The 136752-nt window shown below is 32.1% G+C and overlaps 12 protein-coding genes and 3 long non-coding RNA genes across 21 annotated transcripts; 8 read left to right on the plus strand and 7 right to left on the minus strand.

Moving 5' to 3' along the window:
* Positions 1 to 12417: 12417 nt before the first annotated feature.
* Positions 12418 to 15844, plus strand: LOC137835984 (auxin-induced protein 22C). Its single transcript, XM_068644772.2, has 3 exons — positions 12418 to 13106; positions 13519 to 13612; positions 15514 to 15844. The coding sequence occupies exons 1-3, from the start codon at positions 12764 to 12766 to the stop codon at positions 15626 to 15628; spliced, it is 552 nt and encodes a 183-aa protein (XP_068500873.2). The 5' UTR covers positions 12418 to 12763; the 3' UTR covers positions 15629 to 15844.
* Positions 15845 to 21487: 5643 nt separating this feature from the next.
* LOC137835983 (auxin-responsive protein IAA1) lies at positions 21488 to 23219 on the plus strand. Its single transcript, XM_068644771.2, has 4 exons — positions 21488 to 21845; positions 22350 to 22531; positions 22644 to 22758; positions 22854 to 23219. The coding sequence occupies exons 1-4, from the start codon at positions 21664 to 21666 to the stop codon at positions 22951 to 22953; spliced, it is 579 nt and encodes a 192-aa protein (XP_068500872.2). The 5' UTR covers positions 21488 to 21663; the 3' UTR covers positions 22954 to 23219.
* A 2851-nt stretch (positions 23220 to 26070) lies between these two features.
* LOC137835986 (uncharacterized) lies at positions 26071 to 26884 on the plus strand. Its single transcript, XR_011085176.2, has 2 exons — positions 26071 to 26422; positions 26507 to 26884. It is a non-coding gene; the product is annotated as an uncharacterized LOC137835986 (long non-coding RNA).
* Positions 26885 to 27103: 219 nt separating this feature from the next.
* Positions 27104 to 30881, minus strand: LOC137835985 (P-loop containing nucleoside triphosphate hydrolases superfamily protein). 2 transcript variants are annotated; one of them, XR_016521035.1, is made up of 12 exons: positions 30405 to 30881; positions 29645 to 30018; positions 29279 to 29358; positions 29122 to 29168; positions 28980 to 29021; positions 28743 to 28821; positions 28635 to 28666; positions 28477 to 28545; positions 28010 to 28084; positions 27781 to 27897; positions 27637 to 27687; positions 27104 to 27413 (listed from the first exon to the last, which is right to left on the minus strand). XR_016521035.1 is itself a non-coding variant. In XM_068644773.2 (12 exons), the coding sequence occupies exons 1-12, from the start codon at positions 30601 to 30603 to the stop codon at positions 27270 to 27272; spliced, it is 1314 nt and encodes a 437-aa protein (XP_068500874.1). In that variant the 5' UTR covers positions 30604 to 30789; the 3' UTR covers positions 27104 to 27269. The 2 variants fall into 2 exon arrangements, 1 of the variants encoding a protein (XP_068500874.1); XM_068644773.2 differs by having other exon boundaries at positions 29117 to 29168; positions 30405 to 30789.
* Positions 30882 to 34026: 3145 nt separating this feature from the next.
* On the plus strand, positions 34027 to 39900 carry LOC137835987 (Pyridoxal phosphate (PLP)-dependent transferases superfamily protein). 3 transcript variants are annotated; one of them, XM_068644774.2, is made up of 10 exons: positions 34027 to 34526; positions 34758 to 34882; positions 35045 to 35092; positions 35789 to 35917; positions 36492 to 36551; positions 36983 to 37139; positions 37633 to 37739; positions 37929 to 37987; positions 38320 to 38428; positions 39232 to 39900. In XM_068644774.2, exons 2-10 carry the CDS (start codon positions 34820 to 34822, stop codon positions 39685 to 39687), a joined length of 1188 nt encoding a protein of 395 aa, XP_068500875.1. In that variant the 5' UTR covers positions 34027 to 34526; positions 34758 to 34819; the 3' UTR covers positions 39688 to 39900. The 3 variants fall into 3 exon arrangements, with proteins under 3 accessions (XP_068500875.1, XP_068500877.1, XP_068500876.1); XM_068644776.2 differs by having other exon boundaries at positions 34249 to 34526; positions 34717 to 34882; XM_068644775.2 differs by having other exon boundaries at positions 34480 to 34611.
* A 5568-nt stretch (positions 39901 to 45468) lies between these two features.
* LOC137835988 (katanin p60 ATPase-containing subunit A1) lies at positions 45469 to 48479 on the plus strand. Its single transcript, XM_068644777.2, is given in 7 exon segments — positions 45469 to 46213; positions 46564 to 46755; positions 46855 to 47099; positions 47326 to 47417; positions 47420 to 47483; positions 47591 to 47678; positions 47833 to 48479. Coding segments are annotated over 7 exon segments (1473 nt in total). The 5' UTR covers positions 45469 to 45703; the 3' UTR covers positions 48115 to 48479.
* A 3974-nt stretch (positions 48480 to 52453) lies between these two features.
* On the minus strand, positions 52454 to 54846 carry LOC150027662 (uncharacterized). The gene is made up of 2 exons (XR_016521103.1): positions 54008 to 54846; positions 52454 to 52763 (listed from the first exon to the last, which is right to left on the minus strand). It is a non-coding gene; the product is annotated as an uncharacterized LOC150027662 (long non-coding RNA).
* An 8389-nt stretch (positions 54847 to 63235) lies between these two features.
* On the plus strand, positions 63236 to 65472 carry LOC137835989 (gibberellin 3-beta-dioxygenase 1). Its single transcript, XM_068644778.2, has 2 exons — positions 63236 to 63938; positions 64464 to 65472. Exons 1-2 carry the CDS (start codon positions 63457 to 63459, stop codon positions 65077 to 65079), a joined length of 1098 nt encoding a protein of 365 aa, XP_068500879.1. The 5' UTR covers positions 63236 to 63456; the 3' UTR covers positions 65080 to 65472.
* An 8371-nt stretch (positions 65473 to 73843) lies between these two features.
* Positions 73844 to 81233, minus strand: LOC137835990 (pleiotropic drug resistance protein 1). The gene is made up of 21 exons (XM_068644779.2): positions 80785 to 81233; positions 80394 to 80514; positions 80128 to 80301; positions 79867 to 80026; positions 79692 to 79768; positions 79557 to 79610; positions 78774 to 79448; positions 78306 to 78622; positions 78057 to 78217; positions 77852 to 77955; positions 77540 to 77684; positions 77360 to 77455; positions 77119 to 77243; positions 76671 to 77003; positions 76241 to 76531; positions 76065 to 76148; positions 75846 to 75979; positions 75524 to 75751; positions 75226 to 75397; positions 74874 to 75128; positions 73844 to 74299 (listed from the first exon to the last, which is right to left on the minus strand). The coding sequence occupies exons 1-21, from the start codon at positions 81105 to 81107 to the stop codon at positions 74036 to 74038; spliced, it is 4293 nt and encodes a 1430-aa protein (XP_068500880.2). The 5' UTR covers positions 81108 to 81233; the 3' UTR covers positions 73844 to 74035.
* A 4426-nt stretch (positions 81234 to 85659) lies between these two features.
* LOC137834549 (uncharacterized) lies at positions 85660 to 89034 on the minus strand. Its single transcript, XR_011084918.2, has 5 exons — positions 88972 to 89034; positions 87706 to 87787; positions 86153 to 86270; positions 86008 to 86036; positions 85660 to 85787 (listed from the first exon to the last, which is right to left on the minus strand). It is a non-coding gene; the product is annotated as an uncharacterized LOC137834549 (long non-coding RNA).
* A 5367-nt stretch (positions 89035 to 94401) lies between these two features.
* Positions 94402 to 101130, plus strand: LOC137835992 (pleiotropic drug resistance protein 1). Of its 2 annotated transcripts, XM_068644783.2 has the most exons (21): positions 94402 to 94935; positions 95018 to 95138; positions 95244 to 95417; positions 95509 to 95668; positions 95767 to 95843; positions 95925 to 95978; positions 96091 to 96765; positions 96870 to 97186; positions 97292 to 97452; positions 97554 to 97657; positions 97756 to 97900; positions 97993 to 98073; positions 98185 to 98306; positions 98421 to 98753; positions 98858 to 99148; positions 99244 to 99327; positions 99415 to 99548; positions 99632 to 99859; positions 99963 to 100134; positions 100285 to 100539; positions 100675 to 101130. In XM_068644783.2, exons 1-21 carry the CDS (start codon positions 94610 to 94612, stop codon positions 100936 to 100938), a joined length of 4278 nt encoding a protein of 1425 aa, XP_068500884.2. In that variant the 5' UTR covers positions 94402 to 94609; the 3' UTR covers positions 100939 to 101130. The 2 variants fall into 2 exon arrangements, with proteins under 2 accessions (XP_068500884.2, XP_090158627.1); XM_090302501.1 differs by having other exon boundaries at positions 94449 to 94935; positions 97993 to 98306.
* Positions 101131 to 105905: 4775 nt separating this feature from the next.
* LOC137835991 (pleiotropic drug resistance protein 1) lies at positions 105906 to 112634 on the minus strand. 2 transcript variants are annotated; one of them, XM_068644781.2, is made up of 21 exons: positions 112101 to 112634; positions 111898 to 112018; positions 111619 to 111792; positions 111368 to 111527; positions 111193 to 111269; positions 111058 to 111111; positions 110271 to 110945; positions 109850 to 110166; positions 109584 to 109744; positions 109379 to 109482; positions 109136 to 109280; positions 108963 to 109043; positions 108730 to 108851; positions 108283 to 108615; positions 107888 to 108178; positions 107709 to 107792; positions 107488 to 107621; positions 107177 to 107404; positions 106902 to 107073; positions 106497 to 106751; positions 105906 to 106361 (listed from the first exon to the last, which is right to left on the minus strand). In XM_068644781.2, exons 1-21 carry the CDS (start codon positions 112424 to 112426, stop codon positions 106098 to 106100), a joined length of 4278 nt encoding a protein of 1425 aa, XP_068500882.2. In that variant the 5' UTR covers positions 112427 to 112634; the 3' UTR covers positions 105906 to 106097. The 2 variants fall into 2 exon arrangements, with proteins under 2 accessions (XP_068500882.2, XP_090158628.1); XM_090302502.1 differs by having other exon boundaries at positions 108730 to 109043; positions 112101 to 112587.
* An 8580-nt stretch (positions 112635 to 121214) lies between these two features.
* LOC137835993 (trichohyalin) lies at positions 121215 to 125076 on the plus strand. 2 transcript variants are annotated; one of them, XM_068644784.2, is made up of 7 exons: positions 121215 to 121618; positions 121713 to 121828; positions 121920 to 122038; positions 122340 to 122502; positions 122603 to 122826; positions 122933 to 123257; positions 123720 to 125076. In XM_068644784.2, exons 1-7 carry the CDS (start codon positions 121454 to 121456, stop codon positions 124837 to 124839), a joined length of 2232 nt encoding a protein of 743 aa, XP_068500885.2. In that variant the 5' UTR covers positions 121215 to 121453; the 3' UTR covers positions 124840 to 125076. The 2 variants fall into 2 exon arrangements, with proteins under 2 accessions (XP_068500885.2, XP_090158813.1); XM_090302687.1 differs by lacking the exons at positions 121215 to 121618; positions 121713 to 121828; positions 121920 to 122038 and adding an exon at positions 122094 to 122245.
* A 290-nt stretch (positions 125077 to 125366) lies between these two features.
* LOC137835994 (coleoptile phototropism protein 1) lies at positions 125367 to 128409 on the minus strand. Its single transcript, XM_068644785.2, is given in 3 exon segments — positions 125367 to 125909; positions 127638 to 128067; positions 128069 to 128409. Coding segments are annotated over 3 exon segments (1035 nt in total). The 5' UTR covers positions 128311 to 128409; the 3' UTR covers positions 125367 to 125546.
* A 3040-nt stretch (positions 128410 to 131449) lies between these two features.
* Positions 131450 to 135390, minus strand: LOC137835995 (ADP,ATP carrier protein 1, chloroplastic). The gene is made up of 5 exons (XM_068644786.2): positions 134472 to 135390; positions 133681 to 133935; positions 132904 to 133047; positions 132476 to 132823; positions 131450 to 132062 (listed from the first exon to the last, which is right to left on the minus strand). Exons 1-5 carry the CDS (start codon positions 135228 to 135230, stop codon positions 131715 to 131717), a joined length of 1854 nt encoding a protein of 617 aa, XP_068500887.1. The 5' UTR covers positions 135231 to 135390; the 3' UTR covers positions 131450 to 131714.
* Between the last annotated feature and the right edge of the window lie 1362 nt (positions 135391 to 136752).

The following is a 136752-nucleotide window of genomic DNA, read 5'->3' on the forward strand; positions in this document are numbered from 1 at the left end:
TATTTTATATTTTTTTGTGCACAATAACTAATAAATTAAATATGTTTTCATCTACATTTAAATTAATTAGAGAGGCTTTAAAAAAAATTGTTGTGTAGTATTTTAAATTTTCTTATTAATGTCTTCATGTTTGTTTCTCGTGTTGATATGTTCATTTTGGTATGATATAACTACTCTACAATAGAATATGCTTTAACACTTTAAGAAAATAAAGGACTATAAATTGTGCTATATCTTTAATAAAAAAAAAAATACTTCTCATTAGGAAAATTATGTAGAGAAATAATCATTTGTGATACTTAATTACTTTTTTTATTTTTAGAAATAGAGCAAATCAATTTTATAATTGGAGATAAGAAGAAACTGTTATACATTATAAAATTTTACACCGCAAAAGTCATCATAAATTGTTATAATATTTTTGGTAAATCACGATACTTCTGAAACGCCATAGTTGATATGATATGATGTTTAGGGATATCTTTAGTTAAATTTATTAATTTTCATATAATTTTTTTATAAAGGATAAATTTGTACTTTAAGTGAATAAGACAACATCAATATATATTTTTTAGATAATTATCAATATAACCTCTAAAAGAACGACAAACATTTGTTTTGATGTGAAATAGGTAAAGAATCTAAAACTAAGTTCTTCTCATAAAATGGATGAAATTATTTGTCATTAAAAATACAAATTTATGGATCAATTTCATACTAAATTAATAATCATTTTATCATTAAGCTATATTATAATATTAAAGAGTTATTTTTTTACATATTTCAGAATTAAATTGATTTTCTATCACATCTATCAAACTGAAGAGAAACTTGTTCCACGATAAACTATATTTTAGTATTAAGACAATCTTAATTATTAAGTGTAATTGAAATCTAGTTACCGTATCAAATTAATAAGCTTTAAAAGATGTTTTTAACTTTTTTCAATTTTAAAAATAGTAACTCTTGTGTAAAAAATAGTATATATCTGAATTTATTGTTGTCAAATGTGATTGACTATGAGGTTGGGACACATATATTAAATGGTGTATCCGTATCAAACACACGTATCGGATACTGACACTTTTAGGATACATATTAGTAAAATATCGAATTCAAAAAATATTTATTGAATTTCTGATAATTTTAGCACGATTCGAACACAATTTTAAAAATGAGAAGTACATTAATTTTTTTAAAACTCAATTTTATAGTATGTATTTTTTTTATGATTATAAAAATAAGAAACAAATCTTTTTGAACCAATCATAAAAAACATTTTTCTGCTAGAAAGACTAAAACATATTTATACACATAAATTTTTATTATCAATTTATATAATTTTAATAATATAATATATAGGTTCCTATTATAATGTCGTATATATACTATATAGGTTATTGATATTAATGAAAAAGAGGTTTCTTTAATTGAACCACATGCTCTCAATTGAAACGAAAGGGCTTAAGTCATTTGAGGCTATAAGATTTTGGGTACATTACGTGGGTATTGATGGGCTGATGGAGAAAAATTTGAGATGGAAATTGCTTCTTGCACCCAATTAATTTTGACTGGCATCCACAAAAATTTTAAAACTCTATTATGCCATTTTCACACATTTTCTTACGGATGCCAATATTTGAAAGTGATTTTTATACATTTCGAATTTTGAAATTCAGAAGGTCATTTTCATATTTTATTTAACCTTCTGGATGGTCATATCCGGAAGTGAGTTATGAGTTTCGGATTTTTATATTTAGAATGATGTGCTGTAAATGGTGTTGAAGATTGAGATCCAGAACTCATTTACAGATCTTGACATTCGAAAAGTCATTTATGCTGTTCAGATAAACTTACAAATGGTGAAATCCAGAAGTGACATATTAGTTCTGGATTTATATATCCAAAACTTTATAATTTGACTTATTAAAAACAAAATGGATATTTTGTGTGTGAGTGTGTTGGGTCAAATCTGATTTGATATGTTTGAATACACATTGCAGAGTATTACCCACAAATAGCTACAGTATGGTGGGCCCCCAATAAATATGGGTCTAGTGCCACCATGCGTGTGACAAGTGGCGGAAGGCCCAAGCCCATGTCTGGGTCCACTTGTGTGTCGATTCCAATCATCGCTTCTCGTAGCAATTAAATGGTCATTGTTTGAAGCAACGTGTAACTCGATTTTTTTCAATTTTAAGGCACTTTCAACCCATTCAGATATTTTCCCACCTTCATTTTGATACTCTCAAAAAAAGCTTGGTGCCCTTCAAATTTTGATGGATGAGATAAAGCTTTCTTCTTAGAATTTCTTTTAACGGGTTGTTCAAATTCATTGTTATGTTTATGAACAACATCAAACAAAAAGTTCTCTAAAGTTCATATACATGACAATATATCCTTTAGTGCTAGTTTTATAATCAAGAAAAATACACTAGATCTAACATAAAGTTTATTTAAGTTGTTATGCATGGTTGCAACAAAACATACAACCACAAACTTTAAAACTTTAAAACTTTAAAACTTTAAGTGTACCTGTGTGGATGTCAGGGTCTGAGTATTGTTGATCCACGTTGATACATAATTTGTTGTCATACTGGTAATATTCTAGTTCTTCAAAGTTCTTCCTCTCGCGCGCGTTCTGTCGGTCGACGGGGTACCTCCGATTGCACTCTGACGCTCAAGTCAGTGCTAGTGATTAGTCTATTCTCTTAGGATATCAAAAACATACATTTTCCCCATTTCAAAAGTTCTTTTTATAGGTTGACTTGGATCTCTCCCTACGTGGACTAGATAGTTGGTTGCCAAGACATGTGTAAGTGGTCTTTAGGTTATGTATAGTGGTTTCCTGATATTATGAGAACGTGTTTCGACGTGCCTTTGACTTATTAAATACTGAGTAGTAACTGCCTTTGTCACATATTTATTATTTGATATTATTTATTCATACATTCGATCGACCGAGTTTCGACCGATACATTAAGAATATGCAAATAAGTTTTGTTTTACAACGTTTAATAAGAACTTTGGTAGTTTATAAAGTAATATATTTATTAGGTACTCTATGGATAACAACAGAATACAAATTCTTTTTAGGAATATTAGATTGAAATATAATGCGTGATATTTAATGTGTTTGATGTTTTATTTCAACCATAGATTTCAAACATACAAATTCATAATCCCATGATTGATAACAAAAACATAAAACAGAAAATAGAGAGAAAGAAGATGATGAACAATAACAAAAACCACTTGTTGTATTATTTCTCATTAAAAAAACAAAAAGCAAAAAATATAGATATATACCTAACATAAACGTTATGTGAAACCGAAAAACAACCCAAAAGCTGTAAAAAGATGTTCCAAACTTTTGGTGCTATTTTTGTTTAAAATCAGAATTTAATGTGAATAGTTAGTGTGGACTTTGAATCTTGACTTTTGTTGTGGGATTTCGGAAATTAAACTTCTCTTTTTATTGAAGAACAACCCCAATTAGGGAATAGTACGTAAGATATTAATAAAAACCCTAGGAAAAATGTAAAAATAAAGCAGGAACACAAAACAAAATGTCTTTAAAGTGTGTTGGTTAAAGCAAAAAACATGTTTATTTGTCGTGAAAATTAGAAGAATATGAATAAAGCAAGAAGAGAAATGGAGAAAAACAACGAAATAAATAATGGTCAACTCTGGTGTGCCATTATACAAGTTACTAATAAGTGCATTAATATTCTCCACATTTCTCATATTTTCTTCACTTTTCCCCTCTCATCTTATTCAACCTCTTGTTACTGCTATGCTTCTAGATATAACACATGTTTCATAATTTTCGACTCACATCACATATACAGATAAATTTTCTTTTCGAATTGTTTGAAAAAAAATTCTGATTCATTTGAATGAGTGTTAAAAAATTATAGCTTCTCATAAAGTGAAGCTTTATGACGATGTAAGTAAGAAATGTCTATGTTATGATTTCAATTTCGAAAAATAATATAGTTAGATCGATCAATCAATGTATTTGAAGTATTTTTTGCTTTGAAGATTAGTGTTTCATCACAGTTTTATCTTTGAAAGGTGTCTCAGTGAGTTGAGAAAGAAGGAAGTATATAAACTATCATTAACCTCGACTTCTGAATCATGTGTGATTATATTAACGATACGAAAACAAAAGAAAGTATAAAAATACAGGTTTAGGATTTAAAAGAAAAAATTATCTAATTTAGAAATGAAAAACAAATGAGAAATAATTTAAAGAGGGTCTTCACTAAAAAAATGGTCAAAAAGAAATTATTTAAATGTTGGTTCATAGAGTTATTGATATAGTTTCAACTTACACGTAACTATATCCAAATTGAAAATATTTAAAATTGTTAACTTAAAAAAAAAAATCATGAACTATTGATATGAATACCCAAATGAAATAGCAATAATAAAATTTGTGAAGTTAAACTAAAAAGTAATTGGAATGGCAACAATAATAATTTCCAAAATGTATGTTTTTTTTTTTAGGTTTGGAAGTTAATAATGCATATGTGTCTCTGCAATAGGAATTTAGAAAAGAAGCCTTAACTGCCAAATCAACCACAGATTTGGTTGCAAAACTGCGATTCCAGATCTTTCACATCGTTTTCTTCTTCCCACCACCTAATTCTGCTTCATCATCACTTATCTTTAACTGCTCATTCTACATTTAAATATAAAAGTTCTTTCTATGTCAAATTAGTAAAAAAAAATTATTAAGAAGTGAATTTTTAGATCTCTAAGCATATTTTTCACGTTAAGAATAATTGTTCATGTGATAACGGCCTAATAGTGAGGGACTGAATCATTGTTAAGATAAATTCGAAATGACTCTCGTACCATATTAAAAAATGAATTTTAAGTCTAATTCAATTATAGTTTATAAGATAAAGTTTCCACTCATTTATATATTATAAAATATCTTAATTTCTATTTGATATAAAATTTTGAACACTCTGTATACTTTGAACAATAACTTTAGAATGAATCAAGTGTGGGTTTGTCCATGCTGTGGGAAACATATGTTCGGTTGTGGACTCACACTTCCTTTACATAAAATAACAATTAACCTTTGAAAATAATATATATATATATATATATATATAAATATTATAGGTTTGTTGATAAAACTTGACTTACCTACCAACCATTGTTGGAGACACACAGCTGTGTGTTCTTTTCCAAAACTGACCCCATTGTAGATTCTTCATCACAGATCTTCATATATGCTCATTATTCATTCTCTATATATTCTTATTTCCATATATATACCTAATAGTTTTTAATATTTTATCAATAAGAAAAGAATAAAATTAAATAGATAATGTACAATTATGCAAGAGAATCAATACAAAGTCATAATCCTATATTACATGTTCAATATTTTTAGATACTATGCTCTTTAAAAAAACATTTTTTTTCAAATACATTAATTGTTTTTTTTATCAGCAATAAAAAAAAAAAAATAGGGATCACTTTAGGGGTGGTCCAACCCTTATACAGAAAAATAAGACATCAAACACCTAAAAACGCGTCTACCAACCTAATACACCGGCACCCAGACCAACTCTAATCAGAATCAATGAAAGAGCTTCATACAAGCTAAAGGATTTAGAACCCAAATAGAATAAGGAAAATAAACAGAATTAGACTTTGCAACAATCCAAGACCACACATTTACTTACATCGAAGCAAACACTTCAGACACATCTTTCACACCTCTATTGAAGATGACCGAGTTTCTATGTTTCTAGATTTCGCTCACTATACCAACCCAAATTGCACTTCAGACATCATTAACTGACTCAGAAGCCTGATTCATCCTGAAGTGTGAAAAGTTTGTCAAAGGGTCCTTGTAAGCTAGCCACATTTTTACTCAATAGTTTTTGAAAATTTCATGTTAATACATTTTTATTTCATCACTATATATAGATAGTGAATGTTTTCCTCCCAATAAACTATATGGATTGTGGTATACTTTATTGATCAACCTTAATATTAATAATATTAACAACATTATTATTACTATTAATAATAATAATGTTATTAGTAATAATAGTATTAATAATACTTTTATTATTTATATTAATTAATAATAATATTATTATTTATATTAATTAATATTACTATTATTATTTATACTATTATTATTATTATGTATCCAATATAATTTTGAGATTCATTATACAATAAAATATTAAAAAATATACGTGAAAAATAATCTTTTATATTAGGATTATTAAGATCTTTTATATTAATATTAATTACTTAACAAAATATATAGAATTAGGAGAATAAAATAATTATTACCTTTTAAAATTATGGTAGGTCTTATATGATAAAACTCCTTTGATTATATCTCTTCATGATCATATATAATTGTATTCAACAATTTATAAGAGAATTTAAAGCCAAAATACATAATTATCAATTAGAGATAACAAGTAATTCAGTTCGATAGGAGAAGTTAATTTTTTTGAACTCATCAATCTGACAGATTATAATTGGAGTGGGACAAACAACTCATCCATTTTTTTTTATTTTTGATACTTTTAAAGAATGATTTCATACTCTTTTTTTTTTTTTTTTTTTTTTTTTCTTTTCAGAAAGTGATATAAATAATTATAAACCAAATAAATAATTATTGATATGATATATTTCAAAAAATTTGTTCTATAGTAACAATTCATTCTAATTGTTAAAACGTATTTGAATCTGTTGTGGTGAATTTAAGGTCGTCCTCAACATGAAATAATGAAAAACAAGTGTATTATAATTTAAAAAATAAGGTTTTTTTAGAATATATTGCTAACAGCAGAGAACCTAAGTTTACTATTTCACTCAGTTCCTTTTTCTGAGAAGACTTTGAAACTTAGAATAAAGTGTGGTCCAGAAATTCCTAAAATGAAAGACATGTATACTCAAAATGCCATCAGAACTTGCCGAAAGTGGAAAATCTATTATCTCCATTACTATTAGATGAGATGTTATAATCAATTGTTCCAAAATCACGCCCTAATTGCATGACCCAGATAAATATTAAACTCATAATAATAGAAATAAACAATGTATTTACTTCATAAAAAAAAAAAAAAAAAATATTTCTCCTCTCAATTATTTCTATCAGTAAAAAATAAAAAGAATAAGTAATTTCTGTGAGGCATTTAAAGAGACTCAAATTCTTATAAAAAATAACAAATTACTAATATAACCTATAACTCACCCTACAAGAAAATCATGAAATAGAAACTAATTTTAGGAGACAAAAAATAATTAGTTGTTATAGTGACTAAATTAGAGACTATTTTAAAAACTAAAAAAAATGTTTTCTAAATTACTTTTTATTATTGTTAAATAGTTTTTAAATTAGTATATAATTAACTACCAATTATTTAGATTCTAAATTTGGTAGCAAAAACCTTAGTTGCTAATTAGATACCAATTTAGAAACCATTTAACAATAATAGAAACTAATTTAGAAACCAATTTTTTTTAATCTCTAGAATGATCTCTAATTTAGTCACTATGGTAACTAATTTTTTTTTTTCTAAAATTGGTTTCTATTTCATGATTTTCTGACAATGTCAATCACCAGTTATAATATTTAATTGAAGTTAGTTAAGATTCATTACCCTACCCTATTATAAACCACATGCTCTTTATCTACTCTTCTGGATCCCTTCAACATCAATTTATATTATAATTAACTCATTTTTTTAAAATAATGTTAATCTATGTGTACTGTCTATTCTCCTCGCAATTTACGATATAACGAAAAAGATAACGAATTTGTCTTCAATATTATTTAAATCATGCATGTTAGTAGGTATTATAAAAAAGTTTTCACCACTTTTTGAATTTTTTTCATGAAACAATTAAAAAGTTTAGTATCGATCTTAACAAAGTTATTTCCTTCTTAGATGTGTGCTTAGAATCCTTAGTATTTATGTTATCGATTAAAAAATTATGATGTTTTTAGGTTGGCCGATGGTTTTTGGTATCTTTGAGGAGTGCTAGCTTTAGAGTGGTAGGATGTTTTAATGGGTGTTGTTAGTGTAAGGAGTTGGAGGTACAAATGTGAGGTTCGTTGTGTTTGAAGAGAGGCGTGTACGTTTCTATATGTTTTGTATAAGGTTGGATCACATCTTAAGTGAATCACATTTATTTGTTTTTTCTTGTTGATAAAAAAAAAAAAGACATTATACAATAATCGATCTGATAACTGATACTATTTCATCTGAAAACATATTATTTTGAATATTCTCTGTACATCATTTAAGATCTTCTCATTAAGTCATTTTCTTATAAAACTTATTATTAAATTAATTTTCTTCACTTAAATCTATATACACAAAATTTACAGTTTATAGAAATAAAAATAGATGTAATTAATATACATTTTTCAGATGTTTCAAAATATAATCATTTAATTATATAATTATTATTGTTATTTAATTTTAACAAAATGTAACAGTAATAATCATAACTATATTATTAACAACATTTTGCATTTTATTGCTACAAGACTTAATTATATCGTGTACGTGACATTCAAATTTGCTAAAAACGTGTACTCTTTTATGTCAATGAATGTATTTATGATCTCTAAACATGACCTACATTTGGTCCAGCAACGATGAGTCTGTTATAGGATCTTCAATCTTTAGTACAAATTAATTAAAGGAGAATGAGCAAGTTCCTGATCTTTATTCAGCTAAAACGTGAAAGAAAGTGAGATGGTGTTTTTCAGTCAAATACTTTATAAATATGTCCTCTTCATTCATATCATCAACATTATCTTAACAATCAAAAAAATATTATTATACTACAATCAAATCACTAATTTAGAGATAAAAAAAATAATTAATCATTATATTGACTAAATTAGATACTATTTTGGACGCTACAAAATTATTGGTATCTAAAGTGGTTTCTATTATTAATAAAAATTCATAAAATGATTTTTAAATTTGTTTTAATTACTAATATTTTAATTTTTAAATTAATCTATAAAAAAAATAACAGACTAATTCTTAATAGTTAGATACCAATTTAAAAATTATTTTTATTAATAATAAAAACTACTTTAGATATCAATATTTTTTAGTTTATAAAATGATATCTATTTTAATTAAATAATAAGTAATTATTTTAATATATAAAATTAATTTTTATTTAGTGATTTTCTTATATTGTTTGTTTAACCTAAAATATTTTTTTATCAACAATAAAAATGAAATAAATGAGAGTCTGTCTATAACAAATATATATATATGCGTACACTACATGTTTTACCTAAACAAATGAGAGCCTATGTCTATGTCTTCATTTGTATCTATGTTAAGCTTAAAATAACTGTCGTTTTTTACCTTGATACACTAGTGTGTTAAAATCGCTTCTGCATCCATCATTGTACCTCTACAAATAACACATGATGTTTAGGTAAGTTTTTTGATAAATAAAAGTGTTGTAGATGTTGTCTCCCAAAGGTGAGAATCTTTAACCTTAAAATAGTTGACATAATTGTGATTTCTACGGGACTTAGGACTTTTTAATAAGTTTTGTGGGTACGTCCCCAAGTGTTCCCTAGAGTTAGGAATAGTTAAGTTTGACTCAGGATTAGCTGTGATCCTTGTGAATCCAGAGAGAATTGGGTAGGGTCCTACAAATATATATATATATACTTGACTCTTTCATTATTATGCTCCCTACATCATCACCATCATGTTTCTCACAAATCACACGCATTACTATGCCTTTGCATTGGTCATCATCATCTGATTTTTCTCCCTATACACACAATAATTAGATGAAACATGTAATTATATATGTTCTCACCCATACACATATATCTCTCATTAATTATATTTCATATCCAATGTAACAAAAATAAACCTCTAGACTAAATTCTCTCTTAATTTTAATAATGTTAAGTAATTTTTTTATCAGCAGAAAATAAATAAAATAAAATGAGACATCTCAGGAGTGTCTCAATCCTTATACAGCAAATGGCCAGGACCAACCTGCTCAACACCTAACCTACAAAAATTCAACCGACTCTACAAACCAACAAACCAATTTTTAAGAAAACATAAAATAGGCTACATCAAAAGAATTCTGCATCCCTCAAATTATCCTATCAGAACCTTTATAATCAATCTTCAGTCAAAAGAGGACAAAACACAATACAAGCAAAACATCCCCTAAAACAACTGAATGATGTTAAGTAATTATTTTTTTGGGTAGGTTTTAGAGTTCTTTATTTGATTTTCTGTTAGCTGACTGTGTTTTTTATAAATTATATAAGGATTAGTTCACTCTTTAAGTGTTCTATATTTATTTATTCATTATTGCTGATAAAAAAATAATTATTTATACTTACTTTTCTTGGTTTTTGAAAAAACTCAATTATCAAAAAAAATATTCATTTGAATAACATATACACTCTTATAAAAGTATTTTATTTCAGTTAAGTATAATGAGAAATTTTCAACTCTTTATAAAGTAAAATAAAAATAAAAATAAATGATTATTTTCTTTTTATTGTCAAAATATATAAAATATTTTTTTTGTGAAAAAAAGTTATATGATGATTTTGTAAGAATTGTAATTTAAATTAATAATAAAATTATACTACAAGATTTTCATTTAATTTTAATCATTATTCATGCTTTTCTTTATCAGAAAAAAGTATACATGCTTTATTATTTTATCCTTTTTAATTTGATAAATGAACACGTACACGAAAATATTACAGAGTATTACGTTTGTGCCTTTATATATAAAACCTTTTCACAGATTTACTTATGATACATCATATCAGTTGTCTCTTATTTCAATATTCTTTATAATAAAGTATCCTTAATTATTTTAAATTTTTCATACCTTTAATTCCAATAATTTCAATAAATTTTAGTTTTAGTTTTTCCTTCTTAATATATTCGGGTTGCTTTTCATATAAATATAAGGGTGTATAAAAGAATAATTTTATATCAACTGAAAATTTTATTATTATGAAAAAAATATCTAGATGAAAAGTTTACTTAAAAAATGGTGCGCGCTTTTTATTTTTAATTTTGACTATTCTAACATTTTTATTTTTAGATATTTACGATTTTTATTTTTTTAATAAGATTTATTATTATTTGATACGTTATTTAAATTGAATTTTATTAGTATACTACTCAAAACTACTCGTCATTTGATTAAAACATTTTTTTATGTAGATTATATATATAAAACTCATATTACTTTAAAATTAATTACGTTAAGTCTTGTTAATGTAAATTATAATTTTAAAATATATGAATCATTATTCTATTATTATGAGAGAGTGAGATGAATGAACCTTGTCCATTACATAAAATCATGAAAAATTGTGATTTAAAGATAAAGTCATGTAAATATTTTTGTGGCCATTCAATTATTAAATCAATTTTCATGTATTCAAATGTGTGGTTTCTTTTATGTTTTTAATCCAAAATTAATACGATACTTTTGAAAGTATATGGAAAGGTAATCATTTGACACCAATTTTTTTACTTTAACGTTAAAAAATTATTATTTTATTAAAATAATATTTTATACTAAAACAATTGTTTGAATGATTGTTTTTTTTACTTTTAAAGTGTAAAAGAAATCTTATTGGTAAAAGATAATTATGATGTATATATATGTACAAAAATATTACTTTATAACTCTCACAAAAAAATACTTCCACCTAACTATAATATTATATATTATGATTTTATATAAAAAAAAGAAATGAATGGTTTTGTGTTTAATGATGTTAAATAAATATACTTTTTTTTGTGATGGTAAAATATTATATATATATATATATAAAATAAACATAATTTTTTCATATCAACAAAAAAAAATGAAATATTTTAAGAGTGTTTCAACCTTTATACATCTTGAAAACCTAGCACTCAACTCAACAAAACTAAAACTATATCCTCATAAACAGCAAAACACATAACACATATTTAACCAACCTAAAACAAATAATTTGTTTTTAATCGAAAACATGTAAATTATGAGATTAAGACAACAAAAACAAGTTGAAGAAACTATGAAGATTACCCAAGACTATATCTTCAATTCAGTGATGAAAAAGATTTTGAAATGATCAATCATTTCTTATTTAAAAATGTGTTTATTTGCGCAAAATCTAACTTAACACAACAATGACATTTTCTAAAACTAAAATTAAGATTTGTAGGAGATGACAATGCTACACTCAATCCATAGTATTCATAGTATTCATAGAGTACTCATCACCATCTCACACTCTCATTATAATTAAAAAATTGTAATGTGATAGGTTTGAATGTGCATGGTGAAAGTAAAATTTTGATAGATGATAAAACATGAGACATAAATGATTTGAAAGAGGATAGAAGAGTGAAGGAAATGGTCACATGGGTTGTTCCGAGTGAGGAGATGAGACGAGGAGGATGAAATGAGAAGGATATATGTCCCCATGCCTTCTTCTCCAACTTATGGTGCTGCCCTGTAATGGTTTTTGCAGGGAGACACTTCGTCCCCACACTTGTTTCTCATGTGACCGACCACCTCCTACTTCACCCTGTCATTGCTCCCACATTCCATTCACCTTTTTATATATATACACACTCTTAACAACCTCTTTTCTTCATTCTCTCTCAATAACCCACTCCACCCCTTTTCTTTAATTTCTCCCACCAACACTTCATCACTTTGCCTTTTCATCATAAAAATGGAGAAAGAAGATCTTGGTCTTGAGATCACTGAGCTCAGGCTGGGGCTTCCCGGCGGGGAAAAGACGGAGAAGGAGACGAAGAAGAAGAGGGTCTTCTCCGACATTGAAGGGGAGAACAGCTCCTCTGAAGAAGATCGTAAAAAGGAAACCAAGAATCAAGTTGTGGGGTGGCCTCCGGTGTGCTCCTACCGGAAGAAGAACAGCGTCAATGAAGCTAAAATGTACGTGAAAGTCAGCATGGACGGTGCTCCTTTCTTGCGTAAAATCGATCTAGCTATGCACAAGGGATACTCCGACTTCGCCTTTGCCTTGGACAACTTCTTCGGTTGCTATGGAATCGGTAAGTTATACCTAACTCAATCTCATAAAATCAGTTTATAAGATGCAATTTACATTCACTTATACCCAATAAAATAACTTTTCTTCGAGAGAATGACAACTCCAATGGGATAATATTGCAATCTGATAAGTTTATACAAGTTAAGATTATGTTATGTGGGTATGTATCCGTACGAAATAAGCGTTAATTAAGTGGAAAATATGTAGTTTATGGCTAGCTACGAGGCAAGATAGGGTTATGAACAGAAACTCAGAAGAAGGATTTGGAACTCAATAATAGAACGCCTTGAAAAGCATGTAAAATTAAGTATATGTGAAGTGCATAAAAAGGTACTCTGAAGAGAATTAAAGAAGTTGAGCTAAATGAAGAATGTTATTAACGATGAGATTGTGATTAAAAAATTTGTTGACAGGCGAAGCGTTGAAGGATGCGGAGAATGCTGAACACGTTCCCATATACGAGGACAAAGATGGTGACTGGATGCTGGTTGGAGATGTTCCCTGGGAGTAAGTCCTTTTCACTTCACCTTTTCTATAATTTATTATCTCTTCAATTTGCATACTCTTTTCCCGGTATAAAGAATCTCATAAAATCAATTTATAAGATAAAATCTGCATACAATTATATACTATGAAAACATATTATTTATATCGAGAGTGAAAACTCGTACGTAAAATAATATATTTATGGACAATTCGATAATGGATGACACGATAAACTTAACAAACTCTTGTTAGATAGAGTCAAAATGGTTTTGAGTGAGAGCATGAATTCATGTTTGAAGAGAGAAAAGTGATAAGAAATATATAGGAGTGAAGAAATTGGGTGTGTCTTCCACTAAGTTTTCTTCAATGCCGGTGTTTGCTTAGCAAAGCCACACCAAACACTTAATGGTGCAATGCATTGCGAATACCACCAACTTTGATTCCGTGTCTGAAAACTGGGTGCTCCCTAATTTCTTTTTCTCGGTATTTTTTACAATAATCACTGATCATTGTTACGTGCTAATTACAATTTTGTGTCAAGATACATGCATGCATTACTTTCTAATCTAATCATGAGTCAAATAAACAAAGTAGTCCCACAAAACTTAAATTAATGCTACCCAAATTGGTCCCTGATTTGAACGCCAACAAGTTTGGCAGAATCATTTTTGCAGTGCCCCAACACAACACTTGATTAGACATGTGCCCATAAAGTTGTCCATTGACCTAATTAATTAGTTCTTTCTACTTAAATTGTATGCTAAATATGATTATCTCAAACAATTACAGAAAATGATCTTGGATCATATGTTGCCGACATGCGTGAATCCTTCATTATAATGTTGTGCACATCAACACGGGAAGGGTGGGGAATAGATAATAATCAATTGTGGCCTCACCAAAAAAAGGCAAACCTTTAGTGGTGGATACCCCAAAAAAAAGTCCTCATATTTTAATAGTAATATTTATTATTATATTAGATTGTAAAATGGGTATATTTTTAAGAGGGTCAAAGTATTATTTTTTTTATATAAAATGTTCTAAATTTCAATTAGTATAAAAATTATTTCTTTTTTTTAAGTATAAGTAGAATTTTCAACACACCTCTCACATCATACTTGTAAACTCATGCGTGTGACTGTATATTTATGAATAACATTAATTAAGATAAATCTGAAATGTCTCTGATACTATATTAAAAAAAATATTTTAAATCTAACTTAACTTTATAAAATCGATTTATAAGATAAGATTTGCACCCACTTATAATGTATCGGTTGGTTGAAATTTTTTTAAAAGGTTTGTCTCTTGTATACGGGTTGTAACACTACAAGAAAATTATGAAATAGAAACCAATTTGTAGAAACCAAAATAATTAGTTGCAATAGTAACTAAATTAGAGACCATTTTATAAACTAAAAAAAAATTGGTTTCTAAATTAGTTTCTATTATTTTCTATTATTGTTAAATAGTTTCTAAATTGGTATCTAATTAGCAACCAAGGTTTTTGCTACCAAATTTAGAAACCAAATAATTGGTAGTTAAAACCTTAATTGCTAATTACCAATTTAGAAACTATTTAACAATAATAGAAAATAATATAAACTAATTTAGAAACCAATTTTTTGTTTAGTTTCTAAAATGGTCTCTATTTTAGTTTTTATTGTAACTAATTATTTTGGTCTCTAAAAATTGGTTTCTATTTCATGATTTTCTTGTAGTGTAATATATATGAAATTCTCTGCTTTTATTTTATTCATTCTTTATCGATAAAAAATACTATATAATATAAAATATTTTTATTTTTAGTTTGATGTGAAATTTTTATTATAGTTAAAAGGGTTTATACTCTTTTTTTTCTTTTAAAATTTGTAGAATTATATATGCATAGGTGCTGATATAGAAAGTGGGGATTTTTGCAGGATGTTTACTGAGTCATGCAAGAGATTGAGGATTATGAAGAGATCAGATGCAAAGGGGTTCGATCTGCAACCAAAAGGGTCTTTAAAGGGATTCATAGAAGGCGTGGAAAAATGAAAAAGTATAGATAAGAAGCAAAGAAGATAGGGTTCTAATTCATGTCGTACACGTTTTGAAGACAAACCAAGTTTCATGTTGTCGTTTTATTATATTTGAGGAAGCAACATTTTAAAGTATGGTGCATGAACCACACTTGTGTCTATGATAAGACCTAAGAGTGAATGTTATATATATGCAGAAGCCTGTTTAATGAAATAGGGAATTCAAAACTCATCGTTTTAGTGTATGTCTTCTCATATTTGTTAATATGCTGCAAATTACACCAAACTTATTGTCCCTCTTTTTTTGCTTGCAATTTCCTTTTTATTTCCCATCCTTGTCTTTCATGCTTATCTTTTTTAATCATTTCAAAATTTCATATCTATATATTAAAACCATTTAAAGTAACTAGATTTTGAAATACAACTTATTAAGAAAAGTTTTTTTTTTCATTTTTTTAATCAACCAAAAATAATGAATAAATAAGAGATATTTCAAAAATATCTTAATCTTATACAAACTAGTGACTCAAGACACCAATTAAAATAAGACAAAGTTTATCTATCTGATTTTGGTTTTTACCCATGATCAAGCCTTCGACTTTCGATATGGTCTATCCTACCGCTTTTAAAAATCTTACCCGTTATCGCAATTACTTGCAAAGAGGCACTTAATTAAATTTTGGCTAATTAATTTGGTGGAATACTTATAATTAAGTAAGTAATTGTGTGAGCTATTAATGATAATAGGGGTAGTTTGGGAGAAGGGATTAATTCACGTGAACACAACATGACAGAAGCGCAAAAATCGAACACTACCTTAATCCTTGCATAGGTACAGAATCTTACTTGAATCTGAACTTCCAAAATATACAATTCATCTACCAATTCTGTGCCTTTTTTTCACTGCATTACCCACTTTTAATTTAATCAATATTCCTTTATTTATTATTTTATTCTATTTTTCCACACTGTAAAAAAATCGTTTTTTTTCTTATTACTAAATATAAATCAATTTTAATATTTTATTTAATAATACTTCTTTAAAGTCATATTAAAAATAATATTAGAGTTAAATTAATATATTTAATTATTATTTATATATACAGGACATAAATAGTTGTTTAAATGAATGGTTAATTATTATTAGTGAGTTGTGGAGTGGTGCACACAAATTAAGATTCCTTGGCTTTTAGAATACAGTAAAAGACAGTTATAAACTAACTAATCAATTCATATCGGTCTTATCTTTACCTGTTATTTCTTTCTCTCTTTTTTCTTAATTTTTTTTCACAACTTATTATTATTATTATTATTATTACGTATTTTTGTTACGGTGATGAAGCTTTGTGTTAAAGTAATGGGTAACGAGAGATTCATAACCCACATTTTTTATATAATCATCTTATAATCTCAATATTATTATTTTAACATTTTATTATATCATTTAATTATAAATTTTCTTATAATTTCAATATTATTATTTTTATATTATTTAATCACAAATTTATTCTTTTAGATTGTGAAAATATTTCCTCTAAAATAATAATACATTTGGTGCTGGTAGGAGAGAGAGAGAAAAGGACATAGAGACGCATGCATCGCTATCAATGTTCCTTTGGGATCTTAATTGTCTACCTGCAACTAATTGAGTTTACCAATATTATGCAGTTAAAGGAACTGTTTCTTTCTTATTTCTATTCAATTCATTGCATTAACTAAACGCATGCATGTAACAATTCTTGGGACCCCCACTTTCAACCATGCATGCATCACCATTCATTTCATGCATCTTCTTCCTCTCTAACATGCAACTTCACACCTCCTAATGTTCAAAACAAAGGAACATATATATATATAATATTCAAGTCTTAGTAAATTAAGGCAATGAAGGTAACAAATTCTTTTCACCTATTGGTAACAATATATACACATTAACAGTTTAAGAGTAATTCAATTCTTATACAAAATACTAAAACAATCATATTACGCAACACCTTCCTGACATTTACACAACTAACCTTGCCAAAAATCACAACTGCAAACAAACTAAAACAAAATTGTGCGTGATGTTTTTTTCTATCAGCAAATAAATAAATAAATAATACAAGTATTTCAAGAATACCTCAACCTTTATATAAAAAACTCAAACCACTCACAAGTCATAAAGAACATGAACTTAGTTAACCTGAGTTTTGAGTAACGGAACTCATGCAAACTAGTGGTTCGAGATACCAATCAGAATAAGAAAAACGTGTTAGTTTAACTTTTGCAGTTATCCACGACAAAATCTTCGACTGAACCATCGTGATGGTAACAAGCACAATGACATTACGACCAAACTTTTGACTGAACCATCGTGATGGTAACAAGCGCAATGACATTGTAGGAAGAGAAAAGAAAGATTCTAAAGGATGTGTGGGGTATGAGATGAAGTGAGGAAGAAGATAGAAAAGATAGGGCCATAGGTAGCTAGGGTTGAAGAAGGGAAGAAGTAATGGGTGGTGTCTTTTTTAGGTAATTGGAGAGACAAGATTGTGTTGATGTTAGGGTATGGGCATAGTGTGTCTATGGTAAATTAGGGTAACCATAAAGGGTATGCAGCCACCCCATGTGAAGCAGGGAAGCAGAAATAGTAGTAGTGTTACTATTACACTATAAGAAGAAGAAAAGGGTCCACAATGGCATCAATTGGCACCCCTTTTGGAAAGAACACGGGATCAGACTGTGACTTCTGCTTCACCCCGAATCAATATCATCATCATTCATCTCTCTTCTTTTCTCTTTCAATTCATTGCCAAAGGATCAAATTAAACTCTTTCAGATACTTTCTCCAATTCCACACGCCATTAACCAAATTAAAACCTCAATCATTCAATACAGATGCTGTAAACAAACTATTAAGCCTTTACTTTATGCAAAACATTACTCTTCTTGTGTGAGTAGCGAGATCACCGACTCAATCTTTTCCTTCATTCGGTCGTTTTCGTCTTACATTCTTCAATCCTTCGGACTTCGATTTTTTATTCGGAAGATATTTATAAAAAGTTTTCCAATATTTGTGTCTGATAAATATTGTAATATTCTCTGGTTGATGTACGTTCTTCGTAGGATCGGTTTGTTGATGTTAGCAGTTATTTGGTACAATTCAGTCTGCTACAAAGATATGACTTAATTTTTGGATGTTGTGTCTTGTATTGGTTTGTTGAGTTTGACACTTGATTATGGTACTTGAGTCTGATGGCAAAGACCCTTTTTAGTTGTTGGATGTATGTCCTTGATTGAGGGTGTAACCTCTTTGGGGGTTGATGTAACTGTATTTGTTGGGTTTTTATATCTTGTACTGGGTTTTTATCTTGATCTGTAGTGCAATGTTGTTGGATCCTTAGTTGATAGGGTGCTAGAAAACTTGTTTTTTGAGTTTTGTATAAGGATTGGGACACCCCTGAAGTGTCTTATTTTATTTTATTTATTTTTTGTTGATAAAAAATAAATAAATATTGTAATATTAACATAATTTTGTCTTATTGTTGTGTGTATTTATAATATTTGATGGACTTTTTCATTCTTGAACTACTTTTAATAAACGCTTTAATTAATACGTTTAACTTATATCATTCGGTCGATATCAGATACCGACATATTATTGGGATTGTTCAGTCTTAACGGTGTAACATAGTGAAATTTTGAAATTGTTTCATCTTTTCTAATATGTTTGAGATATAAGAGTCTTTAAGTGAATTCCTTCTCTACCACCTCAATGGACATTTCATTTCAAACTTCAATGATTTTTTTGTACAAATTAATTCTTCACTCCGCCTAATTATGCACCTACTTTCTCTTCCTAAATCATTCATTTCTTCGTTTCTTTTTTCTTTTCACATCTAAAGGTGTGATATTTGTTAAAGTATTTTGACCATTGTGAAAAAAAATCTATCTATGTAATAAAGTTTTTTTAATTAACCATGCCAAACAAAACTTCGTTCTCATGGTAACCATATTAACATCAATTAAATTTCTTTGACAGCTTACAAGGTAATTTGGTGTTTAAGATAGGATAAACATAGAGCATATAAAAGTATATTATATTAGTTAAAAGCAAAATATAACAATACAAATATGATGTTAACATCAACTATGACAGTAGGCACAGTAAAAAAATATATGTTACTGAGAGTAAAGTAATGGTATTCATTAACATCAAAATTATTATATTGTAGCAATAATAATATAATACTATATCTAAACAATTTTGGCCCTGTGCAAAGACCAAGGTGTAGAAGGAATATTAGAGAAAAATAACGAGGCATAATTTTTTTGAAAAAATATTGAAGTTCAAGTTTCGTAATAAATATGGACAAATAAATGTTCAGGGAACTTTTAAAAATGGCGAATACAAGTAATAAAGGAAGATGGAGTTGTCCTTAATTTTATGTCCAAATCGCATTTTTTCTCTGTTCTTTTTTTAAGTTTTGTATCTTTGAAATATTTTTTATTTTTTAAAATATTTATTTAAAATGTTAAAAACATTAGTTTCTTTGCCATTTATAAATTTACGCCTCTACCTAATATTTGTATTCATTTACGCCACAATAATTGATGAAATACATGTTTATTGATGCAACAACATGTGTTTCACTTTATTTGTGCGAATATAAGGTTCTAGAAAAGTTAAGTGGAAAAAAATCAGTTTAATTGAAATATAAATATATGCAGAGAATTAAATAATTATTCAATATTATAATATTGAATAATTTAAAGTGAAATGTTGAATAACGAGATGTACCTGTATGGATATTGGGGACTGAGTAATGTTGGTCCACGTCGATACAAGGTGTCTGCTTCAGTCTTAGTTGTCCTGTCCTTCGAGTTTCCTTCTTCCTCGCGTGCCTCGGTCGGCCGGTGGGGGTACCTGCGATTGTGCTCCGACGCTCAAGTCAGTAATCTCTCTCAGTGAGAATCCTTGATAATCTGAAAAACATACCTTTCTCTCTTTCTTTCTCTTCTTTTGTATGTCCCCTTGGGCTTGGACCCGGAGGGTCGTTAGTGGTTCGCGACCTGTTTTGTGGTCCTTGGGTCGTGGATCGTGTTAGATAGTTTCCTGGGATCTAGGGGGTGTTCCCGAAAATCCAGAAAATGCTCACGTGTGTTTGTTGCTCAGTGGGAATTGTAACCGTTTGTCCCATGTGTAACCACGTTCTTTGCTTAATTAAATAATTTACTTCAAACCACGCGGTCGTCCGGTGCCGACCGGTACACGAGAGAAAAAGAATAAAAGGTTAAGGATTATGAATAAAATTTCCTTTTATAAGAAGATTGTTAAACATAGTAAAAAGGCTTATAGAGAGGAATATAGATAGGGTCCCGTGGAGAGAGAAAACCGACAAAGAAACAATGTCACGTGCTTTGGTGGGGGCACCAACCTTAAACTACGACTTGTTTACGTGCACATGGAATTCGCTTAGAGTTGACCGTTTCTTCTAAAACTGAAACATGCGGGTCCCACCTGTTTCCACCCTATTTTCACCTTCCTCTCTATTATAATTACGCAACACCACTACTAAACTTTGACACGTGTCAAATCATAATAATAATATTTTTTTATTATTATGATAATTTAGTAGTATGTTGGATATTTTACGTCATTAATTACGTGGGACGAGAGATGAGGTGGCGGGTAGCGAGGGATGAAAGAAACAAAAAAAGGAAAGCGAGATTTTGAATCAGAATAATCACACGCTTTCCACAAACGCCGTCGTGTTGTCGATACGTGGAAGAATCAGAGCCGGTGTTTCGGCGACACGTGTCGTCCTTTGGATGGTCCAACAACCTGGCTGGTCACACGCACCATAATATAAGGTCGCACGTTGCCGAAGAAACAACAAAGCAGCAGTGCTAAATATCAAGAAGCACTTTCGTGTCTCTCTCTCTCTCTTCCAAATCATAAAGACGAAACCGAAGAGTTAGTCATATCGGGTTACAGGGAAAACCGGAAAAGGTGCAGTGCAGGAGCAAACGTTGAAATTGGTTCTCGCGTGTGAGTGTTTCGGGGCAATGTGGTCGCAGTCACAGAGTAGCATCCACTCATCGGAATCTGACGCCGCTGATTGTAACTTGAAGGAGACGGAGCTCACGCTTGGTCTTCCCGGTACCAAAACCGCCGCCAAACGTTACTTCTCCGACACCGTTGAAGATCTTGCAACCTCTTTAGATAAATCCAAATTTCCGACATACAAGTGAGAACCAAGCTGTCACATTCTACAAAATTCTTTCTTTCTTTATCTTCAAAACACCTCATATAACTAGAAAGTAGAATATAAAATATAAGCGGTTACAAATCTCAATTCTAAATTATATTTATAACATTGATTTACATTTAATATGATTTTAAAGTAATTTAAAACTTATATTAGTCATTTGTGGAATTTATTAGACCATCACTTTCAGGTCGACTCACTTATAAATATATTATCTAACGTAATCATAAACTGATATTATGAAATTGAACCTATTTATAAATATATTATCTAAGTAATCATAAACTGATATTATGAAATTTAACCTATTTATAAACTGATTTTATGAAGTTGAAATAAACTTAAATTTCACTTATTAATAAAATTATTATATGGAAACATCAACTAAGTAATGAAAAAACTCATTCGTTATTATTTTTTTTTTGCGAATAAATTGAATGATTTTTTGATGTGAATTTGTTGGGTGTGGATGGATGGTGGCAGGGAACAGGTGGTGGGGTGGCCGCCGGTGAGGGCGAGCAGGAAGAATGCGCTGAAGAGTTGGAAGTTGGTGAAGGTGGCTGTGGATGGAGCTCCATATCTGAGAAAAGTGGATCTTGAAATGTACGAGAGTTATGAAGATTTGATGAGGGAATTAGAGAGCATGTTTTGTGGTTTAGCCATTCGTACGTATTTATTAATCACATAAAAACAAACATTTGGTGTGTATGGTTTTATTTCTTTTAACTATGTGGCTTGAGGGTAATTGGGTCTTTTTGTGGCCAACCATTGTTGCAGGTAATCATTTGATGAATGAGAGGAAACTCATGGAGTCTGTAAATGGGATTGAATACATGCCCACCTATGAGGACAAAGATGGTGACTGGATGTTGGTCGGGGATGTACCATGGAAGTATGTTCCATTCATCACTTTTCCTGTTCCAAACCTTCATTTTAGGATTCACCACTTACATAGGATTTTGGTTTCTGGTTTTTTTTTTTTTGTAGGATGTTTGTTGAATCATGCAAGAGGATAAGACTTATGATTAGCTCAGAGGCTATTGTTCTAGGTCCGAGATCTAGTTCAAAATGTTCGGGTTCCACCTAGAAGAAGAAGAAGAAACATTAATTAGTGTAATAATGAGAAGCATTTGGAGAAGAGTGATGAAATATGAATCCATGGTGCTTGTACATGTCCCCTTTAGCACCTCTATTAATTAGTTACTTTTGGTTTGACATTAAAAAAGGTAGAACTGATCTCTATATTAGTGAGAAAATAAATAAGAGAGAGGTTGGCATGTAATCACTATTATGATCATGGATCGTTATAAGAGTAAGCATGTGTAATGTAATGTAATGGTTTTTGGCTTTGTATCCCCATTTTGGCAGGTGTTAGATCCATTCAATGATCATATAGTTTCCACTCCATAAATTTACATAATATTTCTGTACTAAATTAAGATCATGATGCACTTAAGCTTTTTTTATATATATTATTGTTTCAGATAAGAATATTGACGATCTCAAACCTAGAAAATTAGTGTAGTCAATAATATGTGAACTCTTAACCAGTGTGCAATCTGTCTTTCTTCCTTGATTCTCTTATATATATTAAAAATTTTCGCCTATTCTCTTTGACTTTGTTATTAACTTAATTCTGTTGTCTCCTATTTAAGACTGATTATCTAGAATTTCTTAATTTGCACTGATACAACATTAATATCTTTAAATATGAATATTACTATACGATCTGCTCATACGCATTATTAGGTTCGGCTCATGACACTACAATTCCTAACCTCAAACGTAAGCCAATGAAAATAAAAGCTAAATTTATTTTAACGATCTCAAATTCACCTATGTATCTCTCAATATTGAACTTTACTCTACGTATAACGCTACAATTATGTTGCACTTTGGTTCTAATTTTGTACAATGGTCATCTTCAATACTACTTTGAAAGCTTAAGATGAAAAATAAAAACTTGCAAGAATTGTTTTAGAAATAAGTTTTTGAACAAATTAAACACACACACGCGTAAACCCCCAATAGGCACGTTAAGATAAATTTTTAATTAAAGAAAAATTAATAATACTTTTTTAAAATTTCTGTTTCCAAATATCAGTCAAATCCAAATGATTTTTAAATTTCTATCTTTTCGTTAAAAGATACAAAGATGACGATTTATCGAGGAAAAATGCTTGACTCGTACAAGAATGGACAAAAGAATAAAAAAGAAAACATCATTTTAAGAAGAAAAAAAATGTCAATCGAACTGTGCAAAGCTGGACATTTGAAAATGATGGGAATTGCAGGTTCAAAAATGGGGTGCAGAAGTAAAAGCCATAATGTAGCCCAAAATTTTATTAGCCCAAAGTAAGATGAGCCAATGCGTGGGCCAGATTTTTTTTTAATTATAATACAATACATGATAAATTAACACTGCACATATTGTTAAAGTCTATTTTGTTTTAGTTTATAGTGATTAAAAATGTACAAGTAAAATATTATACATAAACAATATTTTAATAATTTTTATTTTCCATATTTTAAAATAATTAACTAGGTGCTAATCCATTTGGTTCAGAACCTGCTAAGGGGGTCTCATAAATTTAACTATAGGTCCAGGAATAAAGTATAACTTAATCCAATTTTTTCAAACTCTAAAAGTATAAAAAAAATTAATTAACTTCTATGAAAGTTCTTTTAGTATTTTTTTTTTCTTCAATAAAAAATATTTCAGTCTAAACTTCTTCAAAACTAGTTTTACCCAATTTTTCTAAAAAGTTTTTTTTTTGTTTAAAAAAAAGGTGGAAAATATGCTTGGATGCTTCTTCTAAAAAAATGAAGTACAGTGAAGAAAAATCAAGTTAATTAAGGGTCTATTTAGCTAAACATATAAAAAAAATCACTCCTAAGATCGAAAAATATGAAACGAAAATTAAATGAATTTTTTCATAAGGTAAAATTAATGTATAAATTAATTTATTGATATTCTATCATATTATTCTATGTAAAAAATATTTTTTTAATTCCTTTATAAATTAAATTTTAACTTATAAAAAATGTTCATATTTTCTGCTTATGAAAACTTTTGTCTAAACATATCCAAGAACAATTTTAAGTCCAATGAAAGTGAGAACGAATGCATTTTGGTTTAGGCGTTTTCTCATACACCTCCATATTTTTTTTATTTATTGAAAAATTAATTTATTCTTTTCAAATTATAGAATTTAAAAGGTATTTTTTTTTTAATTCAAAAATATCTTTTAAACTCTATAATTTAGAATACAAAATTGTAAAAGAAAGGTATTTTTAATATAGTCTGAATTGTAGAGTTTGGAAGATATTTTTTAAATTCCAAAAAACCCTTAAAACTATACATGTAAAATTTGGAAAATCTAGGTATTATACACTTCAGAAATGAAAAAAAATAAAAAATTCAGCATTCTTTTTCGAAGGATAGTTTTAGAATTAAAAAAATTATGGAGTTGCAGGAAGAAAACACCTTTGTTTTAATAGCCATAAATTAAACTACTGAAGCTAAAGTTCAATAATTTTGTTACTGTTAAGAGGAATTCAGTTGATGTGCATTCTAACTGTTAAAAGGTGTTGACAGAATGTGCTTAAGCTGGAACTGACTTCACCAGATTTGTTGGTTGCAAGCACTTGCGCAATGAATGGGTTTGAAGAGTGGTTACTGGTTGGGAAGCAGTATTAGGGTTGACAATAAATTGGAGCACGGATAAGGTATGCTTCCACCACTATAATTATGATACTTTCTATTTTTTTTTATTTTTTTTTTTACAAAAAAACATTTATTTGAGCAATTTTAGCATAGACATGTGATCATCTATCATATAATGTTTGACACGAACTTTTACAAATACTTTTGTCTATTAAAACATGTTGGAGATCTCGTATCGACTAGAGAATATTATAAATGTGTACAAAACTCATATTATAAATCAATTGTATGAAGTTGAGTTAGGTTTAAAGTCCACTTAATATGTACTCATGGTTCGGTGTTTCGATATCTAAGTATGTGTATAAAGGATTAAAAGAGCCAATCTCTTGAATAGATCCTGATGGTTGGAGGGATTAGCATGTAACTCTCAGCAAAACAACTATTAAGTATCTTAATTTAGTGATTTAGTGATTATGACATCTTCCTACCATCTAAACAGATTAGTACCTTTATAAGTAGCCTATGATTGATATTTTCAGAGTGTTTGTTGGAATGTGATCTTTCCCACCGTTTTGGGTTGGTTTCATCACTTTCCCAGCTAGTGAAGCTAATCAATTCTTTTCTGCTAACTACCATAATAAATGAGTGGCAAGAAAGGAAAAGGGAGAGACTTTCATTGTATGGCTGGTAGAGAGGCCTTAAGCATGTTCAAGCAACTTTCTGTGCTTGACTGAGCTTATAAATAACTATATGGTCTACCACTGTTGCAAGAAACATCATCAACTCAACTCAACTCCAAAAATATGACACAGTCTGCACCACCACAGCAGAAGATTCACTATGATCACGCTCAGACTGGCCCTGAGGAGAAGGGAAGCCTCTATGCTTGGTGGGTACATTTTAAGGCTTCAATTCTCTTTTCTTCTTCAAAAATCTCTCTTTTTATCCCTGATCAGTTGACTCTGTGATCCAGTTTGTATACACTCTGTTGCTGCTTTTGCTGTTATGAGAGTTGTAGGTGCTGCTCGGAACGCACCTGCTGTTGCTGTCCCTAGATTGCCTAATTTCTAAGAGACTATTGTTAAGTTCATGTTTCATCATTACTTTGTTGTATGAAATGATGATTCAAGAAGCCGATAAGGAATAATCTTCTATAGAATAGTGTACTTCAATTATTTTAGTTTTTCTGATATCATTCTGTTCCAGACAAGAGTATCGACAAACCTCCGACCTAGAACATTCAAGATGGTCAATGATAAGTGTATTCTTTACCGGTATGTATTAGCTGTCTGTCCTTTTTGTAGAGTGTTATCTGGTATATATGGACCAAATTCAACCTCTTCGCCTACCATTATGATTCTGTCTTAATTGAATGATTAAAACTAATTGATTGAAATCCCTTAACCTCTCCGATCCATGAAGTGCCAATCCTCGGACCAGGTCCATGACGTTACACATTCCAAGAATAAAGTGATTCGTTATGACTGTTACATAAATCAAGTGCAACACGGTTTTCTGAACAAAGTGAGTCTTGAAAAATAAATACGGCATGTAACTCTTTGTAATGAAATGACAGCAACCAGAAAGCATTAGCCGTTATTATGTATTAACGAAATATTCTCTATACATTTCAAGGGAAAGAGTGCAGATTTATGACTTAGATACATTAATGATACAATAGCCATCCAAATTCTCAAAGAATTGAAAAAGCAGCAGAACTCTATCACACAGTTAATTTAGGCAGCAAGGATGGGGTTTCTCCCTTCATCTATTTCAATGGTTAGGAGATGTTGAGGATCTGATCCATTTGGTCCCTCTGAGTAAAGTGTAGGAAGGTATGCATAGTATGCTGGCAGGTACCGTGAAACAAAATCTCTCACCTAGGAAGAACATACCATGAAAATTCATAGCTTTAGTCATCAAAAGGTAGATGTTTATCATCATTTATCACAAAGATCACTACTAGAAAATCATTAAATAGAAACTAATTTTATAGACTAAAAATAATTAGTTGCTATATTTTATGTCTCTAAAATTGGTTTCTATTTAATGATTTTCTTGTCGTGGATATATCACTCAAACAGATCAATTCGAGCAACAGACCTCCTCATCTGTCATTCCAGGATTGCCAGCATCTCTCATGGCAATCTCAGCCTGCATATTGAAACAGCTCAATACATGGATGATGCATCCAGATTCTGAACACTAAGTTTGAAATTTTTGTAAGAGAATGTTTGAACAACCTACCTGCAAGCGCCATTGGAAGACACAATTTGGGTCCTTGATCTTGATGATTATCCATGACTTAATGTATTTGTCCCATGCATCATAGTAAGCTGCAAGGTTTTTATTTACAGTTGCTAACTGAAAAATAAGCTCAATTCATTAGCAATGCCTCCCATTAAAAGAAAAAGGTAGAGAATTTGCATAATCATAATCTTAAAAAGAAGAAAAAAGGAACTTCACCAATTCTAACCTGGGGATCAACAGCCTCTACTGCTTCAACTGGACGGGGCTTGAAACCAAGCATCCAACCTTCCAACAACACAACCTAGAACACCCATCCATGTTCACAATACAAGGATCAACACTTTTGAAAGGATAATGACATGAGATGAACATGGCACAAATAATACCACATTTCCACGTACCATATGTGGATTGTCAATGTATCATTACTCTTATAATATAGAGAGTTTTGGCGGCAAATCTAAATTTTTTTCAAAGTTGGATGTTGTACTATATTACCTTCCTCAGAGCTACAGAATCTTAACGTTGAAAAAATCTTCTTTTTAATTGAGAAGGGTAAATGTTGGCAGTAAACTTAACATATTTCAACAAGCTGCTTCATTTTTTTCTATATTTCCTGTGCTGGATCATGTTTTACCAAGAAAAAAATGACCTATCAGAATCAGTTTATGTTACAATTGAATATTTTTTTACCTTCAGGGGCCCTTCAATTTCTGGCCATTTTGAAGGATCAGCACGATCACCTCTCCCACTGAATGCAGACTGCATCAACAGGCAATTCACTTCACCATTACCAGTTGCAAATTGAAAAAAATGTTTAAATAATCTGAATATGCAAGCTACTCCCTTACTTTATCATATCTTGGTAGCTTCATTTTCACACCTGGACACTTCAAAGTAAAAGATATTACACGAAAAATACGAATAAGGAGAAAACAAAATTGAGTGCTGAGAAACACCTTCTCTTGTCATTTTAGTTAAACCTGTCAGAGTTTCAACAGAAAGAGCAAGATCATGGCTTCCTGCATTTCCACGAAACTAGAAGGAAACCAAACAAGCAAAAATATTTAGTTGTCATAAATAATGATGTTCGTATTACATAGTGATGTCTAACATGAAAACTTTTATAAAAAAAATAACAATGATGTTCTTGGATAATTTACTGTTCATTACTTTACTTATCTGCGCATAATTACCTCAAGAAGTGCATTTCCTGGATTAGCTTCTCTTAGTTTATTCTACAGTCCAAATACAATTTATCAGCACAAAAAGAAAAAGAACAAAATGGAATTTACAACTGGAACAGAAAACACAAATAACAGCTTCTATATACCTGACCTTCAGCCGTCAAATAAAAATCATCTATAGATATTGTGGCAGACTTCCTGAAAATTGTAGCATGTATCTACAATTTGTTAATTAATCTCCTTTCCCTATAGTCATCAGAACAAAGGATAAATTCAATATCACAGTTGCTTCAAAGTTCAGAGCCTACCTGCCAATCACTTCAAAAAGATAGTCAAGAGCAAAGACAAGGGTTGTCTTTCCACAGCCTTGAGGGGCACTGAAACCAATCTGTGTCGAACAGAATCAAGAAAATTGTTGTTACAAGGAAGGAATAAGGCAGAAAAACAAAAAAGAAATAAAAGGGCAATCTTCATAACAACAAACTCACAAATTACAAGCAGGTTATTGCTGTTTGTAGAGCTGAAACATAACTAAAAACTAAAGCCAAAAAGTTCACCAAAATTATTAAATTTACACATAAGCCTCCATAATTAGCTGCATAACATAACACCTATACACATAGAAAACAAAATATGAGACACGATGACAGAAGGAAACCATGTATATAGCATACCACTAAAGGAGGTATTTCTTCTCCATCTTTGAATTTGGATTGATGCTCCTCGATCTGTTGTTCACACCAGAGAAAGACTGGTACATAGTAGTGATAAATCCTAGCCTTTTGAGGCTCTGTAAGGTTCAATGCATTAAGCTGAAACAATCTGCATAAGTACCGGCCATACAGTAACCAGTTATCAATGGTCTCAGCCACCTGCTCTGGTGTGAGTCCTATTTTGTCAAGCAGAGGTCCCGAGCAAATAAATTGATAGAGATCTTCCACAGAGGAAACTTGAGCAGGATTTGAGGGAAATAAAGAATATATAGGACGCTTCCTGTACTCAATGCCAGCAGCAAAGGAACTGTTTTGCAACCATGAACTTCCACTGCCTGCAGAAAATGTTACAATTGCAAAATAAAGATTCAAATGGGGTGGCACAAATAGTTTCCAACAGCAGCATCAACAATGCAGCTGCTGAAGATGAAAACAAACACAGCTCTCCTAATTTCCATGCTCCTGTTTTGACTAAAAGATAAAACTGAGATTTTGCTATTTAGTCGGTTGAGGCAATCAGCTGAGATGAATTTGAATTGGATAAATAATTAGTCAAGCTCAAGATTTGTCAACAAAATTTTCAACCCAAATGCTCTTTAGTAAACATAGTATGATGCATGATACCACCCATTCATGTAATTTATCTAAAGATACAATTTTGTTTATCTGGGCTGGAGAAAACAAGTGAGCTATGATAATTCTGCAAAGTGAAGAAAAGTACCTGACTTTGAGGAGTGAGTGGAGAATTGAGAAAGAACAGAGAATTGACGAGAATTGGAAAAGAAATGCAATTTAGAATTGTTGGAAATGGTATTATGATTCTGATAAGCATAGTAAATGTTGTTGTTTGAAATAGAACAACAGAAAGAAGGTGAAATTGTAGGTTGCCATGGCTGAGAGAACAGATTCAAAGTCGCCATTTTTATGTGTTTTTCTCTCTCTTCTTTGCAACAAAGAACACCGACGGGGCTTAGATACCACGCAGTCTTCACCTCTTTGGCCTACAGATTGGAAGAGGGAGGAGCACCATAAAAAATTTCTATGAACAAAAAATCTGCAATTTTATCTATTCAGATTTACAAAGCAAGTCCTCTTTCTTTAAATTTAAATATTTATTTATATCTTTTCTTATATATATATGCAATCAAATGCATCTTTTTCAATATCTTTTGAATATTTAAATTAAACTAAATTAATACTTCTTTAATTAATTATTCAAATATTTGTGTTTTAGTTTTTACTCAAATTTTTTTCTAATGCATGCAAGTCTATACTATTTATACCCAAAAATAAAGAGTTTACCATAATCTCTTAAAAATGCTTTTAGTTTATAAGTCTATATTTAATCAGTATTTATAAATATTTGTATAATGTATGAAATATTTGGTAATTATTAATAATTTTTATTTTAATAGTCAATATAATCTCGCGTCACCTCTCCAACCTATCGTCTTTTAAGGATAAAATTGTGATGGAACACTGATCTTTAAAACAGACAATATCTCAAATGTGATAATTGACCATAACAGAGCTATCTCTCGGACTTAATGTCAGAACAATCTCCAAGACCATTAAGTCTTTACATTCCTACTACTTTAGAAGTTTAGATCATTTAAAAAGTTTAAACCTTATTACCTATATATATTAAAATGGTTTGCATAACCACCACCAAGTGAAAATTATTAAATTTATAAATTTATATTTGCTTTTAACTGTTGTCATCACTATTAAGAGGAAAACTTAAATGTTCTTTATATATGATGAAGATTTAAATGGTTCAAATATAGATTGTAATTTATGTTACTAGTGGTGCCTTAAAAAGGCCACCATGTTACCAATAACAAATTATAGAATGATGTGATTTTACAATTTTTGAAGGAATATGTTATAATTGAAAAATGTTAAAGCTTGCAAATCAAGCCTACTAACTAAACTTCCTTGTTATGCCAAAAGATGCATATTTTGGCATTATTAGAGCCTTTGCGTGTTAGATATATTTTCATATAATCTAATACCTCATAGGTCTCTAAAGCAATGATAATAAGTTACTTGAGTTAAGTTTTAATTAACGAGATTAAAAAATATAATATTTTATTTTAAAAAATTATTTTAGTACAACATTCCATTGCATGAAAAGATTGAAATAACTCAATGTTGAATCTAAAATTTTAAGGTTGAGAAAAGAGTAAAAAAATTTAAGAAGGTACTGCAAAAAATTTTGGATTTATCAACGAAAAATAAAAAATGTCTATTTATCAAAATTGACTAATAATTAAATATGAATCATTATCAGTAATTTAATGTCAATTTGTATCTGTCATAAATATTCGTTGATAATTTGATGACCATCAATATTCATTGATAACTATCATAATAATAATAATAGTGTAATAATAATAATAATTAAGTTAGTAATAATTATAATAATGATAACAAGACTAATAATAATATCTAATAATCATCATAATAATTCTCTTAATTTTATTATAATTTTTTTTTATAAGTATAATACTGATAATTTTATTTTATATGAAAATATTAGTTTAATAATTTCATATAATAATTATGATAATAATAGTATTGTTAAAAATAATTATGACAATAATTATAATTATAATATTAATAATTTTTTTATTACTAATAATAATTTATGATAACAACAAGTTGAATTTTACAAATTCACTTAGTCGATTTAAATTCGTTTGGCGAATTTATTCCCTTGAGCTTATTTTATTAATTTCACTATACATTAAAAAATAAATATTTAAAAAGTGATTTTTTTTATAAAAGCTTTTATGTTATTATATAATTTGACATCTCAGTTAAGCTGACACCTAAAGTGACAACAATCGTCTGTCATCACATGAAAAAAAAGTATTATTAAAAAAATAAAAATAAAGAAAATACAAAAAAAATATGGGAAACTAGACCAAAACCCATATGTTAACAAAAATGATATATATGTAGACTATACATATTCATAAAGAATTATAAAAATAGACCAGATGAAAGTCTATTATACAAATGAAATTATTCTCTGTGAATAAATCTTAAATTAACTAATTTATCAACACACACATTCTTTTCATGAATAAATATGAGTAACTTTAAACCTAATTTTCCTACCGTAATTAAAACAAGTATTCTATAGAGTACAAAACATTTACGGAACATTAATTATAGTAGTAAATGCAGCACAAAAAGGCAAAATGACATTGAAGTCATATATTAGTAAGTCTCATCTTTTGAGTCTTTCAGCAAACCATTATGGTCTGAACTTCAAAAAAATGCAGAGAAAACACTAATAACTCTCCCACTTCCCCCATACTCTCATGGAAAATACATCTACAAGTAGCAAGATCAAGATATTCCCTAACAACCCCATCAATGTAGCCCCATCAATGTTAATTTTAACTCATAACAGGAAGAAGACAATTTAGAAACTCTCATAGGAAGAAGACAATTTAAAAAAGTGAATTTATATACTAGAGTGATGGGTGATTAATGTTGCGAATAAGTATAATTTAAGTCATAAATTTGAAATAATATCTGAATTATGGATTGAAATTGTGTATTAAGTTGTGAAACTTATAGGTACAAATATTTAGACTTTATTAGGTATTTAAATAATGTAGTAAAATAAACGTGTTAGTTTTTTTTATAAAACTCATTAATGTAAATGTCTTATTATTAATGTTCAGATAAAGTTATCACGTGTTATAGTTATATTTTGTTGTTATGTTTGGTATTACTATTTTACTATTAAATGCAATATTTAAGAATTAATTTAATGTTGAATTATATTTTAAATGACGCATGAAATTATAAAATTTAAGAATCAGTTTGTATTTACTTTCAATGCATTAAGGGCTATGAAACTTGGTAATGAGGTGTACAATTCAAAAAGTATTTGTAAGATTTCTGACAATTGTAGTACGATTCTAACACAATTTTAAAAACGAAAAATACATTAATTTTTTAAAAATTCAAAACTTTATTGTATAAATTTTTATTATGATTATAAAAATTAGAAACAAATCCTTGTAAATCAGTTATGAAAAACATTTTCTGCTCCAAAAAATAATCTGAAACATACTTGTGTACATAAATCTTTATTGTCAATTTATATAATTCATAATTATGTAATATATAGATCCGTGTCCCATGTCTTACATGTTAGAGATTTTACATATCTTCGTGTATTCGTATCAGTATGTGTGTCAGTGTAGGTTAAGGGAATTTAACTGGAAAGTAACCATTTGTTTTTTGAAAATTCTGAAATAGGACGACGTCGTTTGGAAGACCCATATCGAGTTATTGTCCGCGTGTGCATTACATGGCCCAGACAGTGGGAAAAAGCACGCAATCCAAAAGCACGTTGTTTTTTGTCGAAAGATTCGTGTCTTTCTTTTCTTCCTTTTTCCCTTCTCACAAACAAACAAACAAACCCTTCTCTTATCTCTCTTTCCCTCAATTTCTGGGAATTACTGTCCCCTCCTGCATTAAACAGTTTCACACCTCAATTCAGAAGCACGTTAAAAATAAAAAAAATCCCTTTTTTGCATAATTCCGCAACATCCACGCTTTTTTTCATACATTTGAAAAATACCCAAAAAACGAAAGAGACAATTTTTGTACAGAGGAAAGGAGAATAATTACTTGTGTGGGTGAAATTGTTTGTTCCATTTTCTCTTTCTATTGTACAAACCGCATCTGATTCTATCTTCAACAACACCAGTAGTTGTAGCAGTAGCAATAGTAGTGGAAACTGACTCACTCTTTTGCTGCTCAAAATATATTCATTCTGACAACCCAAAAGTCAAACAAAGAAAACCACCAAAAGGTAACTGAACTAGATATAGATACATGAAAAAAAGCCTCATGCTTTGTCTCCTTTTACATCAAGTGTGACAAGCTTCATTTTTTCTGTAAATAAAAAAAAGTTCCTCTCTTTCTGTTTTTTTCCTTCTTTTTTGATTAAATTATATATGTGTATATATATGGTGACGTATTCTTGTTTAATAATTCGGAAGGGTATAAGGCTAGCGTTTGAAAGTTGGTGTCTTTTGGTTAGGTGGGTTCACGGGTAGGCTTTTTATTTTTCTGGTGAGGGCAAGATCACAGAATTGGGGAGAGATGAGTTCGCTCTTGAAGCTTTCAAGGAGGGCCTTGGAAACAGAGATGCCCGTTATGGTTCAGGTACTCTCAGTGCTCACTCTCATGCCATTTTTTTCTTCATTGGAATTTGATCCCTTCCAATGGGTGTTTGTTTGTGTTTTGGATTGATGATGTTTGGTTTGGTTTGATTTGAGAATAAAATGTTTTTGATAACCAAGGGTGTTGGTGTCTGTGTGTTTGCAGATGCAGGAAGTGATCCGAGGATCTAAAAATGCCGTGTCTTTGGCCCAGGTCTTTTTTTGTCTCTCCAATGCTTGTTTATAGTAATTAATCCAACCCATTGGTGATTTTTGCGAGGCACTCGGAGAAGGAGATGGGGTTTTCAATGTTTGATTATACGTTAGTTTAACTTGCTTGGGAGTTTGGTGTGCTTTGGAGAGAGATTGAGAAATGAGAACAATTTTATTTTCTACTATTTAAGAATTGGGTCGTGTTTTAGTGCAGTTTAGATGGGTTTGTTCCTTTTAGTAAACTGTAAATGATGATTATGGGCACGGCCTTAAAATGCTTGGGAAGACTGTTTTATAAATCTACTTCCTTCTTGATCTACAAAATGGCTGAGCCACAACATTTTTTATGAGAAACAGGAAATGAGATTAACATAATTATAGTTTTGGTTGTGTTGCTCTATTTGAATGTTAATCATGACCTCAATTTCCAAAGGTTGATTTCAAGTTGAATTTAGGGCATGGTTTATGTGATCTAGCTTACATATAGAACTGAGAGCTAAAGTGAAGGCCATGTGGTTTTGATTATGCATCTGATTTTGGTTCAACGCATTTAATAATCAACTGAAGTTTGTCCATCAGCTTTTAAATTTTATTGCTCTGACTTCTGACAACTGGGATTCTTTTGATTTCAATGTATTACTGTTTGCTTCTTAGCTGCAATTTGTAATGTTTTTTTTTTTAAAATTATCTACTGTAGGGTGTGGTTCATTGGCAACCTCCCGAGCAAGCTTTGAAAAAGGTGAAAGAACTTGTATCTGATCCTATAGTCAGTCGATATGGTAATGATGAAGGTATTCCTGAACTCAGAGAAGCATTAAGAAAAAAGGTAAATGGTATAATTTCGTCCTACAATCTGCATTCTGTACTAGTAGGAATTTGGAAAGTCAAGTTATCTGTTTGAAGTTCTTCGTTTGATCAGAGCTTGAGGTTTGCATCCATGTTGAAATTCTTAGAATGTCTCATTTGTAGCAGTTGAATTGGACAATGCGAAGCATTTTACTCCATAAATTTTGATAGTTGTTTTGTTTCTTTCAAGGATGATTACCTTTGTTATTTATGCAAGGTGATATGCACTACCTTTGTTACTTTATTTAACAACGTTTTCTCATAGAAGTCAGGCATTAGCTGATTTATAATTTGTTAAAGATGTCATATTTTATGCTTTTTTCCCTTCACTGGTCAATTTTTTTGCACATACATTGTTTTTACTTTTCATAAGCACTTGGTTATGTTAAATATAGCTGTAATCCATCATGGTCTCTCCCTCCTTATATGTTGCTTAATTGCTTTCATTGCAAGGTGTTTTGTATCTTACTGCTCTGATAAATTATTTTGCAATATGAAAATTGGATCTCGGTGACCAATGAATTAACTCATGAGCTTTTATCACTTCCATGCAGTTGCGTAATGAAAATAATTTGTGCAAATCTTCAGTAATGGTTACAGCAGGGGCCAATCAGGTGAGGTTATCAATAACATTCGACCTGTAATTTTTGTTTTATGTTCATTCTTTTGTCACATCCTAGAAAAGCTAACACAGTTTCTGAAAAGGTGAAGCATTAGCATTTCAGCTTCCATTTGACTTCTTTATAACCATTTATTAAATTTAGCCTTTCTTGATTTCTTATGTGAAAATTTCATCTATAGCCATAATAGTGTTGTTACTTCTTCCTGAAGCTCAAAAAGCATTTGAAAGGACAAGTATCTGATAGGACTAGCATGGTTTTTGTTACTGTGGAGACAGTAACTCTTAGAGTTGACTGGATTAGCTCAACAGTTTATAGCTTCTATGACTTGTTGTCTGTTAATTTTATGCTACTTTGACATCTCCGAGTTTAATCTTTCCCATCTCAAAAACCTGTGGTAACTCATTCTATTCCAACAAATACAGGCATTTGTAAATCTAGTTCTTACTCTGTGTGATCCGGAGGATTCCGTGGTTCTGTTTGCTCCTTACTACTTCAATGCGTACATGTCCTTCCAGATGACTGGTGTTACCAATATACTAGTTGGTCCTGGTAGCCCAGATACACTTCATCCTGATGCAGGTAAGAAGCTGCATGATCTTTGTTACTGTAATCCATTTTTTACCGGCATGGACTAGGGAGGCAAACTCACTCTTTGGTTTCTAAGAGCATCTACTTTCCTCCAATCCAGAGGGTTCACATATTAGTTAAATATTGCATGGATTTTGTTCTGTATAACTTTCCACTTTTCAGAAGTTATATTGGACTGTTCATAAATTTGTGCATGTCCAGAAGGTTTAGTGTTTTATTATATTGCATTAAGTTGTAAGCTGCATTGTCTAACTTTTGGCTTCTGGTACTTTGTAAATGAATCTGTAATTTCACTTATTGCTATGTCCTTTAAGAGCTCATGCTGATGAATGAACAACTACTCAATGCTATCCCTTATATATACAAAATAAGAATATTAGAAGGCTGATTGATGTCTGTTAGACTTTTATCATCCAACTTTACAGTTTCTTCTGATGTTGATTTCTATGTTTAAGGCTACTATGAGAAATGTCTTGATTTTCAGATTGGTTGGAAAGAATATTGTCAGAAACTAAACCAGCTCCAAAGCTTGTTAGTGTTGTAAATCCAGGCAATCCAAGTGGAACCTACATTCCGGAGCCCCTTTTAAAGGTTTCTCTCCCCCTCTTCTGAATATATCAACAGCTACAATGATTTTATATGTGCTTCATTTTTAATCTTCTTGTATTGCCAATATGCCTGTATTTGACAGCAATATTCCCAAAGAATATGTTGATTGATCATGATGCTATTTTGAAAATGATAAAATTTCTGAGTTGGTATTTTCTCTTATTTGATCAGAGGATTTCAGATCTATGCAAGAAGGCTGGCTCTTGGCTTGTTGTTGATAATACATACGAGTAAGCCTTTTAAACTTGCTGTTCTGATAGAACTTATCACATGATTTTCTTTAATTATGAAAAGAATGAAAAAAAAAAAAAGTTTTTGGTGTTCTGCTAACCTTTTAAGTAATTGGTTATAGCTTGTGATCAAGAAAATTCCTATTTCTTTTATTGACTAGTTTTTCTGTTATTTACCATTTAAAATAAGGTTTTAATCTGTTTCACTTATATTGTAGTCAGCCCCCGGTACACAAAATCCTTATGAGAGATCCTACTTGTAGTCTTCTTCTCTAAGTTACAAGTTCATTTTTCAAAAATAGAGTATATAAACAGATTAATTTTGCATGCAGGTATTTTATGTACGATGGCCTGAAACATTCTTGTGTTGAGGGAAATCATATTGTCAATGTTTTCTCATTCTCAAAAGCATATGGAATGATGGGATGGAGGGTTGGATATGTAAGTGCCATCTGTTGTCTTTATTTAGTCTCATCTGCAGGAGAAAGAAACATCAATTAAGTTTTTGTTAAACATTTTTGTTCTATTGAGTGTCCAAATTTTTTCATTAAGTCTTTGTCGTTTGATTTTGCCATTAGCTTGGTGGCTTCACCCGAGTTGATTGCAAAATCAAATGACAGAAATTCAATTGAAAAATATTGAGATTTTGGACACTCAATAAAATAAAACTTTTAATAAAGACTTAATAAACTTAAACCTTAATTAAGTTGTTTTTTTATTTTCTATGTGGAGACATGCAAGCAATGCAAGATAAGATACATCCCAACTAATTGATGGCAAAATCAAATGATAAGGACTCCATTAAAAATATAAAGATTTTAAACATTCAATAAAACGACAATTTTTAATAGAGACTCAATTAAAAATACTAAAATTTATGAGGTCCTCAACTTAATTAAGCCTATCTAATATAACCTACCATAACATTATTCTAGTGTAGGGAAAAATATAAACAATTCTATTCTTATATCATACAACAAGCAAATCAGGCAAGAATTTGATAAAACCTTTTTCTTTCCAAGTCTCAAGGTCTGTATGTTGTAGTATCGCATCGATTTTTGTCTGCTGCATAGTTTTTTTTTTATCAGCAAGAAAAAAGAAATAAATATGAATCACTTAAGGGTGGTCTAACCCTTATACATCTTGTTTGCCGCATAGTAGTTACACTTTCAGTTGCAAACTTCATAAAAGTAGTGTTAACAGATCAGCACTGCATAGTCTGTGCTAATACCTGATTATTGCAGATAGCATACCCCTCTGAAGTAGAAAACTTTGCTGAGCAACTTCTCAAAGTTCAAGACAACATTCCAATCTGTGCTTCAATATTATCGCAGTATCTTGCTTTGTATTCACTGGAACTGGGGCCTCAGTGGGTTGTAGACAGAGTAAAAAGTCTTGACAAGAACAAAGAAATTGTTTTGGAAGCTCTCTCCCCACTTGGAGAGGGATCTGTGAAAGGAGGAGAGGGTGCCATATACCTGTGGGCAAAGCTCCCACATGAAAATGCCTACGATGATTTTGATGTTGTTCGCTGGCTAGCTAGCAAGCATGGTGTTGCAGTAATCCCAGGAATAGCATGTGGTTGCCCTGGCAATCTTAGAATTTCATTCGGAGGCTTGACAGAGAAGGATTGCAGAGCTGCTGCAGAAAGACTGAAGAAAGGCTTAGAAGAATTGGTTAGAGATGGACTGCGTCAGTGACTGAAATTAATCATAGAACACAAGCAAACCAAGCCTCCATAGTGGAAAAAACAGTAGATATCAATAGAAGGAAATTTCACTTGCCAATGCAGCAAGTTTGCAACTGATGCATTTTTAATAAATGGAGGATTTACTTTCTACCCTGTCAAGTTGTGGGATAGCAAGTTTTAATTTGATAAATTTCAAAACATTCGATAATGGTTTGATCTTGAATCTTTATTTTTTTCCTTTTGTTGTGCACTACCCAGTTTATGAACACATTCATCATAATATTAATCTGACACATATAATCAACATTTGACCTTAGAAACACTTATGTTCTCCTCTGTGTCTGTTGTTTTTTTTACCTTGATTAATTACCTCGTTTTGCTGGTCTCATTCTATTACTTACTGCAACAGCAAACTCTTTGAACCGTTATCATTGGTAGTTGGAACTGGTTGGTTGTTGTAGATTCAGTTTGGGAAGTAAGTGTGAGTGCATACTTCAAGCAACCTCACCATGTTATAAGTATATTCGCATCAAGCATAACAACAGATAGATATAGTACGTTTATATGATCCCGTATCAAACATCACAAATCTTGGGGTGTGAAAACTACCTTCTCACTTTCACCTTCGGTAGAATAGATCTAATAAGAATTGGTATTATTATAAAATAGAACAGAGATGAAAAAAAAAGGAAGGCAAAAGATATGAGAAGAAATATTTATTCTATTTTTTTTTCTATCTCTGATTTATTTTATAATATGATGTCAGATCCTATCTGAACGAGTGTTTGGTGAATTTATCAGGCCACACGTCATTGTGTCTATTGAGTGTTGGCTGAGATTTGAGTCCCAGACTCGTCCTGCAAGATTCACAATAAATTTTTTATTCATCACTGCCTTCTCAGATTGGGTGAAGGAGATGGGGAAGTGTCTTGATGAAGAGCAGCTGCTCCACGAACGAATGGATCGTATCGAATTGGAAAATGGAAAGATTTGTAGAAGTTATACCCTTCGTCGCCACTTTGCGGAAAATCGTGGAGAAAATTGAGTTATTTGGGTCCTGGAGGATTGACGGGGCGAACTGCGAGTTTTCGGATACGAGATATCCGTATTGCGCTGAAAAAATTCACGCAAGTACGTTCGTATGTTGTTTGCACCCAGGTAAGGAGGCACGTCCATAAACAAATCACAGAAAGAAGATACGGGGAAGAAAAGCCAGGACGTTTACTTTTCGGAAAACCGGTTTTGTTCACTCTCGGTCTAGGACTTACTGCGCCTACTCCTTGGGTGTTTTGGTCTGAAATTTTTACTAGACATTTGTCATTGTGTCTATTGAGTTTTGGCTAAGATTTGAGGCCCAGACTCGTCCCACAAGATTCACAATAAATTTTTTATTCATCACTGCCCGGGCTGAAAGGAAGGTTCGTTCGTGTGTGAAACTGTTTGATTTTTTTCCTGGGTGAATACTCATCCGTTTGACCTGGAGATTCTTACGTGGAATTTCATGAAAAAACAATTTCGGGAGAATTTTTCAGAAATTTTGTGCAGATCAAGGCTATCCTCTAACAAAACTTGTGAAATTTCGCCCGACTTTCTGCAATTTTTTTCCGGGTCCGTATTGCGCTAAAAAAATTCACGCAAGTACGTTCGTATGTTGTTTGCACCCAGGTAAGGAGGCACGTCCATAAACAAATCACAGAAAGAAGATACGGGAAAGAAAAGCCAGGACGTTTTCTTTTCGGAAAACCGGTTTTGTTCACTCTCGGTCTGGGACTTACTGCGCCTTACTCCTTAGGTGTTTTGGTCTGAAATTTTTACCAGACATTCGTCATTGTGTTTATTGAGTTTCGGATGAGATTTGAGCCTCAGACTCGTCCCACAAAATTCGCAATAAATTTTTCATTCATCACTGCCCGGGCTGAAAGGAAGGTTCGTTCCTGTGTGAAACTGTTTGATTTTTTTTCCAGGGTGAATACTTATCCGTTTGACCTGAAATCTGTCACGCTTTGTCCCAAATTCAGTGGAGATTCTTACGCATAATTTCAGGAAAAAACCATTTCGGGAGAATTTTTCAGAAATTTTGTGCAGACCAAGGCTATCTCTACCAAAACTTGTCAAATTTCGCCATACTTTCTGCAATTTTTTTCCGGGTCCATATTGCGCTGAAAAAATTCACGCAAGTACGTTCGTATGTTGTTTGCACCCAGGTAAGGAGGCACATCCATAAACAAATCACAGAAAGAAGATACGGGAAAGAAAAGCCAGGACGTTTTGTTTTCGGAAAACCGGTTTTGTTCAATCTCGGTTTGGGACATACTGCGCCTTACTCCTTAGGTGTTTTGGTATGAAATTTTTACCAGACATTCGTCATTATGTCTATTGAGTTTCAGATGAGACTTGAGACCCAGACTCGTCCCACAAGATTCGCAATAAATTTTTTATTCATCACTGCCCGGGCTGAAAGGAAGGTTCGTTCGTGTGTTAAACTGTTTGATTTTTTTCCTGGGTGAATACTCATCCGTTTGACCTGAAATCTGTCGCGTTTTGTCCCAAATTCAGTGGAGATTCTTACGTGGAATTTCAGGAAAAAACCATTTCAGGAGAATTTTTCAGAAATTTTGTGCAGACCAAGGCCATCCTCAAGCAAAACTTATGAAATTTCCACCTACTTTCTGCAATTTTTTTTCGGGTCCATATAGCGCTGAAAAAAATTCACGCAAGTACATTCGTATGTTGTTTGCACCCAGGTAAGGAGGCAAGTCCATAAAAAAATCACAGAAAGAAGATACGGGGAAGAAAAGCCAGGACATTTTGTTTTTGGAAAACCGGTTTTGTTCACTCTTGGTCTGGGACTTACTGCGCCTTACTCCTTGGGTGTTTTGGTCTGAAATTTTTACCAGACATTCGTCATTGTGTCTATTGAGTTTTGGCTAAGATTTGAGGCCCAGACTCGTCCCACAAGACTCGCAATAAATTTTTTATTTATCACTGCACGGGCTGAAAGGAAGGTTCGTTCGTGTGTGAAACTGTTTGATTTTTTTCTGGGTGAATACTCATCCGTTTGACCTGAAATCTGTCGCGTTTTTTCCCAAATTAATGGGAGATACTTACGCGTAATTTCAGGAAAAAACCATTTCGGGAGAATTTTTCAGAAATTTTGTGCAGACCAAGGCTATCTCTACTAAAACTTGTCAAATTTCGCCTAACTTTCTGCAATTTTTATCCGAGTCCGTATTGCGCTGAAAAAATTCACGCAAGTACGTTCCTATGTTGTTTGCACCCAGGTAAGGAGGAACTTCCATAAACAAATCACAGAAAAAAGACACGGGGAAGAAAAGGCAGGACGTTTTGTTTTCGGAAAACCGGTTTTGGTCACTCTCGGTCTGGGTCTTACTGCGCCTTACTCCTTGGGTATTTTGGTCTTAAATTTTTACCACACATTCGTCATTGTGTCTATTGAGTCTTGACTGAGAATTGAGCCCCAGACTCGTCCCACAAGATTCGCAATAAATTTTTTATTCATCACTGCCCGGGCAGAAAGGAAGGTTCGTTCGTGTGTGAAACTGTTTGATTTTTTTCCTGTGTGAATACTTATCTGTTTGACCTGAAACCTGTCGCGTTTTGTCCCCAGGTAAGGAGGCACGTCCATAAACAAATCACAGAAAGAAGATACGGGGAAGAAAAGCCAGGACGTTTTGTTTTCGGAAAACCGATTTTGTTCACTCTCGGTCTTGGACTTACTGCCCCTTACTCCTTGGGTATTTTGGTTTGAAATTTTTACCAGACATTCGTCATTTTGTCTATTGAGTTTTGGCTGATATTTGAGCCCGAGACTCGTCCCAAAAGATTCGCAATAAATTTTTTATTCATCACTGCCCGGGCTAAAAGGAAGGTTCGTTCGTGTGTCAAACTGTTTGATTTTTTTCCTGGGTGAATACTCATCCGTTTGACATGAAATCTTTCGCGTTTTGTCCCAAATTCAGTGGAGATTCTTACGCGGAATTTCAGGAAAAAACCATTTTGGGAGAATTTTTCAAAAATTTTGTGCAGACTAAGGCTATCCTCTAGCAAAACTTGTGAAATTTCGCACTACTTTCTGAAATTTTTTTTTGGGTCCGTATTGCACTGAAAAAATTCACACAAGTACTTTCTTATGTGTTTTTCACCCAGGTAAGGAGGCACGTCCATAAAAAAATCACAGAAAGAAGATACGTGGAAGAAAAGCCGGGACGTTTTGTTTTAGGAAAACCGGTTTTGGTCACTCTCGGTCTGAATCTTACTGCGCGTTACTCCTTGGGTATTTTGGTCTGAAATTTTTACCAGACATTCGCCATTGTCTCTATTGAGTCTTGGCTGAGATTTGAGCCCCAGACTCGCCCCACAAGATTCGCAATAAATTTTTTATTCATCACTGCCCGGGCTGAAAGGAACGTTCGTTCGTGTGTGAAACTGTTTGATTTTTTTCCTGGGTGAATACTTATCCGTTTTACCTGAAATCAGTCGCGTTTTGTGCCAAATTCAGTGGAGATTCTTACGCGAAATTTCGGAAAAAACCATTTTGGGATAATTTTTCAGAAATTTTGTGTAGACCAAGGCTACCCTCTAGCAAAACTTGTGAAATTTCGCCCTACTTTCTGAAATTTTTTTTCGGGTCCGTATTGTGCTGAAAAAATTCACACAAGTACTTTCATATGTTGTTTGCACCCAGGTAAGGAGGCACGTCCATAAACAAATCACTGAAAGAAGATACAGGGAAGAAAAGCCAGGACGTTTTGTTTTCGGAAAATCGATTTTGGTCACTCTCGGTCTGGGACTTACTGCGCATTACTCCTTGGGTATTTTGGTCTGAAATTTTTACCAGACATTCGTCATTGTTTCTATTGTGTTTTGGCTGAGATTTGAGCCCGAGACTCGTCCCACAAGATTAGTAATAAATTTTTTATTCATCACTGCGCAGGCAGAAAGGAAGGGGTTCGTTCGTGTGTGAAACTGTTTGATTTTTTTTCCTGGGTGAATACTTATCCGTTTGACCTTAAAACTGTTGCGTTTTGTCCCAAATTCATGGGAGATTCTTACGCGAAATTTCGGAAAAAACCATTTCGGGAGAATTTTTCAGAAATTTTGTGTAGACTAAGGCTACCCTCTAGCAAAACTTGTGAAATTTCGCCCTACTTTCTGAAATTTTTTTTCGGGTCCGTATTGTGCTGAAAAAATTCACACAAGTACTTTCATATGTTGTTTGCACCCAGGTAAGGAGGCACGTCCATAAACAAATCACTGAAAGAAGATACAAGGAAGAAAAGCCAGGACGTTTTGTTTTCGGAAAATCGATTTTGGTCACTCTCGGTCTGGGACTTACTGCGCATTACTCCTTGGGTATTTTGGTCTGAAATTTTTACCAGACATTCGTCATTGTTTCTATTGTGTTTTGGCTGAGATTTGAGCCCGAGACTCGTCCCACAAGATTAGTAATAAATTTTTTATTCATCACTGCGCAGGTAGAAAGGAAGGGGTTCGTTCGTGTGTGAAACTGTTTGATTTTTTTTCCTGGGTGAATACTTATCCGTTTGACCTGAAATCTATCGCGTTTTGTCTCATGTTCAGTGGAGATTCTTATGCGGAATTTCAGGAAAAAATCATTTACGGAGAATTTTTCCAAAATTTTATGGAGAACAAGACTATAAATTGGATATAGATTAGAGATTTGAGATTACAAATTTGATTTTATGAGGTTGAATCATAGTTAAAATTGACTTCTTAGGTATTATTTATTACCAAAAGTAAAGAAAATAAGACTTGGTGGAAGGTGGCGGCGATGGAACAGTGATAGTGGTTCAAAAATTGAGATGGAAATGGCAAGTTTGTTGGGTGGTGGTGGTGGGTCCATTCTGTTACCAGCACAGCCAACGCCAAGCACTCCAAATCCGATCCTACCGAACAGAGTAGACGCTGACCTCAGAATGAGAGAAGGAACCCAGATGAGATGATGAAGAAGAGAACGCCAGTTGGTGTGAAATGCAAAAGAAAAAATGAGTGGGAAGAGTTGGTTGAGTGGCATGCAAGACCACCTTAAATTGGCTAGAGAATACGCGGCGGAAGGAGTCTACTACACCTCCGTCATCTTCTTCGACGGCGCCGTTGCCCAAATCAGTAACCACCTCAACTCCGTCGACGACCCTTTGGTGAGAGCCAAATGGATGAACGTTAAGAAAGCGGTGTGCGATGAAACCCAAGTGGTGAAACAACTAGACGCGGAGAGAAGGGCGTTTAAGGAAACTCGATCACGATCACCGTCTGAGGAGTATCCCATTCCCAGTACCTCTCCTTGCGACCCCGACGTCTGGAGCCCGCCAAGTGGAGAGCCCAGGCCCACTGCTCGAAAGGACGGGGCTTGGTGTCGAGGCTCTACCAGGCCCGCCACTCGTGCCGTAAAGCCCAGCAGGGTTAGCTCTGGGCCCCGACCACCGACGAATGGAAAAAACGGCGGCGGTGGTGCTTCTGGAAAGGGGACCAGGACAGGTGGTTGTTCACGTTCAGTTGTAAGTAAGTTGTTTGTCTTGTGAATAACAATGATATATTGAGTGAATAATATTTACAACTTCTTTCATATAAGAAAATGATATATTGATAACTTGCATTACTCAATGTATCATTATTGTAAAATAAAGTAATTTTGGAATTACACACTGTGGTATGTGGTGATATATTGAGAATCATTCATAAGATTATAACTAAAAGAAAAACAACTTTTTTATTGGAATAGAACAATTTTAAAATTGCGGATGCATTTTAATTTACAATTTTGAAAGTAACATTTTTCTATATTGTATCACATCATAATTGTAAAGTGGTGCAAAGTAATATTTTTCTTGTTGTTGATGGATAGTAGAATGGAGATGGGAAGAAGTCAAAGAAGTATGAGTATGAAGGTCCTGATCCTGAGATGGCGGAAATGTTGGAAAGGGATGTGTTAGAAAGGTGTCCTGGTGTGAGATGGGATGATGTTGCAGGGCTCACTCAAGCAAAAAGCCTTCTAGAAGAAGCCCTTCTGCTTCCCTTGTGGATGCCTCAATATTTCCAGGTTAGGTAGCAGATACATGAAGGTGATGAAAACTTTTGCTTTAGTGGGTCTAAGCAGAGGATGAGGAGTTCAATTGAACACTGTTTTGTGTTGTTGCAGGGAATAAGGAGACCATGGAAAGGTGTTCTCATGTTTGGGCCTCCAGGAACTGGGAAAACGCTTCTTGCTAAAGCAGTTGCTACTGAATGTGGCACCACTTTCTTCAACGTTTCTTCTGCAACTTTGGCTTCTAAATGGCGTGGAGAGAGCGAGCGCATGGTTCGATGCTTGTTTGATCTTGCAAGAGCACATGCACCCAGTACCATTTTCATTGATGAGATTGATTCTCTATGCAATGCTAGGGGGTAAGTAAGTAAGTCAATACTCTTATTAAGAATGCTAGGGGGTAAGTAAGTAAATAGTCTGAGTGAACTTTAAGTCTAATTCAACCTCATAAAACCGGTTTATAAGTTGAGATTTGCATGAAATGTTCTTATCTCTAGTCGAGATCTCTAACATCTCTTCTTCATGGTCCCTTCACCTCACCCTTTAAAAGGTTGAACTCTGATTGAGTTGAGTTGTTTTAATCAGGGCTTCTGGGGAGCACGAATCATCCAGAAGGGTGAAGTCCGAACTTCTAGTTCAGGTTGATGGTGTGAACAATAGTTCCACAAATGAAGATGGAACCGTAAGATAGTAATGGTTTTGGCAGCTACTAACTTTCCATGGGACATAGATGAGGCCCTGAGGTCTATATTTGCTTTTCTGCATCATTTTCTTTCTTCAAATGATCATCAGTTCTACATACTTTTACTGTGCCACTCAGTTGATACCATTTGGTGCTGATGCAAAGCAGGAGAAGGCTGGAAAAACGTATATACATTCCTCTTCCAAATTTGGAGACTCGTAAAGAGCTGATCCGTATCAATCTGAGGACTGTAGAGGCATATTACATTACTCTCATGCTATGTTGTTTATTATCTTTTCTTGCAAACCCTTTCACTGATTTAGTTATGGAATGAAACATGAATACATGGATTGTGTTATTCTGAGTAGAAGCAGCAAAAACAAAATGAAGTGTTGTGTGGCATCATGCAGGTGTCCCCTGATGTGAACATAGATGAAGTGGCCAAAGGGACAGAAGGGTACAGTGGAGATGACTTGACAAATGTGTGCCGTGATGCTTCTCTGAATGGTATGAGACGCAAAATAGCAGGAAAGACGCGTGATGAGATCAAGAAGATGTCCAAAGATGAGATTTCCAAGGACCCTGTTGCAATGTGTGATTTTAAAGAAGCTTTGAAGAAAGTCCAACCAAGTGTTTCTCAGGCTGACATTGAACGCCATCAAAAGTGGTTTGCTGAATTTGGATCAGCCTAAACACCCTTTCTAGTTACCTTCCTGCATTCTCTTGACAAATCGGTTCCGACCTCAAATCAGTTAAGACAATATTATCAGGTCAATATCTGTATCTGAGGTATTGCATGTTTAGGAACTCGAAATTCTGTTATAATTTTGTCTTTAAAAAGTGCTTCCGAGTTTAAAGGTGAAAAAGTATATATAAACTGTTTTTAATCTCGTCTTTTAAGTGATGTAGGACTATATTGAACGTATTGAAATAACAGTTAAAATTGTGTCATGCACAAATATACTTGAAAGCACCAGGATCAGTCCTTGAAATTGATCTAGATTAGGATTGCAAGCATCAAAGCAATATCTATTCATTGTCTTAACTCCTTTTTCCAACAACAATCACCTGTTAATACCAGAGTTCCTTTCACAATCTCTTCTGAGAGTAGTGGAATATTTACAAATTTCACAGCTTTCATCCACCAGGCTTATCAAACTTGAATTTTCACATTCCAATGCACTAAATAAAGAAAAAAAAACAAGAGCCATGGATCTAGAAACACTTGGGTTATCTTCAGTTGAATGGTAACTTAAACATACTGTTAGTCACTACAGAAATCATGTCCATTGGAATATAGGTACAAACTACCTATATCAGATAAGAATTATGGTTTTAGTTTCACCTCATAGCAGCATAAGCAAACACTTGTTAAAAAGGCACTAATTACTGTGTTTCTACAAACAGTCTAATTAAGTGCTTATCAATAAGTTGCTTTTATAATTGAAAGGAAAATAGGATTAAACTATATTTGTACAAGTTGTTTTCATAAACAATCTAGGATAACTTGTTGAAATAAATTGAAAATATAACTTATGGGCACATTGGTATATTCTTTTCATAGTCTCTCAAATATTTATACAAAGGACCCATTTGAAGTTATGGTTTCATGCTTCAAAAATGTAATTTATAGTTCAAAAATTTATTTCAAGACATGTCTAAAAATATTATCTATAGGAGAGGTAAATAAAGTATAAGAAAGGTTTTGTAAATGCATGAGGATAGAATGATAGATAGAAGAAGTGCAACAATAACACGTCCTTGAAATTTGATTAGTGAGTGAAATTATATCTCTTGTGAATGTTGATCTAACTTTTCATGAAAGTACAGTGAGAAGCATCACAATTGTCTAACGCAGAAACGTATGTAGATGAAGAAGATGTTCATGTCATACCTGTCACGAGGAGACAAATTGTAACCACATTTCATTGATAACATGTGCAACAACACCCTGAGAAGATATCAAAGGTTGTGGAATAGTTTTATATTGGCGCAACACACACTCAAACATGATAAACTGTCTAATAAATAAATAGACTCGAAAGGCCTACTCGAGCAGTGGTCACCATATCCAAGTGATCACATCATGTGTGAGTTCATCCAACAACACTCGCACAACAACAGTAGAGATATGATGTGAAGCGAGGTAACGCGCTGCTTATGGGTGTACTTCATCATAGTTAGGGTTAATATCTTTTTTTCCATAATCAGAAAGTACTCATATATTCATGTATGTGTAATTCGAACAAAACAATTATACATAAATGTTAAAAAAATATATTTAACATTTGTAGAATCTGGAAACATTTTTAGAATTTATAAATAACTTTCAGATTTTATAATCCGGAATGTGTTTATAAAATAAAAAAAATGATAGAGGTTCAAATCAATGAAAAACCAGTCAAATACCAATGAAAAACCAACATTTTCTACCACAAAACCAACCCAAATCTCCAATACATGATAACTAGACCACAAATGACCTCTAAAATGCTACCAAACAATGTAAAGAACCATTGCAAAGCTTGAACAAACTCAAATAGGATTCTTGGGTGTTGTGGGGGTGAAAACTGGAAAGAAAGTGAAGTGTGTAGGAATTATGATTATTTATTTTACTTAAGAAAAAAAATATCTTTTCACATAACATATGAGTGAAAGAAGAAGGTAAAGAGGTGCAGAAAGAAAAAACTACATTAGAGTTGTCCTGGGTTTTCTTTTGTTATTTTTTTTTTGTCATTAATTGTCATGCTCTTTCATATATAAGTGATTCACTTAAGTGCAATAGTGCTAGTGGAACCCTTACTCAAAAAGCTCCAAAAGTTCATGTTTTTTAATACATTTTTTAGACAAAACGTTGCCTAATTAGTCCCCTTTTCTCCTACCAAAAATAGGTATTTTTTCACAAAATTATTTAAATCTATAACTTTTCATAAAATTACAAAAATAGATGAATTGTATTTAAAAAAAAAATTATAATAAAAACCGTATTTACAAACACAGTTTTATTTTTTTTTTTAAATTGAACGAATTCATCATTCAAAACCACAATTTTAATTTTATTTTTTTTATAATATTGAAGTGGCATGCCAAAGTATAACCTCGATTTTATTATTAAAACTAAACATATATTTCTTTGTACATTATAATAACAATAAAATTAATAATGATACTAATACTTATGATAATATTATTTATAGTAAGACTATGATAATAATCTGTACTGTTATTACTGTAATAAGAAAAGTATAAAAGTGTTAATTTTTAACATTATTATAATAATTTTAATATAATATTAATAATAACAGTAATGATAATAATAAATCAGATTTTCCACCACGATTTATCTTTTTATTTATTTAAAAAATATTAAAGTAATTTTAAATAAATTACAACACTTTGATAAGAAAACAAATTAATTTACCTGCACCAGTTTTTAAATGATTACTTAACCTATTTAACCCTAATCCTAACTTTACAAATAGGACAATAGTTGCTGAACTTATAAGAAGACAAAAGTTTGGCCAGCAAATTATTAGTTTAAAAATAAACAAAATTATTAAAATGATATATTAATAGTTTAAAGAATAATAGAATGCAAAGGATTTTTTTAGAAAAAAAAAACTCACCTTTAATTTAACTTAAATACCTAATCATTGATCTGAAATGAAAACTGGACCGAATCAATCATTTGACCGAAAAATGGTTCATGATTTAACTTTTGAACAAAATAAATCATTCATTTGACTTTAAAAAAAAGGTAAAATAACACAAAAATTATTAGTTCATAAGGATCAATAAAACTGTTTGATGTAACCCCATTTATTTATTTTTAAATAATAAAAAATAACATTTTATTTTTTAATTAAAAAATCATTTTTATCATCAGTGGACGTGGGTTGAGACTTAAAGCTGAACACTATAGTATAATTGACTAGACATGTATGGATAATTGAATTTTAATAACGTATTTTTTTATCAGCAAAGATATTTTTTGAAAGAACGTATAAAATAAAAAATTTAATATTTATAGTTATTAGTATTATAGTTTATGAACTTAGAATACTATTTTAAGGAGTATTTATTTATTATTTTATTAATACGAATTCAATTTTGAAACTACTTTTTTAAGGATAAAACTTAGATTAGATACACTATAACTAAACTAGTATTATCTTATCCGCCGAATTTGAATGTTTCAAAGACACAATAGTTTTATAGGAATGAAAAATATGAGTTTGAACGTATTAATGTATGTTAATATTAGTTAAATTGTAAAAAAATTAAGTAATATTAACGTTACACTACTAAAAAAAATTATCAAATAAAAATTAACTTTAAAAATAAAAAATAATTAGTTACTATAGTGATTAAATTAAAGATTATTTTAGAAACTAAAAAAAAATTGGTTTCTAAATTAGTTTATATTATTGTTAAATAGTTTCTAAATTGATATCTAATTAAAGGTTTTGCTATCAAATTTAGAATCTAAATAATTTTTATTTAAAAACTTGGTAGTTAATTAGATATCAATTTAGAAACTATTTAACAATAATAGAAATTAATTGAGAAACCAAAAATCTTTTTAATTTCTAAAATGGTCTCTAATTTAGTTAATATAACAATTAATTATTTTTTATATCTAGAATTTGTTTCTATTTGATGATTTTCTTGTAATGTTAATTGCGATACGTGTTTTAATTAGATCCAACGGTAAAAGGCTTCTTCATATATTATAAATAGATACAACAATCAAGACAAATGTACATCATTATTATAACATTAATTGCACTGAATATCGAATACTTATTTAATTGTTGTCGAATAACCTTTTATAGGTATAGTCCCAATCCAAATACTAAAAAAGAAGAGAAAGGAAGGAGAACACAACTAAAAGAAAAAGATCAATTATTCAACGAGTAGTAATTACTCTGAGAGTGTCTCTTACAAGAACATCTTTCATTATAAATGAATTTTTATTTGGTTAATGAATATTATTTTTGATCATATTGGTAAAGAAGAAGAACAAAAGAGTAGTATTCAATGAGGTTTTTGAATTGGTAAAGTTTGATTTAAAAAAGCAAGAGATGAGAGTAGCCATAGGAGAGGGTCCAGTTTGAAGGAAACACGTGCAATAATTATCGTGAGTCTTGTCTCCACCATAGTTTGTTGTGTTCTTGAGAAGGCTCTAGCATTGCTCTATTGTGTTGTGAATGAGTGAGAAATCAGAATCAAAAGCCTACAATTATGTAACCCTTTGCTTCTCCATTAGTGTACCTTGATGCAAAGTGTTTTCATATGAAAGATGCCTTTCTCTCTCACCTTATCTCTTTCTTCTCTTTTTCTAAAAACAACAACATTGCAACAAAATTATCATCACATAATGCTTAAGATTTACACTACACTTCAGACACATAAGTATTCATCTCTGTTTATTGGTCTCATCATTATTCTTTAATAAAATGCTGAGCATATTTGTAATAAAATTAACTAAAATACTATATCTTTTTCTCAATGCATTTTTTAATTTTGTGCTGTCAAATATATTCTTTGAGATAGTTTTGTTAGGATATTATCTGTTTTGAAGTTTTTAAACTCCGTCACAGTTTTGTTCTAAAAAACGTTTTAACAGGTTGAGAGAGTAAATAGTATATAAATTGTTGTTGACTTTGACTCTTAAACGATGTTGAACTATATTAGTAGTACTAAAACCTTTTTAATTGAGAAAAAGGTGGATGTAGGGATCCATGCGTATACAAAACTTTTTTTCTTTTTTTTATTATTTTCAATAGTGAAAATTTGACATTTTTGTCATATTTATTTTATTTTCATGTTCTTTCTTCCTAAGAATGGTTTTGTAAAGTATATTAACCAAGTTGTCAAGTACACTGAGTATATTGAGTTTAATGTTTAAGTGTTATACTAACAAAATTGCATTGTTATTTAAATAAAATAATCATTGATATAACTTTCTTACCAACTATTTAAAAAAAAATAATCTTAATGAACCCATTATATATGATTGAAAAGTATTAATTATTACAAATTTATAATTTTATATGATAATAATAATAATTTATAATTTGTATTTGTCATTATCAAATCAATCAAATAAGTGAAAATAATGTTTGACCTAGATTCAAGTCATTTATATCATAATTATTATATGTATTAAGAAGTGAACTTATTAAGAGAAGCGAAATTTGTCAACTCGTTCAACATATGACCTGGTCGTTTAACAAATTTTTGTTAGGATATATCTTAAATGACTCTGATAACACGTTAAAAAACAGACTTTAAGTCTAACTCAACCTTATAAAATTGATTTATTAAGTAAGATTTGTATACACTTATATACTACCAAATTTCTTATTTTTTTTTTATGTGGAATCTCCAATACCGTGTTCGCCTCGTGATTAATTAGTTTGAGTAAATATTTGAAGAGAAATTTAAAGAAAAAACAAAACTTTATGTGATAGAGTTTTTTTTTTTTCTTTTAAATGGAAAAGAGTGTGATTGTTAAGATGATAGCATAGGCATATAAACCCTAATAAGCATATAGTTTTGTAGATAGCTGCATAGGCTTACAAATGCACGAGGAAGATGCCACCCAGTTATGTTGAAACATGACGAATCTTTCTTTTATGGTGCTACTTTCTTCATCAAAATCATTTGCTGCAAGTAGAAACCTAAACAAAGTGGAATATCTCCAAACATAAACATCCTAGTACTCCAGATACTTTTTTCTATTCGTCCTTCTTTTGTTTTTAAAGTATACTCTAACATGTGTTATACCAGGATACAAGTATATGAAACTTCTACAAACTAAACACAAATGAATTTTATTTTTCACACAAATTTATAAGAAATAATAAGAAAGAAGGACAAAACCTTTTTTTTATCGGTAAAATAAAAATAAAAATATATGAATCACTTTAGTGATAGTCTAACCCTTAAACTATTTAAGGAGATTCTTGATCATAAACAAAAAAGTCACCGGATCAAGACACCAATCAGACAAGGAAAAACAAGTAGAGACAAATTTAGTTGTAATTCAAGACCAAACATTTACTTAAACAAAAAAAATAAATTCGGAATGATGAATCACTTCACCTCTAAAGATATGTCTATTCTTATGCTTCCAAATTTCATCAATAACTACCATCCAAACATTTTCATTTATAAGCAAACATCAAAACATTCATGCATGTAAGTTTTTTCCTATTCCTTAAAATTAGGAGCATGGGGTTTGATTTCCTTGTATAACGTGTCCTATTTCTTCCTAGATCTTAGGTATTTCCTAGTTTTTCTTTTCATGGGAAAAAGACAAGGGAAAGAAAGAAAGAAAACAAAAGAAAAAAACTTTCATACAAGAAGAATAAAGAAGTAACCATACGAAACCAAACTCCATTCGATTGGTTAAATCAAAATTAATTTGGGCAATCCTACATCTTAATTAGTTATTATAAAATATACAAAAATAGGTACATTCTTTGACATTATGGATAAGGCATTGTGATTAAATTGTTTTTCCAAATCTCTTAAAAGTCATTAAAACGTGTTTAAGGTATATATAATAATGCATGTTTGAGATGAATTTGGATTGTGTAATCCATTGGCACCACACCATAGAATAACACACTTTGTTTTTAGATATTGGAAAGACGTTCAACCAATGTTGCAAAAGCCACCCTTTTCTTTAAATTACAAGAATCTCTAATCAAAAGTCAAGACAGTATCTTACAAAAAGAAAAAAAAAAGTGAACTATGTCGCGTGGTTTAAACTAATTCCTTGTGTATTCTCATAAATATATAAAGCCATCATTTTAAATAAATAATTAAATATGTTTTTTCGTACTTTTATATTAAATTAATTTTTATCGTTAGTCCAAACTTTAGATATCCAATAGTAAGAAAATTATTGGAATTAATTTTTATAAAAAAAAATTATGTCTTGAGGATTGATTTGATGGTTGGTAGAGTCCGATTAATGTGTGTAGGTCGAGTATTGAGCAGGTTAACTTTGATCACTTTCTATATAATGATTGAGATACCCTGAAGTGTATGTATAAAGATTAAGACACCTCTGAAGTGTCTCATTTTTATTTTATTTAGTTTTTGCTGATAAAAAAATAAAATAAAAAAAATTACGGCAAACCAATTTCAATGTAAACTAGGATGTTAAAATATTAATGTTAATCCATCGCTGATTTTGATGTTATAATAGTATAATACCGTCTAAACTATAAATTTATTATTTACATTGCAAAAAATATTCGACTTATTTCAATAGTGTTCTTATTACAAATAATTAAAAAATCTAAAATTTGTACTAGGGACAAAAATCAATTTCGTTATAAGTCGGAAGAAAAATATATTTAATCCTTAAATAAATTAAAATTGTTTATCAGCCTGCAAATTAAGCTTCTCGTATTCTTTAAAGTAAGAAAGTACCAATCCATGTGAGATGTGGTTTTTTTCAAAAACTTATTTTACATATTTAATTCATATTTTGTTTTAAAATCGTATTGACTATTAAGCCATGTTTACGAACGCGTAAGTACATCAATTTACGTACAATTATTTTAGTTTAAAGATGTAGATTAAGTTTTATACTATATTCTTTACATTTCTACTTTTCTATGGTTTATATTTTAAATATTAATAAAGTTTAGTTAAATTATAATTTTTTATAATTTTGCTTCAAGAGATAAGGTGACTATTACTTTTATTTTCTTATTTTCACTTATTTGGTCGACCATCAAATTAAAATGAGAAAAAAAGAGTAGATCAATATGTTGGAGATAAAAAAAAAATAACTATTATATTATCTTATTGACAGTATTAGACCACACAATACTTAAACAAATAAAAAACAATTACACAACTACTTTTACTTATTTAATTTGATAAATACATAAATTTATATTTTGTTAGCAGATTTGTTTTCTCATTAACGATAAGAATAGTAGTTTTTATAGCCAACTATAATACTTATTGATTGATCATATATATTTTTATATGTTCTTTTTAGATTAAAGATTTTCACGTTTAGTTTTAGTAGATTTCTTAAAAACTTATCTTCTAATATTTCAATTAATTTAATAAAATTAATATATAGTATTTTTACTCTAGCTAAATTAATGGAAATACTATTTAACATTTTTTTCTTGTAAATTTCCCTGAATCAATTAAAAGTTAATTATCGAGGAAGAGAGCGTCTAAAAATAATAATGTTTCCCTTAATTGCCCTAAAATATTATAGGTCGCTTTAATGACCTATCAGACAAGGAATTTTTAGAATTACTTTCAATCTGCAGTAAACTAAATTAAACTATATTAAAATAATTTGAGTATATTTTCTGAAAAAACCTTAACATGTATAATATTAAAGTTAATAAAATTTTAAATAAATCTTTAAATATATAAGTTTGTTCCGACCTCAGTTTTGAGAGATAACATTGTTAGGATCAATCACCATCTGAGGTATTATCCGCTCTGGAAGTCGGTGCTCCATCACAGTTTTATCTTTAAAATATGTTTTAGTGGATGAAGGAAGGAATGTGTATTTAAACTGCCATTAACTTCGACTCCGCTATGAGGTTCATACACTTCTTTTAAATGACGTGTTCGGACACTGACACACTCGTAAGACACGTATCAATGAAGTGTCAAATTCAATATGATTATAAAAATAAGAAATAAATCATTTTGAACCTGTCATGAAAAACATATTTTTATATTTCTACTAAAAAATTGAGACATACTTGTCCACATAAATTTTTATTGTCAATTTATATAATTCGTACTTATATAATGTATAGATTTGTGTCCGGTGTCCTACATTTTAAAAATTATACGTATCTTTGTGTCTGTGTCGTAACTTTTAAGTGACGTGAGATTATATTTTGACTTTATCAGAACAAGTTTTATTATATATATTTTTTACACAATTTATATATATATATATATATATATATATATATATATATATATATAAAAGTAAATAATAAAAAAGTGTATAAAAAAGAAAAAATGTATATAAAAAGGTGTGGGTTCAGTAGCGACCCAAACGATTCCGACCTCACCATGTTTGAGCCACGTGAAGTGCATGTGCAAGCAGAGAGTATTGAGGGCATTATTATAAAATTAAATTATTTTAATGAATGAATGAGTGAATGTGTGCGTATGTTATGTGTGATATCATGAACACATACACGAGCCCATGTCCCGTGAATGCATGTCATGTCATCACCAATTACAACAACAGGCCCATCACCAATTCAATGATGTCATATATATATATGCATACATAATTATTTTTACTTCATAACATTTTCTTTTTCCTTATTACTATTTTATGTCTGTTTAAAAAAATTATACACAGCATATAAAATAGAAAATTAATTTTCTTTTTATTTCAATATAAATAAATAAATAATAGGGTTTGTGAAGGCACTGCAACATTTAAAACACTAATTCAACCACAAAATATTTACTGGTTTTTCGTGAAAATAATTATCATATATACATCTGAATAATGAATGGCACAGGAAGCACAAACTCTCATCCACTCATTTCCACCTTTGTTTATTTTTTTATTTAATAATAAGTTTATGATTTTTTTACTTTTTAGTCATTCTGCTAAAGATATTCCAAATAAAATATGATGGTATGAGAGTTAAAAAGTTATTTATATAACTTAAATGTATCTACTATTTATATTTTTTATTGAATTTTTATTATCATGAACTCATGTAAATTAAAAAAATTGCAATTACATCTTAATTATATGATTGTTTCCTCCATATCTTTATCTAAATTAGTTAGAAGAGTTGTATATAAACAGACTTGAAAGTAAATATAGTAAGAGAGATTATGATTGAGTTTATGTATAAGGGTTGGATCACTCATAAAACGGATCATATTTTTATATTTTTTTTATTATCGATAAAAAAAATATCTTAATTATACTTTATAAATAATATAATTTTATTGATTAAATAATATTTTAAAATCTCTTAATGGCTAAATTTCCATTGTGTATTTCTTTTGAGAAATTGTTAATATTTATTAAAGATAATGTTTATTATTTGTAATTGAATGAACTGTGAACAAAAATATTATAATTGTACAAGTATTGAAATTGAAAACTTGGTAGAACCTCACATTAATTGATATGATATTTCCACTTTGTGTATGTTGCTCAATTATGTGATATTATTGTCTTCTTCCCTTTAAAGTTTTTATATGTGTTTCTGAGTTGTCATGTGTCAGTCAATTCCTTCTAATTCAGTCCTCTGATAGACAGTAAAAAAAAATTGTTAGTAGAAGTTATCTTGTTTAGTATATTTACTTTCAAATCTTATTTATATTATTTTGTATTTATTTAAAACTTCATTAACTTCTTATAAATTTGCATAGTTTTAACTGAATATTTATTAGAATTTTCTTTCTACTGACATGACCAATAAATTAGATATTTATTATGAATCACAGATATTGATATTGAAGAAGAGATGATTGACTTGAACCAAGGATAAGATATGAAGATAAAATAAAATGATAAAATATTTAAATAAAAATAAAACATTTTAAATAATCAAATAAAATTATAATATGTAATAAAGGTTTAATTAAAATATTTAAATTTATAACAAACAAATATTATTTTAATTTACTTAAGTCACGAAATCCAATGAAGTAATGTGCTTGAGTCTTGTTATGAATTCTTTGATTTAAAAGAAATTGTCAATATTTTATTTAGATTGGAGGATGAAAAATAAGAAAGTAAAAAAGTAAAAAATAAAAATAAGTAAAAGGTAAAATTTATTTATTTATTTATTATTAATGATATTATTTTATTTATTAAATTTATTATAAAAATCTAAGTATTAGTAAAGTATTAACAAAGAAATCATTTTTAAGAACTAATGTAACATAATCGTAATATATATAGGTAAATATTAATGAAAATATCTATTATATAATTAACTAAATAAAAGATATCATGATTATGAATTTTTTATGTAAATTTCTTTAAATTAATAAGACGAATTTCTTTTTAAATATATTTTTAATATTGACGACTAAATTAATAGTTAATACTTTAATATAACATGATGTATGCATATAATATTTATAATTTTTCATTAGTAATTAAAATGACTTACTTTATGATTTGGAGTGAGTTTCTCTTATAAATAATCGTGTCAAAAGAGACAAAATATTTCAATTGTAAATAGCAGAAAAATCTAATTTTTTTTTTCTAGTTTAAATAAGGTTTTAATTAATATAAAATTAATGAGTTTAATTATTATATTTTTTTATTTCGCTTTTCCCCTTTCAAAAAGTTAAAACAAAATTTATAAGATGTTAACAATTTATATGTTTAGCAACAAATATCAAGTGATCATCTAGATATTATAAGTACATAAAAAATAGTTTTAGAGTAGAAAAAAATAGTTTTAGAGGAGAAGTGATAATTAAAATAATATCTGAATATTATAAAAAAGTTGTATGAATAAAAAAATTAATTATTTAGGATTTATTTTAAAATTATTACTATTTCTCTTTAAATTTTTTATTTATTTTCTCTTTATATTTCTAACTTCATCTTTAATCCGATTGAGAATTGAATGTCACCTTTGAATTTTTTACAATGAATAGAGAAAAATTGTATGATTAGATTTTTTATTAAAGTAAATTCAATTTCTACTCATTTATTCTTTAAGTCACTATTGAGTTTTTCTTAGCATCTATATACACATGTCTTGCATGTGAGCTATTTGACTATAGGATTAACATATGTTAGTTCATGGTCCTAGAGATGTGTTTAGATGATTAATCAAGATTCTCTGGAGTAGGTTAGACTATCACTCATTTCTTTAAGAGTCGGAGCTCATTGCGAGTACTCATAAATCCGGTAAGAGAAACTAGTTTTATCTTTCAATAAAATTCTAAGTTAAAAGATCTAGATATAAATGTGATGTGGTTTGTTGAATGAAATATGTGTTATTTGATGAAAATAGTTTGAAGTTTAAAAAAATTGATAAGTGATTGATTGTGAGATGTATTTCAAGTTTAAGTTTTAGACTTATTGTGATTTAAATGAGATATACTAGTATATATAAATCAATACAATATAGATTTAGACTAACTTTCTCTTTTTGGGTGCTTTCTGCTTTAGTTTTGCTCACCGCCAACTCCCTCTGCTCCTGCGGATTAAAAAATAATATTTATAAGGTTTTTAATAGTTGTTTTGTTGCATAATTATTTGCTGCTTTAATTAAATTATATTAAATTTTAATTATACATGTATTTGAAACATTGAATTTATGTGTTTGTGTAATTTTTTTTACACCTTTTAATTTTTTGAAAAATCTAATTTTCTATTTGATTAAATGGTATATATTGTTGTGTAATATGAACTATAGATTATATGGAAATGTGATTGTAACATATTAATTTTAGAAAATGAAATATCGTGCTGAGATTGTTATGATATGTATTGAATCAAATATTCGTTTAGAAGGAAATATTTTGAATCTATTGGTATATTAGAATAATACAGATGAAGGTTATTACGTAGTGAGAGTCAAATGAGGTTCATATGACTAAGTCCGCGATTTACTGATCTAGCAAGTCATATGCATTAACTCTATCATATAGTTGTGTGGAGAGATATCACAACATAGGTAATATGATAAGTGCAAATCTTTGAGTAGAGGTAAGTGTGTTTACATGAATTTCTAACATGAGTAATATTGAATGAGTTATATATAGACACACTTCACTGTTACATTGAAATTGATGAAGTGTGATGATTAATATGTTTGCAATTGAATTATTTGAATATAAAATTATATTGAAAGTTTTAAAATTTTCAATTTATCCTTTTTAAAAAAAAAAACACAGGAATATATATGATGTTACAAGTGTTAGAGCTTTACAACAAGTCGATGAAGTTTTTTCTTTAAATTTCTTATTTTGGCATATTTTGTAAATAAATTTATTTTAATAAATATATAAATAAATTTTACACAAAGAACACAAATACTTGTACATATTTAATTATATAAAATAAAAATGCATGACTAAATTAAGACATTTTAACGATTATATATAATTTCATCATTTTATTTTAAAGTTAATATACATACTAATATATGCATTTACAATGTAATATTTTGTAGGGCAAAAAATCTATTTAATTATCCGTCACGCACAAGGATATATATTGATTTTATCTCAAACTTATTATCGAATTTAAAATTGTGTATATAAATAATTTACAAACTTATTATATCAATTAATTTAAAATTATTTAGTACTTTGTATTACTATATATTATGGGTGGTCCGATAGCGGTGACACGATAGACCCAACAAATACTCACTAGGATAGACTCAAAATGGCTCTGATACCATCTTACAAAGTGGACTTTAAGCCTAACTCAACCCCATAAAATCGACTCGATAAGGTGAAGTTTGCACCCACTTATATACAATGAAAGGCTCTAATCTCTAGTCGATGTGGGATCTCCAACACTTTGTAAATATATATTAAAGCTATATAATAGTATTAAAAAATATAAAAACAAAGACTATTATGCTTATCATCGATGAATTTTAATAGAGTTTAATACAAAAAAAAAATATAATTATAATTTAGTAATGAGATAGAAGAATATATTTTGATAATATTATTTAAATAATTAAAGTTAGTAGCATATGTCTTTATATAATAAAGAGACCTTGTTTTGTGGAGATGGGCAATTTGGTCACATGCAACCAATCCAAATTGGGGTATTTTGATTATTAATCATTGTCGTATAGCGAATGTGATATATCAGAACCAAGTTGAAGATTTTGATTTAAATGTTTTTTTCTACTCAAGGACAAGACAAGGGCACATGTTGAGGTAGGGGCCCCTATTTTTCTTCCAACCCTTCAACTTTCAGATGCCTCTCCCATCTTCAATTTTACTTATATTTCTCCCACCAAAGGACAACATAGTCCTTTCCCATTTCTTCTTTTGTTTTTTTCTCTAATTAATACACATTTTCTAGTCTACACTTTTTAATATATAATTTTTAATTACTTGTTATTTTTATAAGTCTTTAGTAGGAGATAAGTTAGTGTTCATCACTCACTTGTATTGCATTTGTAGAATTTCTTTATATAATTTCGGTGCACTAAAACATAAATATGAAATAAGAAAGAAAAATATATTTTTAAAAAATTTGTATTCTTTAACTTTCAGGTTAGAGGTCAAGTTGTGCATGAGATTATATTTATAGATGCTGGTGATAAAATCAACAAACTTTTTTCAGAAAAAATTCAAAATGACCCAACAACTCTCACTGAAATATAACTCTGATATCATATTAAAAAATAATTTTAAGGCTAATTCAATCTTATAAAACTGACTTATAAGATGAGATTTACACTTTACACCTAGTTATTAAAATGTTCTGATCTTTAATGAATGTGAATCTCCAACATCTTTTAATATATACCCACATTTTAAAATACATATATAGAAAATAGAAATCTAACCTTTTATTATTATCTGTGAAATTTTCTGTATAAGAGTCGAGACATTCTAGAAATATCTCTCTTAGTTCATTGATTTTTTTTTAAATCTAATTGAAGTATGCATTTTTTTTTCCTAAACTTAAACTCCAACATCAATCAACACCTGAAAGGGAGAATTGAATAAAAACAAGTTTATCTCTAGGTTTAGGGTTAGGACAACGTTTTTGTCCCCATCTGCCCATCATGCTATATATATACACACACATATATACTCACTACGCACAATCATGTTCTCACCTCATCTCTATCTTTCCATGAGGTACCATGTTTTGTTTCAAGTACCAGCATCAATAGCTAGCAACTATTCTTGAACCTGTCATAATTACTCTCTTTTTTTTTTCTCTCTTTCAATTAGCCACATACCACTCTGAAGCAGTAGTATTCATTCAATATACCCTAATACTAATAAGTGGTCACTATCTGTTCCACTTCTGCACCATGCCTTCACTCTCAGAAGTCTACAGAGCCCACCCCGTTCACGTTCAACACAAGCACCCTGATTTGAACTCTCTGCAAGAACTCCCTGAATCTTACACTTGGACTCAAATGGAAGACCAAGCTAATAATCACCCTTCTAATTGTGGCCTCAACGAGGGTGTTCCCGTCATTGATCTCAATGACCCAAATGCTCCAAAGCTAATAGGTCATGCATGCATAAGTTGGGGAGTGTACCAAGTGGTCAACCATGGCATACCCTTCACTCTTCTCGATGAGATTCAGTGTCTTGGAGAGACCCTCTTCTCTCTTCCCTCTCACCACAAGCACAGAGCTGCTCGTTCCCCTGATGGTGTTGATGGCTATGGCCTCGCTCGCATCTCTTCCTTCTTCCCCAAACTCATGTGGTCCGAAGGCTTCACCATTGTTGGATCTCCTCTCGAGCGTTTTCGCCAACTGTGGCCCCAAGATTATAACAAATACTGGTTAGTCTACTCACTCTCACTCACACGCATGTAAACATCTTCATCCTCTCATCGTCTAGATGAAGATTACACATCGACTAGAAATTTCATAGTATATAAGTGAATGCAAATATCATTTCATAAACCGATTTTATGAGATTGAGCTAGGTTTAAAAGTTTATGTTGAGATCGATTAGAGCTTTTCATTATATATAAGTGGGTGCAAACCTTAACATCATGAGCTGATTTTATGGGATTGAAAATATATTCTAACAAGAGTTTGTTAGACATGATACCCGGTGTGAGACTCTTAACTAAACAGAACCACCTCCTTTCTCTTTCTCTTTCTTTACAAAAAGCTTTGTTTTGACTATTTCTTTTGTTGTTTTCGGGATGATAACAGTGGGTTAATTGTAATCACTCATCTTCTTATCATAATGAGCGGGGTATGGACCCACCTTAATCTAATGCACCAACATTGAAACAATGTACATGTGTTTTTTGACATGTCGGAAAAGTCGTGATTTTTGTTTTTTTTTGTTTCAGTGACACTGTCATGCAATACGATGAAACGATGAAAAAGCTTGCGGAAAAGCTGATGTGGCTGATGTTGGAATCTCTGGGCATTACAAAGGAAGACCTAAAATGGGCTGGTGCAAAAGGTCAATTCAAGAACACATGCGCTGCATTGCAGTTGAATTCGTACCCGACTTGTCCGGATCCGGATCGGGCCATGGGTCTCGCCGCCCACACCGACTCCACCCTTCTCACAATTCTCTACCAAAACAACATAAGCGGGTTGCAGGTTCACCGGAAAGGCACCGGGTGGGTGACGGTGCCACCGGTCCCCGGCGGGCTTGTGATAAACGTGGGCGACCTCCTCCACATTTTGTCAAACGGGTTGTACCCGAGTGTGCTCCACCGGGTCCTGGTGAACCGGGTCCAGCAAAGGCTTTCGGTTGCTTATTTATGTGGGCCCCCACCCAATGTATCGATTTGTCCACATGAGAAGTTAGTGGGCCCAAATCAGCCTCGTCTTTATAAGTCAGTGACGTGGAATGAGTACCTCGGAACCAAAGCAAAGCATTTCAACAAGGCACTCTCCACTGTTCTTGTTTCTTCAGCCATTAGTGAGTTCTTAGAAGCAAAAGAAACACAGTGAAACAGTGAGAAAAAGTGTTTGAACCTTTTGCATGGTCTATTTTGTAGCAAACACCTTTTTTTTTGGAGAATTGGTGGTTAATGTGAATTAGATGTGGTGGTTTTTGTTTGGCTCTAAAGGGGAATAGCCATTGAAAAGGATAAGATAGTCTCATTGTGTTTCATTTGTCTTTATATTGAAAGGGACATTACTAAATTCTCAACTTTTCATCATTCAATTCCACCACAGGGCACCACAAAAAAAAAACATTTTCCTTTCCAACTTCATATCTCTTTTTATGTTCATATTATTTTTAGGGTCCTAAACATTTATGATACCTTTAACTTGTCCATTTATGGCAAGCATAGAGATTGGTCCATCTATTAAAGATATTAAAATATTGAAGAATGATTACCCAATTTTCAATGTCTCAAATTTGGATGAAAAATCATTTTATATATACTTATTACATTTTTATTTTATTTTATTCCTTTGAAGATGGATTTAGTTGAAGCCGTATATGTACAAAGTGAGAGACATGCATTTATGGGAACCTTACAAAATCACTAGAGAATGGATTCTCTGCCTGCCCAACTTCTGTTTCCTCACTCATCCAATGCCTCACACATCCAATAAAAAAATAAAATAATAATAGAGAGTATTTCAAGATACTACAATCCTTATACAACAATCCTCAACAGTTATCTTTTAATTACTTGATCAACTTAATAAAATATCATAAATAGATAACTTCTCTGACACAATCCTACAAATATAATATTTCATAAAAACACTACGTGACATTAAAAATTTTACTATCTTTTTCAAATGAAAAGTTCTAAACAAAAACCAAAATATCCTCATGTTAAAACCCAAATCACAACCACTAAACGTCTTACGTCTTCTTCAATCTTCCACCTTTGAATTCCAACAAGATTCCTTTTCCTCATAGTGACTCTTCTCTACTAATAGACAAACATAAGAACTTTAACCATGCATACACTCCACATCCTTACCGCTCTAAAATATTTGACAATATTTTACAAATTATAAATCGAAGAAATGAACTCCTTCCAAATAACAAAATATAAACCAGAATTCTCCCGCATCAATAATGCACAAGAAGAAAAGCAAACCACGATCTCCATCTGGAATGAGACTTTTGTATATGGATCAGAGTACCTCTAATACTTCCATTTTAATCAATTATACATTGTTGATAAAAAAAAATGATAAGCACGTAATAGTTTGTGATTAAGTAAAAAATTGTTTAAAGTATAAGTTGTGATTCTCCAATTCAATAATGCGAGGAGAGTCTATAACTTAGGCAGACATATCCATTACTTTGTAAAATAGAAGTTCTCACACTTTAGGTGACAAAATAAGAATCCATAGATAAGTGATCATGGAAGTGGTACATAAACAAACAAACAAACACTTACCAGCTAGCTTCATACACTTTTTACCCCAACATAATATGAAACAATGTGCGCGAATAAATCTCAATGATTTGGTTTATGAAATCATTGTCTGAACGAACACACCATAATGTTGTTGCTGTCTCTCTGCAACCACGTGCTGGTGCCTTGCTCAAACCGTAGCAATAAAGTTGAAGCTTACAACATATCACGGGGAAGTGCCTATTTTTACCACTTTTCATCATCTCAATGCTTTGTCATGTTTCACCCTTATTTAGCTTCTTTTAATCCTTGTTTGTTCTATTTGCATATGCATGTTTTGTCCTACGCCTGTGTTGTTGGGGTCTTCACCCACGTATACGCATATTTCTTACACTTTCTTTCTCTCTAATCATTTTCCTCATTGAATAAACCCACCACGCACTTCTCCTATTCAAATAACAACACCCCAATGCATGTATGTGTTCGTGAGTCCTGAACCTTCCTGGATTTGAGGACACTTCGTTAGAAAAGGGATCAAACCGAATTCATCGCCATAAAATTTATTTGAGATTTCACATAAATTAAAAATAAAAATATTTTATAGTATTGTTCTCGAACGGGTTTGGGCCTAAAAAATGATTGCTCCTGCCTCTACTTTTGGTCGGTCACTGATGCTCCAAGCTCCCTGCTTCGCCTTCCTTCTCTCGGTCGTTTGGCTCCACAGGCGGTGGTGGTACCTGCAGAAGACACTCCAACGCTCAAGTCAGTCGGGGTGTTAACACTCAAGGTGTCAGAGTACTGTAGATAATAACATACCTTTTCTCCTTGAAATGTGTGTTATTTTTATTACCTTAGTGTGCCTTCATTGGTGGGTCAGGTTGGTTCATGTTTAAGGTTGCACTAAACAACCCTTAATTATGGATTAACTCTGCTTACTTAGTCAACCCTTGACTCGTCGTCAAGGGTCGGTTGATCGCGTGTTGTCATGTGACCTTCTCACCATGGTTAGGTGGTTAATTGGTTCGAGTGCTGGCCGACTCACCGAATCGTCCGGTTGTACCGGTACAAGTATATTAATAAATGTACATTTTTCATTTGAGATCTCTTATCAACTAAAAATAAAAACATTTCATAGTATATTAGTAAATGTAAATCTTATTTTATAATCTTTGATTTTATAAAGTTAAGTTAAGATAAATTTAAAATCTATTATAAGTTATAAGTGTGTGCAAATTGCAGAGCCACACATTACTATGTCAATGAGAGCAAATAAACATTTACTATGTATAGGGATAAAGTTTTCTATAAACGCTTTTAAAATAAAAAAAATGTAAATATTTAAAAATTCAAATTAGTTTATACATATAAATTAAAATTTTATACAAACTCTTAACCATTAATTTTCTAATTGACAGTAATATTTACCACTAAAAGCTGCTGCTATGTATCTTCCTCCTTTTATCTCCTGTGCAAAAATTCTGAGAAGTAACCGATTGCATGAATCATTGTTGAAGGAAAGGTATTCTGTTTCCAGATATTTGTACTTTGTTATGATGCAGTAAAACTATGAGGTTCTGAAATTTTGAACATACTTTGTTATGATCGTAATGAATTGGTTCTCATTCCAGGGATAATGAATGTATGATGTGAACTACTTCATGAAATGATTAATGAATACTTCCAAATGACAGTGACATGATGCAGCTTAATATGCAGATTAGATTGCCACCACACCACTCTCTTGTCGATAAGAAAGAAATGGTGCACAATTGATTAATTGGCACACCAAGATATGTAATGCTGCATTCCTATAGAAACTTCTTGTCTGTTCAAGATTTTTGTGTGTTATTACTATCTTGTTTAATCGATTTTGTTTAATAGAATAAAACAATATTTGTTTGCTATGTTGTTAACTTAATTTCAATTTAATTAGCCTTCACTACTCTGCTAGATCTGTGAGTTGTACTGCTGCATTACTACAGTAGTAAACTTAAGTGTGGTGCTGCATTAAAAACACTGTTTGTTATTCTCTTAAGACACAACACGACACACTAACAGTACTACAAAACAAAAGACATAGAACATGATATGAAGAGGAATGCTTGAAAAATACACTGATGTAAAATTATCTGTATTATGGAAAAGGTGCTAAATTAGAAGTGCAAAAGCTTGAATTTCTGAATTTTATAAGTGTTAGGTGTACTTGTATAGGCTAAGGGACCCTTTCAAATTCCTTTTAACCTCCTTCCTTCAATGTTGATGTTCGGTCGGTCGAGGTATCTGTGATTACATTCCAATGCCAGTGCTCTAATTTATATGTGAAGCAGAATGTATAAACGTACCATTTATAATACTTGAATTATGGACCTTGATCCTTATGGATCGAATATTAGTTGTTAACTGATATGCATAACGGTTTCTTAATATACGGAGTATATCTTTCAATTTAATCAGTATCATTTGTTACTTTAGAGATATTTTATGTATATTTCTAAGTGTGGGTTAACTCGAATGTCATAATAATTGTTGTTATTTATGACGTTTATGTCTTTTGACTCGGACAGTCGGTCATAGGATTGAGATAGGTCCGTCCGATACCGACTGATACATTGTACATTAGGTGTTGAAGGCCATAGTGCATAATTGACCACGTGGTTTGATCTAGATCAGTGAGAGGAGAGGCTATACGTAATGAAAAAGATCCAATAAGAGGTTGAAGTTTTGTGGCGTTTGAAACTGTGGCATGATTTGAGTCTGTGACGCAAGGTGCATGATTTGGTCATGGTTTATCTTTATCCAAAGGAATTCATGATGGGGAATGATTGAAGTGCCTCAAAGAGAAAGACAGCTAAATCCCAACTTTGAACAAATAATTGGTGAGTCTGAGTCTGTGAAGAGAAGAGGAACCCCTTTTGTGGTGAAGTTTTGTTGTTGTGTTTGAATACGGGCGCAATGTTTAGTGCATCACAATTATGGCTGATCTGACTGGTTTTGTTGCTACCTTGAGCTGCATTATGCAGTGCCAATTATAAATTTCATGTCACAGGACTATAGAATATATATGCGGCTCTTTCCAATGAACCCAAATCAGAGTTTTTGTCAAATATCAGAATCAAGTAATATATATATCAGAATCAATCTCAGTCACATCAACCATCTAGCTCATTCAAGCTAGATTTGAGTTGGGATTTTTTGAATGAGATGTTTTACTTACACATTTGAATAAGACCAATGTTCCTTCCTCATCTCATCAAACTTTTCAATTAATTCATATTGATGAGAAGCCAAAGTGACCTTGAGAGAAGCATCAATGATCTGTTACCAAGCTCTTCTCTGATCCCACCACACCACAATTCATAGCAGCACTATTATTATATTATGAATATCAGATAGATACAGATACCCTACAGTTGCTGCACTCATTCTCATTCGGTGTCAAAATTACAAAACACTATTTCATTAAATTAATGCACTCACTTTGTTTTTTTCCTAAGTCATTGTCTTTTCAAATTGTGAATGACCACTGTACCTTTCTTCTCTATCATCTGCATCAATTATTATTATTATTATCATCTTAATCTAATCAATGTGATTGAGAGATACCTCTGCTAATCAAGAAAGCTCAACCTCTGTGGGGGCTGGCTCCTAAATGGAAGCAAAGGTCTGTGCTACTGCTATGATCTTTTCTGGTTTTTTTCAAATCTGATCCATTTGTAATTACAGTTTCAATTGTTACATGTTTGGGAAGAAAGAAGCGATCTTACGAACTCAGGTGAACTTTAAGTTTAACTCAATCCCATCAAATCAGTTTATGAGATTGAGATTTGTACCACTTATATACAATGAAAGACTCTAATCTCTAGTCGATATGGGATCTTCAACAAAGATTAAAGATTATTATTGAACATATGAATTTGTGTTACACGTTCAATAGTAGACGGGACACAGTTTCTTTTCTTTTCATTCTGCTAAGAAGACGTGACATGCTCTGTCTCTACCTTATAATAATACACATGCAAATAAAATATCATAAGAACAAGATATAATAAAAACACAACTCTGAACAGCTGCTTCATCCAAAAGATTTTGACATATATGTATCAAGAAATTTGGTGAAGATGTACGACTCGAGTAAAGACAAGAACAAATTATAATATAGCGATTAGAAATAAGAATAAAATAGTATATAAATGAGTATAAATTTTATTATTTATATAAGATTTTTACATATACTATTAATGTAGTACACATTTTATTATATAAATTTGAGTTAAAATATGTATGTTTTTCATAAACATGGTTGCTTAAGTTTTGAAAAAATTCAATTTATTTTAAAAAAATGAAAAGAATAATAAGTACTTATTATAGAAAATAATATTAATTTCAAGAAAATACTATTTACCTATATTTTACTTTGAAAATAAGAAGTAATGTATATATATAACTGCGGAGTTTAAAAAAGAGTTGGAGGGGTCAAAGTGCTTAAATATTAATTGTTCTTGAAATTGTATTCCGATTAATATTTTATTTTATTTTATTAATAACACTCAAGTTTCCCTGCTCTATATAAATTTTCTACTTGTATAAAAATTAAAAAAATATTTGTAAATTATTTTGTAATGAAAATATAAGAATAATATTTTTAATACAAAAAAAATAATACAAGAATAGGAAAAAAATCTATAAATTAGGAAACTAGTATCACATTTTTTCAGCAAAACATACAATAATCTATATTTTTGGCAAGAAAACTTTATAGTTTGAAGTCATATTACGTAAGTTTTACCTTAAAAAAAGAGTTAATTAGTTAATGTTTTGTAAGAATATCTATACTAAAAATGAGAAAAGAAGGGTATATAAAAAATCAGGTTTCAAAAAATATAACAAAAGTTAGTTTTTATGTTACAAAAGGCAATTAATTAATACAATAGATGCTTTATAAAAAAAATGTTATTCAATTTTGTACGATGTTATGAAAAAAACCTTAAAATATAAAAAGTAATATTGATTTCTTGAATCACTAAATTTACAAATTTCTTGAATCTTTGATGGAGAACTGGATGAATTTTCACAGTATTTTATAAAAATCTAATTATAGTTTAGTGAATTTTAGTTTGTGTAATGCATTAAACATAGATATATTTTAGTTTGTGTAAATTGAGTGAATTTTGATTTTGGGTCCAATAATTTTTTTTCTTTATTTTCATTTAATATTATGGATAATTTTTTTTATTCCTAGTATTATATCATTAACTTATATACTGAATAAAAAGTTAAAGACAATGATACTTATTAGTGTGATACAATGTGAAGAAGTGATGTTTATAATTTTTCTAAGATCCTTAAGAAAATATTATTTTTACATGAAAAGGTGTAATTTGGAAATCTAAATGAAGATGGTTGATACTGGATTCCAGAGCGAGGACACAGCTAAACCTAAACAGGGTTTAGAGACCAAAAAACAGCCCAACGTGCTCTACCTATTCCTTTTCACCAAACATGGCAAAATGGTTATTCCTTTACACCAAACATGGAAAAATGGTAGACAAAAAGTGCTTAAATTTTGCCAATTGTCCAAACATGGCATTTCAAAATGTATTATGGATTTAGTATTCTAGAATAAATTTGTTCTGGATTTGAATTTCTGGAATACTTTTTCAGATTAGGCTTCTCGGAACAACTTTATTAAATAGTCTTTTTAGAATATGTATCTGGATTTTTCTTTTTCAGAATCTCTTTTTTAAAATATATTTTTTGGATTTTATTTTCTGCAACCTCTTTTTTATAATGTATTATTTGCATTTCGCATTTACTTTTTAGGAATAAGATTTTGGTTTTCCAATTTTATTTTGGAATTTGATTGGGCGAGGTTATTATTGATTGAGTGCCAAAAAAACCCAATAATGTTTACCAAAACCCAAGCCCAACCCTCAGTTTCATTTGCACATAAAAGAATATCTCGAGCTATTATCAACCATTACATATCCCAATTATCTTGCAGATAAACTAACAATATAATTTCTGAACATTTATGTTGTGAACTATGATATGCTCTTTTAGATAGGACATGCAATGCCATTGTTCAAACGTTTTGAATAGTTAGTGTTATACCACGAAACCGGAAACCCGAATAGCCGGCCACCTAGACGGCTTAACGATCTTTCGATAAAAATCAACATCCATCCATATTATATTGTGAAATAAGGACGCCAATTCCAATTAAGAGATAGCAAAGTGGAATTAATATCTATTGGACCTGGTTTAGTCATTCTGATAGAATAAGACCCACCAAAATAGTATAAGTAAGAGTAGACCCTTAAGATGAAAGATAATGTTATTCGAAATTTTGAACTGAATCACTAAAATTGATTTTAACTTACTTGAACGTCGGAGTATTTTTGCAAGTATTCTTCTCTCTCGAACATTCCGGACGATCGAAGTTGCAGAGTAGAAAAAATTCGATAGAAATAGAATGTACTATTTCTCCTTAATTAAAAACGTGAATACAAATGACAATATACAAGAATTTACAAGACTATATTTTTCTTCTAACAGAAAGATATGGAAGAATCTAATGAAACAGGACAAAATGGCAAAACAGAAAGCACTTACAAGAAAAAACAAATAAATAAATGACACTAATAGGAAAAACATAACAACATATAGTTCTAGTTATAGAAACATCTAAAATTGGCTCAATTGATATAACAAAACGTGTGGTGCTTCTGCCATGGTGAATGCTTATGTTGGTATTTTGATAATTGTTAACATTCAAGAGAAACATATTAATTTCAGTTATAAGTTGGTGTCTCAACATCTATTCTCAGTGTAAGACTGCTTTGAAATCAGTACTCGTTTATTCATGTCTCTCAAATGATGTTGTTGTCACTTATGTTGTGTTCATCTGCTCTAATTCCTCCTATTCAGGAAAATGCCATGCACCTTCTAAAGTTATCTAAAGTTATTTAGAGTATGATGTTACATTAAAGATGTTGATTTAAAATGGAAGTGTAATAGCAAATTCATAAGCGAATCCAGTTACATTCCTTTGAAAAGACATTACACAACTTCTCTTATAAGGATTTCTGATTGATTAGCAATGCATGTCATATGTTTCTGCTTAAGATTCATACAGTTCACGAAAATTGGCCTATCTTTTAATTTCTTCTTATTGTTTTTCATATAGAAATGAAATAATCATCCAAAAATGTAATAAAAACTCTCATGTTCTATATGTGATATATTAAATTGAAGATCTAAGTGCAGAGAGGTGGGAGGGGGATGAAGAAAACAACAAAGAGAAATTTTACCAAAGATTGTTTATCAGATAACCCCAACTTCTAGTTTAAAGAATATCAACATTTAAGAAATGGAATGGAAATTCAGAACTCAAAAGTACATAATATTAAATGGATAAAACAAGTAGTGTCTTACTTTTGTGCTTGCATTTATGTATTAAAAGCCTTACAAATTGAAAATTGCTGCATATATGATAGATACAATACAAGTATCATAAAGTATAAAGGTAAGATGAAAATATAAAGAATCGTTCAGGTTGCAGAAAGAGTAAAATCTATCTATCTCTTTTGGAAGTTAAAGGTCTTGATTGCAACAGCAAAAATGAAAGCAAAGAGAACCGCGATGCAAGGTACCACAATAGCAGCAACTCCAATGAAGTCATGTTCGATACCATAACTGTCTTCTATGTAAGCTTTCACAGTCTTGTTACTTTCAGACGTCATTCGTTCCATTACATCTCCAAACTGAGATCCAATCAATCCATATAAGGTCCAAGCCACTGGGCATGCCCAATAGTACCATCTCCACCATATTGGGATGTTCTGTTCAAAATACAAAATAACAACATTATTATTATAATGATAGTATCCTAGTATGTGATACCATGTTAAGAAATGAATTTAATTCTAACTCAACCTCATAAAATCGGCTTATGAGGAGAAGTTTGTACCTACTTATAAACTATGAAATTACTTATAAACTATGAAATGCTCTAATCTCTAGTATATGTGGGATCTCCAACACAACCCCTCACGCCGAGAGTGACCACTCGTGCGTGGGACAATATATTTATGGGTAGTCCGATAACGGTCCGATAGCGGGTGGCACAATAGGTCCAATAAAATAAACTATCGTTATGATAGACTTTAAATGATTATGATACCATGTTAAAGGAAAGAAATAGTAAGGTAAATCCCTTGTGTATATTGAATACGTATAATTATGTTTATATAGAAAAAAAAACATATGCGCTAAGCCCATTACATAAATAGAAATATCTAACAATATCTATAATATCATACCATTGCAAACCATAGAACATATGATTCACTCTATGTGCATGCATTTTGTCAGTGTATTATTAATTCAAAAGCAGGGTGGCAACAAGCAACTTACAGGTCTTGCAACAACAAATCCTGAGAAGAGATTCCAAACTGCATAAAATGCAGCAGCCACAATGGAAGCAACATGGTGGTTTGGTGTCACTCCCACAGCCATCATGCCATAGAAGGTGAAGTACAACAGTGTGAAGTACATGAAAAATAGATACCAAAAGAATTTTTCTGCAGTCCACTCAAATCCGATCATGGCATAAACTATTACACCGTATGTCACCGCTTGAGTAAAGATATAGGGTATCTCCACCAGAATCTGTGACAACAAACACCCAGTTTGTTTGTTAACATAATCCATGTATTCAAACTAAAGTACTAGTCATGTTTGTTAAGAAAATAATGATGTTAGTTACCTGTGAAAATGCATAGGGTAAGGCAGAATACATTCTGGCAGCTTTTTCTCTGTAAAAGACAGTTCTTTCAACTGCAACCACAGGCTGTACCGAGGAAGAGTTTTGTACTCCAAGGAAGAGAACAGCACTGTACATTGAACCTATAGCATTCATCAGGTCTCCTCTGGTCGAACTGTAAAACCACCACAAGGAATCAGAACTCTGGTGGAATTTCCAAGATGTGACAAAATATACAATATGCATTGTTTTATGAGTCATGATGAGAATTTACTTTAAACTTCATTAATACTTTTCTTACCGTTTTGTTCCGAGGTCCCAGAACATTGTTCCAAACATCAGGGCTATGAAAGTAGTGAAGAAAAACCTCACAGAAGTGTATGGTGGATTACGCCAATATGACAAACGTTGTTTCCATAAGCAAGCTTGGCATTGGACCAAGATGTTCTGAGAGTATTGAGTTGGGAAAAAAAGATCCTTTGAACCTGGAGCAGGCTGACTCAACTCTTGTATAAGCTGCTTGTTTCTCCTGAAAAGCCATGAAAAAACTCACTTAAGCATTATGAAAATCAAGAAAACAAACAAGACTTAGTAAATATTCCTATCCACTTGCGTTGGCCTACCTATATAGATCAGAGTTCCTGTATAAGTCAGTGAAATCAACGCCCAAACCAAGCTCTTGAGCTGTGGTTGTAACTTCCAACATCCAAGTAGCCGGGTTATATCCGTCTTTGATTTTGCTCACCCCGTCAATGCTCTGCACAGTGGAAATCATTGCAAAAATTTAGTATTTAGTGTGAAGAATCATGCTCCTTCACTTGATAATTAAACTATGATGTTACCTCAAAATACTTGATCAGATGACTAGAATGACGACCCAGTGGCCCCACATATATTTCCTGTCCTCCACGCTTCATTAGGAATAGCTAAAATCACACACACACAAAAATATCACTTTAGGATTTAAGATTTAGAGTTTAAGGAAAAGACGTCTTCATTTGTCATTTTTGGCACTCACCTCATCAAATGCCTCAAATATGTCAATGCTGGGCTGATGGATGGTGCACACCACAGTTCTTCCAGTGTCCACAGTGTTTCTGACTGTTCTCATAACAATAGCAGCAGCTCTTGCATCTAGCCCAGAAGTAGGCTCATCCATGAAGATTATGGAAGGATTAGCCACCAATTCAACCGCAATAGTAAGCCTCTTCCTCTGTTCAGTAGAGAGTCCACTCACACCGGGCAATCCAACCAGCGAGTTCCTTAATGGGTTAAGCTCCACCAATTCCATGACTTCCTCAATGAACATCTGCAACCATTTGTAAAATCCAAAAAGTTCCAACAATCAGCCTCTAAGAAGAAAAAACCAGCTATCTCGATTTATTTATAATGTTAGACATTATTATCCAACATGTAAATCGTTTTTACTTTTCTGAGTCCTTACTAACCTTTCTGGCTTTGGAATCAACACTTGAAGGTAAACGTAGCCATGCTGAGTAGACCAAGGATTCGTAAACTGTAACATGAGGTGAATGGATATCATTTTGCTCACAGTATCCAGAGATACGAGCAAATGTTTCTTGCTTCTTAGGGTACCCAGAAATTTTGATGTTTCCATCAATATATCCACCGGTTTTCCTACCAGCCAGAACATCCATCAACGTAGTCTTACCAGCACCACTAACACCCATCAAAGCTGTGAGAACACCAGGCCTGAATGCACCACTAACACCCTTCAAAAGAACCAGTCTGTCCTCTTGTAAACCTTGTTCCTTCATTTCCTGCAAGTGGAAATCAAGGAAGTTAGAAATCTAATTTTTTTCTGGCTGAAGTGTTAAAATAGAGACCCTGTTAGAAACCCAAAGGCTAAACTTATAAAAATGAAATATGATTTACCTGTGGCATGTCAACAGAGTATACTACTTCATCAAAGGTGATGGAATGTGGTTCAAAAGGAAGAACCATTCCTTTTTTCTTTCCATGGCCGGACTCCACAACAGAACCACCTCTTCCTGAACTTTCTGCAAGACATTTGAAATATAACTATTCAGCGACTTGAGTTATAATTCGAATTCCTGTCAATCTACCAGTATGATTACCAATGAGTATTCTTGAGTGATTAAGAAAAATAGCTCACCTCTGCGTGGTAATTCAACTTCTGCAACGGTTCCTTCATTTGGTGTATTTGCTTCTGGTGTTTCTTCAGCTATTGATGCTTGTGGTTTATCAAATGCTGCAAATTCAGTTGCATTCTTTTTAGTAAAATCTTTCATTTCCAAAAGAATTTGAGAATACAAATTATGTGAAAAGTACTCACGGTCAAGGAATTCAAGAGCAAAACTAAACATCCCGTTCAAAACGAACACAAATCCAATCAGTCCCCCAAGGCCTATCCAATACCAATATGAATCTTTGAAGAATGCACGAGAGTCCAGATAATCAAGTCCTAAATTGTAGGTAGCCTGTAATTAGAGAGAAAAGAACTTAGAATCGCTCCTTTCTTAACAAAAGTATACAATTGTGAAGTTGTTAGTTCAAGAGTCAGCCTAACTGAGATCTGAGATGTCAAGTTACATAGTGATGCCATGAACTCTTTTATAAAAGAAAAGTTATTAGTTCAAGAAATTACGTTGTGCCAATTGTTTCCGAGAAATTCATTGATCATCAAAGCATTCTGCCCATACATCAAAGGTGAAATCCAGAAACCCCAAATCCACCAGCTTTTGATATCCCCTGTTTCATTGGCAATGAAATCCAGAAGCAACGGCTTAGCTTTTCCTATTATGATAGAAATGCATCAATTTTTCAGTCAAGTGTTTGTGTGATGAACTTACTTTTTGACAGAAGGAAACCACCCAATGAAAGAAGCGTGAGAACTGCAAAGGATCCAAATGTGTTGGCGACAATCATGTTTCTACCAAGTGCTGCAATAGCTCGGAATAATCCAGAAGCCATCTGACTAACAAAAAATAGAATGAGGTACTGCTTGAAGAACCTGCACAAAATTCAAGAACTCACATTATAAGATAAACTAGAAATAGCAATATTCAAGTGCTTCAAACTGATGAAAGAAGTTTCTGTACCTCCCAACATTTGGATCAAATCCAATAACGTAGTAGGTCAGGAACACCCAAAGAGCAACCTCCACTATTGTAATAGGAATCTTGAGAATCCACGAAGGAATAGCATATGCCCAAGAGGGGAAAAATAGAAGATCTCGTTGCTTGTAGAAAACAGGAAGCTTAGCAATGGTCATGGAAATCTCAGCCATTCCATTAAACATAATCATTATTATTGTGAAAAATATAGCGCCACCATAAACACCCGCATCATCCATATTATCACGAGGCATTTCCGTTCGGAAAAACAGTGTCAATGCAATTAACGCCATGACGCTAAGCTGAAAAGCATCAAGAGCAAAACGGTAAGGAAAAAGGATCATCATAAATGAACTATGGTGTACAATAAACAGATAAAAAAATTTGAGTAAAATTGAATAATGACACCTAGAATTTTAAAAAAACAAGGTTGAAGTCTAGAATAGAACCAACCTGACAAAGTTTGAAGATGTAAACAAATGAATTCCTTTTCATAAGCAAATACTCCCTTGAGAAGTTAGCCTTTAACAGCTCCTTCTTGTTGATGCCATACTGCTTAGTGGTCAATGCAGCAGGGTGATTCTTACTCCTGTCAAATGGAACAGCAATGTCCTCCACAATTTTCCTACCAATATGGAATGATTGAAATGCCTCAGCAAATTGAGTAACTGTCACAAATCTGTATGGTTGATCTCTGCGAACCCAGTACTGTGCTTGATCTTTTTTGGAAGTCACTTCTTGAAGGAAGTCAGCAGTACCTTTCCTCTCGGGGCATTTGAAACCCATGGATTCAAAGAAGTCCAGAACATATTCACGAGGGCCATGGTAAACCACTTGGCCGTCTGAGATTAAGATAATGTCGTCGAAAAGATCATAAGTCTCAGGTGCTGGCTGGAGCAAAGATATAACAGCAGTTCCATCTAGAATGTGGACATATTGCCTGAGACAGGTCACAATCTGAAATGTGGTGGAACTGTCCAACCCAGTGGAGATTTCATCCATGAATAAAGCATTTGCTGGTCCAACCAACATCTCTCCTGTAGTGACACGCTTCCTCTGTCCTCCAGAGATCCCACGCAACATTTCATCGCCCACCATAGTATCAGCACATATATCCAACCCCAGAATCTGGCAAGTTACACAGTCAACTAGTTCAATATCTTGGTTGGTCATCATAGCAAACACTAGCACATGTCATCACATAATTGAATTGAACCTTGTTTGTTTAAGCATTACCTTCATTGTATAATCTGTCACTATGCTTGACTCCTGGCCTGCAGTTGCAGTTGCCTGTTATATCAAAAGATGATCAGATGCAATGCAAAGATGGTATATATATACTTTCTTGTTTTGGTTTTGTAATTTGCTGACCTTCATGTAGACATCAAGATCTGGGTCAGGCTTGATATTTGCTGCTTTCTCTCTTCTAGACAACTCAGATAGCATGTCTGAGGATTCAGAAAAAGTAAATGATGATCGGTTAGAGTGCATAGATGTTAAATTAGAGTTTGAAAAGGTAAGAGAGGAGTGGTAAAGGGGAACTGACCATAACGTGATCCAACCCCTTGGCACCTTGCTGAGAAAGCCAAGGTTTCCCTCACAGTCATTTCTCCAATATGAACATCATGCTGGCTGATGTAAGCAGCGGTTCTCTGGGGTACAAACTCGTTCAGTTCATGCCCATTGTAAGTCACTTTTCCAGATACCTGAATGACAAACACATCGGTATTCTTGTTAGTTTTTCTTTCTACTTTCATTTTCAAAGAAAAAATAGTAATAATAGATATTGTAGAGAATTGTGTTTGACCTGAAGACTTTTATCAAGTTTTCCTGACAAGGCCAAGAGGAGTGTGGTCTTTCCTGAACTTGGAGGACCCAAAAGCAGTGTCATCCTGCGAGGTTTAATAATCCCGCTCACATCTTTAAGAATGGTAACATGTTTCTTTTTGCTTGGGATGATATGGAGTATGTTAAAAAGTCCCTGCAAGACCAAGTACCATGATGAGACCAATTGCAAAACAAAATAAAACAAAGAAACCAAGCTTATATGAACTAGAATCAGCCCTTCTCTACCTCTATGACATTAGTAACAGAGTTGATGAAGGAAGGCAAAGCTCTACTTCCCTCAAAGGCCTCTGCCTCAATATTCAAGTGCTCATATCGAACTTCAATGGTTGGAATATCAAGCCCAACTCTGTATGAAACAACAGGCCAAACGAAAACTTAAAATTTTTATAAATACTTTTGAATCAACCATGAAAAACATCTGTAAAAAAAAACTTACTTAATGCATATAAATCTTTATTCTCAATTTATATAATTCATAATTATATAATATAGATATGTGTCTACATTTTCAAGATTATACCGTCTATGTTTGTTGTGTAGTATCATAACGGTGTCCGTGTCAGATAAGTGGTGCATACTATAGGGAAGAAGAGGTTGTGAAGAAGAGGAAATATACCTGTCAATACGCTCCCTGAGCTTCAACAAGAACCTCTCGTTGTCCTCTTCGGCCACTTTGACCAACCTCTCAAGAAGCTTTTGTTTCTGCTGGAAGCCGAGATCAGAAACATCGATTTCGTTGGCAACTCCATGGGATGCTGTGAGCAAGCCTTTCCTGAGACGGTTGTAGGTGGGGAGCTTCTCAAGAGCAGCCCATTTGAGAGCTTCTTCGTCGTCCTCTTCACGAGAAGACCTTGAAAATGCCTCCACACCACTGTTCCTCCAAACTGTTGAACTTCTGGCTCGCATACTGTTACTCGCTCTGTAAATATCTCCTTCCATGTTTCACTCTGTCCCTAGTGTTCCTCTTTTTCTTCTTGAAGGAAGGAAAAGCTTATATAGCAAAACCAACCAAAGCACTGCTCTTAATGAAAGAGAACGCAACAAAAATGAAGGAGCATTTGGTTTTCTCTTCCTTACAAACATGTCTCTATTTATACCTTGCATGTCAAAAACAGGCGGCGCTTGAAGAGTCCAACGTCAATATTCAGTTTTTGTTTTTGTTTATACTAAAAAAACCAGAAAGAAAGAAAAATTGAATAAACCGTTGTCTTTATTTTTTCGCAGTTATGGCGGCAGAAAAACAAATATTAATATAAAGGTAAAAACAAATAATATAATAAATTTTTGTTCTAAAAATAATTAATAATAATAACAAATTGTTAGCTGGAAAACACAAGATGCAGAAAAATTATTTCAAAGTCTGAAAGGAAAGTTCCAATCTCCCCGTAAAGAAGAGGACATTCCATACGTTTCATTTGTTCATACACGTGTAACTGTGTCAAAGTCAATATTAGAATAATTATAAGAAATTTACAATGAATAAATAATCTTAGTACAATACTAGAATGTGTGATAAAACCCAACATTCATATAACAGTTAATGTCTTAATTTAATATTGGACTAAAATCACTAATTTTAAAAGATTGAGAACTGAGTATTTCTATTCAAAAATAAGAAAAATAAATTCAAAAAATTACAAAGTATCACTATTATTATTTCTATTATCACAATCAATAATTAATGAATAAATATTTTAGTTCTTGATCGTGGTATTTATCTTACAGCTTATTAGCAACAAGATCACAAGAAAAACAATATTTTAATTGAATTTAAAGAAAATAAATGGTAGAAATTTGAAATTTCTGGTGTATTAATTTTGTAATTCGTCCTTCGAGGAACATTAATTGTGAAGTAGAATAATCAAAAGGTTGACATTTTGACTTGTAGTTTGAGAAAAGGTAAGAAAAGTTAAGTTTGTGTGTAGAAAGCTTTGGATAATTCAACTTCTAGATACATTAAAACAGACTCTGTTGATTATTTCTCCTTTTCATTTTTGACACGGAATCTAACAATAAGTGTGTCTCATTTATTTAAATATTCAAATATATATTCTCTATAATTTTACTCTCATTTTTATTTTACAACTTAGTAATATCATACGTCACTAACAATTATTAGGTAAAAAATTACGTCATCTAAAGTTTAATATCCTGAAGGGACCATCAATATTCTACACAAATCTTCAATTGTTTCTATCATTTTCATGTTCATATATGATTATTTTGGTTCTTATGTTAGCTCTCCAAATTTTCTGTCTTAATAAGATGTTTGACCTAAGTTTTTTTTTTTGTCTACAGACAATTTTCAAAAGATTATTTTTTAAAATATTTTTTCTTTTATTTTGATTTTTTTATGACTTTCTAGAACCAATCTCGTCCTTTTATTTCTCATTAGATATGAGATAGGGCATAGTGACGATCAATTCTAGCCAGTCATAATTATTTTAGAATATGTTCTTTTATACTCTATAAACTTTATTCTATTCTTAGGTTTTTCTAAGGTTTATAGTTGAGAGATTAATGTTTAATCAAGTTTAATTTATAATGCTTTGAATATATATTTTTTTTCTAAACCTTAAATCTTAAATTCTAAATTAAGAATAAACTAAGAATGTAATTTGTATTTTTCTTTCTTATTACATTCTAACATATATATTAAAATCTTCACCATATATTCTTTGTACTTGATTATATTATTGACCTAATTTAATAATAAATGGAATTTTTTTTAAAGGTCGTTTATTCGATATTTCATTATTTGTATTAATATTGATGTTTTTAATCACGTACATCGATAAACAACCGTTTATCCGTAATATCAGACTCAGTCCAACAAAAGATAAACGAAAAATTTAGTTAATTAAGTATAATTTAATTATTTTTAGTTGAAATTAGATGGAGTAGGTGGATTAATATATTACTGAGTTATTTGTGTTTGGGAGTTTGGAACACTCATTTTGACTATAATTTGTCTTTAACTAAATGCATATTTGTATTAGTTTGGGTCATCACCTTCATAGTTGAGGGTGTAGGGCTGAAAAGAATGAATATAAAATCACGAAACATGTTTTTTTGTTAAAATATAAAATCATGAAACATGTTTTTTTTTTTTATAGAAAATGTCCTAGGAAGTTAAAGATTCCATAAGTTGGAAATATATATATATATATATATATAGGGGTAGACATTAAGTAATTCTAAATATTGATTACTCTCTCTTGAATAAACTATTATTCATCAATATAACATAATTAATTAATGTACTTTTATCCAAATCACATCTAAGTTGAAATTTAATATCCTTCATTTGAATCAGAATCACCTTTTTTAATTAATTTCTTTGATTAACTTTTGTAGGTTAAGATATTAGTTGAGTTTCACAATGATGACCAAACTTTCTTAAACTTGATTTACACTAGACATAATTGAATTGATATAAATAATAGTTAAAAAAATACATTAGATGAGCAAAAGCCATAAATATAAATGAAGAAAATTTAGGTGCCGATACTTATATAGAAAATGAGACTCACAAATATTATAATACTTTTATTATCTAAATCTAAATAATGTCTACTTAACCTATCCATAATATTTTTTGTTTAAAAAACTTAACATGTGGTGACAACAATTTATATTTACAAAAGAATTTAAAAACATAATATTTATTAAGTTGACGCTAAATTTTCTTTTCATATATAAAAACAATTTATTAAAAAATGCAATGTAGACTTCATTAATATAAATATTTTACTAATTTTTAAGAATTGACTTTAAGTCTATAAAATGTTCTTAATCATCAACACTAATTTAAAGAAAATTAAAAGTAAATAAACTTAAAAGTTAATTTAATCGATTTTACTAGTAGAAAACAACCCTAATACTTGATTGTGTAGTAAATTTTAGAAATTGCAGAAAATCGTATTTGGGTTCTTCAGAGTTGAAACTTGATCCATCCTTTCATATCAATCTCAATTTTCTTATGAGAAAAAAGCATCGAAAAAGGAATCAAACTCATGCTAAGTAAGAAACGTGTCAATATATTACGTAAGAATTGAAATTCAACAACTAGAACTTCTAACATTTATAATAAATTCAAATCACGTGGCTTGACCATAAAAATGTTCTATTCCACAATTATAGCACAACTTCAGACATGAAAGCCCTTCCCAACCACCCAGATCATGGCTACTTCTTTTCAGTATATTATGGATTAAAATATTGAAATATTTTATGTAATATCACTCACATAAATATTATAATATAATATTTATAATATAATTTATGTAAAAATTTATTTGTTACGTAAAAGAAAAAGTAAAAATTCATCTTAATATTTTTCTTACTACATACACACAATGACTTGAATGTGATCCTGCCTTAATTTGTGTTGTATTTATGGTTTGAACTAATATTTATTAGATATGTTTTGTAATAGGTGTAACACTTGTCTTAACTATTATGGATGGAAAAATCAAGTTTAAGATTTGTCACATTTTTTCATGAAGAGAATGTATATGCTGATAAGTTTGCTAACTTAGACTTTATTCATAAAGAGTATTTTTATTGGTATAATAAGCTTCCATATAATATTTTCTTAGGGTTTTTTATTAATAGGTACAAATTACCTATGTACCATTTTTGTTAATATATGGGTTTTGATCTAATCCTCCACATTTTCTTGTATTTTCTTTTTAATAATATTTTTTTTCATGTGGTGACAAATAATTATTGTTATTTGAAGTGTCAGCCTAATTGAAATGTCAAGTTTCATAGTGATATTTAATATGCAAACTTAAAAAAACAAAAAATATATTTAATTCAGTAAAAAGTAGACGCACAAAGTAGATTAATCATTCTACTAATTTTACACATGATAACTTTCCACATATAGAACAATTGATAAGATTAACTTTCATAATCACTAATACAAAAAATACTTGTTATGACGGTTAAAACATATATTTTTATGTCAATCTTAAATCCATCATAGATGTATGAGACATAGAAAGTCTGTATTTTCTATGACAGTTGTGTAATTGTCATAGAAATTTATTTTTCATGTCTTACCTAAAAGAACCATCACTTTCCATGACTGATTTGTCTTTAACCATAATAAAAAATAACACATTTTGTCATGGTTAAATTTATACCCATTATAAAAAATATTACTTTCTATGACACATTATTTTAACCATTATAAAATATGTTACTTTCTATAACAAATAATATTTTAACCGTCATAAAATGTGTTACTTTTTATGACGGTTAAGGACAAATTAATTATAGAAAATAATATTTTGTATGATGGTTTAGCAATAATTTTTATAGAAAGTGTATTTTTTTTTTCTTTTGTAATATATTCATTTTTCTATTGGCATAATATATCCTACATAATAAGTAGGATTCTCAAACAAATATTTTTAAAATAAATTCTTAACGATCTAGCACACAAATAATTATAAATTTTACTGAAAATTAATATGTTCATACAAAATTGTTAACTAGTTATACTATGATCATTTACGGTCAATATTTAAAACAAATAATGTCCACCGCTTTCAAACCTCTTGTAACAAATTCTCCTTCAACGGATATGGATCATGGATCACTAAATATCTACACAATCAAATATTAAAAATAAAATTAACATTAAACACAATTAACATATTTGAGTTAATTGTATATTACTTCCTTAATATTATTTTATGCATATATGTCTTATCACATAATACTACACTTATAGCTTCTTGTTTGATGTAATCAAGACATGTTAAATACAGATATTATAATATTAATTTATAATTGTAATTTACTAGTAGTCAGATGAATAACTTACATTTGGTGCAGCTTTTTTCTCGTAACAACCTTAAATGAAATATTCAACAAAACCAATTTCAGCCTAGATTTTGTCTTGGCAATAATGTGGTGAACAAATCATAAATGTTAGAGAAGAAATGAAATATACAGGAGGAGAAACATACCTCTATTGCTTTTAGAGTTAAGTGGAAAATATCAACAGGTATCTTGTGATCCCGGAGCCTTGCTAAACAAAGAAATATCTTTGCATAAGCAAGCTGCAAATGGGCCTTATCGACTAAGCTGCAAGAGGGCATAAATGAGTGCAGTGACATCTAAATCGCATAACCATTTGAAATGAAAAAGAAAAAACTGGAAATTCTCAGATAAATTAATGAAAAAAAATTAACTCTTTGAAACTGATATACCTGAATAGTTCATTTGTACAAATTAAAAAAAGTAGTTACTCTTTTATTATTTGTTATTGTGAAAATTATATAAATAGATTTTTAATTTATATTGAATCAAATAAATTATCTATTTACTTTGGTAGTTATTAAATTTACATGAAAATAAATCTATCTGACTACGAATCTAAAATTGTATTTAAGAAGATTAAGTCTAATATCACTCAAATTTTGATTATATAACCATACCTGAGTTTAATATAATTTTAAAAAATTATTAAAAAGTTAATAAATAGAAAGTGAAATGTTAATATTGCATTGTTAAAGTCAAATATGGGCTTTTAGTATGAAACTTTTATACCACATTCAATAGTTTATTATATCTTATAATAAATGTCCTCTTACTTTATCTTAAGATTTTTCAGCCCACTTCGAATGGTTCCAGTAATTTCCTTAGTTGGTTTTGGATTATTTGACACAGGCATCATTGTGGTATGACACTAAACCAGATGTTGCTAGTACTAATACTATTTTTCAGGATATCTTAATCGTAAAATTTATTAGTATTCTTCTTTACTCATGATTTATCATATTGCTCTGTCCTGTCACAAGTAGGGACTTGCGTTGAAATTGGAATTCCAATGTTAATCCTATTTATAACCTTCTCTCAGGTACAAAAGAGATTTACTCAAGTTATCTCTAAAAACATTGCAGGTTTAGAGATAGCAAGTGGAAAATAGAGTATTATTGGATATGTAAAGTACCCAAAAACCCCCCTTGTAACTAACCACTCATAGCTATGTGTTGTGTTCAGTACTTGAAAAAAAAAATTAGATAAGACAAATACATTTACTGAAGAGATTTGCTCTACTCATTTCCACAACAGTCATATCAGCATCTATTAACAGCAAGTGGAGGATATAAACATCGCCCATACTTAACCCAACATAGTTGTAGGACAGACACCACCCAAATTAATTATAGACTGAATAATAGAAGTTCTGGAGTAAGCAATAGAAGTTATTAATAAATAAAAAATAAAAAAACATAAAAATTTACATCAGTATTAAAATTTACTGACTTCAATTTTTCAATCTGTAACTTCTATTACTCACTTTGTAATATTTGATAATCAAGTCTTTAATTTCAAAAGGATAATACTGAGTCAATTTCAGTGCCAACAAAATAAGCTGTAAGGAACTCCCATATTTTTCTCGCCTACAACATCAAGCATCTCAATTCAAAGAAATAAATAGAGTAAGCATTGATTTTTGTGGTTTATAATGTTCGTCAAGCAGAGAGAATGAGAAAGCACACTAAACTACACGTACCACATCCCCGTTGTTTACAGCATCCGTGCTTCATCGTCATTATGAAATGTCTCAATGATCCCTTCCCCAAAATTCTCTCTGCCTGCAGTTTTGAAAGCATCATGCAATGAGTAAAATAGTAACTTGACAATAAAAAAATGCACTTAGCCCCCTGATTTCTCTTCTCTTATTGAGCAATATCTAAGGGTACTTAAAAAAAAACAGAAGATATAATATATTGTTAATCCTTATACGTTCCACTCATTTTAAATTTGATCCTGACATGATATAAATTGTTGTGCATTGGATGTATAACACAATCAATACTATGAACCAAGTAGAAAATGTAGAGATTAGAAATACCATTATAACATTCGCTCTGACAACTCAATCCCTGTGTATTGTATATTTCATTCTAACTCCATACCAGTCTCACAAAAAAAAACAGAAGCAAACAAGAACAACATCGGAAATTATAAATATAGAAACTAAATTGAGAGCTTTTTCAAATTAGGAAAAACAAAAAGAATATCTTATGTTTTATTTTTCTAAAAATTATAAAATCAAGTTCTCTACCGCAATAATTTTTCAATCTTGAGCAAAACATACAAGTAAATACTAACAAAAGTCATAATAATGGCTAACTACTATTAACTGATCGAGAAGGGTCGAAATAACTAAAATGTGAAAACATTAAAATTCAAAAAACAAGTTTCCTAGATAGGAATCATCATCTTCAAAATCCAAGTCATTTTCGAATTCATTTCGTTCAACTACTATTATAGCTGCAGATTTATTCCTCTTCCTCCTTTAGAACTTCATAAATTTCTAGTTATTCTGCTGGAGGTGCAGCAGGTCACCTCGGTCTTGTTCACTTCCTAGTGTATGTTGAAGTTTCAAATCCAAAAAAATAGCACCAAAAATTCCCTACAGTGAGGGTTTCTTCGTAATATTATGGAACGCCACGGTTTCGGCGCTAACACGCCGCGATTTTGCGACGTCGCAACTGATAAGCGTGCAAAAACAACGCCAAAATGGTGCAGTTTCGCCGAGAAAGCAGAACCAGAAAACAAACAAGATCTGAAGAATTTCAGAGCAACACAGCAACGAAATCATACATCTCGTTTCGGATTCAATGCAGTACACTAGGTTAAAGAAACAAGATGTAACACTACAAAATTGTGAACGAACATTATCAAATTTGAATCACAGAAATGGTAGAAAGCAGTATTACGAACAAAATGGTGAAAATCAATCTAAAACTTCAAACATTGGGAAGTAGTTTACCTATTGTAAAAATTGGAAACGATGCACAGCATTTGAATTTTTGAAGCGATAGAGAAGAAGAAGAAGAAAAGACGAAGGAGAAGGGAAAATTGGGCGCGTAAACAATTTTTTTACTTTTTACCCTACAAAATTCTTTTTTTATTTTTTATTTTTTATTTTTTATTTTTTATTTTTTATTTTTTATTTTTTATTTTTTACCTTACAAAATTCTTTCGAAGTGGTCTGATTCTAGAACCAATAAAAAAATTAATCAGTTTTCTTAGTTTTAAAAATTGAAAAAAAAACGTGTCATTTTTAATATACCCTTTTTAGTGTTCACTTAGGTCTCAAAATAAAAATAAAAACAAAAACGTAACGTTTCGTAAGTGAAATTGAAGTCATTAATTTTATAAATTGCTTTATAATTTGATTATAATAAAATACTATATGCACGTATTAAAATTAACAATATTTTTTTGTTAAATATTTGACCACACAAATTAGATATAAAGTGATCACACTTTCATTTTTTAAAATTAAAAGATTTAATTAAATACTTTATTAACAATAAGACCAAATTGAATAAAATAAATAAATATATAATAGGACTAAAAAATAATTAAAATTATTATATTTAAAAAATAATGAACACGAATTTTATAAAAAAAATATTTAATATTCTCTCTCTCATATTATATAAAATATATATGGGAAAAAAAAATACTAACAAGCATGACATAAGAAAAAAGTGGAGGTAGAAAGAGCAGTGACTACAATAACAAGTTGTAGTACTAAGATTTTTACTTCCTGCACCCATACTTTTTTAAAATGACTATTTTATCATTCTTTAAAGGCAATTTCTCCATGTACCATATCAATAACATACATCCATTCTACTATTGAAAAGGACAAAAATACTCTTCTACTATTGAAAAGGACAAAAATACTCTTTCTAAATGATAAAAATAACCTTATACAAAAGGAGAGTGTAAATAAAAATTACTTTTAAAATCTTTTATCTGAAAAATATTTCGGATTTCAATATTCAGAACACTTAAATTCTGAATTTTTTTTATTCAAAATGCATTTTTAATTTTGTGTTTTGAATTTTTTTATCATTTTTTTATTTTTGAATTTTATTTACTATTCCAGATTTTCAAATCCAAAATAAGGATAATTTTTGGAACTTTAAAAAAATATAGAGTGTAGATCAAAATTGATATGGTCCAGAAAGAAATTGCCCTTTTTAAATTGATTTCTAGATTATCTGTTTCAGAAATTTCTCCGGAACACATTTTCCTACTAAAGTTTTTCTTTTGGTTGAAATATTTTATCATTATTAGGAACAAATAATTTTCTTTGCTTAGAATAATGAGAAACATCACGAGAAGAGAGACTTTTATTATCTAACATCTATTTCTAGAAACATGACCAATTCAGATGTTCCATTCATTTGGTCTACAGGAATGGAAAATTTTCAGATAAAAATTAGCTTTCTGAGATTGAGACATAATAGAAACAGTTTGAACAGAAAGAACAAAAAATATCTAAAAATGTAACATCTTTAAAACTTAATTAAGTCAAATTAGTTTGAAATTGAATTTGGGAATGTAGTGAACATCAATAAAGTAAAACTATTCTAAGAAAAAGAATTGTTCAAGCCTATTTGGAAAGAAATCTAGAACCATGAAACAATTTGACTAGAATTGGTTTGATTTCTTGGAAGTTGAAACTCTGAATATAGCAGAAACTATTTGTTGCACCAGAATCCACAATTCCACTTTTATTTCCAGACAAATTGGAAATGGCAGAATTGGTACATGAAGAATGAATCAGTGTGTGCAGTTCAAGTGTACACCCCAGTTGTGATGCCAAACTTTGACCATCATCAATTTCATCCTAATCCACTGCACAATTCACATTGTTCTTCTCTTGACAGAAAGCATGATGTAATAACTGTCAATTGTGTCACCAACTTTATTACAAAAGGAAAGGAACTAATTTTAGGTTCCTGAATACTTCAATCAAGAATCTGAATCCTGTTCTTTGATCTGAAAGCCATTGACATTGCTTTGGACCAAGAATGATACTTTTCAGTTTCACCCTTAAGCTTGAGTTTGGATAGAGAATTTCATAACTTTTAAGAAATTCAAATCCATTAAATTTAAATTCAACTAATTTTAAAATATTTTGTTTGGTAAAACAATTCAAAATTTAATGAATTTTAAATTTTTTAGATAAATATTTCGATTATCACCAAATTAAAAAAATTATTTAAATATCAAATAATTGTTAAAAATTAAGAAATATCAATATTGATAATATTTTATAGTAGATATTAATTGATGTTATTTTTTAAAAGATTTTAAAGACTTTTTTATTTTATATTTGCAAAACTTTTTTCAATATGTTAAAAATATTATTTTGAAGTTATGAAATGCTATATTATGTTAGACTCAAGTAAGATAACACCGAGTTGGGCTCATATAAGGTCAAACCAAGTTACCAAGTCCAAGTTTAGTTGAGTCAGTTTGGCCTTAATAGTTGAGTCGAGTAGGCTCGGGCTAAGTTGAGCAAAGTCTTCCTAAGCCCAGGTCGAGTCAAGATGGCTCGGGCAAGTCGAGTTTTCTTGGGAAAGTTGAGTCTTCTCGGACGAGCCAAATCGAGTCGAGTTGGTCCGAACCCAAGTCGATATGAGTCAAGAAAAACTCACACTCACTCTAGTTGGGGGACAACATTCATATGAGTTAAAGGAAACCTATATTCAATAAAGTTGGGTTAGGCCCAGGTAGATCCTAGTCCAACCAAGACCAAGTCAGGCCTAATCCGATCAGGACCAAGTCAAGCTGAGTTGACCTAGACTCGATGTGTCGAGTCAGGTTGAGATCGACTGAGCCAAGTTGGCTTTGTTGAATCGATCCAGGTCCAAGTTAATTTGAGTCAGGGTAGGATCACGTTCAATAGAGTTAGGCTAGACCCATGTCATGTCAAGTTAAGTCCAGGTGGGACCGAGATAAATTGGGTCAGGTTTGGGTAAGTTGAGTTGTGTCTATTTTGAGCGGAGACATTGAGTTGAGAGCATATCAATCTAAGTTGGATCAACACCCAGATCCAAGTCGAGTTGAATCAACTCAGACCCAGATCGACCCAAACTACAAAGATCGAAATATGAATTTAAAAATATGAAAATTTCAAATTTTTACTTTTTAAGTAAAACTTGAAATTAATTTTAAATAATCTAACTACTATAATGAAATTCTAAAATTTTAATTTCTTCCAATTTTGTTTACCTAAATAACATATTCCGCCATAAATCATTTCAAATTCTTTAAAATAATGAATTACCCTATTAAAATGTCATATTCAAATACAATATAAAAATAGTTATATTGATACAATCAATGCAGCATAGCAGAAACTGAAAACTGTAACAAATATATCTAACAATTAAATTTGATGTCTTGCCATTAATATCATATATTTGTTACTCGATGTTAAATTCCGTCTCAAAAAAGAAATGGATAAATGATTTAGTTGGATCTATTAATGTAACATGTCTGTAATGAATGAAAACTGATATATTCACACTCTAAACATTGAAAACACATATCTTACATTTCAATAAATTAATACTTTATTTATTTTTATTTTATTTTCAATTCAAAATATTATAATATTATTATAAATGTGTACCGGTCGGTACCGGACGACCGCGTTGTCCGAATTAAATTATCTAATTAAGCAAGGAACATGGTTACACGTGGGACAAACGGTTACAATTCCCACTGAGTAACAAACACACGTGAGCACTCCCTGGATTTTCGGGAACACCCCTAGATCCCAGGAAACCATCTAACACGACCCAAGGACCACAAAACACGTCGCGAACCACTAATGACCCAGAGGGCCCAAGCCCAAAGAGACATACAAAAGAAGAGAAAGAAAGAGAGAAAGGTATGTTTTTCAGATTATCAAGGATTCTCACTGAGAGAGATTACTGACTTGAGCATCGGAGCACAATCGCAGGTACCTCCACCGGCCGACCGAGGCACGCGAGGAAAAAAGAAACTCGAAGACAAGACAATCAAGAGCGAAGCAGATACCTTGTATCAACGTGGATCAACATTACTCAGTCCCCAATATCCATACAGGTACAAAATGTTTATTAAATATATGTTTTTTGTACTGTGTTAAAGAAATTTTTCTCCTAATGAATATAGTACTATCGATCTAGAAGTTGAATTATTGGTCCAAAGCTTCTTTCAACGCCCACAAGATCTGATCAATTTCGCTGGCCATCTCTTTTATTTTTTTTTATCAATCTACGAGTCAAACTCTGAAGGCTTTCATTCTGAAGGCTTTTTTCAAAACCAAATAAACGTGAAATTCATTCTTTCACCCATTTTTTTTTCTCTCTAAATTAAAATTAAAAATGGAAATTCTGTTACTGACGTTGCAGCTGATGCAATTTATGAGTTTATCTTAACTATTGTTTTCTGTTTTCATCAAAAGATCTCAAAGGATTCTTTTTGCCACTTTCTTCTAACATAAGCTATTTGGTTTCAAAGGTTGTCGTGTCTTTATCTTGCATCTTTCGGTTTAATATAAATATTACAAAATGTCTTTCCTTCTCATTTCACAGGTCAAGCTCCAAACTTTTGACTCTATCTTTTTTAAACATATCCTCACTCCAAATCTTTTTTATTTTATTTTATTCTATTCTTTTTCTCAATTATTTTCCTCAATTCTCATTCACATTCTTATCTACACCTATTATTACAAACACTCCTTTCAATGAGTGATTTATATCCTGGTAACTAGGAATATTATTCAGCTAAAATAATCGATTATAACAAACCAATAGAGGCAGGGTGTATTTGATGGTTTTGTAGCTGTAGTTTGCTTGCAGTGTTTATAGCATTCCAATACGAGCACGGTGCTAGCTGGAATAGGATGTCTAGCTTATGCAGCAAACATTTTCTATCTATTGTTTCTAGAGTGTTTGTTCATCTTTTTAGAGATTCTTAATGTGATTTGATTTATGTAAAAGGGTTGAAATACCCCTTTTATATCCCTCTTAATTTAATTTATTTTTTGCTGATAAAAAAAAAGCTAAAATAACCGACACAAACAATTATATTTATTAGTCAATATTAAATATTTGGTTATTAATAAAATTGGTTAGTTAATAAAATTGGTTAGTTATTAAATTGATTTTTTTAATATAAAGATATAGTAAAAGAAAATGATTAGAAAATTTATTAGTGTATATTAAAGCAGGAGGAGATTTAATGCGTATTTAATAACAGGAGATTTTAAAGAAAGGGGTGATTTAACAGGCATTTATTAGTGTGTATTAGGAGATTAATAGAGATTTTTGTGGTAATAAAGAAAATAATATTAATATTTAAACATTTAATTGGAAGGTTTGACTCTTGAATATGATTCGCCGTTGTTTTTGACGTGAAGAGTATAAATAGAGAGAGAGACGGTGTTTCACATACTCATTTCAGAACAAAAACACTCATTTTTGCTGTTTTCATATTCTTTCATTCTTTTGCCTTCAACACCAAGCAACACAACAACTTCGACAAGAAGAAGAAGAAGAAGAAGAAGAAGGAAGAAAGAGTGTGGCGGGTAACCGCGAGAATCTGAGAGAATGGAGGGAAGCGATATATACAGAGCGAGTAACAGTATGCGAGCGAGAAGTTCAACGGTTTGGAGAAACAACAGTGTGGAGGTTTTCTCAAGGTCTTCTCGCGAAGAGGATGACGAAGAAGCTCTCAAATGGGCTGCTCTTGAGAAGCTCCCCACCTACAACCGTCTCAGGAAAGGCTTGTTGACAGCATCCCATGGAGCTGCCAACGAAATCGACGTTGCTGATCTTGGCTACCATGACAGACACAAGCTTCTTGAGAGGTTGGTCAAGGTTGCTGAAGAGGACAACGAGTCCTTCTTGTTGAAACTCAAGGACCGTATTGACAGGTATGTCTATATATTCTTACCTCAACGACCTTCTTCCTCACATCACTCCTTTATTCTTACACTCTCTTTCTGCTTCTTACAGAGTTGGACTCGACATTCCCACCATTGAAGTTCGATACGAGCACCTCAAGATTGAAGCAGAGGCTTTTGTTGGAGGCAGAGCTTTGCCCTCTTTCATCAACTCTGCTACTAATGTCATTGAGGTACCTACGGAATAATGCCTCTTTCATCAACTCTGTTTTCTTCTACAATTACTCTCTCGACCCAACTCAACACGCCTTTTCTTCTACAATTATTTGATCTTGCAGGGATTTCTTAACTTTCTCCATATCCTCCCCAGCAGAAAGAAACACGTCACTATTCTCAAAGATGTGAGTGGGGTTATCAAACCTCGCAGGATGACACTGCTTTTGGGTCCTCCAAGTTCAGGAAAGACCACACTCCTCTTGGCCTTGTCAGGAAAACTTGATAAAAGTCTTCAGGTCAGACACAATATCTATTATTACTATTTTTTCTTTGAAAACGAAAGTAGAAAGAAAGACTAACATGAATACCGATGTGTTTGTTGTTCAGGTATCTGGAAAAGTGACTTACAATGGGCATGAACTGAACGAGTTTGTACCCCAGAGAACTGCTGCTTACATCAGCCAGCATGATGTTCATATTGGAGAAATGACTGTGAGGGAAACCTTGGCTTTCTCGGCAAGGTGCCAAGGGGTTGGATCACGTTATGGTCAGTTCCCCTTCACCACCCCTCTCTTACCTTTTCAAACTCTAACTTAACATCTATGCACTCTAACCCATCATCATTTACTCTTTCTGAATCCACAGACATGCTGTCTGAGTTGTCTAGAAGAGAGAAAGCGGCAAATATCAAGCCTGACCCAGATCTTGATGTCTACATGAAGGTCAGCAAATAACAAAACCAAAACAAGAAAGTATATATATACCATCTTTGCACTGCATCTGATTGTCTTTTGATATAACAGGCAACTGCAACTGCAGGCCAGGAGTCAAGCATAGTGACAGATTATACAATGAAGGTAATGAATGCTTAAACAAACAAGGTTCAATTCAATTATGTGATGACATGTGCTAGTGTTTGCTACGATGACCAACAAAGATACTGAACTGGTCGACTGTGTAACTTGGCAGATTCTGGGGTTGGATATATGTGCTGATACCATGGTGGGCGATGAAATGTTGCGTGGGATCTCTGGAGGACAGAGGAAGCGTGTTACTACAGGAGAGATGTTGGTTGGACCAGCAAATGCTTTATTCATGGATGAAATCTCCACTGGGTTGGACAGTTCCACCACATTTCAGATTGTGAGTTGTCTGAGGCAATATGTCCACATTCTGAATGGAACTGCTGTGATATCTTTGCTCCAGCCAGCACCTGAGACTTACGACCTTTTTGACGACATTATCTTAATCTCCGACGGCCAAGTGGTTTACCATGGCCCTCGTGAGTATGTTCTGGACTTCTTTGAATCCATGGGTTTCAGATGTCCCGAGAGGAAAGGTGCTGCTGACTTCCTTCAAGAAGTGACTTCCAAAAAAGATCAAGCACAGTACTGGGTGCGCAGAGATCAACCATACAGATTTGTGACAGTTACTCAATTCGCTGAGGCATTTCAATCATTCCATATTGGTAGGAAACTTGGTCAGGAGCTTGCAGTTTCATTTGACAAGACCAAGAGCCACCCTGCTGCATTGACCACTAAGAAGTTTGGTATCAACAAGAAGGAGCTGTTAAAGGCTAACTTCTCAAGGGAGTATTTGCTCATGAAAAGGAATTCATTTGTGTACATCTTCAAGCTATGTCAGGTTGGTGATTGTTTTATATCAAGAAAAACTCTACACCCTAGTTCATTTGCATGTCTATGAATCTATGATCATCATTTTTAATTGCTTTTGATGATGCTTTTCAGCTTTTCATCATGGCGTTGATTGCATTGACGCTGTTCTTCCGAACGGAGATGGACCATGACAGTCTTGATGGTGCTGGTGTTTATGCTGGTGCCATATTTTTTACAATAATAACGGTTATGTTTAATGGAATGGCTGAGATTTCCATGACCATTGCCAAGCTTCCTGTTTTCTACAAGCAGCGAGATCTTCTGTTCTTTCCCTCTTGGGCTTATGCTATTCCTTCGTGGATTCTCAAGATTCCGGTTACCATAGCAGAAGTGGCTCTTTGGGTATTCCTGACCTACTATGTTATTGGATATGATCCCAATGTGGGGAGGTAAAGAAACTAACTGGTTTGAGTTGTTTGAAGCTTGTGAATGTTGCCTCTTCTACTAATTTGCATTGTACTTATGATCTGAGTTCTTTAATTTGGGTGGTGCAGGCTCTTCAAGCAGTACCTCATCCTACTACTAATCAGTCAGATGGCTTCTTCATTATTCCGAGCCATTGCAGCACTTGGTAGAAACATGATTGTCGCCAACACGTTTGGATCCTTTTCGGTTCTCACGCTTCTTACATTGGGCGGTTTCATTCTGTCAAAAAGTAAGTCTAATGAACACAAACATGCTATTGAAAAATTTTCGCATTTCTAATTATGATCAAACATAAGCTAATGCTTGGTCGTTCTGTTTCCAATGAAACAGGGGATATCAAAAAATGGTGGATTTGGGGTTTCTGGATTTCACCTCTGATGTATGGGCAGAATGCTCTGATGACAAATGAATTTCTTGGAAACAGCTGGCACAACGTAATTTCTTGACCTCACACCCACCTTAATAATTTGTATGCTAGTGATTCTTTGGTCAAGGAAAGTTTGATTCTAGTTTCTTTTCTATATAATTACAGGATACCCACAATTTAGGACTTGATTATCTGGACTCTCGCGCGTTCTTCAAAGATGCATATTGGTATTGGCTTGGTCTTGGGGCATTGGTTGGGTTTGTGCTCTTTTTCAACGTGGTGTTTGGTTTTGCTCTAGATTTCCTTGGCCGTGAGTACTTTTCACATCATTTGTACTTTAAATTCTGTCATAAATGCAATGCAAGGTCTTACTGATAAGTATGCCTCCGAATGTGAATGCAGCATTTGATAAGCCACAAGCAGTGATAGCTGAAGAACCAACTCATGAAGGAAGCCCCGCAGAAGTTGAATTACCACGCATAGGTGAGTTATGCTCACTCATATTCAATACTAAACCACAGGCATATACTCCTTTTTCATCACCAATTCGTATTATATTCCAAGACGTTGAACTTTTCTTCAAATGTCCTGCAGAAACGGGAAAAGATGGTTCTGTTGTGGAATCCAGCCATGGAAAGAAAAAAGGAATGGTTCTTCCTTTTGAACCACATTCCATCACCTTTGATGAAGTCGTATACTCTGTTGACATGCCACAGGTAAATCACATTCCATGTTATTGGGTTTGTAGCAGTGAGTGAGTGACTTCATTTTAACACTTCTTCAGCCAGAAAAAAAAAATGATTTCTAACTCCCCTGATTTTCACTTGCAGGAAATGAAGGAACAAGGTGTTCAAGAGGACAAACTGGTGCTTCTGAAGGGTGTTAGTGGTGCATTCAGGCCTGGTGTTCTCACAGCCTTGATGGGTGTGAGTGGTGCTGGTAAGACTACGTTGATGGATGTTCTGGCTGGTAGGAAAACCGGTGGATATATCGAAGGAAACATCAAAATTTCTGGGTACCCTAAGAAGCAAGAAACATTTGCTCGTATCTCTGGATACTGTGAGCAAAATGATATCCATTCACCTCATGTTACAGTTTACGAGTCCTTGCTCTACTCAGCATGGCTACGTTTACCTTCAAGTGTTGATTCCAAAACCAGAAAGGTTAGTTAGTAAGAACTGAGAAAAGTAAAAACGCTTTAACTTTAAGTTCTTAGAGGCTGATTGTTCGAACTCTTTGGATTTGACAAATGGTTGCATGCATGCAGATGTTCATTGAGGAAGTCATGGAATTGGTGGAGCTTAACCCATTGAGGAACTCGCTGGTTGGATTGCCCGGTGTGAGTGGACTCTCTACTGAACAGCGGAAGAGGCTGACTATTGCGGTTGAATTGGTGGCTAATCCTTCCATAATCTTCATGGATGAGCCTACTTCTGGGCTAGATGCAAGAGCTGCTGCTATTGTTATGAGAACAGTCAGAAACACTGTGGACACTGGAAGAACTGTGGTGTGCACCATCCATCAACCCAGCATTGACATATTTGAAGCATTTGATGAGGTGAGTGCCAAAAATGACAAACGAAAACGTCTCTTACTTGGTTTCTCTCCCTCCTAGGATTGAATCTAACATGATGTCTTTTTGTGTGATTCCAGCTATTCCTAATGAAGCGTGGAGGACAGGAAATATATGTCGGCCCACTGGGTCGTCATTCTAGTCATCTGATCAAGTATTTTGAGGTAACATCATAGTTTAATTATGAAGTGAAGGACCATGATTCTTCAGAGTAAATACTAAACTTTTGCAATGATTTTTCCACTGTCCAGAGCATTGACGGGGTGAGCAAAATCAAAGACGGATATAACCCGGCTACTTGGATGTTGGAAGTTACAACCACAGCTCAAGAGCTTGGTTTGGGCGTTGATTTCACTGACTTATACAGGAACTCTGATCTATATAGGTAGGGAAACGCAAGTGGATATGAATTTACTAAGTTTTCTTGATTCTCATAATGCTTATTTGAGTTTTTTCATGACTTTTCAGGAGAAACAAGCAGCTTATACAAGAATTGGGTCAGCCTGCTCCTGGTTCAAAGGATCTTTATTTCCCTACTCAATTCTCTCAGAACTTCTTTGTCCAATGCCAAGCTTGCTTATGGAAACAACGTTGGTCATATTGGCGTAATCCACCATACACTGCTGTGAGGTTTTTCTTCACAACTTTCATAGCCATAATGTTTGGAACCATGTTCTGGGACCTCGGAGGCAAACGGTAAGTCAAATAAATTCTTACTATTTCTCACCACCAAAAGTAATATATGGTGTGACACCTTCCAAATTCCTCTAGAGTTCTGATTCATGTGGTGCTTTTACAGCTCAACAAGAGGAGACCTCATGAATGCTCTCGGTTCAATGTACACTGCTGTTCTCTTCCTTGGAGTACAAAATTCTTCTTCCGTACAGCCAGTGGTGGCAGTTGAAAGGACTGTCTTCTACAGAGAAAAAGCTGCCGGAATGTATTCTGCCTTACCCTATGCATTTTCACAGGTAACTCACATGTCATAACATAACATCATCGTTACTTATTTATTGTTTTACCTACATTACTTACTAGTACTTTAGTTTGCATATGTGTGTGTACATTAACTATGTTAAGTAACCAAGAAACTAACAAACTGGTACTTTTTTTTGTCTCAGATTCTGGTGGAGCTACCCTATATCTTTACTCAAGCGGTGACATACGGTGTAATAGTTTATGCCATGATTGGATTTGAGTGGACTGCAGAGAAATTCTTTTGGTATCTGTTTTTCATGTACTTCACACTGCTGTACTTCACCTTCTACGGCATGATGGGTGTGGCAGTGACACCAAACCACCATGTTGCTTCCATTGTGTCGGCTGCATTCTATGCAATTTGGAATCTCTTCTCAGGATTTGTTGTTGCAAGACCTGTGAGTTGCTTGTTGCCACCCTGCTTTTGAATTAATAATAGACTGAGAAATGCATGCATATAGAGTGAATATATGTGGTATGGTTTCAAATGGTATGATTATAATAATAATGTTGTTGTTTTGTATTTTGAACAGAGCATCCCAATATGGTGGAGATGGTACTATTGGGCATGCCCAGTGGCTTGGACCTTATATGGATTGGTTGGATCTCAGTTTGGAGATGTAATGGAGCTAATGGAGGCTGAAGGTAACAAGACTGTGAAAGCTTTCATAGAAGACAGTTATGGTATCAAACATGACTTCATTGGAGTTGCTGCTGTTGTGGTTGCTGGCATTGCAGTTCTCTTTGGATTTACTTTTGCTGTTGCAATCAAGACCTTCAACTTCCAAAAGAGATAGACAAATAGAGAGTAGATTTTTCCAACTTCAAATATTCTTTATACTTTCCCTCTTTTTTTCCCCTTGTTTTTAATTTCTCCCTAAACTTGTAATGTTTTGTTTGTATCTATAGTTTGTGTGCAACACCTGCCAATTGAAGGCTTGTACTTAAAAAAATGTATGTATGATGAGTTTTTAGATTTCTATCTCCAACTTGTATCTTAAATTTAGTTTGATTCATCAACTGCATCATACATCATCCACCATCACACCAACAAGTTAGTAGTCCAAATGGTGTTGAACTTTGTATACTAAAATAAGATTTTTGGTTCAAGTCCTTGGGGGATAAAACATCTCCTATACTCATATAGTCACTAAGGTTTTTTTAACCAATATCAATAACATGCTAAAAGAACAATAATTTTTTCATTTATTCAATATATGAAATAAATAAAATGATATAACGTAAAATTATTAAATAAGTAATTAGATTAATATAATTAATAATATGAGAGCAAAATAATTTAACTTCAAAATTATATGTAATTCGTAATCATTGTCTAATTTTAATTTTTTCAAGATAGAACAGTATTGTATTGGTTGTACAATTTGAACTTAAAGAATCATATGATTAAAAAGTATATGGAGTGCTTGTCTACTCTTGACTTTGAAGTACAGCATGCTACATGAGTTAGAGTCTCATCCAAGGATTTATTTCTCATCATACAAAAAGATATGATAATTTATTTTTTTTCTTATGCTTATGTTTAAATTTTCTCTTATCATATTATAAAAGACAAGTGGAAGTGAGAACTCATCATAGAAAAATATATGATGAAAGAAAATTGCTTATATTTAAATTCTCTCTTATCATATTATAAAAGACAAGTGGAAGTGAGAACAATTATCATATTCTAGATTGTATAACACAAATGAAACAAATATATATTGTTAAGACCTAGTTTTGATGATAACAAACTCTATAAAATGTGTTAAAGTTATAACAAAGTTCTTAATGTGTAGGTATTAGAGTACAACTGTTAGACGGTCTCACATTGATTAACCTTTGAGATGGTCTCAATGTGCAAAACATGTTAGACAGACTCATTACGTTAAACATGTTAGATTATCTCTTTATGTTGGACTTGTTAGATGGTCTTGATGGAACTCAAACTGTTAGACGATCTCATAAAAAAAATGTGTTAGACGATCTCAAAGGACAACCTGCTAGATAGTCTAGTCTTTGTCTTTGCATTAGACAATCTAGTCTTCATCTTTGCATTAGACGATCTAGTCTTTGTTTTTGCGATAGACGGTCTAACACACAAGAGAGTTTCTAAAATCAATCTTTGCGTTTTGATTTATAGTTGATAATTATTTCACGACAAGTATATTGTGTTAGAAATAATAAATTTGTCCCTAAGGACAAATATCGAACCTACAAGGAACAATTTTAGTAAACAAAAAACAATAAGTAAAATTTTGTTGGAAGTTTGTTGTGTATGAGATTGCAAGAATGTAAATAAAGGAAATAAAGAGTTGTTTGATTCAATTGGGAAAATTGGGATTGAGGTTCATCCTTATCACTCTTTTGTATATTGAAAAACATGTAATATTCAATCTTTGATTGATATTGATTCCCATATAAAATTCATTTATATTAATTCCTCCCGCATATAAAATTATTAAGATAGTCTCGTAAATATTAATTTCTTGCATATTTATAAGAAATCCTTATCGTTACGAACAAATGTTGATAGCAATTAACATTTCAAATCTATTCCTAACATTCAAACATGTTAAGCATTATCATTTAGGTCAGATGCTTATAAGTACTTTTCAATCAAATTTAAGGATAAAAATCATGATAAAACAAGCGTTAAGAATAAAATGACAATACCTGTCATCCATCAAGAACAAAATATTGTGATTAAATATCACCTCAATACATAAGAGTTTAAACTCATGTTGGCCATTACAAGCATGAAAAGCAAGAAAAGAAGATTCATGATGTTTCTCCTTGACAATTGCCTTTAGGGTTTTATATCTCCTTTTATTCTCTCAATGATGTCTAGAGTTATGTCACATGCCTCATATTTAACCTAGTTGGACTTGGGTTATGTAACTTCCCGCCTTTGCGAGTTATAAATTGCTTGGACGAGTTTGACGAGAAAAAACTCAACTTCTCTAGTAAACCTGTATGGACGAGTTCCTCTGTATTGAGTTGGTTTGGGCGAGTTTTGAACATTCCAACTTTCTCTTTCCATCTTGTTTATTCTCTTTTAGCCTTTTTTATCTCCATTTTCTTCTAAAATATTGAAATTAACACAAATTTGAGAATAAATCATTCTTATTCATATTATAATCACAAAATATTTGTCATGTCTCATTTCATTTTCATTTTTTTATGTTTTGTCAATTTCATATTTATTAATTTCAATTATCCTTCTTGCATCTAATTTTTATTTCTTCTAACTATTTCAAATTCTTAATAATTGCAGGACTTACATTGTGTTTTATAATGCCAGATTTGATATAATACCAAACACTTGTAATTTTTCTTATTTTTTTTAAATTGAAATTTTTATAAAAGTATCGTGCGTTAGCACGGGTCATGTACTACTTTGTTATACATTTACGTTCCTAGATATTTAGTACAAAACCAAACTAAAAGTTGATCCATTTAACTATATATATTAGTTTACAAAAGTGAAAATTAATACAACTATCTCTACAAAAAGCTAACTAAACAACTCATAAGTTGCATGAAACTCAAAAAGTTATTTTGTATTTTATAACTTACCTTTGAACATGTTCATCTGAAATATATAAAATTATGTGAGATTAACTCAATGAGTGGTGACATAACATACAGTAAATAAATTGATCATTAAACATTTCACAAGTTGGTATTTCTAAAGCAATAAAAGAAAATATATAGGAGTAATTGAATTTAACTCAAGAAATAGTAAAGTGTGTTTGTCTCTAAAAAATCTCTTTAACTTTTCTTTTTCGTGCTATTGACATAATGTTGAGCTAAAATATTATGAGATGTGTCCCTTTCTTCTGTGCCATGAATTCTTGATATTTATACCCCTAGGGAATTCAAACCTAGGGGTTATCATATCCTCTCAAAGTTATTCATAGATGGATATTTGAATGCTATTTGAGTGATATGTTTTCTATAAGCATACTTACAATTTCTTTTCTAACTTGTGAAATATGAATTATACAAAAAAAAAATTATCATACTAGAAGCTATGTTTTAACTTCAAAGTAAAGATAAATTTCAGAAATTCTCATAAAGCATTTCATAAGACATAATACTATGCTCAAATATTTTCATATGAAAGAATAATGGTGATTCTAGGAATATTTCACAAGAAAGGTTTAAACAATTATACATCTCTTTAAAAAATGATTCGAGGGGTTAGGGCTCCATAACCCATAATCCTATACTTCTCTTATGTCACATTTCTCACCATAAAAAGAGAAAAAGATGGAACCTGGAGAACCACTTACCTTGGGAGAAAATTAATTGGTATAAAGAAGTGATGGACAAGCAAGGAAAAATGGAATAAAGAAGAATCTCTTAATTCCTTGTGCTTTAAGTGGCAAGGGAAAATTTTCAATAATAGTAAAGCAAAAGGGATTATGATCGTTAAGCGAGAAAATATAAATGATGATTTAAATCAATAAAGAATTCAGATTGACTCTCAAGTTCTTCCAGAATTCCTCACAAGTTATCTAAAGATTATTTATTTATCAATCCTCCAACAGAGCTAAATCAAATTGAACATGCGCCAATCTGCTTCAACTGAAACTCATTAGTAAATCATGCGTCTACTGGTTTAATCAATACCCATTTTGTTTCATGCGTATACTCCATAAGAATGCTTATCTCCTCTCTCTTGAATCATGCGCCCAATAAATTAACTAGAACAATACGAACTAACTAAGAAATCAAAGTTTAAGATAATGAAGACTCTTAATCATGCGTTCAAGTACAACCTCTCACAAAAACTAGTTTTGTAGGAGATTAGACAATAAAAACACCTGCTATAAAGAATTTAAAAATGAAACTTTTATTGATTAAAACCTTAAAACTCAATAGGGAATCACAAAGAAATCAACCAAAAGGTTTAGCTTTCCATGCGGAGGCAAAAGAATTACAAAGAAGAAAAGAAACTAAGAAAATCCTATGAAGCTCTCTCTTTCTCCTTGAGACTTGTGTCTTTTTATAGGCTTTTCTACTCCAAGGATCTTGGAAAAATATTGTAGTTTAGATTTTGTTAAAAAGTTTCCAACTCTCCAGATTTCTTGTATTTTGTAGACGCTTCCTTACCATTTACTCTAAAAACACAAAAATAATAGTTAAGACCCAAATAAACTCAATTATATGAATATTAATTAAAATAATAGATTTATTTATTATTATAGTCAAATAATTCATGATTAAAATTATTGAGTGTGAATAAATATATGTTCATCACATCTACATTTTGACACATTGATACCGTCAGGCCCAATAATACAATCAGACTCACTCATATAGTCAAACTCGTTAATACAACTCATATAGTACATATTCAATATTAGATTCACATGCATTAATTAAAATTATTTTTGTAGTGACTAATAAATGAACTTATCAAATCTGATAAGAGAGAAAATTAAACATATGGAGATTAATTATCATTTTGTTAGATAGAGAAAAAGTTTGCCAACTCTAGTGAACAACTCATAAACATTCTAACTAAATCTCTAGAAGCACCTAATGCTCAGTTTTTATGTTCTAAGATTAGTGCATATGATTTATAAGTTTCAACTTGATAGGAAGTGTTGAAATATAATGTTATTCTATTTTTATTTATTTTGTTTGTGCAATTAAATTCAAGAGAATCAATTAAGTTCAACACCAACTTGTTGGTGTGATGGTGGATGATGTATGATGCAGTTGATGAATCAAACTAAATTTAAGATACAAGTTGGAGATAGAAATCTAAAAACTCATCATACATACATTTTTTTAAGTACAAGCCTTCAATTGGCAGGTGTTGCACACAAACTATAGATACAAACAAAACATTACAAGTTTAGGGAGAAATTAAAAACAAGGGGAAAAAAAGAGGGAAAGTATAAAGAATATTTGAAGTTGGAAAAATCTACTCTCTATTTGTCTATCTCTTTTGGAAGTTGAAGGTCTTGATTGCAACAGCAAAAGTAAATCCAAAGAGAACTGCAATGCCAGCAACCACAACAGCAGCAACTCCAATGAAGTCATGTTTGATACCATAACTGTCTTCTATGAAAGCTTTCACAGTCTTGTTACCTTCAGCCTCCATTAGCTCCATTACATCTCCAAACTGAGATCCAACCAATCCATATAAGGTCCAAGCCACTGGGCATGCCCAATAGTACCATCTCCACCATATTGGGATGCTCTGTTCAAAATACAAAACAACAACATTATTATTATAATCATACCATTTGAAACCATACCACATATATTCACTCTATATGCATGCATTTCTCAGTCTATTATTAATTCAAAAGCAGGGTGGCAACAAGCAACTCACAGGTCTTGCAACAACAAATCCTGAGAAGAGATTCCAAATTGCATAGAATGCAGCCGACACAATGGAAGCAACATGGTGGTTTGGTGTCACTGCCACACCCATCATGCCGTAGAAGGTGAAGTACAGCAGTGTGAAGTACATGAAAAACAGATACCAAAAGAATTTCTCTGCAGTCCACTCAAATCCAATCATGGCATAAACTATTACACCGTATGTCACCGCTTGAGTAAAGATATAGGGTAGCTCCACCAGAATCTGAGACAAAAAAAAGTACCAGTTTGTTAGTTTCTTGGTTACTTAACATAGTTAATGTACACACACATATGCAAACTAAAGTACTAGTAAGTAATGTAGGTAAAACAATAAATAAGTAACGATGATGTTATGTTATGACATGTGAGTTACCTGTGAAAATGCATAGGGTAAGGCAGAATACATTCCGGCAGCTTTTTCTCTGTAGAAGACAGTCCTTTCAACTGCCACCACTGGCTGTACGGAAGAAGAATTTTGTACTCCAAGGAAGAGAACAGCAGTGTACATTGAACCGAGAGCATTCATGAGGTCTCCTCTTGTTGAGCTGTAAAAGCACCACATGAATCAGAACTCTAGAGGAATTTGGAAGGTGTCACACCATATATTACTTTTGGTGGTGAGAAATAGTAAGAATTTATTTGACTTACCGTTTGCCTCCGAGGTCCCAGAACATGGTTCCAAACATTATGGCTATGAAAGTTGTGAAGAAAAACCTCACAGCAGTGTATGGTGGATTACGCCAATATGACCAACGTTGTTTCCATAAGCAAGCTTGGCATTGGACAAAGAAGTTCTGAGAGAATTGAGTAGGGAAATAAAGATCCTTTGAACCAGGAGCAGGCTGACCCAATTCTTGTATAAGCTGCTTGTTTCTCCTGAAAAGTCATGAAAAAACTCAAATAAGCATTATGAGAATCAAGAAAACTTAGTAAATTCATATCCACTTGCGTTTCCCTACCTATATAGATCAGAGTTCCTGTATAAGTCAGTGAAATCAACGCCCAAACCAAGCTCTTGAGCTGTGGTTGTAACTTCCAACATCCAAGTAGCCGGGTTATATCCGTCTTTGATTTTGCTCACCCCGTCAATGCTCTGGACAGTGGAAAAATCATTGCAAAAGTTTAGTATTTACTCTGAAGAATCATGGTCCTTCACTTCATAATTAAACTATGATGTTACCTCAAAATACTTGATCAGATGACTAGAATGACGACCCAGTGGGCCGACATATATTTCCTGTCCTCCACGCTTCATTAGGAATAGCTGGAATCACACAAAAAGACATCATGTTAGATTCAATCCTAGGAGGGAGAGAAACCAAGTAAGAGACGTTTTCGTTTGTCATTTTTGGCACTCACCTCATCAAATGCTTCAAATATGTCAATGCTGGGTTGATGGATGGTGCACACCACAGTTCTTCCAGTGTCCACAGTGTTTCTGACTGTTCTCATAACAATAGCAGCAGCTCTTGCATCTAGCCCAGAAGTAGGCTCATCCATGAAGATTATGGAAGGATTAGCCACCAATTCAACCGCAATAGTCAGCCTCTTCCGCTGTTCAGTAGAGAGTCCACTCACACCGGGCAATCCAACCAGCGAGTTCCTCAATGGGTTAAGCTCCACCAATTCCATGACTTCCTCAATGAACATCTGCATGCATGCAACCATTTGTCAAATCCAAAGAGTTCGAACAATCAGCCTCTAAGAACTTAAAGTTAAAGCGTTTTTACTTTTCTCAGTTCTTACTAACTAACCTTTCTGGTTTTGGAATCAACACTTGAAGGTAAACGTAGCCATGCTGAGTAGAGCAAGGACTCGTAAACTGTAACATGAGGTGAATGGATATCATTTTGCTCACAGTATCCAGAGATACGAGCAAATGTTTCTTGCTTCTTAGGGTACCCAGAAATTTTGATGTTTCCTTCGATATATCCACCGGTTTTCCTACCAGCCAGAACATCCATCAACGTAGTCTTACCAGCACCACTCACACCCATCAAGGCTGTGAGAACACCAGGCCTGAATGCACCACTAACACCCTTCAGAAGCACCAGTTTGTCCTCTTGAACACCTTGTTCCTTCATTTCCTGCAAGTGAAAATCAGGGGAGTTAGAAATCATTTTTTTTTTCTGGCTGAAGAAGTGTTAAAATGAAGTCACTCACTCACTGCTACAAACCCAATAACATGGAATGTGATTTACCTGTGGCATGTCAACAGAGTATACGACTTCATCAAAGGTGATGGAATGTGGTTCAAAAGGAAGAACCATTCCTTTTTTCTTTCCATGGCTGGATTCCACAACAGAACCATCTTTTCCCGTTTCTGCAGGACATTTGAAGAAAAGTTCAACGTCTTGGAATATAATACGAATTGGTGATGAAAAAGGAGTATATGCCTGTGGTTTAGTATTGAATATGAGTGAGCATAACTCACCTATGCGTGGTAATTCAACTTCTGCGGGGCTTCCTTCATGAGTTGGTTCTTCAGCTATCACTGCTTGTGGCTTATCAAATGCTGCATTCACATTCGGAGGCATACTTATCAGTAAGACCTTGCATTGCATTTATGACAGAATTTAAAGTACAAATGATGTGAAAAGTACTCACGGCCAAGGAAATCTAGAGCAAAACCAAACACCACGTTGAAAAAGAGCACAAACCCAACCAATGCCCCAAGACCAAGCCAATACCAATATGCATCTTTGAAGAACGCGCGAGAGTCCAGATAATCAAGTCCTAAATTGTGGGTATCCTGTAATTATATAGAAAAGAAACTAGAATCAAACTTTCCTTGACCAAAGAATCACTAGCATACAAATTATTAAGGTGGGTGTGAGGTCAAGAAATTACGTTGTGCCAGCTGTTTCCAAGAAATTCATTTGTCATCAGAGCATTCTGCCCATACATCAGAGGTGAAATCCAGAAACCCCAAATCCACCATTTTTTGATATCCCCTGTTTCATTGGAAACAGAACGACCAAGCATTAGCTTATGTTTGATCATAATTAGAAATGCGAAAATTTTTCAATAGCATGTTTGTGTTCATTAGACTTACTTTTTGACAGAATGAAACCGCCCAATGTAAGAAGCGTGAGAACCGAAAAGGATCCAAACGTGTTGGCGACAATCATGTTTCTACCAAGTGCTGCAATGGCTCGGAATAATGAAGAAGCCATCTGACTGATTAGTAGTAGGATGAGGTACTGCTTGAAGAGCCTGCACCACCCAAATTAAAGAACTCAGATCATAAGTACAATGCAAATTAGTAGAAGAGGCAACATTCACAAGCTTCAAACAACTCAAACCAGTTAGTTTCTTTACCTCCCCACATTGGGATCATATCCAATAACATAGTAGGTCAGGAATACCCAAAGAGCCACTTCTGCTATGGTAACCGGAATCTTGAGAATCCACGAAGGAATAGCATAAGCCCAAGAGGGAAAGAACAGAAGATCTCGCTGCTTGTAGAAAACAGGAAGCTTGGCAATGGTCATGGAAATCTCAGCCATTCCATTAAACATAACCGTTATTATTGTAAAAAATATGGCACCAGCATAAACACCAGCACCATCAAGACTGTCATGGTCCATCTCCGTTCGGAAGAACAGCGTCAATGCAATCAACGCCATGATGAAAAGCTGAAAAGCATCATCAAAAGCAATTAAAAATGATGATCATAGATTCATAGACATGCAAATGAACTAGGGTGTAGAGTTTTTCTTGATATAAAACAATCACCAACCTGACATAGCTTGAAGATGTACACAAATGAATTCCTTTTCATGAGCAAATACTCCCTTGAGAAGTTAGCCTTTAACAGCTCCTTCTTGTTGATACCAAACTTCTTAGTGGTCAATGCAGCAGGGTGGCTCTTGGTCTTGTCAAATGAAACTGCAAGCTCCTGACCAAGTTTCCTACCAATATGGAATGATTGAAATGCCTCAGCGAATTGAGTAACTGTCACAAATCTGTATGGTTGATCTCTGCGCACCCAGTACTGTGCTTGATCTTTTTTGGAAGTCACTTCTTGAAGGAAGTCAGCAGCACCTTTCCTCTCGGGACATCTGAAACCCATGGATTCAAAGAAGTCCAGAACATACTCACGAGGGCCATGGTAAACCACTTGGCCGTCGGAGATTAAGATAATGTCGTCAAAAAGGTCGTAAGTCTCAGGTGCTGGCTGGAGCAAAGATATCACAGCAGTTCCATTCAGAATGTGGACATATTGCCTCAGACAACTCACAATCTGAAATGTGGTGGAACTGTCCAACCCAGTGGAGATTTCATCCATGAATAAAGCATTTGCTGGTCCAACCAACATCTCTCCTGTAGTAACACGCTTCCTCTGTCCTCCAGAGATCCCACGCAACATTTCATCGCCCACCATGGTATCAGCACATATATCCAACCCCAGAATCTGCCAAGTTACACAGTCGACCAGTTCAGTATCTTTGTTGGTCATCGTAGCAAACACTAGCACATGTCATCACATAATTGAATTGAACCTTGTTTGTTTAAGCATTCATTACCTTCATTGTATAATCTGTCACTATGCTTGACTCCTGGCCTGCAGTTGCAGTTGCCTGTTATATCAAAAGACAATCAGATGCAGTGCAAAGATGGTATATATATACTTTCTTGTTTTGGTTTTGTTATTTGCTGACCTTCATGTAGACATCAAGATCTGGGTCAGGCTTGATATTTGCCGCTTTCTCTCTTCTAGACAACTCAGACAGCATGTCTGTGGATTCAGAAAGAGTAAATGATGATGGGTTAGAGTGCATAGATGTTAAGTTAGAGTTTGAAAAGGTAAGAGAGGGGTGGTGAAGGGGAACTGACCATAACGTGATCCAACCCCTTGGCACCTTGCCGAGAAAGCCAAGGTTTCCCTCACAGTCATTTCTCCAATATGAACATCATGCTGGCTGATGTAAGCAGCAGTTCTCTGGGGTACAAACTCGTTCAGTTCATGCCCATTGTAAGTCACTTTTCCAGATACCTGAACAACAAACACATCGGTATTCATGTTAGTCTTTCTTTCTACTTTCGTTTTCAAAGAAAAAATAGTAATAATAGATATTGTGTCTGACCTGAAGACTTTTATCAAGTTTTCCTGACAAGGCCAAGAGGAGTGTGGTCTTTCCTGAACTTGGAGGACCCAAAAGCAGTGTCATCCTGCGAGGTTTGATAACCCCACTCACATCTTTGAGAATAGTGACGTGTTTCTTTCTGCTGGGGAGGATATGGAGAAAGTTAAGAAATCCCTGCAAGATCAAATAATTGTAGAAGAAAAGGCGTGTTGAGTTGGGTCGAGAGAGTAATTGTAGAAGAAAACAGAGTTGATGAAAGAGGCATTATTCCGTAGGTACCTCAATGACATTAGTAGCAGAGTTGATGAAAGAGGGCAAAGCTCTGCCTCCAACAAAAGCCTCTGCTTCAATCTTGAGGTGCTCGTATCGAACTTCAATGGTGGGAATGTCGAGTCCAACTCTGTAAGAAGCAGAAAGAGAGTGTAAGAATAAAGGAGTGATGTGAGGAAGAAGGTCGTTGAGGTAAGAATATATAGACATACCTGTCAATACGGTCCTTGAGTTTCAACAAGAAGGACTCGTTGTCCTCTTCAGCAACCTTGACCAACCTCTCAAGAAGCTTGTGTCTGTCATGGTAGCCAAGATCAGCAACGTCGATTTCGTTGGCAGCTCCATGGGATGCTGTCAACAAGCCTTTCCTGAGACGGTTGTAGGTGGGGAGCTTCTCAAGAGCAGCCCATTTGAGAGCTTCTTCGTCATCCTCTTCGCGAGAAGACCTTGAGAAAACCTCCACACTGTTGTTTCTCCAAACCGTTGAACTTCTCGCTCGCATACTGTTACTCGCTCTGTATATATCGCTTCCCTCCATTCTCTCAGATTCTCGCGGTTACCCGCCACACTCTTTCTTCCTTCTTCTTCTTCTTCTTCTTCTTCTTGTCGAAGTTGTTGTGTTGCTTGGTGTTGAAGGCAAAAGAATGAAAGAATATGAAAACAGCAAAAATGAGTGTTTTTGTTCTGAAATGAGTATGTGAAACACCGTCTCTCTCTCTATTTATACTCTTCACGTCAAAAACAACGGCGAATCATATTCAAGAGTCAAACCTTCCAATTAAATGTTTAAATATTAATATTATTTTCTTTATTACCACAAAAATCTCTATTAATCTCCTAATACACACTAATAAATGCCTGTTAAATCACCCCTTTCTTTAAAATCTCCTGTTATTAAATACGCATTAAATCTCCTCCTGCTTTAATATACACTAATAAATTTTCTAATCATTTTCTTTTACTATATCTTTATATTAAAAAAATCAATTTAATAACTAACCAATTTTATTAACTAACCAATTTTATTAATAACCAAATATTTAATATTGACTAATAAATATAATTGTTTGTGTCGGTTATTTTAGCTTTTTTTTTATCAGCAAAAAATAAATTAAATTAAGAGGGATATAAAAGGGGTATTTCAACCCTTTTACATAAATCAAATCACATTAAGAATCTCTAAAAAGATGAACAAACACTCTAGAAACAATAGATAGAAAATGTTTGCTGCATAAGCTAGACATCCTATTCCAGCTAGCACCGTGCTCGTATTGGAATGCTATAAACACTGCAAGCAAACTACAGCTACAAAACCATCAAATACACCCTGCCTCTATTGGTTTGTTATAATCGATTATTTTAGCTGAATAATATTCCTAGTTACCAGGATATAAATCACTCATTGAAAGGAGTGTTTGTAATAATAGGTGTAGATAAGAATGTGAATGAGAATTGAGGAAAATAATTGAGAAAAAGAATAGAATAAAATAAAATAAAAAAGATTTGGAGTGAGGATATGTTTAAAAAAGATAGAGTCAAAAGTTTGGAGCTTGACCTGTGAAATGAGAAGGAAAGACATTTTGTAATATTTATATTAAACCGAAAGATGCAAGATAAAGACACGACAACCTTTGAAACCAAATAGCTTATGTTAGAAGAAAGTGGCAAAAAGAATCCTTTGAGATCTTTTGATGAAAACAGAAAACAATAGTTAAGATAAACTCATAAATTGCATCAGCTGCAACGTCAGTAACAGAATTTCCATTTTTAATTTTAATTTAGAGAGAAAAAAAAATGGGTGAAAGAATGAATTTCACGTTTATTTGGTTTTGAAAAAAGCCTTCAGAATGAAAGCCTTCAGAGTTTGACTCGTAGATTGATAAAAAAAAATAAAAGAGATGGCCAGCGAAATTGATCAGATCTTGTGGGCGTTGAAAGAAGCTTTGGACCAATAATTCAACTTCTAGATCGATAGTACTATATTCATTAGGAGAAAAATTTCTTTAACACAGTACAAAAAACATATATTTAATAAACATTTTGTACCTGTATGGATATTGGGGACTGAGTAATGTTGATCCACGTTGATACAAGGTATCTGCTTCGCTCTTGATTGTCTTGTCTTCGAGTTTCTTTTTTCCTCGCGTGCCTCGGTCGGCCGGTGGAGGTACCTGCGATTGTGCTCCGATGCTCAAGTCAGTAATCTCTCTCAGTGAGAATCCTTGATAATCTGAAAAACATACCTTTCTCTCTTTCTTTCTCTTCTTTTGTATGTCTCTTTGGGCTTGGGCCCTCTGGGTCATTAGTGGTTCGCGACGTGTTTTGTGGTCCTTGGGTCGTGTTAGATGGTTTCCTGGGATCTAGGGGTGTTCCCGAAAATCCAGGGAGTGCTCACGTGTGTTTGTTACTCAGTGGGAATTGTAACCGTTTGTCCCACGTGTAACCATGTTCCTTGCTTAATTAGATAATTTAATTCGGACAACGCGGTCGTCCGGTACCGACCGGTACACATTTATAATAATATTATAATATTTTGAATTGAAAATAAAATAAAAATAAATAAAGTATTAATTTATTGAAATGTAAGATATGTGTTTTCAATGTTTAGAGTGTGAATATATCAGTTTTCATTCATTACAGACATGTTACATTAATAGATCCAACTAAATCATTTATCCATTTCTTTTTTGAGACGGAATTTAACATCGAGTAACAAATATATGATATTAATGGCAAGACATCAAATTTAATTGTTAGATATATTTGTTACAGTTTTCAGTTTCTGCTATGCTGCATTGATTGTATCAATATAACTATTTTTATATTGTATTTGAATATGACATTTTAATAGGGTAATTCATTATTTTAAAGAATTTGAAATGATTTATGGCGGAATATGTTATTTAGGTAAACAAAATTGGAAGAAATTAAAATTTTAGAATTTCATTATAGTAGTTAGATTATTTAAAATTAATTTCAAGTTTTACTTAAAAAGTAAAAATTTGAAATTTTCATATTTTTAAATTCATATTTCGATCTTTGTAGTTTGGGTCGATCTGGGTCTGAGTTGATTCAACTCGACTTGGATCTGGGTGTTGATCCAACTTAGATTGATATGCTCTCAACTCAATGTCTCCGCTCAAAATAGACACAACTCAACTTACCCAAACCTGACCCAATTTATCTCGGTCCCACCTGGACTTAACTTGACATGACATGGGTCTAGCCTAACTCTATTGAACGTGATCCTACCCTGACTCAAATTAACTTGGACCTGGATCGATTCAACAAAGCCAACTTGGCTCAGTCGATCTCAACCTGACTCGACACATCGAGTCTAGGTCAACTCAGCTTGACTTGGTCCTGATCGGATTAGGCCTGACTTGGTCTTGGTTGGACTAGGATCTACCTGGGCCTAACCCAACTTTATTGAATATAGGTTTCCTTTAACTCATATGAATGTTGTCCCCCAACTAGAGTGAGTGTGAGTTTTTCTTGACTCATATCGACTTGGGTTCGGACCAACTCGACTCGATTTGGCTCGTCCGAGAAGACTCAACTTTCCCAAGAAAACTCGACACCACAAAAATCTCTATTAATCTCTTAATACACACTAATAAATGCCTGTTAAATCACCCCTTTCTTTAAAACCTCCTGTTATTAAATACGCATTAAATCTCCTGCTGCTTTAATATACACTAATAAATTTTCTAATCATTTTCTTGTACTATATCTTTATATTAAAAAAATCAATTTAATAACTAACCAAATATTTTTTTTTAAAATAAGACAATACTAATTGCTCTTAATTAACGGATTAAAATAAGGCGGCTGAGCCCAGTAGTTCACGTTGGAATAATGATTAGTGATAATAACAGTAGTTGATAATGTGAATAATAATTGAGCAAAAATAATAAAATAATAAAAAACTAAAAAAAAAATAATGTGATTCAAAAGATTAGGATTATCCAAAAAAAAATATCTGGCGAGAAGACTTTTGAGCCGCAACTTTCGTTCTGACAAGACATGTCACCTTATTAAAATCAAGACACAAAGAAAACAGTGAAATCACCTAATAAATTACATCAGCAAAAACGTAAGTGAAAATTTCCATTTTTTTAATCTTGATTTAAAGAAAATAAATCACTGAAAGTTTGAATTTCGTTGTTATTGCCTTTGAGTCTTCGTTTCCGAAACATTGGCAAAACCAGAAAGAAACCATCAAAGCCTTGACTTGACTCTGGATTCATAAAAAATTTCTGAAATTGTTGAAAAAAAAAACACTGGTCCTTTGAATTTGAATGCTCCAAATTACCCATTAAGACAAGTTTCACTTTTTTCATAAAAGCAAAGAAGAATTATGAGAAAAATACAATAACAAATTAGCAATTACTTTTCTTTCTCAAAGGGTGGTGTTTGATGAAATCTTGTGATCATTGCAAAGCATTCATGAAGCACAGTGTGTTTTAAAATTGTTTATCCAGAAAAAGATGAAGCAAGTTGCAAGGGAATAAAGTAGGGTTTGTAACAGGAAAGCAGCCATGAAATTTGTTTGTTTAGAGAAAGTGTGTGAAAGAAGAAAGGTGAAGTTACCATTGAGCATGCCATTTGTTAAATCAAACAATAAATTGGTTTTGACTCTTTCTCTTTTTTTTGCTTTCCCAACTAAATTCATTCATGGGATCTGGTTCCGTGGCTTGACCACTCACCATGTTTCTATTTTAAATTGTTCTTTTCTTCTAGATCTTCTAGATGGGTTTTTTATTTCTAATAAAACTATGTTTGTTAATTTGGTTCTTTGAGAAAAAAAAATGTTTTTTTAGTACACACCAAACGAGACTAGACTGTATTGGAAGACATTGTGAATAACTATGGTGGGAAGGTGGCCATGGAGATTAATACTAAATTATTTGTCCATTTTCTTTGCCACCTCTTTTGAACCTTTTTCATAGACTTCATGAAGGGTGGTATTGTAATTTGTAATGTCTTGATTATGCTTTTTGTTTTACTAAAGTGGGTCAATTTTTTCAATTTTTCATTGAGATGAGGTTGTTTTTGAGAAAATTATGAATATAAAGAAATTGTACATCATGAAGAAATCGTTTTCACAATTGTTTTTTAGAAAATTATGGATATAAAGAAATCGTATTAATGTAACACGATTTTATTATGAAAAAATTATATATTTTTTTTATAATAAAGTCATACTATATTAATTCGATTTTTTCATGTAATTTTTAAAAAATAACTTCATTTTAATAAAATAAAGCGAAATTCTTTATTTTTAAATTCTAAAACTTAAATTCTAAAACTCTTGATTTATTGTAACTCGTAGGAACTTGCAACTTGCAACCTTAAACCTTATATTCTTTTTTAAAGGGTAGTGTTTGATAAATCTTGTGATCATTACAAAGCATTACTTCGATTTTTTTATATTATTAAAAATAATCTCATTTCGAAAGTAAAATTGTTCATTTTCTAAATTTTAAACCTTAAACTTTAAAACCTAAAACTCCGATTGATTGTAACTCATTGATATGGTAGGAACAACTTGCAATTTGTAATTTTGTTTTGTTGATGATAATGTTTTTAACTTATTCTTTACTAGATGAATATCACCAAAACCCCACCACACACAAATAGAAGCTTCATTGTGTACTGCATTATATAACAATAACAATGTCAAGTGTGTCTACATTAGATAAAAACATGTGTCAATGTTGTGTCTTGATGAATCAGAGACATTGAACCTGGTTGGACAAGTGAGAAGCATGGTAAGCCACCTTTAGTTCAAAATGCTTACAAAGGGGTCATCACCTAATTCATATCTTTTTTATATTTTCCCCTTCACTTGAAACCATATATTCTATTCTATCGCCTTCAAAAATTGAAAACCTTCACAGAAAGAGCAAAGATAGTAGCAAATAGCACTGCAAACCACACCTGCACCAACTCCTACAAAATCATCTCTATAACCAAACTATCTTCTCACAAACTCTTTCACTGTCTCCTTTATCCCCAAACTGTGATGCAGCCAAACCATGTAAGGTCCAAGCCACAGGACATGCCCAATAGTACCATCTCCACCACCCAGGAATGTTCTGCCACCATAGACAAAATAAAACTAAACATCAATATACATGTAGTAGATCCACTTAATTTCCTCACATGCAATTTTTTTTTTTTAACTCAATTAAAGGTCTATTCTTGATTATCCTTTAAGTGTCATCTATTTGTTTTTCCTATTCGGATTGATGTCTTGTCCCACTTTTATGTTTATGCTCGTAGTTTAGTTTGTTTATGTTCTTGGTAAGTGGGGTGGTGTTTTTTGAGTTGGAGGTGGTACTTTCTAAAAGTTTTGTTGGTTTGGTTAGTCTTTTTTCAGAAGTGTTTTTCAGAGTTTCTAGTGTGTTTAAGTCTACTTTTATTTAGGGTTTGATCATTCCTAAAGTGATCTTATGTATATATTTTTTTGAAATCATTCCTAGTGTTTGAAGTATTTTTTCTTTTGGTCACTCTAATTTCTTCATGCACCTCATATAAAAAAAATTTAAATTATCCATATTTTAGATTTGTGGATTGCGAAAAATTGAAAACATATTTTGAATTCAACACTACAAAATATATTTTTTACCTATAAATATATTTTTGATTCTACAATTTACAATATATTTTTAAATTTACAATATATTTTTAAATTTATAATACATTTTTTAATTTTAAATTATACAGACTTTTAAATTATATAAAAGAAATTACGATTTGAACTTTACTCATATCTATGAATAAGAAATAAGAAAGCATGTGGGTGCTAAAAAATAAATTGTCCAAAACAGGGAGGACTGTTTCTTCCTGCACCTCCATACCTTCTTCTCTCACCTCCATAAATTTCCAAATTTCCAAAAATACCCTTTTACAATATTCTGAATTATGTAATTCGGAAGTTATTTTTTAAATGTGTAATTAGCTTCCGGATTACATAATCCGGAAGCCATTTTTCAGATCCATGATTACTCTCCGGATTACATAATCCGAAAGTTAATAAAAATTTCGGATTATGTAATTCGGAAGTCTTTTTTCAAATGAGTTTCCGAATTACATAATCCAGAAACTAATCTATGGAAGTAACACAAGAAGGATAAAAATGTATTTTCAAGTTGTGTATGGAGGTGGCAGAAGAAGGTATGGAGGTGCAGGAAGAAACCGTCAACAGGGAGATAGGCAACCCATGCAAAACAATTCAGTCCAGCACAATGTGGCTATCAATTTGAGGGTGTTTCTTCCTACACTCCCATAGTTTCTTCTTGCACCTCCATAAGAGTGTGGAAAAGATAAAAATACCCTTAGTATATGTCATCTCATTATATATGGAATGGTACCTTCAACTTTATCATAACTAGTTTTAGATTTACAATAAATTTTTTTAAAAAAGTCAACACTGTCATGCGTGTTGAAATGAAACTACTATTTTAGTATCTGCAAGTGTTTGTCAATGGCACATTAGTCTCTGGAACTGTAAACAGAATTCAATAAGTCATTGAAAATTAAATTTATTTATCACACACTAATCTAATTTTTTTTTTAAAAATGTTTCTTCAAAATAATATTCACATATATTTAAGAATCAAAATGATAATAAATACTTAAATTAAAAAAACTTAGATGGAACAATTAAAACTTTTGGCTATATTTAAATTTTTCTTAATTTGAATAATTAATGTAATAGAAACACTTTCAAAATACCAAAATGGGGTTTGTTCTTAAAATTATATTCCACATTCTAATATACATTTATTCTTTTTGTTCCAACATATATTTTTTTTTTCAAAACATTGTATTTTAATAATTTCAATTACAAACATACACACTAATATATTATTTACTTTTCTCAATTCTTATTTCGACATTTATTTATAACTATACAGATTCTCCAATTTAATCTGAAGGTAAATAAATTTCCCATCAATAATATTTTAAGATCAACAACACAAAATTATCATAAAGATTAGTCACAAGAGATAAATTAGTAGACGAAAACTATCACATCTTCAAAATAACCACATACACATTTTATTTATCTTTTAATATTGCAACTAATATAAAAAAAAAAATCTGATTACATACTGTTATATTTTAAAACAATATATCAGATGAGGAATTTTCATTTTATATAGATATAGATAAAAAATTAAAAATTAAAATAATATAAACATTAAATTTTAACTTATTAAATATAAATAATTGGATTTTTCCAAAAAAAGAACATAAGAAAGATAGTATATAAGAAGATATGATATGATAGTGAAAGAGCGTGATGAATGATGATAGAGTTGAAAGAGGATTGAATGGTAGGGTTAATTAAAAAGGTACCAAAAATGGAGCAATTGAGTGCAATATTTTCCAGCACCAAATCCAATGGTATGATGGAAAACTTAAGTACCATAAAAATTTGAAGACAAAGAAAAAACACAACATAGAGACCAAGTTTTTCCACCTAAGTACCGTTAACCCACTAAGAGCATGCCTCTATATTACAACAATTTTGTTTCTTTTTTGGGAGTGTACTTTGTTTGAAATAAAAGACACTTTTTGGTACCTTTTTTCAAAACAGTGCCCTCAATTTTCTCAAACCAAATGGATTTGTTACAAAATCATTTCTTGCTTCCTGATTTCAAAATTTTTCCATCACATTAATTAATGCACAACAACAAGAACTACACTTCACCCACTCTATTCCTTTTGCTTACAAAATTAAAATAAATAATCAATCTAAAACAAATCAATTTTAAAATATGAACGTATAAAAATTATAAATACACAATAAATTGTTCCATATTACAACTCTTAAAAATAGAAGAAAAAATAATTTTAAAAAAATATTATTTTAATAATTTTAAATTGAAAGACATAGCTTACAAGTGTGATCTAATCAAAACAATTTCAAAATTACTTCATTTTTAGTAAATATTTTTTTTCTAGTTACAATAGGATGCATGGTTGTTAGCATATTAATACTCATAATTTTTATATAAAATATAAATAAAATAAAAAATAAAATAAAAATATTATAAATAAGTATCTTTGATTAAAGTAACATTTTGAACACTTTAGTCTCTAAACATTAAAAAAAATACTAACAAATTATATGAAATATGATATATTGACAATCATACTCTTATAACTAGAAAAAAAATAACTTTATACTAAAATAAATAATTTTAAAATTATATTAAAATCACAATTATTTGAGGGGCACTCTAGTCCTAACAAAAAACTAGATAGATTGAGTATGACATATCCTACTCCTTTGTAACCGTTACCATGTTAGTAGTATAGAGAGGGAACCCTCTTGCACCAAATTTATTACATAGAATGTAAAGTGATCCCAATCTTTAATTCAGTTTCAAACCTTTGAAAGTTAAATTCGATTCGACCGTTGGTTGTCTTCGTCTTAGGTACATTACTTCAACCAAACCAAACAGAATACAAAACAGAACACGCTCCTCCTCCTCCTCCTCCCACAAAAACAAAAACTGCAACAACTTCAAACCCCATCCAAAGGGTAATGGCAGAAGCTGAGGATTATGGGTTCGCCCCAGATGAAATGCTAGTGAATGAGAACCTTGGCTACCCTAAAGCCTTCGCAAAACTCTGCCGTGACAGGGGTTTCAGTACCTACAGCCATGGCCCTCCCTTTACCTTCATCCCTTATGCTTTGCAAGAACAAGAGGTAAAGAAAAAAATTGATCTTTCAGTAAAGAACACTTTTTAAGCAAGTTTTGAGTTTGAATTCAAGAATTTTGTATTGTTGCTTGCTGTTTTAGGCTGAGAGAGCTAGGGATTTGGATGAGATGTTTCCGATTATTGATCCCAAAGCTAAGGCGACCAGCAAGCCTAAGATCTTTGTCAGTGTCTTGTGGAAGCAGCTCCGCCATCTGGGGTAGGTTGCAATTTGGAAGATTCTGAAAGTTTCAATTTTGATTTCTTATGCATTGTTTGTGTTGTGTTATTGACAATATGGCGAATCTCAGGAATGCTGGCTTTGACCCTGCAGTAATTCGAGTGGATGGTTATGGCAATGTGATCTATTATCACGCGGATTCGGCCTCTCCTCTGGCTTGGGATGTTGATCACTGGTTTCCTTGTTCAAGTAATTTTCTTTTCTTTTTCTGTTTTGAGAATGTGTAGAAGTGGAACTCAATTGGGGTGTGTGTGTGTGTCACATGGTGTGATCTCTGGTTTCCTTGTTGAAGTAATTTTCTTTTCTTTTCTTTTTCTGTTTTGAGAATGTGTAGAAGTAGAATTCAATTGGGGTGTGTGTGTGTCACATGGTGTGATCACTGGTTTCCTTGTTCAAGTAATTTTCTTTTCTTTTCTTTTTATGTTTTGAGAATGTGTAGAAGTGGAATTCAATTGGGTTGTGATTTTGCTCCTTTGGTATGGCAATGCAGGGGGGGGTTTGACTGTTCTTAGCAATCTAAGGATATTGCAGCGGCAAGTCTGTAAGAGGAAGAAAAACAAGCTGGAATTCTTGGTGCCATGGTGGGATTTCCAATTGGGGATATCTGTGAACCAGTTCCTGTCTGTTTTTGCATCATCAAATTCAGACTTCAGGCATGGATTTTTTTTTTTGATTCTTTATTTTATTTTTGTTTCTCAATTTTTCTTGGACGTGTAGTGGAAGGGTAATGGTATTTGTATTTGCAAATGACAGGCACAGGGCCTTTTCATTTTTGTTCTATGAAGGAGAAAATCAAGAATTGAATGCTTCACAAATAGTGGATTCTCATTCTTTTCCACAACACTTTTTTGGTTTGAAAGAAGAGTTAGGCCTGGCTCCGGCGGCAATAGTAGAATCTCGAAGGGAACCTTGTGATGCATTAGCTTTGAGACAACTCGATTACAATAGGAAGCCAAGGCCAATGTCTCCTGCAATAGGTTGGTGGCAGTTGATGATTATCGTTCAAAATTTGAATTGGTTAAATGATTTGAAGATAGAGATTGATTTTGTATCTGACCATCCTCTGATTTAAACTCTTTTCAGTAGCTGCAAGGAAAAGAAATGGCAATATGCTGAAAGAAAATGAAGATCCAGATTTTGTGAAAAACCCCTACCAAGCAATTGTCATGGCTAGAGATTCCCTGAAGCAAAGAGAGGAAGCTACAAAAATGCAGGCAGAAATACAGAAGCTAGATGATGAAGTGGATGAAATGAAGCTAAAAAATGAGGAAGAAAAGCTCACTATTCAAGACCTGGAATTGGCTCTCATAAAACGTAAAAGGAAGGCAGAAAAGTGCAGACGGTTAGCTGAGGCTCAATCTTCTTACAGGATTATGCTAGAGAAGATGATTAGGGACACCATGCACCAGTAAGTCCAACTACCAGTGAATTGAAATGGTGTATTTTCTTGTTATTACCAATAATACTTTTCTTTATATTTTATTGGTAAAGGGCATTAACTGTGCCCTAAAGACTCTCAAAACTTAAAAAGGATACTCCTTTGTCCCTATTTCTAAGAACCCTTTTGAGAAAAATATTTTTTCTGATACATTAATTATTTAAATTTGATTTTAGAGAATATAAATAGTATGAATACACAAGCTTCACTCAACTACTTTGGCATTAAATACAATAGGATAATTTTGGAACTACCATACAAATTACTGACAAATTTATTGTTATCAACTAAATTAACTAATTTTCTTAAGAGTGTGAACTACTTAAAAATGTCTTATTAACTTGAGTGGAGTGTTTTTCTTGTATTTTACATATAATAAATGTTTTTCTTTGGACTGCAACTACTCGTTTTTAATAATTGGTTCTGTTGCAGGAGTGTTATTTATAAGGAACAGGTAAGATTGAACCTGGCTGCAACTAATGCACTAATGGCTAGACTTGAAGCACAGAAGGCAATTTGTGATGGTGCAGAGAAAGATCTTCACAAGAAATACAAACAAAGAGATGACATAGAGAAGCAGATTAGACCTGAATGGGAGCAAGGAAGGAAAAGGTCAAGAATAGATTATGCCACTTTAGAAGAGAGAGAGAGTAAACCTGCTCTTTACTTGCCTGGGCCCAGACCAAGAACACCTTGGCACAAGGAGCTCAGAGTGTTATTAGAGGAGGAACAAAGGGCATCCGAAGTTGACTACTCTGCAAACGAGGAGCAAAAGCAGGAAGATAAAGAAGAGAAGATAAAAATGCCAGCTAAAGATGACACAGAAGAGAAGCTAGAGGAGCATACTACATCAGGTGTTGTTGCATTGGATGAAGAAAACTCAATTGAGCAAAGACTTGAGAAGCTTAAAATCAGAGAAGGCAAGAGGAGTTGTGGCATTTCATTCACAGGTCTTCATGAGACAGAAATCGAGGAAGATGAAGAAACCAGAAAGCAACGTGGAAAAGGGAATGTGGAGAAGTGGCTTCAAATGCTTTTGGAAAATAGTCCACAACCAGGAACTGATCCAGAAGAAACAAATGAAAATGCTTCTCATAGAATTGAAGAAAAAATAATCCAACAACTGAATCAGAAGTTCCCACAAAAGGAGTTGAAGATCTCAAAAGTTTCAGATTCTGATTATGAAGAGAAGCAGCTGCAACTTCTTGAAGACAAGAATCAAGAAGATACAATAGAAAATGAGTCTAGCAGTGTTTTGCCTACAGGACATAAAAATTACTCAGAAGAAGCTTGCATAGGTGAAGGAAATTGCACTCCTAATGTTGAAGGGATGGAGAAAAAGGAAGAACATAAAAAGGAAAAAAGACTTCTTCCTAGATCAGAGAGTGCCAAGACCCTGAGGAGAATTCCATCATCTCCATCTTTGCTTTTTGGTATCAGAAAAGGTGTGGACTGCATTCGGAAGAAGCCAACAGCAAGTGATGATCTTGCAGCCTCAAACAGTTTCTTGAGGTCATCCTTCAAGACAATCAAGAAAGCTGTAAATTTATGAATACACAGATACATTTGATTGATGCTATGCATAATGCATTTTTTTGTACCTTTTGTTTCTTGATGATTTTACAATTTGAGTTGTGTTTAGTTGAATAAAGTTAGTGAAATCTATAATCCAAAAAAAAAGGAGAGAAAATAAGTGTGTGAAATGTAGCCATTGTTTTGTATTTGTGTATAAGATTTCAAAGTTGTCAAATATTTGATAAGTGATAACAGCTTGTTTTTGCTGCCAAGCAATTTAGGTTTCTTTTTCTTTTACTTTTTCTGCTTCGCAAAAACTGAATTTTGAATTCCCGTTAATGCCCTTTAATGCAACATTTGCTTTATTTATTAGAATTAAGCACAGCAACAAAATCACTAAATAAAAACTAATTTTAGAAACCAAAACAAGTAATATAATTCACACTAAAAATTCGTTTGATAATGACTCATTCTAATAGTTTCCACAATATCACTTTTCAAGAGGTCTAAAATTTAGATTAGGGAAAAAATCAATTTTACATTATAGTAAAAAAGAACAGCATATTTAAATCTAATTTAATTATATATACTATTTATTAAAACAACTCGTGCATCATAATCAAACATAGTAGTTGTTTAGGTTCTAGAAATTTGAATGACCTTAATTTCTATTGTTACTTCTTACTCTCGTATTCATCATTCTAGAAATGAATGCCTCTTAATTTACGTATTGATTCCAAGTTTCTACCATTTGAATAAGCCCTTCTTCTTCTCCATCTGCACTTTCATGGCATTCAGCTGGTTTTGCAGCCTGTTAACATCTTCCTTCAGCTTCCTTATCTCCAGCTGCTGAGCATTCATCTCTCTCTTTGAAAGGCAGCGTCCCAGTGGGTCAAGGCCTCCATTTGGGCTCCTCAAGCTGAAGGAGCCACTCCAATCTACTTGGCGGTTGAGTTTGGCTTGTTCAGAGAACAGCACCTGAATCACAGCTCTCACAGGCAACCTTTCATTTTGAGCTGCATGAAGTGAGGCCTCTGGTGTCAGTTTCCTGCTATCAAGAAGTCTGCACAGGCCCTTCCTTTCTTGCTTTGACACACCTTGATGTGCCTACAACACATAACCAGAGTTTAGAGGTTCAAAATCATAATGTATCACAAACACACAGGGACACTGGTACGACACAAACACGGACACTCGAATATGTATAATCTCTAAAATGTAGGACATGGACACGAATTTATATATTATATAATTATGAATTATATAAATTGACAATAAAAATTTATGTACACAAGTATGTCTTAGTTTTTTTTGTAGCAAAAAGATGTTTCTCATTACTAGTTCAAAAAGAATTGGTCATTATTTTTATAATTACAATAAAAATTTATACAATAAGTTTAAGTTTTTAGAAAATTAATGTATTTTTCTTTTAAAATTGTGTTGGAACCGTTGTGAGTAATCTAACAAATATTTTTTTGAATTAGACACTTCACATATATGTGTCGTACGGGTGTCAGTGTTCGATACATGTGTCCCACACGGACATTCCATTTAAGAGGTGTGCCTGAGTCTCGTATACTCTCACCACCACAAATAGTGAAAGAATCATGCTTCTCAAATCTTCAAGTCTTGAAACGATATCTAATCTAGGACTATAGTTTAGTTCATGATTATCAACATAAATTTTGAGCAATAACTAGTAACATGCATGTCCCCATCAAGTACTGTCTAAAGTGATGATATTTTAATGGTGAAATGAAGTTCTAATCAGCAATAGGACAAGTTTGTATTATTCAAATAACATGTGGGAAGACTAACTACTAATACAGTTCTACTTGTACGTGACGGGTTACCTAAATTTAGGAGGCTAGTGATGCACCTTTTGGATTGGCAACAAGTAATAAATGCACAGAACAACCAGAAGGAAAAGCCAAGCTTTAACATCTAAACTAGAAAGAGTTTTCTGTTCTCAAAAGAGCATTAATTACGTTCCATTTCAGTAAAGCATTTGCGTAAGCTTTTATATGTATCAGTGCGTGGAACAAGAGAAAAGCCAAATCTTGAAAACAATTTCTCACAGTTATGATCTAGTAGCCCCACATGAAGCACATTTATGTTATTTCAGTTTCACTTCACCTATTCCCTCTCAAAAGAATCTTATGCCAGTGACAACATAAGAAGCATTTTCCAGGATATGCAGAATGAAGGGTTTTAATCCATCATCTCCCTCCTTGGAATCAATACGTAAATTAAGAGGCAAGAATCACATAACAATTACCTCTGATGAATCAAAGAAGCAACAAAACTTACAGACAATTCTATAGGTGTTTTTCTGTTGTTGTTTTTCATTTAGAATTGGAGTTTCACCTTTGATTTCTAATCCAAAGAAACATTAACTTTATTTCTGTGTTATTCTGAAATCACAAATCGACTAAAGATTAAGACATTTCATAGTATATAAGTGGGTGCAAACCTTACCTTATAAGCCGGTTTTATAAGGTTGAGTTAGGTTTAAAGTCAATTTCTTAATATAATATTAGAGTCTTTTTTTAGCCTATTTTAGCAATTGTTTGTTAGACTTATCAGGTTACTCGTTATCGAACAATTATCAGACCACCCATAATATATAGTCTCACGCACGAGTTGGTAGCCTCGACGTGAAGGGTGTGTTGGAGATCTCAAACCAACTAGAAATTAAGATATTTCATAGTATATAATAAATGAGTGCAAACATCAATTCTAAATCGGTTTTATAAGGTTGAGTTAGATTTAAAGTCTAGTTATTATTAAGGTTTTGTTCATCAAATAATTTGAAACTAAAATGAGAAGACATACCTTTAGATAAGTGTCAATGGCTCTGTACAAGCCATCATCTGTGGCTCTTGCATGGCTTGGAAGAACTCCAGCAAGTGTACGAAACTCAGACAAGGACAAACCGGCATCCACAGCAGCCTCAGCAAGGTAGCAATCAACCAACTTGGCCACCTTAACCAGAGCAGCACCGTCCCGATCCATACTCAAAAACGTCTTCACCAACCTGAGAACAAGCTCAACATCCAAGAGAGTTCCACAGGTGTGGCTGAAGGAGGGTATCATGAGCTCTTTGAGAGAAGCTTGATCTAGCTGCGAGGAAATGCGGTTCTCAATCTCAGCTCTGTAAGCAGCATCAACCCGAACCATGATGGCGGTTCTGAGAAGGCGAAGGAGGAAGTTGCATGGCACAGAATCCTTCTCAGGAGGCAGAACATTGACCAAGGTCTCCGCATGAATTGGTGATGCTTTGGGGGGATTGGAATTGAGTGGTGACACCATGCTCAGAGAGGTCAGGGAGCCAAATGGAAGCATAATGAGTGATGATGGAACCGATCAAGTCTGCACGAATACCCTTCTGTTTGATGCTTGAAAGGGTCTTCACAAAGCAATCCATGTCAACGATGCATGCATCATCCAACCAACATTCGCAGGATCCAACAGTTCTCTCTGATTCTTCACAACACTGCTTCTTCATTTCCACCACTCACACGCCACTGCAGCTTCGCAATTCTATGCCAGTGTCTTGCTTGTTATAAAACTAGCGAGAGAAGAGAGATAAGCACTTCGTTAAATGAAGCCAACCAGCATACAGAACAAAAGTAATTACAACACAAAATCGATCAAGTCTGCACGAATACCCTTCTGTTTGATGCTTGAAAGGGTCTTCACAAAGCAATCCATGTCAACGATGCATGCATCATCCAACCAACATTCGCAGGATCCAACAGTTCTCTCTGATTCTTCACAACACTGCTTCTTCATTTCCACCACTCACACGCCACTGCAGCTTCGCAATTCTATGCCAGTGTCTTGCTTGTTATAAAACTAGCGAGAGAAGAGAGATAAGCACTTCGTTAAATGAAGCCAACCAGCATACAGAACAAAAGTAATTACAACACAAAATCGAACTTAAAAAGGACTTTGTTTTCTCTGCATCTTATCTTTATGTATTGTATCTTTATGTATTGTATTAAGAAGTGAACTTTAAACAAGATCTTCATCTCTAGTCGATGTCTGATCTCCAACATATCTGTCGAGATATGTCAATTTGTGCATGAAACTATATATTTACGTTTATGGTGGTCCGATAGCAGATAACCTAATCAACCAAACAAAGTCTCACTAGAATAGACTCTAATAACATATTAAAAACACATCCGATCATATATGTTAACTTGTACATAGGATTATATACTTACGTTTATGGGTGTTCGATAGCGGATAACGTGATAAGCCGAACAAACTCTCGCTAGAATATACTCTAATAATATATTAAGAACACATCCGTCTAGATATGTCAACTTGTACATAGGACTATATATTTACGTTTATGGGTGATCGGATAGATAGCAGATAATCTGATTCAAGAATAGACTTTTGTTAGAATAGACTAAACTGAACAAAACTCTTGTTAGAATAGACTTTAATAACACATATTAAGAAGTGAACTTTAAACCTAATTCAACTTTATAAAATCGATGAGACTTTCATCCACTTATATACCATAAAATGTTTGAATGGAATGCGTGAGAGATCTGGACTTGTTCCATTTACATGAGCAAAAGAAGAATATAAAAACAAAAGTTGGAGGATACTTGTGTACTTTATAAAGCCACATACATTTACATGAGAGTATATGTAAGGAAGCATCCATTAGGATTGTGCAGGGCAGTTGGCAATTGGCACAGAGTGAAGGAAATGGAAAGGTGAGAGGGGCCTATGTAAATGCCAAATTTTGTTTTTGCATCAATGCTTACTTATTTTTTGCTTTCGAACCAGACATATCTACCTCTGATTATCATCAACCATTTTCTATTTTACTATGCTATTTAAAATATAGTTATATTATTCAATTCAAAATTATTTGCTTCCACACGTGTCACTTTTCCATGGCAAAATTTCATTGCTGCCTGTAGCTTTTTGGGCTATTTCTTTTTGCACCTTTCTCCTGTCACTCCATAGACTAGGCGAAAAAGCCATCTTGTTTTAGAAAAAATACATTTTGGATTCTACAATCTAGAAATTGTTACTTTTTCTATTTAAATCTCCCAAATTCTACAATTTATAATATTTTTTTTTAAATAAAAAATTCATTTAAGATTACAGAATCAGAAAGGTATTTCTGAATCCAGTAATAACTTCTGGATTATACAATCTGTAATATCTATTTACTATGATTTGTATTTCGGATTGTATAATCTGAAATGTAATTTTAAAATATATTCCAGATAGTACAATTGAGAAGGTATTTTTAGATCCAAAATTACCTTTCAGATTACACAATTCAAAATACATATTATAATAAGGAGTGTTATGGATTTTACAATGCAATATACAAATAAAAATGAAAAAAGAAATAAGCAAACAAAAAATGAATGGTAAAAATACTACAAAACTCACTTCAATGAACAATCACCAACCACCACAAGTAACCAATACCACTTAAAAATGAAGAAGTCACCACACTCTTTACTAAAAATAAATCCTTACATATACTCAAAAGAGTAATATTGAAATTAAAAAAAAAATATGGAGGTGTAGTGAGAATTTGCCTCTGTTGCAGCTTCGACAAATATTCTCAAGGCAAATGCTCCCTGCACCCAATCATTTTTAACCTGCACCCAACATATTTTTTTAATTGTCAAAAATGCCCTTAATTCCGGAAATAAAAATCCAGAATTGAAAATAATATATTTCAGAAAAATAAATCCCGAAGTAATTATTGAGTTTCGGAAATAAAAATCCAGAAACAAAAATTAAAATTTTATTTCGGACAAAAAAATCCGGAATTGAAAAATAATACATTCCGGAAAAAAAATCCGGAAAAGAAATAATTGTGTTTCGGAAATGAAAATCCGGAAACAAAAATAAAAAATCCATTCCAGATAAAAAAATCCGTAATATAAAATTTCGTTCCAGAAAAAAATATCCGGAACACATATTTCGGAATTTTTTTTTAAGGACAGTTTCGTCTTTTCCACTGGGATCGGGTGCAGTGATATGGTGCAGGAAGCAATTGCCTATTCTCAATTGGATTCAAAATGTACACTGCTTTTGGGAGTTGGGCCTCAATAAATTAAGCCCGTGTCAGGTGATTCTTTCTACACCACCCAAATTTCTTCACCACCTTTCATTTATTCTGAAATATTTCATATATTCTGAAATAGACATGGATTCTTCAGAATATCCTTTTTTTATATTTCGAAAAGATCATGCCAAAGTTAATAAAATTTGTAAGTGCTCCATATTAGTCCTCAGCTTGATATGTAGGACCCATAAAAGAGAAATACTAACAATACTTTCTTATTCTTAAAATTTTATTGAAATCACAAATTTTACCAAGTTTTATTTCTCATTCTTCATTTTGTAATCTTCAATAAATAAATTTTAACCAATAATAACATATGTGGTAGAAAAGTGTAATAGAGAATCTGTTTGTTAGGATTTGACAAAACTTAGAGTCAATACAATGCTTCCATTCCATCAATTCAAAAATATCTTACATAATAAACCTTAAATGCAGAGTAATTTTCTATTCATTTTATTATTTGTGTGTGTGTGTGAGCAGAGGGTGCATAGCTCCTTGTAACCAATGAACTCATTTGAAACAAAAATTACAAATGTGTTCATTCTTTCATTTTTTATTCAATGTTCTACCAAATAGGAAAGGTTCATATTGAGGGAAGAAAAGAAAATCATTTATCTATGGAACAAAAGTAACAATAACTAGACTTGAAACAAAAAAGTGAGAATCAAACTCATTAGACAAAGACCTAAACTAATAGTTTGAGCTAACACATCTCATGAGTTGAGCTTGACTCCTCCTGCTTCCTTGCAATTCAATGAAGTTTAAGCTTAAAATACTGTGAGGAGTTGAGTTCAATTCAATGTACTTGAGGAGTCACCACCAGTTGTTGGATTCAACAGTGGAACACTTGCAAGAGAACCATTTCCATCCTCATCCTTGGCCACCACTGGTATCTTTACAGCAGCTGCTCTTTCCATCTCTCTCTCAAGATCTTCTTCTCTTCGCAGATCAGTAAACTGAGAATCAAGAGACTTGGCTGCTGCTAACCAGGCAAGAACAATCACCAGAAGCACCCCTCCCAGGTATGGAGTTGAATTAGCCAGTGAACCAAAAGTTAAGATCATGAACTGCTGAATCAAAGCTCCGCCAGATTTCCCCAATGGGTTGCACACTACATCAATTGCTGCCTTCCCCTTCACCTACAAGCAAAGGAATTTAGTACATGTCAAACTACAAGTGGATGTAGCTGCAACATTCTAATGAGAAAATTTAACTTGAACAATCTTGACCACATATGATTTATTAAGAAGGAGATTTTAAGTCTAACTCAAAATCATAAAACCGACTTATGAGGTGAGGTTTGCACCCACTTATATATTATGAAATGCTCTAATCTCTAGTCTCTGGTCGACGTAGAATATCACAACATGATTGAATGATCAGGTTTGCACATGATTATAGCAGATAAAAACATTATTTAACTAGAGTAAAGACCATTAATTTAGACAATCTTGACTCTATATATGTTTTAACTAAATCATCAATTCTCAAATGTGTGGAAGTTGCATGCTGATTTTGCACAAATATGATTGTGGTGGATAAAAATCCAAACCTTGGTGTCCTCATCCAAGGGTATGTAGGCCATTTCTTTGCACGGATCAAATAAACTGTACTTAGCACTCTTGCTGAATATGTTCTGCAATGCACCCACGTATACAGCAGCTAGCAGTGGAGTCATTCCGAATTTTGCAATAACAGGAGCAACTGGGCCACCAAATAGTATGAGAGAGAAGAAACCAACTCCTGTTAAAAGCAGGACAGTGGGGGTGATCTTGGCAGCAACTCCCCAGCCATATTTGTCAAATATAAACTGGCTCAAAAGCATCATTGCAAATGTAGCAATTCCAGTTGCAGTTGAAAAGTCTCCCATAAAAGATGAGTACTCATTGGGGCTAGGAAACTGCACAAATTGCAGAGTTTGAGAAAGTGCAGACTCCAATGTCCAGTAGTAAAACCAAAGACAACAGAGGTTTACATTACCTGAGCTTTGAGCTTTGATTTCCAAGTAACCTCAACAAGATTAATACTAATTCCATATGCAACCACTAGAGTGGCAAGATCCCTTATATATTTTGAAGATACCAAAAATTTTATGCTCTCCATTGTTCCCATTTTGGGTTTCTCCTGGAAAAATCCATAACAAGGTAAATTATTAGTTATTTCAAATATTAGAAAAAAATATTTGAATCGTACCGATAGGTCTACTAAATATCAGAAATTATTAAAAAAAACAAAAAAAACATCTTATTCTTTCTAGAGATCGGAAAAAAAAGAAATTGTGAATTTATTTAAAATAATTATGTACTTACAAAATACCGTCTCAATTCATCTATTTTATCCTATCGAGGATGTGATATAGTTACAAAGGTGAATTTTACAGTTCCAATAAGATATGATTCATATTTTCCAACACATTAAAATAATGGGGATAACACCAAATAACTTTGATAACTTCACACAGGCAAAGAAATGATAATGAGTTAATCATACTACATTCCTCTTAATATCATGTTGAAAGCCAGTTTTTTAACACCCTGTACCATTTAACACCAGACACACATTAGAAACGAAAAATAATGAGGAATGATATATTATTTATTTAATTTGCTTTCAGTTGCCTCAACAACCTAAATAGTAGACTCAAGAATAAAACAAAAAAAAGGAATCAGTTGAAACAATAGAATGGACATGCTTCAACCTGTCTCTAAGGTAGAAAAAATGAATGCATGACAGTATATATGTCTGGCAAAAAACTACCTTCTTCTTCTTGCTACGTGTAGGAAGTGGAACATAGCTATTCACCCACCAATATATGGCACAGATTGCAAGTCCCATGCCCACAACTATGCTCATCATTGCTTTTAGAGAGATGGCCCAACCATCAACTCCAGGACCTAAATTATTCCTAAGATGAGAAAAGTATTTCACTGTTCGACCAGAGAACACAAGGGCTACATTGGCTCCAAGTCCAAATAAAGGATAGAATCGTTTTGCTTCCTCAACAGTTGTTATCTGCACAAAAGAAAAAGAATTTAAAAATCAGAACCACACAGCATCATGTTCATCTTTATACCTTATATTCATTATTTGCATGAATGAAGTAGTTCAAAATGGAAAACATGTTTAAAACATAACATTAGAGAATTCAACACCTTCTCTTGTCATCATCACATGATTGGCATCTTATCCAGATAAGATAAGATTTATATGCATATTATCACAAATGAAACAAAACTTAACAATATCGAATTCAACAAGCAAAAATTGATAGCAACATTCATGTGACTCATCATAAGCAGAGCGGCTAAGCTATAGAGAAAGAGGCAGAATACAAATGAATATGACCAAAACAAATAGATAAGAAGTAAAAAAAAAAATTCAACAAACAATAGACAATCATGATGATGATATCGAGAAGCATGTTAACACACCATAATTAAAAATAATAAGACGAGGATGGCATCCATCAACACATTCTATAACAAAAATCAAGCCACAAACCAAAACCATTTAACAAAGCAGGCTCAAAGTTCAAACAATGAAGCAACCTGATTGGCAAAACCCCAAAACAGCACCGAAATGACCACACTCCCCCACAATTCAGCCATGACATAGAACAAACAAAAGCTCCATATCCTCATAATTGCAAGAGGACCAAGAAACCGTGGGCCAAGGATGTTAAGAAGCTTATCCGCTAACGCCTCTGGGTGGATATAATTGCTGAGAGGGTACAGAACAAAACCAAACGCCCCAAAGAAGGCAATGAAGGGAAGGATTATAGAGTAAAAGAGAGCTTGTTTGGACAACACATTAGCCAACTTAGTGTACAACAACATGAAGCCAATGGCCATGGGAAGGTTCACCCAAGTTTTGAGAAACGGAATAATCTCAGCACTGCTTCCTTTGGCCGTCACAACCAACACGTCCTTTGTGTCTCTCAAGATGGTGTAGTTGAAGAGGATACAAAAGAACATCATCCCCAGAGGCACAATCTTCTTCAAGGTGGCAACTTCCACACCCAAAAGCTTCGGTTTCTCAGTTTCTGGCTCCCCAAAGGAGGCTGCAGCTGCAGAAGCCTCTGCCCTGCACAAGAACAAACTTTTACTGTTGTCCCTTTGGACAAAGACATTGGCTTTTGGTGAGACTTTTTGGAACCCATTGAAGGAAAGAGAAGGGGCAGCAAGGATTTTTGGCTTGGGTGAGAAAAGCCTCTGCCTTAAACCCTGTGAGGGGTGTAAAAGTGAGACCTTGTTAATGGGGTTTGTGGGAAGAGAGAGAAGGCCTCTGGTTTGAAGAACAACATCCATGACTCTCTCTATCTCTCAGTTCCCTTGAGGAGTTGAAGCAAGAACCAGAGGGATAAAGAGAGATAAGGCGGCTGCAGTGGAGAATAGAGAAGAAGTTTATATATATCTTTCTTGGAGGAATGAAAGGGTAGCAGATACTAATAAAATATCTTTTCTCCATGGTTTTGAACAAGACAACAAAAGTAAAATACAACCTTAGATTTGTGTGCAAAGGAAAAACAACAACATTGTATTGGTTAAATTGAGAGAGTGTGGCAACAAACTGCAGTGAATGGAGTGAAAATTGCATGGGAAAAGGTCAAACTAAGAAGGGAACAAAAGAGCTTTCATAGGATCTTCCTTACCAAGTGAATCAAAACTTAGCCTAATTTTTTTTTTCCTTTTTTCACATTAAAAAATTACAGTGTAATAATTTTATCAAGAGGGATAAAAATTTAATATCATTTTAATTATCCATATCAATTTTTGTTAAAAGACAATGACAATAACACAATCATTAAACTTTTTGTATTTACTACACCTCTAAAAACATATACTACATTGAATTTTATGTATACAAATGAGTTATTAAATAAATTTAAATTAATAGGAATTTATGTACTGTCTATGTAAAGAAAATTGCATTGAGTTCTGAAAAGTTATTAATCAAAGGATATTAAACTATGTGATATTTATTAAAAGTCACACTGATAAATCATTAGATGATTTTTGAATTAATATAAATTATATATATATATATATATCAAATTATAACGTTGTAAAATTTATTAAATATTATATCATCAATAAATTTTCAAATCGTTAATTTATAATTTTATGTCATAATGGATATTGTTCTTAAATTTATTAAAACTAAATAATAACAAAACGATCAAATTGTTTATATTTTAAAAGATATATATTATTTTGCCTTCATATTTAGTGAAATAAAACTTGGGGAAAAATATATTTACCTTGACAACTTCTATTAAGACCATAAATTTAAAAAATTGTTTGGAGAATTATAATAAGTTATAAGCTATTGATAGAACTTTGAGAGTTATGGATTGATTAGAAGTAAACGTGGAATTGAGTCATAGCCTTATTATTATATTATTTTTTTTCATAGAGATACCTTTTTGTAGAACCTTCTCATATGTTTGGACTGTTCTTTTTATTTATTTATTTATATATGTGTGTTAAAGTTTGTTAACATTTTCTATTGAAATTTGAGAATTTACCATGCATGATATACATAATATGAATAAAAGTATATAATAATTGGAACTAAATATAATTGAAATAATTTATCTATAAACAATAATCCATATTAATTTTAAATTAAAGTAATCAATATTCAAAATATATTTTATGAAACAAATAAATTAAAAATTATGATAAACATATAATGTACAATTTTTTACTTATATCATTTTTATATTTAACATCAAACACAATTATAATTTTATAACATATTATAGTTGTTATCCACTTATTTTTTACAGTTTATAATTCATTTTTCAACTTTGAACTAAAATTTTAA

The sequence above is a fragment of the Phaseolus vulgaris genome, chromosome 5, assembly GCF_051622355.1.
Source record: "Phaseolus vulgaris cultivar YP4 chromosome 5, ASM5162235v1, whole genome shotgun sequence".
Lineage (NCBI taxonomy): Eukaryota > Viridiplantae > Streptophyta > Magnoliopsida > Fabales > Fabaceae > Phaseolus > Phaseolus vulgaris.

Excerpts from the sequence above, each read along its gene's own strand:
- LOC137835992 (XM_090302501.1), top strand. The coding sequence starts at position 94,610 with ATGGAGGGAAGCGATATATACAGAGCGAGTAACAGTATGCGAGCGAGA. Across the intron at positions 95,669-95,766 it reads AGGGGTTGGATCACGTTATG|ACATGCTGTCTGAGTTGTCT; the intron begins GTCAGTTCCCCT and ends CTGAATCCACAG. Across the intron at positions 95,844-95,924 it reads ATCTTGATGTCTACATGAAG|GCAACTGCAACTGCAGGCCA; the intron begins GTCAGCAAATAA and ends TTGATATAACAG.
- LOC137835991 (XM_090302502.1), bottom strand. The coding sequence starts at position 112,426 with ATGGAGGGAAGCGATATATACAGAGCGAGTAACAGTATGCGAGCGAGA. Across the intron at positions 110,946-111,057 it reads TGACAGATTATACAATGAAG|ATTCTGGGGTTGGATATATG; the intron begins GTAATGAATGCT and ends GTAACTTGGCAG. Across the intron at positions 109,745-109,849 it reads TATGATCCCAATGTGGGGAG|GCTCTTCAAGCAGTACCTCA; the intron begins GTAAAGAAACTA and ends TGGGTGGTGCAG.
- LOC137835985 (XM_068644773.2), bottom strand. The coding sequence starts at position 30,603 with ATGGCGACTTTGAATCTGTTCTCTCAGCCATGGCAACCTACAATTTCA. Across the intron at positions 30,019-30,404 it reads CACTCACTCCTCAAAGTCAG|GCAGTGGAAGTTCATGGTTG; the intron begins GTACTTTTCTTC and ends CATTTTCTGCAG. Across the intron at positions 28,667-28,742 it reads AACTAAAATGACAAGAGAAG|GTGTGAAAATGAAGCTACCA; the intron begins GTGTTTCTCAGC and ends TGAAGTGTCCAG.
- LOC137835993 (XM_068644784.2), top strand. The coding sequence starts at position 121,454 with ATGGCAGAAGCTGAGGATTATGGGTTCGCCCCAGATGAAATGCTAGTG. Across the intron at positions 121,619-121,712 it reads ATGCTTTGCAAGAACAAGAG|GCTGAGAGAGCTAGGGATTT; the intron begins GTAAAGAAAAAA and ends TTGCTGTTTTAG. Across the intron at positions 122,503-122,602 it reads TCATCAAATTCAGACTTCAG|GCACAGGGCCTTTTCATTTT; the intron begins GCATGGATTTTT and ends TGCAAATGACAG.
- LOC137835995 (XM_068644786.2), bottom strand. The coding sequence starts at position 135,230 with ATGGATGTTGTTCTTCAAACCAGAGGCCTTCTCTCTCTTCCCACAAAC. Across the intron at positions 133,048-133,680 it reads CACGTAGCAAGAAGAAGAAG|GAGAAACCCAAAATGGGAAC; the intron begins GTAGTTTTTTGC and ends GGATTTTTCCAG. Across the intron at positions 132,063-132,475 it reads CCTTGGATGAGGACACCAAG|GTGAAGGGGAAGGCAGCAAT; the intron begins GTTTGGATTTTT and ends CTTTGCTTGTAG.
- LOC137835990 (XM_068644779.2), bottom strand. The coding sequence starts at position 81,107 with ATGGAAGGAGATATTTACAGAGCGAGTAACAGTATGCGAGCCAGAAGT. Across the intron at positions 80,027-80,127 it reads AACTTGATAAAAGTCTTCAG|GTATCTGGAAAAGTGACTTA; the intron begins GTCAAACACAAT and ends TTTGTCATTCAG. Across the intron at positions 77,956-78,056 it reads TGGTTTCCTTCTGTCAAAAA|GGGATATCAAAAGCTGGTGG; the intron begins GTAAGTTCATCA and ends CCAATGAAACAG.
- LOC137835983 (XM_068644771.2), top strand. The coding sequence starts at position 21,664 with ATGTGGTCGCAGTCACAGAGTAGCATCCACTCATCGGAATCTGACGCC. Across the intron at positions 22,532-22,643 it reads GTTTTGTGGTTTAGCCATTC|GTAATCATTTGATGAATGAG; the intron begins GTACGTATTTAT and ends CCATTGTTGCAG. Across the intron at positions 22,759-22,853 it reads GTCGGGGATGTACCATGGAA|GATGTTTGTTGAATCATGCA; the intron begins GTATGTTCCATT and ends TTTTTTTTGTAG.
- LOC137835989 (XM_068644778.2), top strand. The coding sequence starts at position 63,457 with ATGCCTTCACTCTCAGAAGTCTACAGAGCCCACCCCGTTCACGTTCAA. Across the intron at positions 63,939-64,463 it reads CAAGATTATAACAAATACTG|TGACACTGTCATGCAATACG; the intron begins GTTAGTCTACTC and ends TTTTTGTTTCAG.
- LOC137835984 (XM_068644772.2), top strand. The coding sequence starts at position 12,764 with ATGGAGAAAGAAGATCTTGGTCTTGAGATCACTGAGCTCAGGCTGGGG. Across the intron at positions 13,107-13,518 it reads CTTCGGTTGCTATGGAATCG|GCGAAGCGTTGAAGGATGCG; the intron begins GTAAGTTATACC and ends ATTTGTTGACAG. Across the intron at positions 13,613-15,513 it reads GTTGGAGATGTTCCCTGGGA|GATGTTTACTGAGTCATGCA; the intron begins GTAAGTCCTTTT and ends GGATTTTTGCAG.
- LOC137835987 (XM_068644774.2), top strand. The coding sequence starts at position 34,820 with ATGAGTTCGCTCTTGAAGCTTTCAAGGAGGGCCTTGGAAACAGAGATG. Across the intron at positions 36,552-36,982 it reads TTACAGCAGGGGCCAATCAG|GCATTTGTAAATCTAGTTCT; the intron begins GTGAGGTTATCA and ends CAACAAATACAG. Across the intron at positions 37,140-37,632 it reads TACACTTCATCCTGATGCAG|ATTGGTTGGAAAGAATATTG; the intron begins GTAAGAAGCTGC and ends CTTGATTTTCAG.